This window comes from Colias eurytheme, chromosome 18, assembly GCF_061535395.1.
Source record: "Colias eurytheme isolate Ceu_HAF_F1 chromosome 18, ilColEury1 Martin Lab GWU primary, whole genome shotgun sequence".
NCBI classification, from domain to species: Eukaryota; Metazoa; Arthropoda; class Insecta; order Lepidoptera; family Pieridae; genus Colias; species Colias eurytheme.
In genome coordinates, this window is record NC_142997.1 from 5,873,992 (window position 1) to 5,987,545 (window position 113,554).

The window sequence follows — 113,554 nt, forward strand, 5'->3', positions numbered from 1 at the left end:
AACGATTCAAGAGGAGTGTACGTAGTTGAAGTAAGATTTTAATTAAAACGGCAGGAGTGTTATAAAACACCCGAGCTGTAAAAGAAGCTGAGGAGCACTGGCTAGTTCTTTGCATGTTAAGTTCTTTATTTAGTCTTAGCAACGGGCAACAGATTGTAATTTACTTTGCGAGCCTTTCAGAGGCTCGGTTCTCAATGGATTCCGCGTTAAAACCGCGTAATTACGGTTTCGGAACTGAAATTCGTTGGCAGAATCTTTATTGACTGTCTGTCGTAAAGGGAATGCGAATTTGAGCTTTTATGCTTCGATACGGGAGGAGATGATTTTCGAATCCCATATTTATTTGAGGAAAATACTTATTTGTCATCGTTGTTATTTCAGAAGTACTATTTCAGAAATGGTTTTTTAAATAAAGTTTTTGATCATCTAGACCTCTAGATGCTAAAACAATTTTTCGGAGATACCAAAATCGTATTTCAATACGTTGATAATTCTTAATACACACAGACATCACTAGGTAGGTTCTCCCGCCTCTAAATATAATATCAAAACCATCATTATTACTATATTAATTGCATCCATTGTTCACTAATTACAAACATCACAGCACCATCAGTTTCGCGTTAATACATCAATCAGACATTAATTTCACTACTGTAAAATTATTAAAATTCCCCGCATTTTATTGTTTCCCCGTTCGCTTTTAGCGTCCTTTGTCTGGTTGGGAATAAAAAACGCAATTTCAAGCACGTAAACTACAAAAGGCAGTTTTAAGCGCGCTTGCACTCGTACCAAATTATTGTGCTCTTAATGGCTTGTAGCGTCGTCAACCATTTTTGTAACACTATTGATCTAGAACATCTGTCTTGACTTTGTATGTAAAAAATACCTTGTTATGACAAATTATTTCTTATAGACAATTATTAAATCATTTATACGGGGACCCCATATTATGTATAGATGCGGTTGATAAAGTGGTATTATACAATTTAATATTGGGAGTACAATGATCCCGTAAATATGTAATGAATGTAAGTACACAATACACGTTTAATATGGGCACGTTATTCCGGCCAAATTAATCAAAGTTCAAATATTATCTTGGGCTAGAGAAGTGCTGCAATTAAGCTTATGGACCGAGATGAATTCTAATAATTTCATTTATTGTAAGAGAAATTTGTATTTACTGACAAATTATATTGGCTTCTGATAAATAGCGGCTAAATGTACATGAATTCACTGTATATTGTATGAAAAGTAATTTGTGGAAAAATATTGCTATTTGCTCGGTCTATTTGTATATCCTTGAGATAAATATCTCTGAGAATATAGTTTATTGACACCCATCGCTTTTGTTTGGTGGGGCTTTGTGAAAGAAAACTATGAAACGAAATACTAAAACAAGTCAAGTGTGTTTAACTGCTCAGTATTGAAATTAATTTCATTTATTTTCTCTTTAAAATGCTATTAAGAAGATTTAAATTGCAAAGGGGTAAAGAGCACAATTATCACTTGACGGTCGGCAAGTAATGTGACCTCATAAATATCTATAAGTACCTCTCGTAGAGATTAGAGGGGGTAATCATTGTAGAAATCGATTTGGTTTAATTTTTAGTCGAGATCTTCTCTAAAAATAATGACAAATATTGTTTTTGTATTCATGAAATTTCTCTAACTAACAAGTAGTAGGTAGATTTATTAGGTATATTCGCGAGTATTTCAAATAGCTTGGCATAAAAAATATTTTAGTCAAGTATGCAGCATCTCTGTAGCATATTGAGAAAAAAAACCATTTGAGCTTGCGAAGCAGTCGCACAATTCAATATTTTCGTTATACAAATACGAAAAAATTTCAAACTCTGCAACAGAATTTCGAAATAAAAATAACACAGCGATTCACATTGATGTTTGAACTACACAGCCACACAGCTCTCGAGAAGTGGGTCTGTGTTGCATGCGACAGTTTTACTTTAATACTATATATATTTTTCAATTTTTAAATCATACGTAAAATGTTTTGTTTGGACCTGTTTCGTGTTCCGATTTATAAGCCGATTTCAATTTGCACACGGAAACTCGCCATTGAACAAACAATTGATGTTTTAACAAGCTGGTTTTTATTCGGGAGGTAAAAAGGGTTGGACACCTGGTATTTTTGATTAATAATGAGGTCAGATATTGGCTACCGTTGCACGTCTAAATCACTCTTTTAGCAAATAATGTGTAATTAGAATGTATACAAATATATCATAATTGTAACATCTTAAAGATTTTTATTTCATATATTAATTGACTCATTGTTGCAATAACTTAATACTAAACAAAACGGTAACTTATTTTAGAACAACTTTGAGATGATACTACTTCAAGTTCACACGCGGTCAGGTATATAAGTAAAAGAAAAATATACAATATAAAGGTTAACAATTATGCCTAACATAGTTACTAGGAGCGGAATGATTTTTTCAATTTTATGTTGTTTGTACAATAATCAAGTCAGCATTTTGAATGGATCTAGGTCGGTGCTGAAATTGGAATTGTCCGATGAGTTTTAGAAAGGATTCATTATCTTTACTGGGCGCTTAAAAAACGCAGACTTTGCATGAATACATTCCGACCTCTCAAACACGTGTAGCCAGCATCAAAGAGCAATAGCACTGTATTGGGTTATAATACCTAATGTCTTTCATCATTTGATTAAAAGTATGCTAAGATCGATAGCAGTTTTTATATTTAGTTTTCATAGTTTAAGTAGAGAAGGACTCTATCACCTAATTGATTTTCGAAAGACAATGGATAACGGAAAAAGTATTTTTATTAAGATCATCAAATGTAATAAATATGTATTGTAAACATTATTTATTCTTGAATGCAACGCACTGTAAACTGTAGATAATATTTTTAACTGCACGCACACTGTAAAACAGCATATTGTGGCCGCTTTAGATAACGTATTACTTTATAAATGACAAACGGGACAAGAAACCTCAGAAAGCTTTCATAATACAAAGTACAAAAGAATACTTTTGCGTGTTCTTTGTGAAGCCTGCGAGTCCGATGACATGCGGTCGGACCCGCGCCTTGATTATGCGTTTTGTACTAGCTATGGACAATGTGCTTTGTTGCTGAATTTCTCTTATTACTTTGATGTATTTTGTATATGTGTGTTTGTGTACTTTTACGCTGCGACGGTTCCTGAAGATTCGTTCCATAATCAAATGAATGTTTTTCGAACTGTCGTTTTATAGAGACCTTTTGTATCATGTTATGAACACAACTAGAATGAAGAAATACGATGTATAACCCCCGAAACATAGGTAAGCTAAAGCCGGTCATGCTTTATAATGATTAATGAGTATAAAATGCGTGTGTGTATTTTAAGTATTTGTGGTACTAATAAAGAATTTGTAGTTAATAAATTCCTTGTTTTGTTAATATTTATATATAGGTATTGTTCATTAACACATATTCAGCGCAAATGTGTAAGGCTTATAGCAATAGTTGTAATTTCTTAATAGAGATCAAATTCAATGATCGATCATCCATGTAAAAAAATCTATTAACATCATACATGCAGTCTTCACGTATGTCTTGTGATAAATTTGAAATGACGATCACAGGGTGCAGGGTCGCGACTGCTAAACATAAATTTCATTATCTACCGCAAAATCAGCTGTTTGCGCACTTACAGATTTTTGTACTTATGCCAAAAAGTTGGTGTGTGCTTCGCAGATGAAAAGTTTAATCCACTACAACTGTGAGTTTATATAACTTGAAAATTAACAAAAAAGAAGACGTATGTAAGGTAACGGCACCAGTCGTGGACAAGCATCCAGTAATGGACAAAATAAATATTAAATTTAAATATTAAGACCAAAATTAACGTTATGTAATTTGGCAATACTTAAAATAAAAGTTTGGTTCATAAGCTATCAAAATACGACATTTCATCTTATTCGGCCAAAATGTTTGAAGATGGCAGAACGTTATGTTTAGTTGCTGCGACTCGTTTCGAAGAAATCCGTTTTTACTAAGAAAATCCTTAAGGAAGTGAGGACACAATTTTGGTTATAAGAATTTTTGTATAAATGTCAGCAAAATTTGATATTACTTTTATTTATAGTAGTTAAGTGTACGAAATATTACACGATTTAGTATCATGATAGGTTATGTTGTTTATATAAAATTCATCAGTGTCCATAACTGGATTTAATTCTATGGATATATCCATTTATGGACATTTGTCGAAAATAAACTTTTTTTAAAGGTATTAATAACTTGCGCTTTTCTGTATTGTCTTATCTTTCTGATTAATAATATACCTATCACGACCATTTCAAACAAAGGATTCCAATATTGTACAACAATTGTCCATGACTGGATTTGCTTTGGTTCCTATAATGGACATTGATATTTTTTGTTAAAATTACACTAATGGGTCCAACAACATAATATCTAATAGAGAGATCTAGAGAGTTCTCTGATGAACTGTTTGGATCGTTGTCTGCTGCTAAATTCCACCACCATATAGCACACACGCTTAAATTTCATCCACACCATCTTGACAACAGTTTAAAAAAAGCTTTTTGCCTCGTGCTACAATTTGGAATCCATATCGATGGACCGATCAGATTAAGGCTGCTGGCGGATTCAGATTGGCGATTCACTTCACGAGTGTAGTGGAATGCCAGGAAACAGAGAGATCCCGTGTGGAGTTTCTGGTCTCCCATCGGGCGCGTCCCCAGGTGGCGGATAGGGGCAGGCCCCCCAGATATGGGGGGTACCGGCTACTCAGCCGGCGCGGACCAAAACCAGCGAGGAGGGGCGGGAGGCCTCACTCACTGGCCGGAGGGCTGCTAAATAATACTCCTAGGTGATGGTATGTGCGCAGCATCACCTAGTACTGGGGTTGGGGCCGATGAGGCCGCTGGGCCGAAAGGGCCCAGCCCTAGGTAGCGGCTGGCGGGTTTAACCCGGCAGGCGTACTGCAAACTGGAGGAGAGAGAGGAGATGATGGAGGTAAGTTTTAAAAATAAACTACCCCAGGAGGGTACCACCAAAGGTGGAGAATCCCTCCCTGAGTCCAACTCAGGCTGCCCCACGTATTCTGGGGGGGGCAAAAACTTACGCAGAGACACTGTGGAGGTGGGTTCCCAGGCCTCCTCGGTGCCAAAAGCTACTGGATCGAATGACGACACTGGCAAACGGACAATGGACTACAACGATGTTATGCAAAGCGATACGGATGTTGGGGTAGGGACGCGCGCTCAAACGGAGCGTGTGAGAACTAGGGGGAGGAAAGCTGGACCCAGTGGACTGTCTACGGCAACGTCTGTAGACAGCCTCATGACGGTCCAGTCATACGAAGAGGACCGATTGTGGGCAAAGCGCAAGCGGTCTTCTGGAGCGAGCTGCTCGGGCTCCTCCACAGAGGGACAAACGCGCACGGCCAAGAAGGGTGCCAAGAGGGGCAAGGGACGATCATCAGGTATGGCGCGGCCTACGGCCGCAAGGAGAGCTCTGGCGGACTTGGTCGCCGCACGAAAAGCTCTTGTGCTCGTAGGCGGCAAGCCCGAGACTGAGCGAGAGACCCAGGTCTTGAGAAGCTCCCAGGCTGTGGAAGCAGAAGCTGGCGGCGGACGGACAGACGAAAATGAATCCACCGCAGCCCTCCGGCGCCGCATTGAGGAGAACCTTGCTGTAATAGAAGCAAAATCCTCAAGCCTGAAGGGGACGTCGAAACGGACCCTAAAGGATGCGTCGGAGGCGATCCAAGAGGCGGTCGCACTGCTGGTGCAGCGCACCGCCTCCGAAGAGACACGGCGGCTTCAGGCCGACAATACCAGGCTCCATGGGGAGATTGCGGCCCTCCGCAAGGAGATGGCGGACATGAAAGCTACGCTAGGGGCTGCACATCATACGCAGCAGCAGCAGACGGACTCTGACCTGACCGCGAACATCATGCGGCAGGTTGGAGAAATGGTAAACGCCCGGCTGGATGTGCTGGAGGAACGCCTACCTCCAGTAAGGCGCGTGAGGCCGCCACTAGCGGCGGATGATAGGACTAGGGGGATGGCGGTTAGCCAAGGGCTAACCGAGGACTTCCCTCAACTCCCGCCTCCAAAGGCTACTAAGAGGGCGCCTGCAAAGGCTGCGAATAAAAATCAGGGCGAAAAGCGGGCTGTTGCACAGCCTGTGGGTACCGGTCCGGCCCCAAAGGCCAATCAAGGAAAGGGAGGTAAGAAGGCGGAGCGGCGTCCCGAAAAGGTTGCCCCGTCTACGTCTACCGCTCCCCAGCAGCAACCGCCTAAACAAGGGTGGACTCTGGTGGAGAAGAAGAAAAGGAAGAAAAACAAGGCGGGGGATAAAGCACGTGAAAGGGCCCCTAAACTCCGCTCTCCCTCGTCCTCGGCTGTGGTCATAACCCTGCAGCCGGGTGCGGAGGAGCGCGGTGTAACGTACGCCTCCGTGATGGCTAGATCTCGGAAAGATATCGACCTCGCGGCGATCGGCGTTAGCGCCTTGCGCTTTAAGCGTGCCGCCACCGGGGCCAGAATTCTGGAAATACCGGGCACTACAAGTGCAAAGGAGGCGGACGCCCTTGCTGGTAGACTACGCGAGGTGTGGGGCGAAGATACCATCAAGGTATCCAGGCCGATAAAGTGCGCGGAGGTTCGGGTCACTGGTCTCGACGATTCGGTGGCTGCCGATGAAGTCGCAGCTGCAGTCTCCCGGGTGGGTGAGTGCCCCGCGGACCAGGTCAAGTGTAGTGGTCTGCGCGTGGGCTCGAGGGGCTCCACCACGGCGTGGGTGAGTTGCCCGGTAGCCGCCGCGAAAAAGGTGGCGCAGGCTGGGCGCATCCTTGTTGGATGGGTTTCCGCGGGGGTCTCGCTTGGCGCAGTGAAGCCGCAACGCTGCTTCCGGTGTCTGGAGGTGGGGCACGTAAGAGTCATGTGCTCATCGCCGACGGACCGGAGCAACGTCTGTTATCGGTGTGGCGAAGATGGGCACAAGGCTGCAGGGTGCTCTGCAACCGCTCATTGTGTCCTCTGCGCCGAAGCAAGACTGCCTGCGGGACACCGGCTCGGGGGCCCGGCCTGCAAAGCCCCTAAGCGGAAGAGAGGAGGCAAGAGTCGCGATGGCCCAGTAGTCGCATCGCGTTCCTGCCCTGCGCCACTAGAGGCGCCTGTGGAGGTAGAAGGAATGGAGACGTAGCGATGGCCCTCCGCTTTCTTCAAGCCAACATTAACCACTGCGCCAGAGCTCAAGATCTGCTGCTCCAGAGTCTGGCGGAGTGGATGATAGATGTGGCGGTGGTAGCTGAGCCATACTCGGTACCTCTCCGGGATAACTGGGTGGGGGACGTGGATGGCTTGGTGACGTTAGTGGCTCAGGGGGGTGTGACTATGGAACGAGTTGTCCAACGGCGGGGCTGCGTCTCGGCTTCAATCAGAGGATACACGGTGGTCGGAGTGTACTTCTCTCCCAACCGCGGACTGGACGAGTTCGAGCAGTTTCTGGCAGAGTTGGGGGAGCTGATTGAGCTCGCCCGTCCTCAGCCTATACTTCTGGCCGGAGATTTCAATGCCAAGTCAATGGCATGGGGATCTTCGGTGAGGAATGCGCGGGGAGCGGTATTACAAGACTGGGCGGTTGCGGCCGATCTCTCGGTGCTCAATCGTGGGTCAGAATTAACGTGTGTGAGGCAAAGGGGTGGATCCATCGTCGACGTCACGTTTGCAAGCCCCCCCCTTGCACGGCGAATCGAGGATTGGAGGGTTGTTACCGATGTGGAGACGCTGTCGGACCACCGTTACATCCGCTTCAGCATATCTGCGCCCTCGATTGCCTCCAGCCGGTCTTCCCGGACTGATAGGCGTCCACGCTGGGCACTTCGGAGTCTCGACAGGGACCTTCTGATTGAGGCTGCCATAGTGCAGTCGTGGTTGCCTGCGCCACAGGACAGTTCGGTCGAGGATGAAGCAGCATGGCTGGCAAACGCTATGGTGCAGGTTTGCGACGCGTCGATGCCCAGAGCCCGCTCTACTCCGCGCAGACGTCGGATGTACTGGTGGTCTGCCGAAATCGCCCAGCTGCGCACTTCTTGTGTGGCTGCGAGGCGGGCGTACACCAGACACCGGCGCCGGAGATGGCGCGATGAGGAGGAGGAAACGCGACTATATGCCGCTTACAGGGAGTGCGTGACGGCTCTGCAGGAGGCAATCGGCAGCGCCAAGGATCGGGCCTGGGACGAAATGCTTGAGAGCCTAAACCAAGAACCGTGGGGTCGGCCGTACAAGCGGGTAAGGCAGAAGCTCCGCCCGTGGGCCCCTCCCCTGTCTCAGTCCCTCGAGCCTCGTTTACTGGAACAGATAGTAGCAACCCTGTTCCCAGAGAGGGGAAGCCTTGCCAACGGCGGCCCAGATGCCTTGACAACGGCGGCGACGTCTGACGAACAGGAAGACTCTGCAGGTGTATCTGTTCCAGATGTCACCCGGGACGAAGTGGAAACAGCGGTGGGGCGACTCAAGCAGAAGAACACCGCCCCAGGCCCAGACGGAATCCCTGGTCGAGCCTGGGTGCTGGCGATGGAGGCTCTCGGACCCCGAGTAGAGCAGTTATTTTCAGCCTGCCTTCGGCAGGGCCAATTTCCCCGCAGGTGGAAGACGGGGAACTTGGTCCTTCTGAGGAAGGATGGACGCCCGCAGAACTCACCCACTGCTTACAGGCCTATCGTTCTGCTTGACGAGGTGAGCAAGCTTTTTGAGCGCGTTTTCGCAGCTCGCCTCGTCAACCATTTAGAGGGAATAGGTCCGGACCTCAGCAACAACCAATTTGGTTTTCGCCGGGGGAGGTCTACGCTCGATGCCATAACGCGTGTGAGGGCGACTGTGGAGAGCGCGACTGAGAGCGGCGAGGTTGTTCTGGCGGTGTCCTTGGACATCGCCAATGCCTTCAACACCCTGCCGTGGGAGAAGATTCTTGACGCGCTCCACTTTCACCGCGTTCCGGAATATATGATGCGCCTACTGCGATCATATCTTTCGGACAGGGCTGTGGCGTATCCTACCCGGGATGGGTGGAGCGAGAAGGAGGTCTCGTGCGGTGTTCCACAGGGTTCAGTCCTCGGACCTCTCCTGTGGAACATTGGATACGACTGGGTCCTGCGCGCCGCAAATCTCCCAGGTGTCGGCGTAACCTGCTACGCGGACGACACCCTGGTGACCGCGCGTGGTGCCTCGTATGACGAGGCGGCTCTCCTAGCTGCCGCGGGGGTGGCGGACGTGGTGGGTCGCATTCGGCGGCTGGGTCTCGAGGTGGCGCTGGAGAAGTCGGAGGCTATCTTCTTTCCCGGCCGTCGAAGGCTACACAGCGCTGGATCGGAGATCCGGGTTAGCGGGGTGCCCATCAAGGTTGGATCCACAATGCGGTACCTAGGCATTGTGCTGGACAGCAGATGGAGGTTCGTGGAGCACTTCCGTCGCCTCGCCCCCCGTCTTGTTGGGGTGGCCGGGGCACTGGGAAGCTTGCTCCCAAACCTTAGGGGTGCCAGGGGTGGGTGTCGCCGTTTGTATACAGGCGTAATCCGCTCCATGGCCCTCTATGGGGCCCCCATCTGGGCAGATTCCTTAAGCGCCCGTAATAGACCATTCCTGCGGAGACCGCAGCGGGTCATGGCGCTTAGGGTAGTGAGGGCGTACCGCACGGTCTCATTCGAGGCAGCGTGCGTGATGGCCGGAACGCCACCGTGGGAACTGGACGCCGAGATGCTCGCGGACGTGTATCGCCGCGTCTCGGCGTCCAAGTTACTTGGGCTCAACCCATCCTATGAGGAGGTTGAGCAGTGGAGGGATGAGGCCGTCGAACGGCGGTTCCGGGAGTGGGAACGCCGGCTCGAAGAGCCCAGCGCTGGAGAGCGGACGGTCGCAGCAATTCGACCGGTGCTGCGAGAGTGGTGCGACAGGCGGCATGGGGCCATAACCTTCCGCCTTACACAGGTACTGTCCGGGCACGGTTGTTTCGGGCGGTATCTGTGCAAAGTCGCGAGGAGGGAGCCCAGCATGGCTTGCCATTGGTGCGCCTGCCCGGAGGACACGGCAGATCATACTCTTGCCGTGTGCCCCGCGTGGGCCGAGCCTCGTGCTCGCTTGGTCGCGGTCGTCGGGTCGGATCTCTCTCTGCCTTCCATAGTTCGAGCAATGGTGGGCAGCGACAGATCCTGGCGCGCGGTGATCACGTTCTCTGAGGACGTGATCTCGCGGAAAGAGGAGGCTGAGCGGGTCCGCGAGAGGGATCCTCACGCGGACCCGATCCGGCGCCGACGCCCTATTGGGCGTCGTCGTCGTGTTGCGGCTGATTTACGCGGCCGCAACCAGCCTCCCTAACGAGGGGAGCCGGGCGATGGAGCGGGGATTTAGTCCATCGTCCGGAGAGATGTGGTGGCGTGAGACGTGTTCCGCTCACGCCGCCCCATGAGGTTAGAGCTGGTTGGCTCACAATTTGTTTTGGCCCGGCGACGGGCAGCCGCTGACGGGGTCACGGAAGAATTCTACCATACCCGTGGCCCCGTCGTTGATGCGGCTTGACGGAACACAGTGGGGTTTTGGTCGGTAGGAATCCGACATAACCCACGGCCCCTTCCCCGGAGGCCGTGGGTATCTATGCAAGATTTCCCCACTTAAAAAAAAAAAAAAAAAAAAAGGAAACAGAGAGATATGGCGGAACATCGTGACGCGGGTAACATCTACCCCCCTAGAGTGATATGACGAAGAAGAAGAAGTCCCAAAATGGATGGAATGGCAGTACTTTTTTTAGTTATATTTTTCATCCCTGACTTAAAAAAAACCATATTGGTGTTTCTTAACGGACATAACTCGTATTTAACGATGCATTTGTCCAATTTTTGCCTAGAAAATGGAAATTAAGACTGTTTTAAATATTATAAGTACGCAAAATAATTAATAAGTACTATTTTTTTATAAATACATCCCCGATTTATTGTATTCCAATCATCATTTTCGAGATTCTATTGATAACTATAAGTCTTCTCTAATTGTAAATAACTGGAGAAACGACATTAGGTACAGTCCATAAATGGGTGTTCATAACTGGATGTTGTCCAAAACTGGGTGTCCAGCATTAGATTTTTCACTGTCCAACACTGGTGCAAAAAAGTGTTTTTTTTATTTATGAATAACTTCATTATTTATGCATTTTAATCTTTTTTCTAACATTGGTTACGTTAAACTAACATTGAACTAAAGGTATAACTAAACAATATCCAATAAAGTTAAAAAACCTACGAGAAATTTGAAAAAAACTTCAATTTTTTCCTTAATCTGTACAAGACTGGTGCCGTTACGTTACCTATAATAAATACTACAATATGTGGATTTTTTTATTTTCAAGTTTGTTTTCGTAACCACCATTACTTATATAAATTTAGATGTCAAATTAAAATAAACATCTTGATAATAATTATATTAAATAATCAATTATTATGTTCCATGTAACATCTCATTTTATTTTATGTTTGTCGACGAAATAGGTTTTAGAGTAAAACACGAAAGTTGCGGGTTAGTTCCAAACTTGTCCGTGTAAAAACTTGATTTGTTAAACACACAAATAAAAGGTGAATTCGATCCTATTTGCCTGGAAATATAAATATCAAAGTTTTTCAATTACTTACTTGAGTACAAATATCAAACATAAATTAAAAGTATTGCTAAAACTTTTCTCCTCAATCATATTTATTAAAATTAATACAAAGACTGACTATGTAATATAATTACATTGTGTAATGATTACAATAGCAGTATTCAAGTGTAAAAATGTAATTCTCGAATCGTAAAGAAATATTTCACAGGATTCAGGTATTCAGCGTCGAGTTGAACTACAGCGAATAGTAGAAAGGAAAGGTATAAAAGCTTCACCCTTTCTAAAAATACGTAAATAGAAGAGCGGAGAGTTCGTTTCGTTCGGTTCAAATGGCGGGAACGCACACACGCGCCGCGCCTACACTGTCCACGTCTCACATACGCGAATAAACGATGTGAAATGGGAAAAAAGTTAAATATGTATGAGTGCGGGTAAATATATAAATCGGTATATAAAGCGGTTTATATATAAAATAGGTAGGAGAGCGCGGGAGGCTGGCTGTATTGGGCTCAGTCGCTCGCGATCTCTCATGCTTTTCTCTCGCTCGGGACGCAGCCTCCGTCCGCGCCGATACTTGCCGAAATGTGAAATCTATTAACTTGTAACTTATAAAACTTTGTGGACAGTGTTGATAAACTGTGCTGTGATATGACTCTCGGTTTCCGGTCTCTGCGTTGATGGAACTTGCGTAAAGTTGGTAAGTTGCAAACTTTATCGAAGTAATTAAGTGAGCGCGGTCGAGTTTGTAAACATAAGTAACTTAAACTTCGTGCTATAATATATTAAAATTGTGGACATTAATAATTAATAATAAAATATTTATTTTTCAATTTTCGATACACTTTTATGAGAAACTTTTAATATTTTATTGTATAATATATTAAACTTCGTCATAACTAAGAAACCAATTAAAACTTTTGGTCCCAAAAGTGGTATTATTTTTGTTATAGCATTGAATTTGAAAATTGAATTAAAGTGAAGCTTGTGAATTGAGTGCGTTTTATTTAAAAATCGAAATATCTCATATGCCGTTCCTCTTTGAGATAACAACACAAAATATAAATTATATAAGAACATTATATTGTAAACAATATTATCATATTTTTTTGTTATAAGTAAAGTTTAAAACTTTTGGATAAATTCGTGATAGCTTTTTTATTTCATTATTAATTTAATATCTTTCAACATGTGAGTATTTTTGTAGTGGTATTAATTTGTGTATTCAACCTTTAAATCCATACTAAGATTATAAATGCGAAAGTAACTCTGTCTGTCTGTTACTCAATCACGCCTAAACTACTGAACTAATCTGCATGAAATTTGGTATGGAGATATTTTGATACCCGAGAAAGGACATAGGCTACCTTTTATTGCGAAATAATATGTACCACGGGCGAAGCCGGGGCGGACCTCTAGTTCTTTATAACTTTTCATTACACGTAAAAATTAAAATATTTCGGTTAATATAAAAAAAAAAAATAAAACCACATAAGTTTTAAATATATATATATATACAAATACCTCTGTTGATCGTACATAAAAAACAGACGTAGCTTCTATTTCCGTTCTACGGCGGACAGCTGACGTAGCATGTAGCTCGTAGCGGCGTAGCCAGTAGACCGTAGCTTTCATTGGAATTTATCGATTAGTACCAAAATACCACTGCCTCTACATTTCAGACTAATGTAAGAAATTTGGATACACATTACAAAATTGAGATACATCATATTTTTAGATTTAGACCAAAGATTTGTTTCAATTACCTAAATTTATTTTTTAATCATATTTTTAATTCAGGATCGAGACATATTTTCTTGTTTATTTAAGTCTATTTTAATTTTCCGTCAAAACTTATAATTTCCAAATTAAAAGAGATAGTGAAAACAAACAACCAAATAACTGAAATTACTACTAGTTTCTTAAACATAATATAAAAATTGTTGTATATATATTTTATGTCATGCATATTTTGAAATATCTTCCAATCGAGAATTATTTAAGTAAGAAAGCACTTTATTGAAGTTTCCTTGCATGCACTTTTCTTGTAGTAATTAAAATTTAAATGGGATCGTGAAAAGCTTTTACCGCTTAAGTTTCGAACGTAATAGCTAATGACTTATTAAGTCATAAAAATGAATTTTATTTCGCAATGTATCGAACCCGTTCCGCTTTTCGCTGGGTTTAAATAAATAAATTAATATTAAAGCTATTAAAAAGTTACTTTATGCTTAAGCAATTAATGGTATTTTATTCTTTCTTTCTATTAGACGTAGGAATTATTAAATTTTTCAATAAAAAAGCTGCATATATAAAGGAGTTTTGTAAACTTCTATTTCTTACTGTGTTTATCAGAGTTTCTGAAGAATTTACTCTGATAAATTTATCTAATAAAAGGATAAAACACGATAATGAGACAGCATTCGATCGGTGGGGGCTCACATTTTAATAACTAACATTCGATTTTAATTCCGAAATAAATTGTCGGAACGAATAAACGAAAACTAGTAGCGCCATTTTCTAAGTTTTGTAAAAATTTCATAACACTGTAAAATGTTAGTAAAATGAATTTTTATTGTGTTTTTTTCTTTGTATGAATTCCCTCCATTGTTTGCATCAAATTCACACACTTCACAGTTGTATACAGCCAGCCATGTTACTTTTTGATATCTGTCTGTTATGCTACTCTAGATTCATTTTAATTTGGCCGAATGTATGTTATATTCCAGGAAATGTTACTGTTTTAATGATAACATTTTATTGTAAACATAATTTTACTTGATAATGTTTTAGATAACTACATAAAGTAATACTCAATTTTTTCTTTCAGGTTATGGACACGATCATTCTTATAGCTGTCATCTGTAAGTATTTAAATAGATTAATAAAAAAATATTATTAATCGCAAGGATGTAAGATTGAACTGATTTTGGTTTTCAGTTGTAACTTACAAGCCACATCACTATATTATATATTATAGATTTTATGAGGTACAAAAGCTTTTATACTGATTATTATTTATTACTTTTCACAATATTATTTGACAGTAAATGTTTCTGTTTGGGTTGTGGTTTTTATACACTTTCACGCGGCCTAGGCAATTCATAAAAAATTGAAGAAATTATATTGGGCTATACGAATATACGAATGCAATAACTAATCAAACTTTTAAAATATGCAGAATTTCATTGAGCGAGCGGAGAATGAAACCGAAAACACAAAAAAAAATTATTTAAATGAAAGGAACATAAATTGAGTTCACAGTTTATATTTCAAGCATTAACATTAATAATTATAACCTAGTTAGTAACATATTCTTATTTATTCTTTGGAACAGAGCAGAGTTCGTCTAAATATAGCCAAGAGTCACATACTAAAGCGAACAAGATACGGAAATGTAGTAAAAATTACACGCCACAAACTGAATCTCTGTTGTCCTTCTAGCTATTTAGCTCTAACACAAAGGTCTTTAGTTAGTTTATCGACGGGGAGAGCAAACACAAGCGTAGAGGCTTTGAACAATTCAATCAAACCTTAACGGGATTTTGAACGATGCCTTGGCAGTACTTGTTAGGGCTAGGTTCAAGATTAAATCAAGTTTTAACCTCCTGTCGTTATAATAACTTACCAAGACAAAAGAGACACAAAATGTTTGTTACTATGTGTCAATAGTTTAATATATTATGTATACATCTTATATATAAAAATGAATCGCAAAATGTGTTGGTAAGCGCATAACTCGAGAACGGCTGAACCGATTTCGATAATTCTTTTTTTATTATATTCCTTGAAGTACGAGGATGGTTCTTATGTAGAGAAAACGTAAACATGTACCACGGGCGAAGCCGGGGCGGACCGCTAGTCATAATATAAAAATGAAACGCAAATTGTGTTGGTAAGCGCATAACTCGAGAATGGCTGAACCGATTTCGTTAATTCTTTTTTATAATATTCCTTGAAGTACGAGGATGGTTCTTATGTAGAGAAAACGTAAACATGTACCACGGGCGAAGCCCAGGCGGACCGCTAGTAATAAATATATATAGGTACATAATATTATGTACGTAACGGAAGCTATGAAAAATAAATTCACGCATCTCGGGATTTAATTAAAACTCTCTCTTTATTTCACTTATTTTCACCAGTGTTAACTGGAAAAATATGAATATTTGTTTGCACATGGAAAGATTCATATTATGAAGAGCTTTAATCAAAATATCACTGTATATTAAAAAATACACTGTTTAGTTCCTTCGACAGTATCTTATCGTCGAGGTCATTTGATTAACATTTCATTATTAATTTCGCGGAAATTAATTTCTGCAAAAGTTAGAAGTTTTTTTTGAGAATATTGTCGCACAAATTTATAACAAGCATTAAATAATAAAATTTATGGCTGGGGCCATTAGTCATTAATACAGTATATAATAAATGGTTCTATTGCTTTTAATATTTCAGGCGTCGAAAGGACACAATGACGTAATCAATAACAGTGCGGTGTAAATTAATAGTTCTGTTTCTTATTCCTTGTTTTCGGATAATTTTTATAGTATGGTAAATATTTGTAAGTTAAAACTATACTGAAGAAAACTAAGTTTATTAACAAAAAAAAATATATTAAAATTAGAAATAGGGCAATATATTCATAAAAAAGTATAATATATAATATTAGTTCCTTTTAAATGAAAATTTTATTCATAATCGTTATAATAACAATTTTCCAAAGCTTAAATATAAACCGAGAGTGTTAAAAGCTTCTAAAACAACACAAATATTCATGCAATCACTTAGTGACTCTTTCGATACCCCTAATAAATTCCGTCCCTTAAGCGTTGAACGTATTTGAAAGGCCTTTTATTTATTCTACTGGTCGACATTTTAATACTAATTACACGAAAAGTAGGTTGATTTTTCGCTTTCATATAAGCAATTTGAAGATCGGTTTTATTTCATTTTTAAAAGCTTTGATTTCTTAATTTTTTTAAATACGTATTTGAAAATTATTGTGTGTTATTGCTACAGAAAAGTATACCATAAATATACCCGTATATGTAACCCATACATTACCCATAAAAGCTTTATATTATAAAACATTTTAACGTCGACAAAAGTTCATATTATATTATGAAAAATTAGGTTGACTCGGCGTACATTCTCGTGTCATTTTCCGCTAAAATGCACTCCTATTATTTGTTCATTTCTTTTGTCCCGTCAACTGTTTTGATGCGCGGCTGTGTACAAATATACGTACATGTTTTCAAGTCATTACATTCTCGTCTAAACTAATTTGTCAGTGTGTTCTGAACCGCGGCTGCGACTTTTGACGCGGATGTAATCTACTTAATTGAGTTCACAGCTAGTTAACATAATGGCGTTATTTGTAAGGTAAGTGGAGCAACGTTTTATGAGTGAATAAATAATACATTTGAATTTGTGCTCATTTTGTTTTGTTTAGACTCTAAAGTCTAAGCATAATTTTATATTTCATCGTAATCTATGATTTACTAAGATGATACAAAATGGCGATGGCGATGCGAATGGTAAAAAAATTTAGTAAGAAAGAACGAAAGAAAGCTCAATATCAAAAATTTGATAAAAATAATAAATTATTAAATAGGAAAAAACTGCAGTTTTATTTTTAATATTTTTAATGAATATGCAAACTAAACATTGAAGCCGTTATAAGTTATGTAATTTTAATTGATCAGTACATTGAAATGCAATTTCAATTATTTTTGAGTTTCGGGAAAGTAATAAATAATTAATTAAACGAAACGTTTCTGTATGCTTAGCTATTTATTAAATCATAATCGAAAAGAGTAAGTATCTCGAAATGAAATATACGGTCAATTCTGTTTCATAATAATCAATAAGAAAGATAATAACTTTAGCGTAGAAACAGACGTTTTTATTCCGTCCTCAATAATAATTGTATTGTTCCTTCACATATTTGTTTTCCAATAACGAAACTGAAATGAATTGCGAAATCATTTAATCATATTTGGGCGAGCGAACACAATCGACTGTCCCTTGAGCTTTTAATTATTATCATTATCAGTTCGATTGTAGTACATAATGATTGCTTTCAAACGATTTAACAGTGGACAATACGTACTGTACCTATTACTTTTAGGAGAAGTGACTCCACAAAATATGTTTTTTCTTATTATTTTGCTTATCTTTAAGTTACCTGCATTGCATATGCATTCTGTAGAAACTTCTATTGCCTTGTCAAAATATTTTTAAACATAGCTATAAAGTAGACATCTTTAAACAAAAAAATGGAGTGTAAAACACAGCGGGTCAGGGTCCATAATTTTTTACACCAATTAACAATAGATTTGAATCAAAGTCTATCACAGATTTCATTTCATTCCAATAAAATGTTACGATTCAACACTTACAGCTGAAAAAATATTACAAGCTAAATCAATATTGACCTCCATTTCTTCTCTAGTAGTTACTTGATTTCGTTATTATACATCTCTCGTAGTGAGAAATATCAACGAAAAATTAAGGTTTTTAAAATAACTGAAGCTTTTATTCGCGTTTGTAATTTGAGTTACATTACATATGTAAAACAATGCAGTATCCACCGCGGTATTCATGTGATATTATGATAATACGTTCCGCTTAGCAAATACAAATGAAATTTACTCCGAGGCGAAATGTTTATTGCGCTTAGGTAATTTAATGTGGAGGAGAAAAGATGTTGTAAAGAGAGATTTCAAAATGGTCCATCTTTGAAATTTACTGTTGATTACATTTTCAGACTAATGTGCTTTATTCTTCCGGTTGCATAGATACACAAAAATAGTCTGTTTGAATAATTGTTATACTTTTAATCTAAATAATGAAAGGAAATTTTTGTTACGTACTTACTTTTAACTCTGTATTGGTGTAACTGATGTTATGAATTTAAGGTTAATTGGCATTTTCTCATATTCACAGTAAAAAATTTGAAAAGTTTACAAAAAATATCTTCCCAAGTGGAGTCGGGGCAAACAGCTAGTTTGTAAAAATTGACACAACAGGGTCTGCGCCACGACACCTTATTGTCACCCTATACAAAGAGGGCATAATTATTATTCTCCCGAGCTTACGTCACACGACGTTCCAACCTGCGACGGTTTTCCTTTCCTAATGCAATATCGGGGGACGAAATAATTGCATGTCTTTCCTATCCCACGCGATATACTGATGACCGCGGGTTCAAAGCTCCCATTTCCAAGCGGTGAAGGTATGGAAACAAAAGATGCTCGTTTCCTCAGCAGTTCCGAGCCATAGGTCGGCAGGGAGGGGCACAATGGAGGTATTGTTTGTGCCCGGTGACAGGAAAAACTCCGACCTCCTTGTTTCTGTGAATTTTTTATTTCTCTCTTTCAATTCTTTCCGCACTTTTTTCTCACTGAAAACCTCTTTGACCGTGTTGGTTTGAAATCGAAGTTGTTTGTTGAGACGGAAACGATAGATGTAAGAAAAGCATCTGATTTTGAGGAACGATTTATTATTTCCTTCGCATTGCCTAGTTGTCTTTAGAGATGCAAGATTCTAATAAATTCCCTTCATTTATACATTCTAACACAGTTGACAGATATTCTAATGTCAAATTAAAGAAATAAAGCATAAAAGCTTCCACGGTTATAATGTAGAACCGAGAGATAGTAGGGGTTCGATCCCAAAACAAATAAGAAATCTTAGTACCTCTCTCAGCTAATTGCCCGGAAGGAAAAATCAATAAATGAACCAGATGTGAAATGCACTTGCCTGAAATCCGATAGAGGGTCACGGAATTTTATTCCTATTAAATTGAATAGCATTTATTAAATAGCAGTTCCATTTATGCGACAAAAATTAAACAAATAACAAATACAGTAAGTTTCTTTGCTACGGCTATTCTCAAATAAAAGAAACTAACTATACGAAGTTAAAACTGAACTATATTCATTTGCAGAAATGTAATGAACCGTTCAGTTTTATTTGGATTTTCAATGTTTATAAAATTCCGGTGCGACCTGTTGGGGGGTAGCTTAGCGGACGGCTGTGTATCCGTCGGATTTCCCCCTCCCCCCACCCTGACCTTTCCGGTCCGCTCTCAGGATTCCTTATTTACCCGTTTTTCCTTATCAGACGGCACCATTCGCAACACATTATCAAGCTCTCCTATATCGCGTATTTTATACAAAATAAACGTGATTACGCTCTCGTTCAATCAATGTATTATGTACCTACTTCCTTTTCATGAAAATATATACACTTTTATTCTTTATAAATAATGTATAAGGTACATAATAGCAGAAGCAAAAATGATTGCGAACAACATCAACGATTCAATTTACGAGGTTTATAACTACGCTTTTTGTTGTTTTTGCAAAATTGTATTCATTCGTTCTCTTGCTATCACAACCTGAAGGGTTTCACGGCATTTAGCGAAATACAAAATAATTTCTTGTGCACAGAATGCACTTCACACGAATGAATAAGAAAACACGAGCTGGTCGCTAATTGCGCTTTTTCAGGATTTACCTTCATAATGGCGTCGATGGAAATACGCCTAATTCTAATTAACGTCGAAAACCAAGTTCATTTATGATTCCCGAGCAAAAACAAAGCGCGAAAAGTTCGGGAACTATTATTTTCCATTGTGAAGTACTTATGAGTGAAACGCGCAGGATGAAAACTAGTTTTGCTGCTGCTAATTTCAGTGTTTTAAATCACTATAAACAAATTAAATTTTGCCTTTTATGAAATTAGATACTTACATATTTTGTGTGTTTCTATTTATTTGAAATTTGTTCATATTTGTTTCTATTTGTTTCAAAATATTTTACAATCGTCATCCCATCAATGCATCATCGCCTGCAGGTCATAAATAAAATAGCTAGTCGTTGATCTTAGTATCATCACTACATAGTATAAAACAAAGTCGCTTTCTCTGTCCCTATGTCCCTATGTCCCTTTGTACGCTTAAATCTTTGAAACTACGCAACGGATTTTGATGCGGTTTTTTTTAATAGATAGAGTGATTCAAGAGGAAGGTTTATATGTATAATAACACCCATTAAATAGTGGAGTAGTACTGTTATTTTTGAGGTTTCTAATGTGATGTCGTAAAAAATTACATTTTTTCCGCTTACATTGCAAACGCAGGCTGAACCCTACGAATTTATCAAAATAATGTACTAAGTATTATACACATTGAAAAGGTCTACAGAAAAGTCCGTGATGGAATATGTCTATCTCTTATGGATAACCCACAATAACTTTATTTGTCATTTACTTTTTACGACAAATAATGGCTAATTTTCGAAGCGATTTTAACCAATACAGCATTAATCCTTAACCAATTAAATACCTTGAATACATTGTTCATTTAATATAGATCTATATGGCCTTTTACACCGTATGATTTAAGTGAATATTTTCGAAGATATTACAGATTTAAAAATTGCGGGACGTAGCGTTTGCGGCGGTACCGGCCGGCCGCCCGGCTATCTATTTTATACCCGTGCGAAGACGGAGCGGGACATTATGTTTTTTATATACAACGTTCACAGTTTTTCTGTAGTGTATTTAGTATCAGCATTGCACCCGTGCGAAGCCGGGGCGGGTCGCTAGTCTTATATAAATATAAAACAATACCCTGCTTGGCCTCTAGATTAACTTTGCTATGAAGCTAATTAAATACATGTTTTTTAACCAACTTACAATTTTTACCTCTATATTATGAAAGTAGCAATAGCAATAATGTAGCAGACGTACGTACAAGACTATATCCGGAGCTGTGATCCGGAGGACGCTCTCCGCCCCTCGATTTCCAATGGATTCATGTGGAACACATTATGAAGGTATACACATGTAATGTAATTTGTTTTGTAAATACTTCTCGCGGGTCGTTGAGTTGCGAATTGATCGAGGGAATGAATTTTCGTTCTTGCTATCGGAATATTTTGATTCCGTCGATGTAATTTTCTACGAAATAACGTGCTTATGTAATTAAACACAGGGAACACATAACGCTACATTTCATGAAATATTGAAGAACATGTAAGGTTATGTGAACAGAAAATATTGAACAATAAAGTGCTTCGAAAAGATTTTATCAAGTAGTCTCTTTTTCATCTTTGTGACTAAGTAAGGCGTGAAGGCTTTGGCTGATAGAGCGAATAGCTCGTATTAGATCAGCCAATATCGTTGGCAATCGACCAGACTTAGTAAAAGTTCTTACCTTACTATGTACTATTGTGTTGTAAAAAAATAAAAAAAGAGATTACGTCATTTTATAGCCAATATTTTACTGTTATATTTGTATACGTTTGTTTTTGTCCATAATACATGATAGAAAATTTTAATCCCTTTGCGGAAAAACTACGTAAATAATAATTCTTGGAAAGCTTTAAATCAACTATAAAATTCGATTTTTGCTATATTTTTTTCACACAGCTCCAGTTACTATGCTTTTACTATAATCCGTTCGCTTTCTTTATTCTCTTAATAGATTTGCAAAAAAAACTAAATATCCAGTGCATTTACAATTGAATTATTGCAAACAAAGGAGAAAGAGAAATACCTACTTATAGTGTGCACTATGAAAGAAGCTTAACGTACCAATCTTTTATTAATTTAAGTTTGTATATAGCATGGATTTTCGTGGAATATAAGCAATCTTATTACCTACTGAAATAATGATTATGTGCAGGAATTACAATGGTCTACATTATTTCTTAATCAAATAAATAAAAAGATCGAAGTTTATTTATCTATAAACTACGGAATTTGCGATATCAGTTAGACTGGTAAAGGAATAAATAAATACAATAAACTATATCAATACATTTTTATTTACAATCGTAAAATATAAGCAACCTACGTACAGCGAACGGATACGGGCTGCGGAAATCGAATTCCAAGATTTGTACATTATTATATGGAAAATAGGAATCCCTGTTGGATATGACTATGACGAAACCTTTTTCGAATCGAGCTGCCAATATGAACACGTAATACATGAGGTTGTGGACGCGACGTTACGATATAGTTATATAATTTCAGTTTTATTTAATACATATATTATGCTGTATATTATCTACTAGCTGTGCCGCGCGGTTTCATCCGCGTGTAGGCTCTGCTCCTGTTGGTCTCAGCGTATATATAGCCTATTGCCTTCCTCGATAAATGGACTATCTAACACCGAAATAATTTTTCAAATCGGACCAGTAGTTCCCGAGATTAGCGCATTAAAACAAACAAAAAACTCTTCAGCTTTATAATATAAGTATAGGTGTGCAACCAATACATATCTGAAAGCTTTGTATCGGGGCAGTTTAATTATACAAGAGCTCTTTTTGTATGGTAATGTTGTCCACAAACAAACAATCTTAGCAAACAATTATGTTTGTTTTGAACATAAGTCGTGATGACTTCAATTTGTATTCCGTCTCTGTGTAAATTTAAAAGGTTGATTACCTTCATAAATTTGCAATGTCATTTTAAAATACGGCTTATTCGGTTTGCAATTTCTATCTATTATAATATCGGATAAACGTTGTTATATTTTATATAATAGTTTCCATATAAAGAATAGGAAGGAACAATAAATATACAGCATATAACAAACCTGCCATTTTAGTTAATATTTATGCTTCGCCAAATTATGAATGTTAATGAATGAATGAATATCCGGTGCTGGACTAATACGATTTTTCCCTTCATGAGTTCGAATGCTGCCAAGTTTCGAACTATAGAAATTTTGTACTAATTGTAGATATTGACAGTAAATGTTAAGTATTTTTGTTAAAAACTTCTTACTACTAACATTGTTTTAGATAAACATACATACCTATAGGTATCCATCACATACCTATTGGTACAAATAATTTGAATATTGGTATGTCTCTAGACTCTACCATAAATACGTAACTACGTAGTTGTAAAGTTTATAGGTTTTATAGGTAAGAACAATTAAAAAAAAAGGTTTATAACAACATATTATATGTGATATGATTATACGTGATGTGTGTGCCTTCAGGACAAAGTGTACAAAAACAAAAAAAAAAGTGAAATTTTGCCAACATTTAAAATATTGGAAACATCCACGTTCCCGCTTTTACTAATCTTACCTAAGGTGGTAAGTTAAATTAGAGAAAGGGTTAACTATTAAACTTAAACGTAACCGCTTGCACAATGAAATTTGAAACACATGATGAAACCGCATTCGTTAGTGGAACCCGTTGTGGCTTGTAAGTTGTAATGCACGTAGGAAGTGAAGGTTTTCATCACATGCCCACGTCAATAATTGGAGCGGTCTTGTTTTTTTTGTTGCAGCGGCGCTCGCTCCGGGGAGGCTTTGTTTCCCCCGCGGCCCGCCCCACCCCACGGCCAGCTACGTAAAACGGTTCGTATTTTTCATTGTTGCTTTAAAGCCTTATAGGTTTTGCTTTATTTATGCCCTATATGCCTCTTCGTGGAAGATAAATGCCCGGAAGGCGATGTTCTGTTTCTGTCACGGTTAATGGTTCCACGTTATCGGCGAGCGTGTTTATTAATTATAATTATCGTCACTTTAATGATTCAGTGTAGTGCTCATTAAATTCGAAATATATTCATTATGTTTTATTTTTTTTTTTCGGATTATTTCCTGAAGCTTTAAAATACGTAATATTTAGGTACTTTTTACTGTATTTTGAAATTATCGTTATGCTCAGGATATATTATTTGAAAGGGAGATCTCCCTTTTTTTCAGTCTATAACACTATATAGTCTCTATAGTAAAAACCCCTTACTAAAGCTTAACCATACGCTACATTGACGCTAGTATATTTAAAAATAGAATGGTACTTGACATGCGGATCGACGAGAAGTGATACTTGATTCTCTTTCAGTATGAACTATTCACTGCCTTTGATGTAACTATCTATTCTATCAAAAAAAGCTTTAGACTGTAGTTATACCTACGGCAATCTAAATAATTCTGAACGCATTCGCATGGTTGATATTCAAAGTAGATACGCTGATGCAGCACGCACGAAAACAATTTCACACGCTGAAAAATCCCAATGGTATTTTAAATTCGAGTTCGTTTTAAATGAAAATTCTGTTTTTGGTATGCAACGCGCTCAATTCCCGACCCATTTTCGCACAAACGCGAGGAGAACAAGTATGGCTTTTGAATCACCCCATAGTAAGTGCATTACAACGATCGTGCGAGATTAAACAAACAATGTTAACTAAGTTACATTACAAACTGCGAACAGCGAACTTCATTCGCTTTCACGGGTAATGATGTCGATGCTCAGTATTCAACATTTTTTGTCTATTTTTCCCATCAATGTCTGTACTGTTTTATACACACATGTGTAAAAGCACATGAAAAGCGTGAATAGATGATTCGGAAGTCTTGATGAAAAATATTTAAATGAGTAAATGCACAAAATACGGGAAAATTTTGATATGCCTAGTAAAATGCATTTAGAAATTACCTTTATTCGGTGTTTAAACGATACCATCATAGGAAATGAATACCACAATTTTCTGAAAATGATTTTCGTTATTTTATCCGTGAAGATAATACAATTGTCCTTGGATGTCCTCATAATTTAATTCTAAGAATAAAAACAAAAGATAAAACAACAATACAGCGAAATATGTCAACATAAAACAACGGAATGACATAAAGATAAGAATAGCCATATTTTTGTGGGCACAAACTAAGATCAAGTTAAACGATGCTATAAACTTGAGCCACAAAATCTAATATATCCTGTCTTGAAAATATCATCGTCTGGCTATATCGCTGATATTATATCTCACGACACATCTTCTATATTGAGGTGTCTTGTATTGATACCGATTTTGGGACGGAAAATATAGGTGTAGATTGTAGGTATGTAGGTATATTATTTTATTTATTTACTAAAACTTAACGCAATATGATACGCAAAATATTAACCGCACTTTTTGTATTAGGCACAACGTCGCCATCCTAAACAAACATTTAAATGTTATTACCGCTTAAAATTTCGCAGGGATTTATGAAAAATAATACGAAATGAAAAGCCACCGCAAACGATTTGTATAAAACAATTGAGATATTCAGGGTTCAGTAAGCAACTGACTAACAGGGTGTTTGTGTTTAGAATAGGGTGCTGATAGTGTCCACAGACAACGTAAACAATTTGCAGGGTCAGTTAACGCGTTAGTTTACGTCCTACATACGGATTGAATTGACTCAGCCTTTTCAAAGATTAATGGGATGCACTAACGATAAATCGCAGTCGCCGGTCGACAACAAAAGATTTAAAATCCTGTCGAAAAATGTATTGATCGAATAACGGATGAATGTTTGTTGAAAGCTTGCAAGCGTTCAAATCGTCTGGTATTCCGTTTAACGTAGCATTGTTTTTAGAATTTTTGCATCAGTTAGTTTCGTGTTCACGAACTAAATTTACGTTATTTTTCATAGAGCACTTCCAATCAATTATGATTACCATTAGGTTATACCGATAATCCTTTTCATTATAACATTCATAATAACAGAAGCCATAAATAATAATATTCCAATTTCATAGTCTTCACGATGATGGAAACACGATGTAATATGTAGGTAGGGTACGTTCATATAACAGAAACGGTCAGAATATTCCAATATGAATATTCCGGAAGATATTTATTGGAAATACATTATTCGCGTTCACCTACATCAATCATACGTAACATACATTAACGGCGAAGAATAAAAGTGCACAAAGGGAAGATAGAGAATGTTTTCACAGCTGCTAACGTGTAAATAAATGTGTATTCTTGAGGTTCATGATAAATTGTATTATATCCAGCGTATCCATCATAGAAGACACAAAGATAGAACACGACTCATACATTTTTAATACGTCGGTTATCCCAAAGCCGATTAGTGAACCCATCATCGTGTGTTCCAGTTAGAAACAAAGAAATAATGCGGAGCATTTCGCCTCTTATTCTGCTCTAATCCCTAACACATTTTCGGATCGTTCAGGAATTAATACGATCGTTAATGAATGTAGCTTACGTTATTCAGCAAAATATCTGAATCAACGTTAGTTCCATCTAATAAATCGACCTATCAACTATATATTCCGTTCGAATTTATAGACTCAGTTCGGAGTTCGGACGAATGCAAATGAATTTTAATGGAGAACTTTTTAAGCATTTTTGTAAAGATAAATTTGCATATTTAATTAGAATTGGGTCCTATATTATTTAATCACTTGACAAATGATTCTGCCGACGCTATTAGACGTTTCCCGGAAACTCCCATCTGCGCCATCGATCATACGCTGTCGATACATTTGACGTCTCGACTCTGCACTGAATCAGCAATTTCCAATAGGGAAATGTCTTACTATTTGCGCCGTATTTTGAACACAACATTTATCCATACTAATATTATAAATGCGAAAGTAACTCTGTCTGTCTGTCTGTCTGTTACTCAATCACGCCTAAACTACTGAACCAATTTTCATGAAATTTGGTATGGAGATATTTTGATACCCGAGAAAGGACATAGGCTACTTTTTATCCCGGGAAAATGACGCAATCCCGGAAATCCCACGGGAACGGGAACTATGCGGGTTTTTCTTTGACTGCGCGGGCGAAGCCGCGGGCGGTAACCTAGTATTTTATAAATTCAGTCAAAATCCAAGACTCAGACGTAGAAGCTGAAGTTGGTATAATATTTTTTTCACGACTGCGATGAATAAGAAATAGATTGATTCCAAGAACCCTTCAATTTTGGATAGATAATATCGTTATCTCGTCACGATTTGCCCGGTTTGGATTGAAATTTTATTCCCTTATGCTTTTCAAACTCAAACATTCATTTATTCAATTAGACTACTATTTAGTAGCACTTTCGAATCGTCATTACATAGTATTTTTAACATTTACCACCGATTCGGAAAGCAGTATCTATGGAGAAGAAATAATAATAAATTTGTATAGTGGTATAAGTAACTTAATAATAAATTTGTATAGTGGTATAAGGTTGATATAAGGTGGTTGTATAAGGTATTATTATTAACATTGTTAAGAAAATTATGAAATATGACACCAAAAATAACAAAAGACGGTTTCGAGGACATCCTCGGATACATATCCTCGGCGGGGGATTTTGTAAGTGCTCAGAACAATGTCCTTTTATGGACTTCACGTTACCTTCCATCAAGTAGAAGTGAAGAGTAGCCCTTTGAGAGGTTGCCGTGGCCCGTGCATTGTCTGACAAAGGTGTCGTGAGTGTGCTCAGCCACTTTGTAATTTATAGCAAACTTGTTAGATGAGAGAGGCGAAGGCGTTGTAATAAGGGACCTTGTGCCTATTGTGTATCTAACGTGACATATATAAGGGAACCCGGTGATTATAATAAGCGTTGATATTGCACAAAAGAACTTGTTCACATATACATTCAATATTTATTTCGTCTTTCGTTTCAAACACTGGTTTTATTGATTTATATTTGGTAATTTTTAATGTTGAGTACCATAGAGTTAGCTACGAAAATTGAAAAGTTAATGAATTCTGATGTACCACGAGTTTAGGCACATAGACTCAACATAATTTATTAATTTGCTAATAATGAGAGACATTTTTACTTACAATCTTCTTTCAAGGAAACAATTTAGATAAAATAGATCCTTATTCATTTGTTCATAATATTTCATATGCAATGTTTAATCTGAAAATATACTTAACAAGTTTGTTTTTACTATAGATGGCGATCGGATTCAAGCGGATTCATAAATGATTCACGAAATATTGGTGAGTGTGATTTATTTCAGTTAATTGTTTTTTTATTTATTTGGATCGAAACATTTCCATCAATGTTCTCTCCATGTGACAGATTTATACGTTTTTCACAGCGTTGTATATTATTTTGTGACAAGTGCTTCGGTTCGTTTGGTAAATTTAATTTTTTAATATTAACTTGAAAACATGTTTGTTTTTTTTATTATAAGACATAAATGTAACATAAAGGTTAGGTACCTAATATTGAAATAGAATATATACATGTACTTAATATACTATGAATATCTGATTCCATTTTTTGTGAAAATAAATTTTTCACATATTTTGAATTCATTTTTAACTCTATCATACCTACCTACCTACCTTACATCTAGATATTATAACCAATATGAATACACATTACGTAGATAAATAATGAGTACCAAAACTGTAATGACACGCGTTGAAAAGTGTGATAATCGAATCGCGTTCAACATCAAAAGTGATAATATGTCGAGACTGTACGCCGTTAAAGTGATTATCGAGAAAATGTTATGCCGAGGTTATGTACCTACTTCGTGAACGCTAAATTACACACCGAAATGAAAATTAAAGGGCGTTTTATTCGAATCCTATTCGTTTGAAAACGTATCTCATTATATGAGATGGGTTTAAATTGGAGCTTACTATTTGTCAAACACTCTGCTGGGAGCGTTTCGATCCCACCGATTCAATTTGCGCGAAATTTAATTGAAAATCGAATCGAGAAATGAAATAAAAGCAGCTCGTTGAGATAATCCGTCATCGTTTTGAATACTAGTTCACTTTTATTCTGGCTCGATGCGAGTGAATACAGCGGAGAAGTCGCGAGACTTGTAGCGTGCTGCGAAGCGATGCTGGAATATCCCCCTGAAAGGATCTTAATCTTCCATCAAAACGGAAAACCAGTTAGCGGAGATCTTTTGTTCGAGAGCCCGTTTCATATTTTTTTTCATTCGCTTAAAACTATTGGACTGTCTGGAAATCTAGATAATGAAAAGGTGAGGTTTTACGAATGATGAAAAATAAAAACGTAAATAATTTGTCTGCTCTTAAAGTAGATAAATAAAAACAAATAAAGATTAAAATTGCAAGAACTCTCTTACGCTCGACGGTAATATTAAAAGTATGAACCCTTTCTAGAAACCGCGTAAATTATTTGTTATATTTTAAAATAACTGTAGGTAATAAAATACCGACAACACGACTACAGCTCTTGGAAATCTTGATAGAGAAATAATAATGAATATAGGATAACATAATGAAGTTCCATTATTCGAATTTCATATTTTCCTCCTTATTAATTGAAATAACATATCAATTTTATGAAGCCATTAATACCGAAAATGTCAATAAAATCGTGTGTGATCTGATCAAGCGACGGCTGAATATTCATAAAGAATTAACGGATCTCGTTAAATATGCAGTGTAGGGGCATATAGCGAGGCAGTAGAAATGGCCGGCTGTCAGCAGTGACGAGGGTCGCAGGGTGCACTAGAGGCCTAATTGGAAATCAACGTGACACCCGATAGGGTTCCCATCAAACTTAGCAGTCTGATGTTGGATAACAAGAATACGTCCGCGTCGTTCATATGTATAGTGTGATAAATGACGTATTTATAAATTGCTTTTGTGGTACAATTTGGAGTTGTTAGAATTAATTCGTATCTAGAAGATAACTTAATTGTGACTACTGTTAATATCTATCATGTAAATGACGCTGTCTGTGTTGGGATTATATTATTATCATATTTCATTAAGTATTTCATACGTAACTATCGCTTGTTTTGTTTCTTATGAAATCAAATAGACTTTATTTGGGTATCAACTAACAATCTATATGAATATTGAATGAAAATAATTTTGTATTTAAGAAATAGTACAAGTGCCTACCGGTTAGTATGTATGTAGAAGTTAGTTTGAGAATTTAATGAAGCACAGCGAAGTCTTATTCCAGAATTCTTTATTACGTAGTTTATCTTCTTCTACCTGCAAGAAGAAATTTATTATGAAAGAAAATGCCGCTGTTTTAAAACAAATTAAAAATATTAGAATCGGTGAAAATTTAGCAACTGCGATGCGTACGTTTTTAAATACAAGACATTACATGTATCTGCTACAGTAAACTATTCACACATAGTATTTAAAACGACACGATTACATGAGAGCTTTATGTTTGAAAGATTCACACGTTTTGTATATTCACACAGGTTCTGAAAATAATGGCTTCCATGCCGTATGGCCTAAAAAGAGTTTCAAGCTATGTGTGTGCTATCAAAAGACTGCGACTGAACAAAACGAGGCATTCAGGTAACATATTCTTTACAAAAGTATTTGAAACATAGCAAACCATACAATGTTTCGCCCTTACTTAAAAATATTTTGTTTCAGAAGAATTGTTGCGGATTTGTATGAAGGCGAGAATTTGTGTAAGTATCGATTAATTACTTTAATTATTCTGCACCACGTTAAAGTTTGTAGGATTATTCAGAATAATGATTAAACCAGACACTGAATTTTTAACGCACATTATAACATACATTATTAAATTAAATTTCCAATCCCGAGAGCTTAATACATTAATAATGTAAAATATTTTGTGTTATAACTTTAAAGTTATTTGTTTTTCGCAAGCGAATGAAAATAACAATATATTATTGTCGTACTTATGGTTTCAATATATCTCGCACAGTTAACAAATCGTCAGCTTAATTCGTATCATTGTTGTAATGTGAGTTCATAAAACATCTTGTTTGTGTGCCATCGACCACAATGGCCGCCCGCCCGCAGAATTAGTGCTCTCCCGCCAATTTTAGCCCACTTTGTCTTCATTGCCAGCTGTCTCTGTGCTCTAGGGTCGCGGAACATTGGGACAATGATGGTTATTTAATTTAAAGATACTTTTTAAAGATGTATTTGAACGTTTATTGTTGTTAATTATAGTGAGATAATAATAAAAATATATTCACAATAATCAAAGAGAAGTATACTGCTGTAAAGTAAATGTGTTGCTTTTGAGATATACATAAAAAGTACAATACCCTCCAATTTAAGCAAAGGTGAACATGCACGGCTGGCAAAGGGTTCATTTCCATTTCATCTGTTTATAGTCCTAGGGTTCAAAGGAAAGATATAACAGCTGGGAACAAGAGCGTAATTCCCGCAGGTTTTGTCTTGCGACAAATGTGTTGCGAAGTAGAAAAACGTGTCTACAAAGCTCACGGCTGCATTTTTAAATCCTTCGTAATGGCCAGTTCGTTAGCAAGCTACGAGACGTGAACAGGAAGAAACACATCATATTTTCCTACAATATTAAAACTAAAAGTGAAATCCGAGTAATGCCAAGTATTCGAGTCACGTACAACTATTTACAGAGTATCTAACCGGTTAAGAACGCTTACACAACTTTTCTTTTCAATTGCAAGATGTTCGAATCCGTTTATTCTTTCACAAAACTTTATTTATAGGTCTTGTTTAACTTTGTATTCTTTGGAGAAGGTAGAAATGTTAAACAATATTTGTTCCATAAAATTTATCTCTTCTTATTCTTCTTATTTCTATTCATTGTAAAGAAATATGTTATATTATTCGTGTTCACGTCAATATCTATTTTTAAAGTAATGCATTATAAGTTTTAAGTTTTGTTACAAAAGTAACATAGTTAATACCATATCTGAAGTAAAGTCATGTTCATAAATATTGAAGATCATTAATTAAAAATGGCCAATAAGGATCAAATTGCAAAAATTAGAAGTATATAAAAGGGCCTACACTTTTGATGATCAATACAGTGCACATCCAAAGACAGTCGGAACTTGTAATCTGTATCTGAGAGCAAATAGTACAGGTTGTGTGCACATTGGACGCGTCGTGTTCCGCAACTTGCAAAGCTTTGAGGGGATGAGACATTGCGATTCATTCTCGCATTTAAAAGCAAGACTGTAATTTCACAGGCCTTTGTCTATCCGCGCGGGCCTCCCGCTCGCAGGGAAATATGCGCATTCAAAATGGATTTTTATCTTTTTTCAAGTGCCACGCTTTAGTTGCGTACTTGCATTGAACAAAACATTCCACGTTAAATACTTTATTCTTCGCAAATTGTCTACGTCGCATTAAAACGTTTATCAATTGAATTTCGCAACCGTTTTTCCCTCGTATTCACAATCATTTGACACTTATTGCAAGACAAGTATTTAGAATTTGCCCCCCATTTGAAACCCACGCGGTTTTTAACTTTTCTTTGATACCTATGTATGTTAAACGTTTTATTTTTCTTAAAATATTATTGCTTTTTTCATTTTTTTATAATAGAATTCATGAAAAATTAGTTGATTGAATACCTAGAGTCGTATTCGTTTGTATTTACCAGCCTGAGTCCGCTATAATGGTAACCGTTTTAATTGGTCATTCATTACCGTGGACTAATACAAGTCAAATAAATTATTTGCCAATATATCTTGCACAGATCAAAGATTTAGTAGTTACGTGAAATAAATAGTTTATACAACGTGTGGCCTTATTCGGATGGGAGTAGGTCAGTGCACTCGGAAAGTTCACAGTATTGATTTTATTGCGCACGCCCGAAAATATAAATGGGCTCTGCTACATGGAAGTGGCCCTGGCCATCGATTGCGAATAAGTGCTAAAAATACTCACACTTCCACTACCATTATGTAGGAGTGCACTCGAATCGCTTGCGGTGTACCCTCTTTAATTATACGTCATCTCTAGTGTACATTTTAATGTAACACTCGAATCGACACAGGAATTGTGTATTTGCTGTTATGATGTAGGTTAAAAATGCAAGATAAAGTTAAAATGCAAGTTATGCTTTGTGACACAATCCTATATGTATTTCATATTGCAAAGTATTTGTTTAAAATAGGGTATAAATATATTATGATAAATTTCCGAGAACAAAAGTTAGCAAGAAGCAAGACGTCTAATATTTTTAAACATCGAATGCACAACGTCTAGATATTCTCACTGTTTATGAGACCTAGTATATCTCCTCTTATTTGAAAGCGCTTTGAAGATTTATTGAATAGATGGCCTTTTTACAGATTTTAGTAAACGGAAGCGGCGGCAAAAAGCATTCAATCTAGAAGTTCCAGCCGAGTACGAACTTATTCAATCAAGCGAAGAGTAAGTAAACTTTTCCTACAAATAATGGAGATAAAATAGGTATCTTTTTACGAACAATACTGTAGGTATATTTTTTACCATAAAACATTGTTGACTATACATTAATATAAATGAGACTTAATGAGATCGTTGCAGAACTTGATATTTCATTCAATTCAATGAATGTCTCATTCTTGTCCTCACCTTTCACCTTTTTCCATAAAAACGAGCAAATAGGTCACAAAAGCAGATGCATTGTCGCGGAATCTTATTAAAATTGGAATATCTTATTGAATTTTGTGCCGTAACATTATTGTGTTAAGACACAGTATCGTGTTCAAGTGACATCTCGGTTACATAATTACTTCAGACGCTCTACATAGCGGGGCGACGACCCAGCGCGACTTTGACCCACTTCTGACTAATTTCTCGTCTCACCCTCTCCCCAGACATTACACCTACATAAACGGTATCGTTTAGAACTTACCTGTCACTTGTAGCCTCATTTTCCGGCGAAATTTGAAGTCAATTATAGCTGTTAATTTTACGAAAGGGTACCTTTACATTATTTTATGATAGGATTAATGAAGTTGGCTGTGAAATTATTCACGTGTAAAATTAAATGACGATACGCATTAAGGTTTTAGTCCCTTATGGAAATAATTAATTATTAATGGGTTACATTATTCTATTTTTAATAATACAGAGTAGTTGTAATAATTTGCTAGCTACATAGAGTACTCTATTATGAAAGTGAATGTTTATTAATTAATTGATGCTTGTAATTTCAGTACTTACATACGAAATTAAATTCACTTACCAATATTAACAATAGCCCGGTAAAATGTATGAACTAAAATTTCCTATTAATACAGTAGGTTGTTAAATGTTAGGTGGTAGTTGATGCAATAATTACAGATTTCAATACATACCCTTTACACATTGTAGTTAAAGACCCTTTTATAGATGGGAGACCCCACAAACTGAATGCCATTGTTCTTGTCTCAATGAAATGTTTCTTTTCATAATTGAATACAAATTACTGCTCTCGGCACACGCAAAATTAATTCCTGGTAACTCAACTGTATGTTAAATTGACAGCATGTATAACGAAACCTTTATACAAAATTCATTACGAAAATGTTTAACGTATAAACGTAACCGGCAGAATTTTAAATAAAGCGTGATTACGTGTGCCTGCGTACTTGCAAATATTTATATTTTCTCATCGGCCTCCACTAAAAGTTTATTCGCGTTGTAATGTTTTTCTTCCATTACCTATGATTTGAAATGTTCCTAGAAGGGTTGAATAAAATAACATTATTTGCGAAAAGGTATATAGGCCTGCCACAAAAATATTCGCAAAAGTTTATTTTTATACTTTACGCTTCGCTTGTGTAGGTGTTGAATAATTCAACAACAATTGTTGTTGATATAATTACATATTACGATTATGCTTTATTTTTGCTTTTAACATAATATAATATCAAAACCTAACTCATTATAATTATATTTTCATGTTTCATGGGTGCATGCCTTAAATACCTTAACATTTTATTACTTTAATTTTAAGAGTACACAGTATCCAGATAATCATTCACATATTTTTATTATTCAGGTGCATTTAGCATAAAATAATAGTTTGGAATGCGGAAAACAATACATGCAGGCTCCAGCATGTAATAACTTAACTTTATCCACTGCTTGTAAAATTAAATATTTTCTAAATCCAACTTTTTGCAGGAAACGCTTTGTTTTAAGCTGAGCATTGTGCTCGCACTGAGTAGTGCATGTAGGAGAACGGTTTTTATTAAAAATCGTCACTTTTCATAATGGTCTATAAAAGTTTGTCGGTAAACTAGCAGCGTAGCGCCCGGCGCCGTTGTTTCAAAGTTTGTCATATTCAAGTGTTTCGACAAGCAACTTTGCGCATTACAAACAGTTTGCGTCAACAATTTCTCATTTGTTCAGCACTTTGCAAATATAGCCTTTACAAATTTATTAGCCTTTAGTTCGCGTTCTTCACATTTAATGCATGGATATGGAGTTCAATGTGCTTTTAGTCAACGCTTTATTTACGAAGCGTTCACCTATGAATGTGAAAAGGATTACTTTCATGAACTTTTTCCGTGGTTTATGAATGGTAGGATGAAAGCTTCATTTAAGTATTATCTTAAGAATTAGTTTAAAGAAACTGAATAGGGTAGTTTGAGAAATAATTAGGAAGAAGCATTTAATTAATATATTCCACATTTAACATCCTGCATTTGATATGAAGAAATTTCTGGCTTAAAAATTTATTTATAAAATAGTATTTAGAATAATAATTATAAACATAAAATAATTACGACTTAACCGTTTGGCTAGAAAAGTTTGTTATAACTATGAATTATTTGCAGGTTTAATTGCATACAAGTGGAATCTGCTAATGGAACTTGTGATGAAATACAGGGTAAATGGAAGAAGCAATTTAACACCGGTGAGTAATTAAGTCCATAAGCAATACTTTATTCGTACAAGAAATACGCTATGTATAGGTAAAAGATATTACAAAAGGTACTTATACTTCAATATCATGTTATACGTTTTAATATTTCTCTTTTACATTTCTTTTTTCCATTGACATGGTGACACTTTATTTTTCTTTAGAATTGAATAGAAAAAAATGTGTACAAGCTCGAATATTACACTTGGATACAATCTTTATTTATTTATTTTTACCTTTTGAAGTCTGACTTTTATTACGATTTCGGCTTTAATAGTCAGTCGTCAGATTCAGATAGAAGGTTTGAAGTAGACTTGTTTTAGTAATAAAACTAACGTTATAAAAATATTTAATTGGATTGGGCTTCGTGGAAATAACTGAAGAAACACTGTGACTTTATTTAGATGAAATTGCTACACGAGGAAACAAATTAGTATGGTTCATGTTATTAAAATTTACAGCTTCACAGTATGAGATAGAGTTTTTTGAATTTTTTAAGACTTAATACGGGAGAAATGAAATCAACTGAAGGATTAACAACCATTTATTTAGTAATTAAAAAGTGAAACCTCAAGAATAGAAACAGATTTACAATAGAAAACTTGATTAATATCTATTATCTATATTCTATACATACATTTTCTATTAATTGTTCAGTAGTTCAAATTATTAATAACAATACTTATAGTAAAACCCTGGCGAAAAGCTTATTTCGTAACGAATAACGCATTTCTATGGTCAAGTATTATTATTTAATATTTTACCTATAAAATACAGTCTAAGTGACCGTTATTACTCTATGGTATGTAGTTAGTCTGTGAGACCACTAAGTATCGGGCGACGTTAACTGTACTGTATGATGGTTATAAAATGGCTAGGCTTTGCCACTAAAAGGTTCTAGTCCACAGTCTAGAAATATAGCTTGCGGCTCATAATAAGACAGGTCATAAATATAATGGTTAGCCCAGTCTCTGGAGTGCTGCGGTTAAGAATTACTCTGCTAGAAGCGAGCTCAGATGACATCTTTGTCATTCTTTCTATTTTTATCTCATTTCGACGCTCCGTTGAATTTATGCAATTTTAAAATTTATAGACATTGAAAATACTTCGTTTCGTTTATGAACGAATATTTGAACAAGACTTTGAAATATCTCGGAATTATTTTCTTAATATCAAAAGATGACTATAATAATTTTGGACAGAATGTGTTTAGTGCTTTATTTTTAAAGAAATTAATCGATTTGGCGAAAACATTAATCGATTTCTTGAACCTTTTTTTATAAGTATATAATAGGTTTTTATTATGTGTATACTCTAGCATTCTTATTCTCTAAATTTATTCAATTAATAAATACGTTTATAATAATACAATTTGCCGTGATATTATGACAATATTAGGTAGTTTATAAGTGTCTGTCTCGTAGGTTCAAGGATAAATGTAATAAGGATATATAATATATAAGGACATATTAGATAAATAAAGCTTATTTATAACATCGATCATTTCTGTTAACAAGTTAAGCTTTTAGTAAAAAAATTCGAGAATATACCTAATTATTCTCTCTCGTGTTATAAACTCCATCTAGCCATGCTCAATTTCATTTTAAATTTTTTATCATAAAAAAATAAATGCACTTTTAAATAAATAATTATGTTCGCAAAAAAGTATAGGTTCGAGCAAATTAAATGTTGATAATGTCATGTGATTTAAATTTTAATTGTATTTCAAATGTCGTATATAATAATTATTTAAACTGTAAGTTATTAATAAAATGTATATATTATTATAATGTTCAATGAATATTCAGTTAAATTGCATCAACATTTTAAAAGAGCCCCAGGGAATATTATAATTATTATATTCGCGTACAAATCGACAGGTTTATTATTTTATGCAAAATTTATCATTATCGTAACGAAATGCATTTTCCTTGCGGCATCAGATGGCTGTGTAATTTATAATTATTGTTGATTTAAATCATTTTGCTTTCCAGTATCAATATAATAATATGTTACATGTAAAATGTTATATAGAGCAAATAATTCATTTGCTCTATATAACATTTTACATGTAACTTATTATTATATAGATACGTATGTATTACGAAAATGTTCTCGATCTTTCATCTCTGGATACCAAAACTCGAGGTGCAATAAATAACTCGAACACTGCGATATCCATTATATTTAGTTATATTTGGTTTATATCACCGTTCACCTTCCATCTCGCATTGTTAGCAAGAAATAATATTTCCCCACGCGAATGCTTAAAATGGGTTTCTTCTAGCCACCAAGGAACAAATATATTGCGATTTGCTCCTTCATTTTCTCGCAAGGTATTTTATTGCTTTGGGGTCGCTCATAAATTTCCTACTCACTCAGAGAGAAAAATAAGGCTGTAGCTTAGGGCAAATTGTTGTGAAAAAATCCTATCAGTACGTTCTTATCACCTGGGTACAGAAATTGGAAATTTATGGGTGTGTTAATGTAAAATATGTGGTCTTAATTTAACTGGTATTTTGCGTGGAGATTGGAATTTATGCTTTTGTGTGTAAATAAAAGTTCATGTTTTTCTACAAATTATAAATTAGACACTAAATATTTTTATTTTTCAATAAATATCTACTAACTTCTATGTAAGTAGTTTATAAATTGTGAAAAACAAGCACCAGTAGTATACGCCAAAATGGGCCGGGACTAAATTAGTGTATTTAATTTACCCACAAAACTCTGGTTCTAATGAGTTTCGTGCCAGATAAAGTTCTCAAATGGGATGGGAACCGGGATTAAATTCCTACGACCAGAAAACGTACAGAATACAATAATATGTACCATTTTCCTCGTCGTTAAGACCACTCCTATATATAAAACCTTCTTAATTTCACTTCACAAAGAAAATGCCAAACCTAAATTAAAAAGGAAAGTAAACAAGTCCTTATACAAAACGTAAAAAATGTAGTCGTAACCAGTCTTTAGGAAATTCGAATTGAATTCTCGAATAAATGTGTAGGTAGGTATAGCACGTAGCACGTAGCTAGCGGTGACCTAAAAACATTGTCGGCCATCTGCCGAATTTTTTATGCACACTAAACCGTACATCGTAATGTCCCCGTCCATACGAATGGCTGGACTGAATATATTAGGGGAATTGGATTTCGATTTCCCAAAACATGATAGTTGAAAAGTTACAAGAAAATACGTGACTTTGACGAGATCAATTTTCGAGTCCATTCTGGGCTAGTACTCCAGCGGTTACTTTACCAAAAGGAAAGTTTTCAAATTGGAATAGTTCGCCGGATATTTCCCGCCTGACATCCATCTTGGTGGAGGTGGGCGTAGGTGGCGAGGGAGATGATTTTTTTTTTATTTTCATATGTCAAAAGCTCGTTTTGCCAAGCGTCTATTGTACTGACGAGGTTATCGCATGAAGTTTTTTCATAAGAGTGTATTTACCCTCTTCATTTATGAAATGAAATTCACATTTCACTTTTCGTAAGGTTTTTCATAGGAGTAATATTTACTTAATTATGTGGGTACTCTCTTTTGTTAAAACTTTATGTATATGTAATGGGAGTCAAAAACGGTAGGTATCTTCAAATATGAGGAATTATAATAATTATTACAAACATGAAATCCGTTAAAAAGTATTTTATTTCGAAACATGAAATCTTTACTGCAAATAGTCACACCATCACAACATAAATAAGATTCTCAGAGTATTTTCGTTGCAACCTTCACGCTGCATCTCACTCATGATATCAGCAATTTTGTTCTGTATCTACTTACTGAATAGTAACCCATTCGGTTGTAAATTTTTAGCTCGGTCGCACGATTTATAGCGTTATAAATTCTGAACGAATGCGGATAGTAAAACGGAAAAAGAATGAATTTTTCAACGAGTCACATTCCGTATGAGACGTCCTTTATAGAGGCTTTGTACTTTTATTGTTTGCGTACAACTCCGGAACACTAAAGAATAAAATGCTACATATGAAGCGTAGGTGTCCTTTATTTATAAACATCAAAAGATAACATTTTATTTAATGTTCTAAGAATACAGTCTAGAAAAATGTTCTCCGTCTGTAATCATTTTGTAAGAACTTATACTTGTTTTTCTTGCTGAAAATATTTATAGATTAATCTCTCAGACGTCTTATGATCTTTAGGAACCCAAAACAAAACATTATTATGTTTCATATGTTATGTGTACCTATAATTTACCAACTGCTTATTTCTAAGGTGACTTTCTGTAACAGCTGCTTGTTTTATGGGACACAAAAATATTGTTGCACTTATATATTCTCAGGTATATGGTGCTCATTAGCGGCGAGGACGGGTTGTGTCGGCGCTTACAAAAGAAAACGACAAAAACGCTCTTCAGGTTAGAAAGAAACCATATTTTCTCCGAAGTCTCCTATTATTTTCATAACGCGTTGTGTTTTGTAGATTCTCGGCCGGAATTGGTGTATACTTTTATTGAACAAGCTGTACAGCCCGGGGCGCAAGTTGCTCTCAAGTGTTCGGCGGTCGGGGAACCGCCACCTAGGTTTCGATGGACCCTCGATGGACAGCCAATTCCTTCGCATCATGGGTATGAAGCATTTTTTGTTAAGACAACATAATCTATACTTTTGTACGTGAAGTTGTATTTCACAAGTCTTGTTAACATGCTTAGATGTACCTAAGTAGCGTAAGCTTTTTGGAAATTAGAGAAAAATAATTTTATTTCATTCTATCGAAATTTACAAAAGATTGTCTTGGTTGATAACGTAACCAGGCGTATAAGGAGCAATCGGTTTATAAAAATATAATATATTTCTTTGTTCTTTTAACATTTTCCTTCATAAGTATTTTATTAAACCGTCGCTCGTTCACGGTTCAGTTTTCCAGATATAATATGAATATTCAATTTCCTCTTATGATTTTTTCAGTTATATTGTAATCGTAGAAACAATTGAAGTGTATGTGTATGAACAATAGTCAATGGGTTATTTGTTGAAATATTAAGGCATTTGGGCAAAGATTTTGTGGTAATATTATAGCTGAATAAATTAATGTTTCTTATGAAAGAGTTTCGTTTTGTTTTTTTGTTTCGTTGGAATCGTTGATTTGAATACACTACCTAATTTTTAGGTCCTAATACAACACAAGCTATTTATAATTGGATACAATAATATAACGATTAATGCAATCGATATCCAAATAAAAATGAGTCTGAATTACCTATAAGAGATTCACTGTTTGATTGATTTAAAAATTTTATCTTAATATTTATGCAAAGCAATATATTATGGTAGGAAAATTTGCTGGTATAAAAACATATCAAGCAGCCTCGCGAAGAATTTTCTGCGGCTCGGCAGAGGAAAGCGTGTTTTTCGGCCGAGCCACGTCCACACTAGCCAAGGTGCTTCACGAAGTACTTAATTAAAAAAGCTTTTTCTTATTTGACGTTTTGTTTTTTTTTTGCACAGTGCGATAATATCAGAAGGTCGCGACAACGGCCCATCTGGTATGGGCGGGAACAATTATATCCTGTCTACACTCTCGCTGAGCACCGCGCGGGTGGAGCACGGTGGCCGGTACGAATGCCGCGCGAGCAACGCGCACGGCTCGGTTGCGCATGCCGCTCGGTTGAACGTCTATGGTAATCATATTTGGTAGTTAATTAAATTAAACAACATTATAAATAATTAATATTAAATTGTTTTAGGATAATGTGATGTTTGTTGGGTAGGAGGTTTTTACTTTTTATTTTTGTTTTGTTAAAATGAAAATGGTTTATTTATTGAAACAAAAAAGTTTTACTGAAGGTACGAAGGCATTTGTATCAAAGGTTTTTCTTAATACATAAAATGATTATGTTACACAATTTCCCAAATTTTTATTACTTCTAACTTCACAAAACAGCATTAAAATTTTGTAAAACGTTCATTTGAATAAAAATTTAGGTTTATTTGTGTTATAGATTTATGTTCGACACAGATTACCTACAGTTAGAAACAGTTAGAAAGTCAAAATGAGGAGTTTTCATGAAAATATATTTCCGCTAGGTCCACCATACATCAGAGCTTTGAATCCCGTGAAAGCTGTTGCGGGTTCGGAAGTGACAATATGGTGCCCTTATTACGGTTTTCCCATTGAGTGAGTAAATTTTCGTGCTAAATCTTGCGTAAAAAAACTGTTATCCTTTTCCCTCTCATTACATTTAGGCACACCTGTCTCTTTCACGCTTGTTTACTTACACAACCATGGAAAATAAGTAACAGAAGATTTATTAAATGTTTACTTTGCAGCTCAGTAAAATGGGAAGGTGGAGTGGGTACTGATCCCAGATATCAACAAGTAGATGGCAGGCTAACTATTATAAATGTGGATAAAAACAGGGATAAAGGGGGCTGGATTTGTTCCGTAATGACACCTGGAGGGGAGCTCGCGAGGAGAGAGGTAAGAAGCAAAGCTTGAATATCCACGAGAAATATAATATTGTTCTTTCTTTGAGATAATATTGTACTTTGTATGGAGTTCATATAGCGAGCATCGATTGAATCGGGCATGGATTGAATCCAATATTATTTTTAGAAGAGTTCATGGGCAGCTAGTACAACGTTCTAATTTAGACTTACTTCAGATATATAATGTTGAAAATAGAATGTTATCGAAGTAGATACGAATACGTTGCAAATTGCACATTTGCATTATAAGTTTAACTGTGATGAAAAACGAACTACACAACAACGTACACGTACAACGTACTTAGGTACCTATTACTTTATTTGAATAATTCATGTGAAGTTTTTCATTAATAAATATTTAACAATATCTACTGGAACCAAATGTTATAGGTTAATTCTACATATTGTGTTTAGTTTTATGTATTTTATTATAACAGGTTCCTTATGAGCTACACACTCATCTTCATCATAAGATTATTTATTAATATGTAAGTCTAACTTTTGTGATTACTTAAAACTAATCATAAAAGTAAATTAAATGTACCTCTTTTTGAGGTTGCAAAAATTCTAGCCCATTTTTAACAATCCAAGATACTGAAATACAAATATTCCAGGTGCAAGTGAACGTAGTGTCGCCGCCCGTCTTGTCGCCCATCGTGTTTCCGCCCGGCTTGCGCTCCGGCGACCGCGCTCAGTTGACCTGCACTGTGACGTCAGGGGACATGCCTGTTTACTTCTCTTGGCTCAAAGATCAAATGCCGATCTCTAGCGTGCTACAGGTAAGGTTTATAGACATCTCAATAGACGGTGATTGCGCGATTGCACGTTGTATAGTATTTTATTTAAAACAAGCATAAATTACAATTTAGTGAATAAAGATTTAATACCACAGTATAATTAATCAGTATGTTTTATTCATATTAAACACGGTGACCTTAATCCTACAAAACAAACGAGGTAAAGCCTCTATAAATAACAACAAGATAATAAAGTTTTTAAGCGCAGTTTCCATTCTATTCTGATAAATTATATCCCTGCTTTTATTATAATCGTATTTTTTTACAATACTATGTAGAACTTTACGTTAAAACAAAAAATCACGTTTTCATCTCGGATTAACATCATCCAGTTGAACCCGTCCACAATATTTAATTAAACTCAAAACTCATGTACTCTTGTTATTTTTTTCGTCTGGCTAAGATTACGTAACTGCAGGTCGACGAGCGCGGCGCGGAGTTCTACAGTATGTTGCTATTCAAAAGCCTTACAGCAGCACACAGCGGCGTATACACGTGTGTAGTGACGAACACCGCCGGCAAAGCTAATGCGTCTGCTGAACTAGCCATCAAAGGTGAGCCTTTCATTTCCACACGTTTAATCTTTGTACTATTTGTTTTGTATCTCCGTTGGAATGCTTGAATGCCGCTTTTGAAAGCACCGTGGGTTTTCATTTGTCGTATATTAATAGATATGAGATACCAAGCCTTGTTGGATAGTCATTACAATGTTTTTGAAGATTGACTGATTCCAATATAAAAGTTGGTTCCGAGTTCAGACAGATAATAATCTTCTTTGTAAAACATTTTACGCTATTATCAATAAGAACATGAAATCTTTAACAATCTTCAAAAGGCATACCAAACCAAGGCTTAAGACAGCTTTCATGCCATAAACTAGCTATGCAGTTTAGAAGCGATAAACCAAGTCTATAATTTGTTCTACACCATCCGGTAACAAATTTTAACTTTTCCGTCACACTTGCAACTTCCTTAACTCAAACTTATCGTACTCGCGGTAAATACACCACTTGGAAAATTGCCTTGTTTTTATAACAGATAAAATTTATACAACATGATATTTAATATATTCTATAACAAGTCAATAACTGCGTTAAAAATAACCGACTTCAAACTTGCACTTGCAACATTTACAAATACAGACAAAAATGCTCATAAAATAAAAACTACTGGGCCTATCCGAATAAAATTTTTATGGGACCAATTCGACACCATCCCGCATCGAACAAAAAAAGAATCACGTAAATCGGTTCAGAAACCACGGAGTAATCGGTGTACATACATAAAAAAAAAAAAAAAATATACCGGCCGAATTGATAACCTCCTCCTTTTTTTTTGAAGTCGGTTAAAAATGGAGATTATGAATTTGGAGTATACTTTTTACGTAAAATAATTAAGTATATAGGTAACATATAATGTAATGTTATACATTGTTCTTTTATTAAAATGTGAGATTGGCAGAAACGATTGTGATTTGTTTATATAATGATGTTATTAGAAAAAACGATACCAAGAATTAAGGACATTTTTTTTTACTAATATTGCATGTTTTATATGTATGTGATAAACAATGTGTTCTAATAGCTATTTGATGTATGCTTTATTGTGTTTTCGAATACAAACACGCCAATCCAAATCCTGTGATCCATTATAGTATAATCATAATAATACAAAATCGTATATTAATTTGTGAATACACGCTGAGGTATATGGAAAGTGGTGAACCATTATAATTAAATTCCATTCATAATCCAATACCAATAACCAAATTATATTCCGCACATTATCTGTTTCGAGCTAAATGTAACAGAGTAGGTGGAGTATGAAATAACATTTATACGTAATAAATTGGCATCAAAATAACTATTGAAATTATCGTCAATCATGTAAATAAAATTCTATGATTCCATGTAAAAATAAGGTTAAATATTATCTTTTGTTGTTCCTATTCATGCTTGTCTTGTCATTAGAATTCTTCTGCATAATAAATTCAATGAAAAACCTCATATTGATTTGTATATAGTTTTGATAACTCTCAAAAACAAGTGCTGTTTATGTTTTTTTATCGGAAACCATGATCGAAATCGCAAATTGCATATCATAGTGTAAGAGCGTGCAATATTTTTCCCGTCAGTTCCACCGTACTGGCAAATTGAGCCGTCAGACGCCGCCGTGCTACTAAATGGATCGCTCACGGTGAGCTGCGATGCGCGCGGACATCCATCACCCGCTATTTATTGGACAAAATTCTCTGGTAAGCTCCCTTACTATATTTTAAAAGTCCGCTCTAAGCTCCACTGCTCGGAGATGATGGATTTTCTGCTTAATAAAATCTCCTGTTTCTTATTTTTCTTTCAGTTGTGAAAGCTAAATAAATTTTAAGGTATTAATTAAATAAATAAGTTAATTTAATTAAATGTCAATTTATAGAACGCTCAATGTTTTTTATAACTGGCAACTTATACTTTTTTTTTAATATTTAATTACTATGTGTTATCTGTGGTCGTATAATTTGACAATATTTTATACCGCCAATTTCTTTTCTCGTTATTTTGTGTTTTAGAATAAATTCATATTGAATATTATATTAATGTAATTATCAATTTATAATAAATAAGATAATCTGAGTGTCGTGATTTCGTTATTGGAATATATGGTGGTATTGTAAGTACCTACCTATTTCGAGCAGCATTTTATCTTTGTGAATGTGTGTCTATAATATTATCATAACCGCTAATGCGTTTAAAAAATAAACATTTCTGTACTCCAGACTTAATAAACTTTGCGACAAAACACTTACCGTTATGATTCACTTATTATACATCATAAACTTCTGGCACGTTCACGGCGAAGTAATCTCCACGGGCTTCAACTATAAAAGCACGAAGGTTTAAAATAGATTAACACTATTTTTCGTTTATAAGGTAGTACAGAAACAGCGTTGGGAGCTGTATCGGATCCAGTGGTGCTTAGTAACGGCTCACTGAGGCTGGAGTCGGCTCGCGCGGAACATTCTGGAAAATATCGCTGCAGAGCTGACAATGGCGTCGCTCCGGCTTTATCTAAGGCCCTTACGATTCATGTTAATGGTAAGTGAATGCGGTGATTTTAGTCGAATGAATAATAAACGAATTGACTCATATGACAAATGTAAACTTTTACAGAAATTATTAGACTGCTCATTAATTTGTCAATGGAAACAATACGTAACATTTAGCAAGGACTTATTTATCTTTTTTTCTATAATAAAATTACAAAGAAATGGGCAAAGGGGGCAAAGTATTTTGGTAGGTACAACACAAAAGTTTCCTTACTTCTTTTTCACAGTGAATCCTTAGAAATCGTCTTATATATTATAAATAGAATGAAGATTATTTAAAAAATATACCTGTTACTTAACAACAGATCGTTTATAAAACTTTTTGTAATAATTTTCCTTATTGATAATTGAAATCAATATTTTTATTTTATGGAACTAAGTTTCATGAATTCTTCGATATGCCGTTACGAGTATTTTTTTGATTAATCACTATAGTTTATTTAGCTAAATAACTAGTTTTTTTTAACAATTTGTGCTTGTGCCGTGGGTTTTACCCGCGGCCGCGGGCCGCGAACGAACGCGCAAGCAAAATCAAGTGCATAGAATGCTCATGACACATTGTGAATGATATATTACTGTAAATTTTCATCCAAATCTGTTCAATAGTTTTTTCTTGAAACAGTAACATGTACTATGTATGTTACATAGTACATCCGTCCATCCGTACAAACTTTTGCATTTATAATATTAAATCTAAGGATTATCAATTCTTAATAAACCTCTATGATGAGTAATACATACCTAAGTAAACACGATCTCAAAGTGCAATTGAATTGCACACAGAACCAGCGAGATTCGAAACTCAATCAGCGAACGTGACCGCCAAGCTGGGCGACACGGTGCGTTTGGTCTGCGTCGCCCGCGGCGACAGCCCGCTGGCGATCGCGTGGAGCCATTCCGGACGACCACTTCCTAATTCTGATTATAGGTATATCTGTGGGGGTGGGGGTGGGACATAGCGTGTGAAGTTACGTGTGTATTGTTTTACAGTGATGTGGTTTGTACAGTTTCAGAGATTTTAAAAAGATGATAATTTTTACTAAGTGTGCTTAATATCGATTTCAAAATTAAATACACTTAATAATTTTGAAATTTGTCGTTACGCATTTAAGTGAAAATACTAACTACTTCATTTTGTGCATTATAAAGTTAAATTTAGAAAACATAAAGTTTGAGTTTTCTGATATAACTTAAAATGTGTAGCCGGAAAAACAATTTGTAGTCTTTTATGGGGTGCAGCCAAAAATTTTAATCAAACTTCTCTAAATATTGATATTTTTATAGTATCTTATTAACGTATTCCTAATTATTATATCTATTGACTTTTAATACGAATACATTAACGTATTCCTAATATCTCGTTAGGATGAGTATATCAGAAACTCGTAGCGCGGAGGGTCTACGCAGCGAGCTCGTAGTGGAGCGGGCGGATAGACGCGACTCGGGCGTGTACCGCTGCCAGGCGTCCAACCCGTATGGCAGATCCGATCATTTCGTACATCTGGGGGTACAAGGTATGAATAATATAATAAATAATAATTAGTAATTATGTGATAGTTAAAGTGAATAGAAAAATAAGTAGGAAGTAATTAAACATATGATAGGAAAATAGTTAAAATATTAAAAAGTTGTTGTATGACTGTTAATTGAATAAGTAGTTGTTTGAGATCGGATTGTTTAGAAAGCACCATTATTTAACTGAAAATGTATTTTTTGATACAACTGAAAATTGTATAGTTTAACACAGAACTGAAAACATTCATTTTATTCATTCATTTCGACGACGCGGTTGGCGCAGTGGTAAAGTAACTGCCTACTGAGCTGACGGTCCCGGGTTCGATCCCCGGTCAGGGCAAATATTTGTGTGATGAACTCAATTATTTGTTCTTGGGTCTGGGTGTTATTATCTATATATGTATTTATTAAATATTATATTTATCGTCGCCTAGTACCCACAACACAAGCCTTAATTGAGCTTACTGTGGGTCTAGGTCGATTTGTGTAATAATGTCCTATAATATTTATTTATTATTTATTTATTTTGTTATGAATTCTTAAATAATGCCTGTAATATAATCAAACTAAATTCCACCTACAGAGCTTTTTATAGAAATAAATGAAGATAAACAATCATACCATTTGACATTTGTATGGTAATTGTTTCACTCTCGCTATCACGCGACCGAAACACGCTACACCCAGGTTTACTACAATTAACAAACCAAGATCATTTTAGCCTAAAAATAACACCGAAGCCTTATTGATTATTAAAAATAATGTCGTGCAATAAGTTTAAGGATTTTTTTCAGTATAACTTGACTCTAATTTCGTAATGTAAATCCGGTTATAAAAGAAAAAATATTTAAATCATCGTTACATATAATCTGATTTAATAAACGAGATACTCGTTTGTAGAACCACCAGAACCGCCCACAAACTTTCGCGTGCTGGACACAACGTCCCGATCTATTCGCCTTCAATGGAGACGGCCATACGATGGGAATTCCCCTGTTATCGGCTATGTGCTTCAATACAGAAGGCACGATTCAACCAGTCCCGATGTATGGAGAGACGCAGAAACACACAACGTCTCTGTGTCTACACATTCTATAGATTCTTATACTGAGTAAGTATTTATCTATAGTCAAGTAATGATATGAAATATTAATACGTTTAATTTGTAATTAAAAAGGTTTTTCCGATAATTAATAATCGTAAAAGTATATAACAAAGTTATAAGAACAGTTAATAACATTTTGTCCAATAAAGCTATTGTTAAGTGATAATAATATTAATATGTGTTAGAAAATATATTTTTTAATTAATATTAAATTGTATTTTTTATATTCTTGAAAATATATTTAGTAGAGAGTTCAATTAGTAGGTACGAATGGAGGAGCTGTAACTAATATCAATTCACATAGAAACAGGAAATAAGTTTATTGAAAACATCATATTATTATGTATTTCGACACTTATGATATTCTAAGATCACATCTATATACAATACAGTAATATCATATACATTGCGCTTCGTTTGGCTCGACTTGGCAGAAATTCTTTATAAAAATATAATATAAATGGGAATGACAAGAGAAAATAATATTTTCTGAGACAAAATGTAAGAATAACAATGACATCGTGACATCTTTGGTCGAGTAGATTTCGATTTCAATTTCACTTTCTATTATTTTTACCTCAGAAAATGTCAGAATCAAACAACATTTTATGAGATTGAAATGCTCCTGGAAGTTGGTAAAACATTTGTTTTGTTTTTGTTGTAATAATCGTGTACATTTCACTATATAACTTTAATTAAATAAATAATTTACATGAGTACCTTATTTTTAATTTTATTAAATTATTTTCTTTAGATAAATAAGATTTCATTTCATTCTCATTAAACAAAATGTTTTCGCAACAGAAATCAAGTATAAATCGTCTTGACAGAAACTAATTAGATTCCAGAGGTCATCTGAGTTATTCTACGAAATACATAATATGTATTTTGTTATACTATTACGCATTACTTTTATTAATTATTAATTTCTGTACCTGATGTTTTTCTTGACGATATTGTGTCTTAAAACATGTATATCTAAGAATTTTGTCACTTAAATTTGTAAATTGTAGTTCTCAAACTTTTTAAAAATACAAATTAAAGCATTTTATATGTATATATACTTGTATAATACGACGTTTTTAGATATTAAATAAATTTGCAGCACACTATTCAAGTTGCGTAAATGTTAATATCTGAATAAATTCGATACGAACTATGTCATAAAAGTATTCACGGTCATAATTTATTTACAGCGCCATTTCATAAATAAATGTATATAAAACTGACCGATGAGGTAAAAAGACATAAAAATTCATGTTTCGTAGCGCGGAATCGGCTACGATTTCGGGCTTGGAGCCGGCTACGGCGTATCTGGTTCGTGCGAGGACTATGACCGCGCAGTTCGCGTCCGCGCACACTCGCGCTATACTCGCTCTGACGCTACATGAGCCGCCTTCTAGACCACCTATTAGTTTACGGGCGTCTGCTCCACGACCGTCTACTATTGAACTTGCCTGGCAGGTAAGGATTAAGAGCTTTTTAACTCTCTTAATTTAATTCAAATAAATATGGAGTTAATGAACAAATGCATGTCGCAATCGAAAAATGATAATCAAGTGTTTTTAGGGTCCCGTACTGAAAGGATAAGACGGGACTCTTTTGTTGAGTTCTTGTTTTGTTTTTTTTTCTATACTTATGTATATCTCATGTTAGGCGCCACCAAAATCTTCCTGGAATGGGGAACTACTAGGCTACACAGTATGGTGGTGGGCTTCAGCTGATGGTTCCTTAGCTAGTGGAGTAAATGTGGGGATGGAGTTTTCTACCGTAAGGGGACAAGTCACAAAGTACGTTATTGAAGGCTTGGAGCATTACACTAGGTGAGATTGTATGTATTATTCTTAAAATATTCAAATTTTAAGTATTTTTAGTACCTGTGTAAGTTTTTTTGTACAGTGAAAAAGTCATATTTTGTGTCAAGTTTTATTTTGCATTAAATTACAAGATGAGATTATTTTGCAGGTATTCAGTTAGCGTCAGAGCATTCAATAGTGCAGGCGCTGGTCCAGCAACCGCACCTGTGAATACATTAACCAAAGAAAGTGGTAAGACATTACCAATTAATATTTATTACTACTAAGATGCAAAAAAAATCTTAAATATTTTTTGAATAGTTTTGATATTTTTTTTTTTCTCATGTTTATTTCCATACACATACCACTATTATTTTATTCCCCGTTTAGTACCATCAGAAGGTCCCCGAGCGGTTCGCTGCAGAGCCGTATCACCACAAAGTATCAAAGTGGAATGGTCTCCACCGCCTGCGCATGCGCATCACGGCGCTCTACTGGGATACAAGCTACTGTACCGCCCTGAGCATAGTGAGTAAATGTTGTTTTGATATTTATTTGATTTATGTAAAGTGTATTTATCATAATGTTGGTGTAAAATAAAGTTTCGTGATCTAATGGTGATAATAAAATGTAAATGTCTATTTTAATTTTATTTTTTAATTTGTGATGTGTTGGCAATATGTGGTTGATCTGCTGTCGTTCATGTGCTATCAAATAGTAACAATAATATTAAAACGTAAAAACAATTATTATTCAAAAATCGCTCTCAATGGGACCACACGATAAACTCATAAAAATAAATATAGCAATAAATTAAACATTATTAGACACCAACAACGAAAAATGCGTGTACACTGTACATTGTATAACAAAAAAAACTAAGTTTTACTGATATAATAAACGTGAAAGTTTGTGAGGGTGGATAGATGATATTCCATTACGTAAAAATAGTTGATCGTATTTGTATGAAATATGTATGGATGGATCTCTAACAGTTAAAATAGCTGATTGGTTTTGAATAAAATTTGATACATAGGATAAATATACTAATGTGCTAATTCACGAACATAACTTCCAAAGTATGAAGCCTGCATACAATCATACATAGTAGCCGGTACCCGGCACGTAGCTCAAGTTTGGCAGGCTGGCTAGAATAGGAGGTGTAAAAAATAAAAATAAACATGAATAGAATAATGGATGGATGCTATGTCGATGGATCTATGAACTTGGTAAAGAGAATAATCACATACATTTAACGCACCTACTAATACGTTCGGCTCTACGCACCTACTACGAGTACGTAGTGGGTGCGTACTGCGTAGAGACGTGCGTAGCTGAAGGACGGTAATTACTCTACCACGTGTACACGTATAAAATCGCCATCATCTTTTACGTATTTGCACATCGGTGTGTTAAATCAAAGGTCGGCTGTCGGTCGACAGTACCAACTAACTGGACCGGTGCGATAAAGAAAAAGTATTGTTTATGTGAAGCGTGCCCGTGTAGTAGGTGCGTAGCTCAAGGACGGCAGTTTCTTGTCGGCAGGAGTAGACTGGGTGGAATGTGATTTATACAAAGCGTGGAATTTTGGAAGAATTGATGGATGTTATAGTATATTCGAGAAGCCGTGCCTAGTGCATACGTAGTAGGTGCGTAGCTCAAGGACGGCAGACGGCAGTTGCTTGTCGGCAGGAGTAGACTGGGTGGAATGTGATTTACACAAAGCGTTTAATTTTGGAAGAAGGGATGGATGTTATAGTATATTCATGAAGCCGTGCCTAGTGCATATGTAGTAGGTGCGTAGCTCAAGGACGGCAGTTGCTTGTCGGCAGCGGCAGACTGGCTGGAGTGGGAGGTGCGGGGCGGGGGCTCGGGCGGGGGGGCGCTCGCCGCGGCCGAGGTGAAGCGCGTGGCGGGCGTGGAGACGCTGCTGCTGGCGCTGCGCCCGCACTGCAACTACACGGTGCAGGCACTCGCGTACACCGCCGCGGGGGACGGCGTGCCCGCGCTGCCCATACACTGCACCACGCAGCAGGATGGTAAGTGAAATGACTTTGACGCATACATCGCGTAACTACTTTGGAAAGGCGGCGCAACCGTGGCACAACCGTGGCGTACCGTCTCAACGCCTTTCCAAAGTTCTTTCATGCAAAATGTAGAAGAAGGACGTAGTGCAAAACAGATTGAAGAGGTGCGCTTATGGCACGCCCGCGCCCGCGCCGCTTGTGTTTGACCCGCGTCTAACGCTACAAGATAATTTGTAACATTTGATAATTGCAGCATGTAACAAGATACGCCAATACATTTTGCGCATTTGCACCGAGAATGTATGAACCTTTTCTTTCTTCTTACGCAATGCACAACAAAGTAAGATGATAACATCGTACATAATAGTTTTTTATCTATCCGTACAAAACACCCAACATCATATTATCATTATGTACCTACATATGTCTTAATAGCGAGGCTCAGTTGACTCGCAACCTGAACCTGACCGAGTACCGATGTTGGAGAAGTAAATTCTCTGCATAATACATAACTACGATGTATTCACATTATAGTATGAGGGAAAATAATACATTAAATTGAATGCAAAAGCCATTTGGCATCGGATAATCTCTCGCCATTATAATCTAACAGTTTTTTACAATCTTACGACAACATATGGATATGAAGAGCCTGAACAGAATGTACATTTATTTAAGCATGGTCAGAGAATTTTTTCATGACATTTGCCATTATCAATTCACATAGATGCCTATAAGATAGTTTCATAATTTTAATGAATCAAAACAGGTATCGGAATTGGTTACAAAACTATGGTATTCAATAATGCTGCATAATAATATTATGTTTACATAAATAATGCTCATATTATGAATTGAACCGGCGCTTTTGTTATTTATTTACCGTTCCGTTTGTTTAAAAGGAAAATTATGCTGAAAACATTTATATTAATCAACAATATTATTGCTAATTAAGTTATTCCGGAAATTTTGTTTTATTTACTCCTCTCAATTTCCATTCTATTCCGGAATGAATGGGTATTGTTAATGCATTGCACCCTTTATAATAACAATATGAAAGCTATGAATAATATAATGTATTCATTAAATTTCATCCAATTTACTTCACGAGCGTGATTGAGTAACGACATCATTCATCGTTCATCAAGAATTCCGCTTTAAAATGTAAATTAACTTGAATCCTATCGCTATCGGTTACCATACCATGTTTACAGAACGTAAATTAAGCATGTGACCGCTCACTCAATTAAGTGGCCATATTGTGGGTTACCTTAATCTAGAATATGTGGGATTTTCAATTATCAACAATCCATTATTCACAATCAATTCTTTCGTCAATTTCTTCGTTTTTGTTTATCTGTTTTTTATTAAAATGTATAGTTAATCAAGTAAACAAACAAATCTAAGACTTAAGGTCTCAAAATAAAAGCTGCTCTTTTTTGAAATATTGAAATTATTAACAACTCACTTGCGCCCAGTTACCTTTTCCATCGATTCATTCAAATTAAACAATCATTACATTTATTAAGTTGCGAATCAAAAAGATAGTAATTCACAGAGAGCAAAAGAAAATATAAGCATACTCCGCACATTTTAAGATAAGATGGTTCTTTTTTAACCAAAGAAACAGTTCCAGGACCACCAGCTGCTGTAAAGGTGGCAGCTACTTCTATAACATCGCTTGCCGTTAGTTGGCTACCACCAAGTCGACCGAATGGGCCCATACTGTACTATACAGTATTCTATCGAGAATTGGGAAGGTGAGTCCCGATAAATAACTTAAGTTTTATTTAAATTACATTTATATTCATAAGTGAAACATTTTTCATATAGGTACCTAATATTAAATGACTTTATAATATACATTTTGTTTAGCCTCGGTGTCTCCCCTGAGTAGGTATATACATAATATGTTCTGTGCTCGGTGTAGTCGTTAGTAAAAAAAATAGCAACAAGTTCGTTATTAAGCTACTGCTGTAAAAATTTCGTAACGAAAAGACCCTAACACCCCCCCCCCCAACCGGCACAGCGATGCGATCATTATGCAATAGCTTTACCGCGGCAGTCCTAGAGTGCTTATTCATATATTTTATAATACATTGTATAATACCGTCTGAATAAGTAAAATACAACTATAATTTAAATATGTTTTTACAGCTGTATAGAGAAATATTATTATGGCTGTACATTTATTCTAGAGTACTTTTACGTAGTATTTGAGTCTGTAGTGAGATCGTTCACATGCTTTTAGCTTCAAGAGGACTCAATAGTCTATTTGAAAGGCTCGATTCTTTCGGTCTTGTAACAAATGCTCAGGCATATCGAAACCAAATGTTTATGGAGTGTAAGTGGTTTAGAGAACCTTTTTTGCTTGGAAAAGTCTTTTATCTTTTATTTCGAATATTTATTCGATTTCAACACAGAGCTCATACAGAAAATTTGAACACATTGAAGATTGGCAATTTTATGCTCATACCTATTACGATACGTATTAAAACAACAAAATGTCGAATATGACTGCCCATTTATTATATTAAACATTGATTAAATATACAACAAAATTAGGTTATACTAGGAACGTATTAAATTATGTTTAGGCACAGGTATAGGTCGGATCACACATAAATATACGTATGTCTACGGATTTCCAACTCTAGTCCTACCGCTCTATTTTACCGACAATTTTAGAATATCCATAAATTAGATTCTTTTTCATCTTTTCACATACAAAGTGGTTTTAGAGATCGACCGCCACAGACAACCACAGTGCAAGCAGAAGACACAGAAGTTATAGTGGGTTTGGGGGGTTACACAGAACTGCGTTCTCTATCTGAAGGAGCGACATATGAAGCGTGGGTTGCCGCGCATTCCGCTGCGGGGGAGGGGGAGCCTTCTGCACCACAACCAGCTACCACTACGTCTAGAGGTATTTAGTGTGCTTTTCTTTCTTTGTGTTTACTGTGACATTACTTACATTTAAAAATATTTAATTTGAGTAAGTACCTAGAACGGAAATATTTTTAATTAATAATTCTGATTAAATAATAATAACGCCACTGAACAATGTGTTTCTGTTCTTCTTATTGCTTATTTTGTATTTGATTTAAGTACGTTAAAATTTTAGTTTTTACAAGTTTTTATCATGGTAGGTAACTAAAATGAGTTATCTATGAAGTTATGAGATAAATGTAAGCTAAATTAATTATATTTTAAATGGTGTTTACCAATTGTTAATTGCTCTCTATTAATTAATAAAATACATTAACAATATCTTCAATTACAAAATTTTTATCTGTATGTCTATGTCGTGGCCATATCGTTGATTTGCTCATTTCATGAAATGATCGATCATTTCGTGAAATGGTCGCATTTCATGAAATGGTTGAATGTCTATTGGCCACATCATGATGTGGTTTGAGCAGATCAATGATAAGAAATCGTTTCTAGATATGGCCAACTATATCTATATCAAATCACAAACCACCACTCTAGCGGCAGTCCGCGTGCTATCATTCGGTGTATGGACACGGGTACAATGCGGGCCCGCTGGCTGCGCGCCGACCGTCCGCTCACACACGACCCGAGATCTATTAATTAATAAAATACATTAACAATATGTTCAATTGCAAAATTTTTATCTGTATGACTATATCAAATCACAAACCACCACTCTAGCGGCAGTCCGCGTGTTATCCTTCGGTGTATGGACACGGGTACAATGCGGGCGCGCGGTCCGGCTCGCGTGCGCGTGGCGCGGGGAGCCGGCGCCGCGGGCCCGCTGGCTGCGCGCCGACCGACCGCTCACACACGACCCGAGAGCGCATCTCACGCCGATGGGACATCTTGTTATACATGGTACGTGTACTAGCTAGACTCAACAACTTAATGCGCAATTTATAAATTATTAAAAATTCACTTTTTTGTACAATGCACACAAAAATAACAATTTATAAAAAGACTTTGTAACTAATGGGTACAAGTCACAATTTTTACAAAAAAATGTTGATTCAATTTTGTCTAAAACTTGAACACATTACTAAAAAGTTACTGACGATAATCGTAATGCAGGTTCTAATTCCTGGTTGATCAAAAATCTCTATTGGTATAAAACGATCAAAATAATAAGTATAAAATACAAAATAATATTTTCATCGTACTGCCCGAAAATTCTCTAACATTCCTGACAAATATTTAAGAAACGCTATAAAGAAACATACCAAACACCAAAATAAACTTCCTCAATACTTCATACAAATCAATAAATGTTATTAATAGACGTGGACGCATCAACGAGCGGCAACTACACGTGCTCAGCTCGGAATACTTATGGCTCGGAGGAGGTCACATATCGTGTGGAATGTGTCGTTCCACCAGCAGCTCCCACTCTGACCCTGGAACATGCAGATCATCGAGAGGCTAAAGTGTCCTGGAGAACTTCGCATCATGTCACTGCTCCACCGCATGGTAAGTGGACCAAATCTTTCGCTGGAGCAGCAACTGTAACACTACTAGTGATAGTAACTAAAATTCTATCGATTTTCCATCTTTAAAAGACGAAGATTAATTTAATGTAAAAAAAAGACGGGTTGCACTCCGGGAGTGCCGGCAGAAGTGAAAACTTGATTATTAATGTTCAGCATGTTTTATATTTTGGAATGGTATCCGTCTTACGCATGGAATATAAGGGCTAAAAAAATCCGTCTTAAGCTTTTTCGATCAGGTCACGTGTCCTGACGCGAGTTTAAGATTTTATACCCATTACAGAAAAAGTGCTCAACGCCGCTAAAGAAGTTTTCACTTCAAAAATATCTCAGAAATTTCAAAGATATATATTCTTTAATCGGGTCAATACTTCCATAGATTAAACTAGTAAATTTACCCCTCTTTATCATTAGCGATATCCAAAGTCTATTTTTCACCCCGTTTGAAAAACTCTAGCAGCATTATAAATTCTACCTATGAAGAAGTATGTATTACGTAAAGGTTTCACAATCTGGTGGGTGCGTGTCCGAGAAGACGACAGTGACGCTGAACAAACTTCCCGTATAGACACAGAAGAGCACAGAATAGAAACTGGCGGGGAAGCAACCAATGTAGTACTAAGAGCTCTCGCGTGTGGTGCCAAGTATTCTGTACGGGCTGTTGCACATTCTCGAGCGGGAACTTCGCCGCCTTCTGTTCCGCTTTTGGTCAGGACGAAGCCGCCAGGTAATTGGAGTATTTACAGAAATCTAAACCGAACTTTAAGTGGTATGATCTTTTAGTTATGTAATTTCTAGCAATAATAAATTTTAATAAAGACGTATTTTTTAATTTGTAGAAAAATGAATATTACCCATGTGTTGAGGAGCGACGAGCGGCCAGACAACGAGGCGTCCGGCTCGCGTTGAACGCGCGGAACCGGAACTAAACCCGGTAGTCGACGGCGCGCGCGTAGGCGACGGCGGGGGTGCTTCCGCCCCGCAATATCGTTTCCCACGGCTGTTTAGCCACCTATGTTATTATACCATTGTAAATTGTTTAAATAAAGTGAGATTTTGTTGTAAATTTGAGATCAAGTTTGGAGGAATAAAAGCTATCAAGGAAGAAACTGAGTTTTCATCAACCTACATACAGTCCACAATATTCAGTGGTCCATCGAGCACCGGATCAAAAGTACGAGCGAGCTGAAACCCTACTGGAAGAAGAAGCCATCGATATCTACGGGTTAATATCGAAGCATGGTCGTCACACGCAGCCAGGGCGAAGCCGCGGACATGGAAGACCGGGCTATGGAACAAGTGCGGCAGGAGAGGGCTCGACGCTTAATACTCGACCCTCCGGCCTCACCGTCGGAGTTGAGGACTACCACAGCCACCGAGTCGGCTGACGTAGCGCAACCACGGCGGCGATCACCTACAAGGTCCGTCAGATCGGCACGGTCCACGGGGAGCACGGCCACACGAATTAAAATGGCGGAATTAGAGGCGGCGGAAAAACTCGCGGCCATTCACCGCAAGGAGCTCGAGCTTGAAAAAGAGCTCGTAAAGAAGCGTCTTCAAGTCGAGGTGTCGGCAATAGAGGAAGAAAATCTACAAGAAGACACCACCACCGCACAAGATGAACATCAGAAGGTGGACGACTGGCTACAGGCGAACCCCATAAACACACGGGGGGAGCCGAACAAAGACGAAAGACAGCTACGGTTCGGCGTGCAACGAGGGCGATCTCCCACGCCGACTAAGTCCCGAACGGGCATCGAACAGTTAGCAGCGTCGTTAGAGAAAATGGCACGACCGCGGCTGCGCCACGTAGAGCTCCCAATATACGCGGGCGCTATTGAAGAGTGGCTGCCGTTTCGCGCTGCATTCAAAGACACGACAGAAATGTACAACGTCTCAGACGCGGAAAATATTCAACGATTACGCTCGTGTCTGAGAGGCGAAGCAAGAGACGCCGTGGCGGCATTACTACACACCGCGACGTCGCCTGCACTGATAATCCGAACACTCGAACAATGCTTCGGACGGCCGGAGATACTCATCGATAGAGCATTGGACGAATTAAAGAAAATGCCGAGGCCGGGGACATCGGCGAAAGAATTGAATAGCTTCGCCGTTAAGCTACAGAATATAGTCTGCACAATACAAACGATCGACCGCAAAGGATATCTATTTAATCCAATGCTAGCGAGAGAGGTGTTGGACAAGCTAAGTCCACATATTCGATCGCGTTGGTGCGACTATGCGTTCACACAAGAGGGAACGATAGATCCAGAAATCATCGTGCTATCTCGCTTCCTCATGCGAGAGGCAGATCAGGCGCTGCGATACACGTACGCGCCTATGAGCAACGCTACGACAACAACGTCGAAACCTGCGTCACGAAGGAAAACTGCAGTCTTCAATATTGTATCAACAAATGAAGAAAAGAAAGAAAAAACATGTCCGTGTTGTGGGCGTGACCACGAACTCACTGCGTGCCCGCAATACACAAAACTCAGCGTAAACGAGCGATGGGCGCTAGTAAAACAAAAGGGAATTTGTTTTAAATGTGCTACAAGGAAGCACAGACGCAATTTCTGTAAGGCGAAGTTGTGCGGCGTAAACGAATGCCAGCGCTCACATCATTCGTCATTGCATAACGAAGCACCGAGGGAGGAGCCGTCGACACCTGCGGAAGAAACCGTTATGTCGGTTGCGGACCGCGCGACTACACATCGACGCAGCGTGTTACTGAAGATGTGTCCCGTCACCGTGGTTGGTCCACGGGGGGAGATCAAAACTCATGCGCTATTGGATGAGGGATCGACTATATCTCTCATAGACGAGGATATCGCTCGTCAAATCGGCGCAGAGGGCCCCACATTGCCTCTTTGCATACACGGGGCGAACATGGAACAAAATGAGAAAAGCAGCAAATTAGTTTCCATTCAACTAAAAGGAAACAACGAAGACATCACACACACGGTGAAAGCGCGAACGATGAAAAATCTAAAACTTCATCAACAAGCCATACCGAACTCGCTTCTCCGGTATGAACATTTGCGCGATATACCCACCGATGAAGTGTGTTACGAACGAGCGCACGCGGGCCTGCTAATTGGTACAGATCACTGGGAATGCATCGTATCGCGTGAGCTGCGCACGGGCGGTCCCGACGAACCGGCCGCGTCAAGAACACAACTCGGCTGGGTGGTGCACGGAACCGCACCTCAGAGAGCACTTATAAACAAAAATAATGTGCTACACGTGCACGACAGCGAGCATCAACAACAACTCGACGAGCGACTGCACGACATGGTCGCCGAACATTTCAAAATAGAAGCCTTATGCATCGCTAACAAACCACGCATTAGCGACGCCGACGCAAGAGCCACAGAGATAGTTCAACAAACTATAAAACAAATAGAAAATGGTTATGAAGTCGGACTACCGTGGAAAAGAGACAACACTATCATGCCTCTCAGCTACAACAACGCGCTTCGTCGCCTAACAAACATCGAAAGGAAAATGGACGCGTCACCGGAGTTTGCCGACGAGTACACGCGACAAATAAATAATTTATTTGCAAAAGGATACGCGGTACCGTGCGACGGATCGGAAGCAAAAAGCAACGTGTGTTGGTACTTGCCGCATTTTGCCGTTACCAACCCGAACAAGCCCGGCAAACACAGACTCGTGTTCGATGCGGCGGCGAAAAGCTACGGAGTTTGTCTCAACGACGAGTTGTTAGAGGGACCCGACATGTTGCTATCTCTACCGGGCATACTCTTCCGGTTTAGAGAAGGAAGCGTGGCAGTAACAGCGGACGTGCAAGAAATGTTCTTACGAATCAAGATTCGCCCTGAAGATCAGCCTGCACAACAATTTCTGTGGAGAGGTGATAAGCGTGATTCACCACCGCAACAGTACAAGATGACATCGATGATCTTCGGCGCAGCGAGCTCGCCATTCATGGCACACTACGTGCGTAATCATAACGCACAAACCCACGCCAAAAAGTATCCGTTGGCGTGGGAGGCTATCACAAACGGCCATTATATGGACGACATGGTCGTTAGCTACGACAACGTAGAAGAGGCGTGCAGAGCCGTAGAAGAAACAAGAAAAGTGCACGCTGTGGCAGGCTTCACATTGCGTGGGTGGAGCGCGAGTAACGAGTGCGTATTGCGAAATATACCGCAAGAGCTGCTCGCCACCGCGCCGACTCAGCTAGGCGGCTCACAACCAACGCCCAAAATACTCGGCCTCATATGGGACGCCGTACGAGACGAATTGGGATTCAATACATCTATGAATCGCGTGCCGGCGGAGGTGCGAGAGCGAGAGCGACCGCCGACAAAGAGGGAAGCACTCAGCGCTGTCATGTCTATCTACGACCCGCTGGGACTTCTAAGCCACTTCACTATACGGGCGAAGATTATACTACAAAGCTTGTGGCGCCTTCAGATATCGTGGGACGAAGCGATACCGGCAGAGGAGGGCGAGTTATTTGCGGATTGGCTTGCACAATTGAAACAAGTCAGCAAGCTACGCCTACGACGGTGCTACGACGCTACGAAGGCGCGGGGCGTCGAGCTACATGTTTTCTGTGACGCGAGCGAACAGGCCTACGCTGCAGTCGCGTATTGGCGTACGCTCAAAGACGACGGCAGCTACAACATCAAATTGATTGCGGCTAAAGCAAAGGTAGCTCCCCGACGCACACAAACCATACCGCGTCTAGAGCTACAAGCGGCGGTTATCGGCGCGAGACTCGCCGATACGATAAAGCGGGAACATCGCTGCGAGATCAAACGTACGGTCTATTGGACGGACTCCTCAACCGTCGTCCAATGGGTGAGGAACGACGCGAAACGCTACACTCCGTTCGTCGCACACAGGCTCGGTGAGATAGCCGAGCTAACCAACAAGACCGAGTGGCGATGGCTGCCTACGCAGCATAACGTCGCGGACGACGCTACGAGACTTTCCAACGTCGACGTAGACCTACGTAGATGGTTTTACGGACCGGATTTCCTAAACGAAGACGAAGAACGGTGGCCCACCGAACGTGAGGAGTACGAAGAGGACGACGTGGACGTACTACACATCGACGAGCGGCCTACCTTGTACAACTGGCTGCCAGACCCCGCACGTTTCTCAAAATACGAAACGTTAGTGCGTACTATAGCGCGTGTGTTAACCTTCATAGACGTGCGTATTAAACGCACCGCTACAAAGATGGAGTATCGCCACATTCAAAGCGCAGAGCGAATGCTCATTCAGCGCGCACAGCACGATAGCTTTGGCGACGATATAAAGAGACTACAGGAAGCGCGCTCAGTCACCAAATCGAGCAAATTATTCAAGTTAGACCCAGTATTAGAAGAAGGAATCGTGCGAGTGAGAGGGCGCATCGACGCGGCTACGGCGCCGGTCGAAACGAAGCGACCGATTATTCTAGACGGCCGACATCGAGTCACACGACTGCTAGTTCTAAAAGAACACTGCGCAGCGGGACACGCAAATAGGGAGCGTGTGACCAACGACCTAAGGCAATTGTATTGGATCATACACTTGCGACCAACAGTACGTGCCGTCGCGAGAAGCTGCGCGTTGTGTCAAGTGCGACGTACGAAACCACAAGTCCCAGCCAAAGGGGACTTGCCTCGCGCACGATTAGATGCATTTCACAGACCTTTCACTAACTGTGGAGTGGATTATTTTGGACCAATGCAAGTGAAAATTGGAAGACGGCGTGAAAAGCGGTGGGGCGCGTTATTTACATGTCTCACGTCACGCGCCGTACACATCGAAATCGTCGCATCGCTGTCTACCGACTCCGCAATCATGGCGCTAAGACGTATGGCGGCGCGTAGAGGCTGGCCGCGTCTCATTTACTCTGACAATGGGACTAACTTCAAAGGCGCCAGTGAAGAATTAAAGAAAGCACACGGCGAGTGGGCAGCGGCACTGAGCGAAGAAGCGTTGCGACACCGCACCGAGTGGCGTTTCATACCGCCGGGCGCGCCGAATCAAGGCGGCGCGTGGGAGCGGCTAGTACGCTCCATCAAGACGGCGCTCGGCGCTACGCTTCACGAGAGGGCCCCCAGCGAGGAGTTACTACACACGCTACTTACGGAGGCCGAGTTTTCCGTCAACGCACGACCGTTGACGCATGTGAGCGTCGACCCGCACGACCCGGAGGCGCTTACGCCTAACCATTTCCTGTTGGGCTCATCGGCGGGCCTACCTACGACGACACAATGCGACGTGCAAGACCGGCAGATGTGGCGAGCGAGTCAAGCGCTCGCGGATCATTTCTGGCAGCGCTGGGTGAAAGAGTATTTACCCACGCTGGTACCACGCGGCGAGCCACGAAACACAGCAAGGCGCGTACTAGAAGGCGACGTGGTTGTAATCATAGACCACACGTTGCCCCGCAACACATGGCCGATGGGTGTCGTAGTGCGCACTCATGCCGGCCCCGATGGCGCTGTGCGGGTGGCAGAGGTACGAACAAGGAGCGGCGTGTTTAGAAGACCTGTAAGCAAGCTCGTCGTCGTGGCCAAGGAGGCTACGCATGCTACGCCGGGGGGAGAGCTGTTGAGGAGCGACGAGCGGCCAGACAACGAGGCGTCCGGCTCGCGTTGAACGCGCGGAACCGGAACTAAACCCGGTAGTCGACGGCGCGCGCGTAGGCGACGGCGGGGGTGCTTCCGCCCCGCAATATCGTTTCCCACGGCTGTTTAGCCACCTATGTTATTATACCATTGTAAATTGTTTAAATAAAGTGAGATTTTGTTGTAAATTTGAGATCAAGTTTGGAGGAATAAAAGCTATCAAGGAAGAAACTGAGTTTTCATCAACCTACATACAGTCCACAATACCATGTGATTCCAAATTATCTGGTAATTTGGAAATTTTAGGTCGGTCTGTCATTGTTTGCTTCTTGAGAAGATCATTCAAGCAAGAATTACGCACACAATTAAACTGTATTTTATATGTAATAAAGTGTTCATCACATTCATACACCCAACAGTGTTAGTATGGGAGGGCGGAGGAAAGCACGACAATATAGATGAAACAGCCGAAGCAGCTGTATGGAGTAACAGCAGTTCTCTAGCACTTGACGCACGACGTGCTGTGCGTTGTGGCGCTCGGCTTGTGCGTTTGCAATGGAGACGTGCTTCACCAGCTGTTCCTTTACCCGCTTGGAGAGACGCGGATCTTACTGCACTGCATCATCATCGCGAGGTGGGTTGAAATAGTTAGGGCGTATTCAGAAAGAAAGCTTGAAATTTATAAGCGCTTATCGGCGCTTGTCAACGCTGGTTCGTTCTACACAAAAGAATCAGGTTGAAGCAGACCAAAACAATTATAAGCGCTTATAAGTTTCAAGTTTTTTTTCTGAATACGCCCTTAGACGAGAGTGTTGTGTGACAGTTCGTTAGGGCTCAACGCACGACGTGCTGTGCTTTGCATGTCATCTAATTGGTGAAATCTGCATATTGCCTGTCATCTTTGCATGTCCGTTTTAAAAGACGCAGACAGACAGGACTACGTTTTACAACAATATTTAGAACTGTCCACATTCTGATGATGATTACTTTAGCACCTTAAGAATAAACCGCAACATCTGGTAATATAGAATGTTAGCTACAAATGGAGTGTTGAATGTGTGAAAAGCTGGCTGTGAATTACAAATTGAATAAAAGTATAAATTACATTGTTTAGGTGATAGTCGGTGATCTACCCGCCGGCACGTGGTTCGCTCTCCGTTTGTGGACAGCGACTGATTCCACGCGACACCAAGCAGTTATATACGCAGCCACTAGTACTCATTCAGGAGGTAATATAATATTATCTGAACATACTTATTCTGTACATTTTTATTTATGTCTAAAAAAAGACTTTAAAATGAATGTAGTGGTAAATATGTTCTGCAAAAAATGTAGGGTAAATTTCACTTCAATAACTTGTACGTCATTGTGTATATTATATAAGTTTTTCAAATATTCCGTATCGCGACACAATATGTCGTTTTCGTCGCTCAACTTGGAGCAAATGTATACTTCAGTCTGATGAAAGCTGTTTCTGAGAAACCTTTGTAAGAGAATGGGCAAATAAATCGCGTTATTATTTTTAGGAATTCAGGCAGGTAAGAAACTTTTATTAGATTGGAAGATGCTTTAAAATGTTTGAAGTTGCGAGTTTCAGTCTCATAAAATAAGTTAGTAAAATTGCATTGTATCTCACAATAGAATATTCTAGGTTTGTAACATTTGTTCCTGACTTTAAGCGTTTACTTTTATGAATAACTTGAAGATGTAGTTACTTATTTTGTGAAGAAAAAAACAGATGAAAGAATCTCTTACGCAAAGAGATAAATACAAACTCATAAGAAAAATACACAAACGAATAAGAATAATATTTCAGCAGACAGACTAAGAAAATATACATACTTACGTATATTCCTCGTCATCGTGGTTATTCACTAAATGTGGCTCAAGGACAACCTGCACGGGTTCTTATGGACAGAATATTCCACAGCCACGCTAGTGTTGCTAAGCCGCTTTTATTAATAAAGTCTATTTAGGCTTTACCACAGATTAGTAAATAGTTACTATGGCTTTACGTTTCGTTTTTAGTTCCAATAAGCTTCACGTACACTGAAATAACCCGAAAATAGACATGTATAACTTCATCATAAAAAAAGATAAAGATTTATTCAAGAAAACAATACACGACATCAGCTATTAAAGGCAGTCACGAACAAAATAGGGAAAACGTGGGAAACACAGACTTTAAATAATATTGTGGCTCAGCATATATTGTGGGTCGTCATCACTAACATAATATGATTTGAACTACAGAACAACTAGAAAGTTTCTTGCCGGCTCTTCTCTGTAAAAATTTCTTTCAGAACTGGTGATAAATATTTATCTATTAATTATTATGATGATGATGATTCAAAAGAGTTTCTAAAAGTAGTCTAGTTGACAAAATAAATATCTATTATAGTTTTATTAAAATATTCATGTATTTTCATTCCAAATATCATTCAAAGTAACAGCATGATAGACAGAGTTTCGCATTATTTTGTAATTTCACTAGGTTCTACATCTACGTATACGTTCCGTAGCAGGACCTCCCCACTATCTTTATTTTAACTAACTTTTATTAGTGTTCACCTATGTGTTTGTTACATACAAACACATAGGTGAAACTCCTTTAGACTCGATTTTGACTTATAACGGAGAGATGTAAATTAAACTTCGTACAATACAATAATGCAATAATTTCATGCTATGCTACTTTGTTGCTATAGGTACTAGGTTACATCTATTGTTATACAAACGTTCATAATATTAGAGGTAGTAAGAACCATACGTACGTCGCAGAACGTCTCCGCCGTCCCGCATCCTTCGGTGCGGAGGCCACTGCGCCGGGTGGCGGTGCGGCGTCGCCAGACAGCTCGGAGCGGGTGCTCGGCGCGGTGTCGCTCGCGTTTGCGGCGCTCGCCGCGCTCGCTGTCACCGCGCTGCTGCTCGTGCTGATGGCTAAACGGAGGTAATACCACAGATAATGTAATACTATAGTATGTTCCTAGGGCAGGCGGAAATTCGTACAATGACCTAACAGGGGTAACCAACATTTGTGTAACCTGAGAACATTATTAAAGGGTGAAAGTGAAAGTGAAAATCTTTATTTCAGTAACCTACATTACATAACACTTTGACTTTGACTTGATTATATCTAACTTACTTTGCAGTAAGCTGTTGGTACTTGGTATGACACAATTTACAACAAAAAAAAAATGTTAGACCACTTCTGCTCTTAGTTTCTTATATTATGTGTTTAGTGTGTATATATTTTTTATAATTATCGAGTCACTTATGTTAAAAAGCTCTTAGAGAGCAAGGTAAAGTAGGTAATTGCATTTTTCTTAATCTAAACATCAGAAATGTCAATTTTAAAAGAATTCTTGGACTGATGTCACTTACATTAGAGAGCTTATGGCTCTAACTGTCATCGCTAAAATATTTAATACAAAGCTCGTCTCGCTGAGACTTTTGAAAATAACGGTACAAATGATAAAATACATTTTGAAATATGCTTGAAAAATAATATTATTATATTTAACAGTTGAGAAAGGTTTCGAAATGTTAGTTATTTTTTTATTTTATTGTATCTCCTAGTCTTATTCTGAATTTCCTAAAAAGTAATTTAAATATAAGGATAAATGTATCATTCGTTTCATTGTTTTAATATTATAAACCTTATAAGCGGTGGTCGCCTGAAGATGTAATATGTCATACATTGTTCATTGGATTAATGGATAATGTACTTTTTGCTTTGAAGGTTAGCGTGTTTCATTAGAAACAGGACGCCAGCTCAGCACCTTCAAAACAACAATGTAGAATGACAAATGGCTCTAAGTTTCACCGTTTACCTAGTTGGGCGAAGGTGCCGTAATTTCTTTAGTTTATGTTCGTTTTCTTACGAGGGTGTAAGTAACAATCCACCGTTTATTTTTCCGGTACTTACTTCACTTAGTTCCAACGGTGTAAGCATGTTTTGCACAATTTTTATTGTCCAGTTGTTTTTGACAATTACACTGGAGTGGAGTGTTTGAGAAAATTATATGACAGAAAGAGAAAAGTTTTAACATTTTACAAGCCAAATATCTAAGAATAGAAGAAACCTTACAAGATTTGATTTGGTTGCAATTGTGACCTATAATAAGGTTAGCGTGCCACCGTAAGATTGTGTTTGATTCGATTCGAGCAAGGCGATGAAAGTTTTTCTGATATCAGAGAAATAGAATACGATACATTATTGCTGAGCAGTATTGAATATTCTTAGTTGCGATATAATTTCAAACATAAAAAAATAATATAATGTTTATCGTATATGTAGTAAAGAGATAAAAACAAGACATTATCACAGTATTACCATATAATATTGTAATACTGTGACATTATCATCAAAATAGGCAAGCCTACTTTTATAAAAATACGTCAAGACAAAGATGAAGTATTAGGGTACCAATGTCGGCTGTCACAGTGAAACATGTTCTAATACTGGACAGTAAATCATACGGATGTTGGCCGGTAAGAAACTTGGAGATACGAGTATATGGAACATTCGTATGCTTCGTCAGTTATATCATTCGAGCTTGTCCTACTTTTTAGATACTAGCTTTTTCTATGCGACGGATCTCATTTATTTTTCTAGTGCCTCATTCTTTGAAGTTTTAATGAATCCTACTTCTAAGATGCAGGTGTGTTGTTTTGTAAAGGGAGTTGTGTAAATAGATTAATAATTGCATTTACATTACACTTTATATTACATGACACAAATGTACCTGTTTTCAGAATTTGACGTTTGTGCTGGTGACTATTATGACCTATGAATAAAATTTATTCGTAGATTATGACAAATAATTTTCCTAAGCTACAATTTAGGTATAACCACAGAATACATAATAGTATGGTATAACTATAATGTAGGTACATACCATCCAAGTGATATTTATTATTCAGCAAGTATTTAGTATTTAAGCAAAATATGTAGGTATTCTTTAGCATATGAATACCTACTAGATTTTCAGAAGTCTTATTAATGATCGACTAATTATTAATTATTTGCAAGTGAGGTTGAAGTAAGTCCAGCTATTTCAAAGTGTAACCGGAACGAAGAGACGGACTGAATGTTAATTATATAAATTGATTTTCAATCTCAAAAAATTATAGCAGTTAATAATATTTCAGTATGTTAATAGAGAAGAGGTCTCTTCTTATAATAGAGACCTTAGTTTTCCGATCGTCAACCTGAATATTGAAAAAAATCAAACATCCTTTAAAAGTTTTTTTTCATTTTTAGGTTAAGCAAATTCCCTTTACCCCAGCAAGGGTCTTTCTTTTCATCCCTTATTCTCTTAAACCGGCTAACGGATTTATCTGTAACGTTACGAATTTTTATGAGCGGCTGTTTTTATTTAGCATCAATAAAAGTATTTTATTAGATCTGGATTTAGTTACGATAGGAAAATATTTTTGAATACAACATTTTATTCGCCTTGATGTAAAAATAACTGTAAACGTCACTGTATACACTAATGGATCGTTTGCTGTTGTTAAAGTAGGTACATTCAAATATTTATACATATTATTTATTTATAATATAGACAGTAGACACTTGTAATAATGTTAATGTGTGTAATTTTTTCAAGTGAGTGTGAATCGAAATGGTTGAGACACATGAGTTCACATTAAAATATTCCTTTAAAACCCTCATATTTATCCACGAAAGCACAAAACACATAAACCTACATATTTGTATTTCTATTATATACATATGTAGGTACATATTTATTATTTATATAATTTAGCACGCTCTGGTCGTGCGGGGCGGCAGTGGACGAAGAAACGCGTCGCTGCAGCCACTCCGCCGCCAGCACGGACAAATCCGTGTGTCCCGAACAGCAGAACATACGGAACTGCCAACATGACTATAAGCATGATAAACTGTCGCCGGCTTCAGGTTAGTGATAATATTATTTATATACCTATAAGTTACGTTTATATAATGAACTAGCGGTCCACCCCGGCTTCGCCCGTGGTACATATTTACGTTTTCTCTACATAAAAACCATCCTCGTGCTTCAAGGAATGTAATAAAAAAAGAATTATCGAAATCGGTTCAGCCGTTCTCGAGTTATGCGTTTACCAACACATTTTGCGATTCATTTTTATGTATAAGATGATCGATAGATATAATGGCGTTCATATTACTTTGTTGTTATTATAATTAGCTAGTTAAATTAACATGGATGATAATTAACCTTGACTTAAATTGATAAGCTTTTGGTAAACACAGAAAAAATCGAAAAATCTTTTCAGCAGGTTTTGAACACCGTGTAGGTAAACACAAGTAGGCAAATTAAATTATAATTATTACCTGTAATTATTAATTTCTATAATAATTGAATACCTATATTATATACTATTAATTAACATTACAATAGAATTTACAGTGAATAACGCACACTGTTTAGTTTCAATGTCACGTTGCCATTTACGTCGGTTATTTTATGGCAGTAATAATAACAAAGCGTATGTTGACAATGATAGCGTGATAATTATATACAATGTTTTGATTAAAATAACTGTTTGGTTGTATGTTGTTGTTAGAATGTGTATTTAAATTTCAGAATACATGTAATTATTGTACCTATTAGTTATTACCAATAATTTCCTACCTACACAAAAATAAACTAAATTGACTTCTTTAAAACGAATGGCGCTTCTAAACTTTGATACATCAACATAAAAATCCAGTCCTATAGAATGTTTTTATCCAACCCAAGACGTATACGAGATAAGTCCATACGCAACATTCGCGGTGGGCGGTGAGACGGCCGCCACGCTGGACCACACGCTGCAGTTCCGCACGTTCGGGCACCGCGACAACGACGCGCCGCCGCACCGCCCCTGCAGGAAGCACCCGCAGCGGCACCGCGACCGAGCTGACGGTGAGACACCACATAATATGATAGTTTACAGCTCTTAAGACACCACTTATTTATTATAGTTTATAGCTAAAATGTGTTGAAGATTGCAGCGCTTACGGCGAATTCTACACGCTATAAAATTGGCAGCGAGACACTGTAAACTAAAATAGTTTACGGAGCTGACGGCGAAGTTCAGCACATTAATACAGTATACATTTTATATCTAGTTTACACACTGCGGTACACGTAACACGACACACTTTTATAGTTTACGTAGCTGACGGCGGCACACAAACACTATTATAATTTACGCAACTGACGGCGGAACACATTACACAACACACTATTATAGATCACGCAGCTGATGGTGGAACACAACAAACTATTATATAGCATACGCAGTTTTCGGTAGGACACAAACACTTATAATTTTATATCAATAACACTTATAATATAATATCTTTCTTTCTTTCTTATAATTTACGCAGCCGACGGCGGAACATAGCACACTATTATAGCTTACGTAGCTGTCGGCTGCACACGACACACTATTATACATATCTTACGCAGCTGACGTCGGCACACAAACACTATTATAATTTACGCAGCTGACGGTGAAGCACAACACACTATTATACATATTACATATCTTACGCAGCTGACGTCGGCACACAAACACTATTATAATTTACGCAGCTGACGGTGAAGCACAACACACTATTAAACATAGCTTACGCAGCTGTCGGCTGCACACAACACACTATTATACATAGCTTACGCAGCTGACAGCTGCACACAACACACTATTATACATTGATTACGCAGCTGTCAGCTGCACTTAACACACTATTATACATAGCTTACGCAGCTGACGGCTGCACACAACACACTATTATACATAGCTTACGCAGCTGACAGCTGCACACAACACACTATTATACATTGCTTACGCAGCTGTCGGCTGCACACAACACACTATTAAACATAGCTTACGCAGCTGTCAGCTGCACACAACACACTATTATACATAGCTTACGCAGCTGACAGCTGCACACAACACACTATTATACATTGCTTACGCAGCTGTCGGCTACACACAACACACTATTATACATTGCTTACGAAGCTGACAGCTGCACACAACACACTATTATACATGGCTTACGCAGCTGACAGCTGCACACAACACACTATTATACATGGCTTACGCAGCTGTCGGCTGCACACAACACACTATTATACATTGCTTACGCAGCTGACAGCTGCACACAACACACTATTATACATGGCTTACGCAGCTGTCGGCTGCACACAACACACTATTATACATTGCTTACGCAGCTGACAGCTGCACACAACACACTATTATACATGGCTTACGCAGCTGTCGGCTGCACACAACACACTATTATACATTGCTTACGCAGCTGACAGCTGCACACAACACACTATTATACATGGCTTACGCAGCTGTCGGCTGCACACAACACACTATTATACATTGCTTACGCAGCTGACAGCTGCACACAACACACTATTATACATGGCTTACGCAGCTGTCGGCTGCACACAACACACTATTATACATTGCTTACGCAGCTGACAGCTGCACACAACACACTATTATACATTGCTTACGCAGCTGTCGGCTGCACACAAAACACTATTTTAGATTACAGTGCTGACAGCGACACATTACACAATAATAATAGGTAGGTATATATTAGGTATATATTAGTAGGTATATATCTACTAATGCGCATAAAGGTACTGCATTCTACTAAATATTAAATATTAATACTTCACTGTTTTTAGTATGCCGGATTATGCGTACCTATTTAAATCTGAATACAGCTCTTGAGCTTTCACACGTTTGCTCTTTATTACAATTGTGTTAAGTGATAATATTGTAGTTTTATGGTACCAATGTCAGTTTAAACATATGAATGTCAAAACCTTCTGGCTTTTCAGTATCGTTTAAATTGTTTTTTAAAATCTTCCTTGATTTTCGTTGTCGATACTATACGGCCTACGGCCACTTGTACAACAAACATAGGTATGGCCATATGATAAAGACATGACGTGACAGGATAAAAACATAAATGAATTCAAATAAACACAAAATATTTACCACAAAACGTATTAAACATGCAGATCACGATGTTCTCTCAACTAAACAACTCATCAATAAATTCCGCCATGTCGAGTGTAGCCAATTACGGAAGTTATCCAAGCGGGTACACTAACAATTGCACTTTACATTCCTTCAGTTTCATTAAACAAGAGTCAAAGATCTAGAACGAAAACAAAAACATTATCCAGGCGAAGTCACAGTACCTAAGGTAAAATTACCGTGGTAAAGTTGACCCGATCGTTTAACGATAGTTGGGCATTTCTGTATGACAAATTAATAATTGTTTTAATAATAATTACGAAACATAAACATTGGAATTTGGAGCATTTATGTAAATCAATGACTCACTATCGCATAGAGCTATGATGTATTATGTAAATTATTTTGATAAATTTCTGTCTGTAGCTCATACTTTTACGCCGATTTTAATTTATCGATAAAAATATTATACAATTTTTTTTTATTATAACAAGTAATTTAAAACCGCCTCTACAAACACAATATTACTTAGGTATAACAAAAAAAATTACATAAATTACTATAGCAGCGGGCAATAACTTCTATGGCATTACTAATCAATACTGAAATTTGATTATATCATATTAATTATCTTATGAATATTAAATTGTGAACGACAATGAAATTATTTTTAAAGTGAAACCTTACGCCACCCATTCGTTAGATTATGTTCGGTTCTATTGAGTTTCACGTTAAGCAGATCTTGTTCCAACCAACTAGGTCCGCATTACTTCAAAGACTCTACCTAAAATCTCAGTTTAAAATTAATCTAATTTAAAAAGAATAAACGCAGATTTAATTAACTTCGCATTTATGTACACAAGTCGTTTTTATCGTTTTCTTTGTATATTTTTCCTTAAGCTAACGTTTCATGAGATAATAATAAAAGCGTTTTGTAATCTTGCTTCCTCGTAAAACAATTAACGAACATTGGAAGGATAAAAATATATTCTATTAATTTCCCCGGCTTGTTACGATCATTTTCAATTATTTTGTATATTTAGCTTTTCGAGCTTATCCAAAGCTAATAATTGCTTTAAATGTAGTTATGTCATTTATAATAATGTCTAAAAGATCTGATATATTCCCCTATTAAATAGCAATCAAAATTAAAAAATATAATTAACTACATACACGATACAACGTCGTCCAACTATTAAATTGTTCATTAAATATATAAACAAAACCTCTATATCTATCTATATAAAAAAAACTAGCCAAAAATTGATACAAAAAATATAAATTTTAAATCGACAAATATCAATGTAGATTTGTTTACACAGATCACTGCATTATTTATGTCATGCACCTAATACAGTTAATCAATATTGTAATCCGATCACTCTACCGAAGTGTAGATTTACTATCTACTGTATGGTTTCATTTTAATATGACATGCCAAATGGCAGGTGATTATATAATATTCTTACCGTTTTTGTAACAGAAGAAAAAAATATGTACCGCTCATTACTACAAAATATTTTAGTACTAAAACAGTATCATGGTATGATGGTACCAACGATATTAATGCTTTGGAAGATCATGATTCAATACGCGGAATAAGTACTGTTATGTACCTTTATAAAATGATCGCTTTTTTATTTCAACAAGCACTCCTTTTCATAGTTTTTAATTGTTCTAGTGTCCACTTGTTAAACATACCTACATGGCATTTCAAACTGAATAATTAATATCAGTAACTATACAGGGAAAAAAATCCCCTGTTTTAAAATATTTTCACGTATGCAATTTAAACAAAACAAATGACAGTATATTGCTAAATGTTGATTAATGAGGAATCCAAACCAATTTCCCTGCTATTAATAAGAATCTGATACCAAAATATAATGGCGACGCTGTAAAACTGTCATCATACTTCATAACATGGCAGTGGTAAACAATACAAATTATTTGTAGTCGGCCATAAAATTTATTGTATAGTTCATTACATAGTGGCAGGATTTATTTATAAAAAATGTTTACATTTTTAACCTATCCTCAAATGCAAACTGACCTTAGGTTTTTTTCGGCTTAGGTAGGATCACTATTGTTAATGTTGATTGTATTTAGTTGTCTTCAAATTCTTAGCTTATAATAGTTAAATACTTAAAATACGATAAAGGAAAATATTTCTATAGGTACGTGTTCTCTAATCATTTTCCTATCAAATAAATAATAAAATAGTTGTTACTTTTAAGTTTTATTGTTTATATTTTGTTCTTAGACCTATAAGTTTGAATTTTTATCAGTAAACTAATAATTTATTGTTATCTTTCAAGCCAGTCAATGAAAAAACACACTCTTTTCGTATTGAACGAAGTATGATTCTAGCCTAAGAAACAACCTTCAGAGTTCAGCCTCAACGTAGTAGCCGCTTTATGTAATAGCGGTTAATTATTTACGCTAACCAGACATGAACGTGAACACGACATACATTAACTATTAAGTGTTATTTTTTATTATTAGGTACTGAAACTGTTTATTCATTTAGCCTCATATGTCATTTTTAATGCCTTTTTCAGACTTAGGTACTATCTAATACCCTATTTCACGCAAGGTTAAGGTAGAGTTCTAAGTAGTGAATGAATTTTTAAACCTTTGCTTAAGTTGAGTGAGGATTTTTCTTTCCTTTAAAAATTTCTCGAGATCATCTGTTTTTGATGTCGATTTCAAAAGAAATTTCAGACAGTGAAATATTTTTTTAAAAGACAGTGAAATTATTTTAAAGTACGAGATTTAAAATGTTAACCACTCGTTACATTTTAGAAAAATTAATTTTTGTTATATTTTAAATAAATAACTTGCTTTCAGTTGAGAAACACCACTCAGAATGTGAGTTGCAGCACCTCACTCGCTATGAGAAGGTCCGCCCGAGACACTGCGCGGGAACCTCATATTGCGTACCTCTTTCGCATCATGGTAAATATAAACCTGTATTTTTTTATTATGAATATGAATACATGACTTTTTCTTCTGTTTATCTTTTTTGGGTTAAATTTTAAGATTTTGCTCTCCATGTTTAACTTGTCCACTTTGACTTTATCATTTGTATCTATACTTTGTCTATAATTATCTCCTTAGTTCAATAAAGCGATAGATAGCCATTCTATAATTAACAGTATTTCATAAATATTTTAACAAGTAACTAATAAATAGCATTAACACGATTTTTTTTTTTTGTATTTTTTGTATACTTTGATACTTTACTCCTTCAATGGTTCATCAACCCTAGTTCCAAAAGTCGCAAACGTCATTTAAAAATCACAAATATTCCATAAGTACCTCCACTAGGTGGCGGTAGCGGCGGCGGCGGCGGCAGCGGCGGCGGCTTCTCGGAAGTGTACGCGGGCGACTCCAGCGCGGAGTCCGGCCCCGGCTCGCTGTCGCCGCGCACGCATCTCGAGCACAGCTAGCGGGGACCGATATACACTGAGATGAACTAATCTCCAGGTGGCAAGGGAAAAAAGAGTACGATTTTTTTGAGGGACGGTATCACAATACCTTTCCGACCCGGTGACCGCGCCTGACTAGTAGAGTTCGTTCATTTTTCAGGCATACATGCAGATATTTTGAGTCAACTTCGTTGATTAAGGTACTTGAGTTTAAGTAAGGTAAGAACTTTATTGATTAAGGTGATCATCATCATCATTCCAGCCTTTCAGGACGTCCACTGCAGGACATAGGCCTCCCCCAAAGATTTCCAAAACGGCCGATCACCAGCGGCCTCCAGCGGCTCCCCGCCACTTTGATCAGGTCGTCTGTCCATCGCGTTGTAGGCCGTCCCACACTGCGACGTCCTGTACGTGGTCGCCACTTATTGTAGTGGTCGATTAAGGTACTTGGGGCAAATTAGTTGAGTCACCAAAAACAGTGAGTCCGGCCCTGTCTCGCTGTTGTCGCGCACACACCACGAGCAAAGCTAGCGGAGAAGTACGTATGTAGAGATTTTCTAGATTTAACTGATTTTGCAGACACTGATGCGGATATAATTTTATTGATTGAAATTTTATTTGTTATTGTAATAATATCTAATTACTAATTAGTAATTTCCTTTCAATTGAGTTCGATATCCGCGATCGCAATGTGAATAAAAGGAGTAGATTCAATAAGGCGCTTATAGCCACGCTTTCAATTCATTCTTCCTAACACCCTGAAAACTTTATTAATAAAATCCCGGGAAATATCTTTATTCATTTTTATAATCCCGAGAAAGATTATGTACAAACCATATCCAAGCTAATGATCTAAATTCTAAACCAAAGAATAGCTTCAAAGTCTGTCTATGTAAATATTTAAAAAAATTTATCAATACTACGATCACTCAGCGTAATTTTCTTATCATTTGGGTCGCTTGTCCAAATTTCTTACGAGCCTAATATTATGCGAGCAACGAATTTAATAACCAAAGTTAGGTGAATGTAACTCAGTATCCCAATTAGGCATTCCGTTCCCGTCTGAGTTGCCAAAGTGAAGTGACTGAGGTTTTAAAGAACACTGTTGAGTGTTGAATCACAAGATCCAAAGTACTTAATATTAATTGGAGTCAGGTGTGCACCGAATTAACTAAGAGTTCTCGATTCTAGAAGTTTCGAGTGCTTAAGTATATAACACCTTGTTAAAAATTAATGTACTAGGAACTAGTGTTTAGGCTGTCTGTAACATTTGGCGAACATTCTATTATCTATAGAATGAATATTTACTTTATTACATTGTTATTTTATTTGTTTACAATTAATAAAGAGCTGTATGATTTTATTTAAATATTTTTATTAAAACGATGAAATTTTAGTATCAACACAAATACTAAAGAAAATAAAATGAAACTAAAGTAATAAACAAGAATTATTTTCTTCTCGATCATCGAACTATCGAGTACCTTTCCAGCTTGATCGAAGCTTTCAATTTTTCCATAAAAAAAAAGAATTGCTATCGTGATTTTTTTCAGACTTAACAAATAAGTGCAGTGTAAAACTACACTACTCAGAACTAAAGTACCTACAAACCGTAAAATTGAATAAAGTTAGGTAATGAAATCTGAATTCTTAATATTCAATAGAATGAGATTAAAAGCCAGCTTGATAGGCTACAAATTTTATTTTACGATTTGCGACTGCATTGAGTTCATTTAACGGCTATAGAATCGGCTGCACAGGAATCAGGGCGAATAAAATTGAACTGGGAATTAAAGGACAAATTTATTAAATGTCGAAAAAATAAATAACTTTACATTTTAACAGTTATCCTAGATGCACATTTAATACATTTAGTTCTTAACAACAAACAGGATGGTTGGACAAACGCATATTAAAAGAGTAAAACGTGGGTAATTTTTAACTGAGTAGGTTGAAAATTACATACAGTGTGGGTAAAGTTTATTCGGCCGCGCAGGCAAATGTGATAATAGGGCATTTATGTGAAAACGCTAATTACTTCAAAAAGGTGTAGACTGTACGCAATTATTTTTAACATATTAGCTACGAATTTCGCAAATGTTTAATTTAAAAAGAAATAAACAATTATTTTAGCTTATATGCCTCTGTTCAATTAATTTAAAAATTAATATAATTAATTAAGTAGGTATATAAAGTTAAATTTACTCACAGTATGATTTGGGTATCAGACTCTAACGATATCATAGAAGGATCGAATTCTATCTAATAGGATTTTAAAAAACAACAAATTCTCCATAAATATTAGACGCCTAAATATTAATATTACTCTTTAATTATACGAAAATGTTTATTCATTTACATGTTTTATTATTGAATTATGTTTTAAACATCTGTTATAATATCGTTGGTGACATGAAGCAGTCATTAAACACTAATTGAATCTGAAACAGTACTTGGTGTATTTATACCCTGTGTGTGCGTGTATCTTTTAATACATTATTGTTTAATAAATTCTCTACGGCCACGGCGTACCTTAATTATGGTAATAAAATGAGTTAATTACGTCATAATTTTAATATTAAAGTGAAACTATGTAACATAGAATACACTTACCTAGTAGGTTATTATTGAGAGCGCACGAAAGCAAACAATTAGCACAAATTGTTTGTAATGACATGATAACGAGATGTACCATCTAAATTCTAATCCATGTTATTATTTCATGTTATGCTACTGTTTAAAAGACTTTCAGGCATTCTTAGGAATTCCATAAGCATATTAAAAGTAATATTGTCCATATCGGATTAATATAACGAAAATAGAATCGAAGTTCTTACGTCACAACTAAAGACACAAACTACGCTTCAGTTAACTGCCATATTACACTATGAAATAGATTAAGTGATTTCCTTATACATATACAATATTTTTATCTGTGTGTATCGATTAGAGGAGAGAAATAAGTATGGGTAATTAAATATGAGAATCTCAGCCTGAGCCTAATTATTTTTTATACTCCGCTGGAAAATTGTTTTATTTTGTAACGTCATATGCTTCAAGGTCTATTCGATTTATTTTTACGAAAGCATTCGGTTTATAAAAAGCATATTAACAATTTATTCCCTCAGTCCCGGAATCACAGACACAATAGAAAATCTATTGTGTCGCGGCCCGATCGGGCCGCTCGGTGGTCAATGGGTTATTTGAAGAGATGAAATATTAATTTTCCCTTGAAACTTAAAATTTCATCGTCGAAATACGACAGATTTTAATATATTTCATAGCAATGAAATACCTACTTCACTCGAGAGTCGAGATGTTATTGAACAATAAGAAGCTTAGCCTACTGATCTAGATTTGCCCATACTTGTTTTAGTAAAATAATCAACTGTTTAAAATGATCTCATGTTGTCAGTAGATTAGTTAGCTATTAAATTAGTTAGTTAACTATATGTGGTTATTAATAATTTGTAAATAATAGTTGGACTGACGAATCATTCTGTACTTTTATGGAGCTTACATTTGTAAATAAATTTATTGATCTAGTCAATTTTTATTGAATGTTTTCGACAATATGATTGTATTGTGTAAATATTAAATCTATGTGATCTGTTTATTGTAATATTAAATAAATTTACGAATTATTGTTGTTTTATTTTAATACCCAAAGTCCTAATTCATCTACTCTCCTTTGACATTTCTTTATGATTGATTATGATTCTTATACAGATCTTTATTGTTCCGATAAAATAAGAGTCATTTTATTTTTAAAGATTAAGTGCAGGTCCACACTGCGAGCCTAGCGCGGTTGCGACGGCGGGCGCGAAATATCAAACGTATGAAACGCGCCTTTGCGTCCACATTGAAATGACTATGGCGGAAGCCTAGTGCGACGGTAATGAGCGAGCCAGCGCGCGTAGTTTTCAAACTCTCCTATCCGCGCGTTCTGGCCACACTACGGGCCTAGTCAGCAAGCGACCCAATGCGCGGACGGCGGGGGTATCAAACCAGTTCGGTCTTGTCGCTCGACTTCTTATATTATATCCTTTATTATTTTTCGTAAAATAGCGGTAAATACTTAATTGTTGAAGTGAAACTTCTTTATTTATAAGTTCGATTCAATCTAAAACACTTATATACACCACAGTAATTTTGTAGGGTATAATCTCAATTCTTCATATAAGATTCACCCGTTATTCCTCTGTTTTATTTATTTCGTGTACAAATTCTATAATGATCTCATCTCAAAATCGGACTGTCTAGTAAAAATAGCAAATCGTCCAAAGTTTGCAACACCCGAAAAACGTCGAACCGCTACTTGAGCTCGCGTGTCGGTGTGGCCACCGCGAGCGCCCGCTCGTCGCGCCCGCCTAGGCCGCCGCCACCGCGCATTCAGTGTGGACGCACACTAAGGGCTTGGTCTAGTAGTGCAAACAAATGCATCCTGTCATCCTATATGTAAATAATACAAATGTACTAAGGGAAAGTTGCTCCACTTAATTTTTAAAAATTAAATCATTCGTATGCATAATTTAATATTCGTAATAAGTACCAAAAATGACAATTTGAAACAATTTTCGTGAAAATTACACCGGGTGATTTTTTTTTATCAGTCACAAAATTTGCGAATACTTTCTATTGATATCTTCAACTTCATGTTTATATAACTGATCAACTTTTACAAAGAAATTTGGACGAAATATAAAAAAAAATAAGCTTTCCATACAAAATGCAGAACTCTATACATTTTTTTCGACCTAAGTTTCTTAGTGAAAGTTGTTCAGTTTAACTAATAAAACGGATAAACAAATTTTGTATTATATAATAAAAAAAATGTAATGTTTGTGTTAAATGAAAACAAAAGATATTTATTTCTGACTAGCTTCCGCCCGCGACTCCGTCCGCGCGGATGTCAGTCTTCGCGTCTTCTACAGATTTATTATATTATGTGTAATATATAGATTTATATTGATAAACCTAATAAATGTTTTGCTAGCATTCTGATGCTTTATCGGTTGCACTGGATTTATCTCTTTTTTTTTCAATCGCTTGAATGATATAGGATGGGTCCTTGATGGGCATCGAATGCTGAAGTCTCGAATCAATCAATTCTGACAGTAGGCAATTTATGTAAAATCTTGATAATGGTCCATCATTCTATTTTGCCTAAACGTTACATACTTTTTTATATATTCTATTTTTAACGAATTATTCACTCCAGTCCAAACAGCAAATAAGCAGACTTCTGCTTCTGCAACGTTTAGTTGTCCCTGAATTTAGAAAAAATAGTCATGATTCTTATCTATGACAAAAGTGTTATTTTTTGCATTGTATTTCAAATATTAAATTTTTTTTTTAACCGCATCTTCCGCATTCATGTCTTTTGCCGGAACATTTAACTTCTACTAGTCCCATTTTCCCTTTTTGATATGGGAGTGTATAAAGTAATTTTTTTAGATATTTCTCGTTATACTTTTAAAAAGTTATTATTGTCATTTGGCTCATTAGGTAAAGTAATTTCGATATCAGTTTTAAGTTTTTTGATACCTGCAATAATAACGTCATAATCGCCTGCACATACTTATCGATTACACCCTGTATACAATCCACCATCCACATTCATAATGTTTTCCTGTCCTCCTCTCCTTTACGCTGTTCACCGATACATTTGAAATGAGTAAATCTGCTACCACTGAAGGATGTTTCATTGTGATCAGCAAATTTTCACCACTGTTGTCGATTATTTGTTTTTCATTTTTAATCAGCAATTGGGAATCATCAGTTTTGTTTTTTCCAGATTGGTGATGTACCCTTACAATACGTCGAAAAGGGAAAGCACCAACGAATTATCGTTTTCGTCCTCTTTTTTTATTCTTCGCGTCTCTGTTGCTTCTGTTTGTTTAGTTCTCAACACCCACTGAATTTTCTATGTTATTGTGATCTTCCATTACATCTGAGTTTTGATGATGTGATGATAATCCATTCGTTTTAATATTGGTACTTAGAGTTGGTAGACTAAACTAGAAATGGCGGACTAAATTTGTCAGCGCGTCTGTAAGATCAGAATATAAAACCAACATCCTGTATTTAAGTTACAAAATTAATAATCAAACAACATGCCGCTACGTTGAAAATGACTAGAAGAAAAAATTAAAACACCTCGGATCAATTTTGGAGTAAACAAATCATTTTCCCCGTATGGGGATTTCCCCGGATGAACTTGGGAAGTTCAAGTTCTCAATACAAGTTTATATTATATTTCGTATTTCTCAAACTAAAAATAAACATTTTTGGAACTTCAAAAAAATTATATTAACTATAAGAAAATTTATGAGCTTACTTTAGTTTTAAAGAAATATACATCCCTTTACTGACACCCCGAAAAATAAAGAAATTGTTGCCAATCACCTTTGCAATCTATTTGGTTTCATTAACTTTATGTTCGAAGATAATTTTTTTTCTAGTAGTTACACGCGTATTTTTTTCGTTTATTTTCCATATCGAAATCAAATGTTTAAAAATACGAATATTTGCACAAAACTAAGATAAAAATAATCAATTAACAAAAATATTAAATTTAATGAAGTAGAGCAACTTTCACTTCGGTATGAAGGAAAATCGAGCGTAGAGCACACGTCAGATAACGCTCCGGCCCAAGGAGCGCGACTAAAGAAATTCGCTAGGATTTTTCCTAATTATTTTAAATATTTTTTTAATATTTAAAGAATTATCAAAATTCAAAAAAAAAATTTTTAAAGGATTAATACTCATTGGTCTTCAACCAACTCGAATAAATTAATGGAAAAAATAACTTTTAGCAGTATTTATCAATAGATTTTGTACGGCAAAAAATGGGAAATTTAATGAATTTATAACGTTCTAATTAAGAAAATCATAAGTTTTTCGGCAATTGTATTCAGCAGTTTTTAATAACGACTATATAAGGATAATAATGCGCTGATCAGATTGTGTAAATTGTAATCGGTTGCAACGTAGTGAGTGCACAAACTTAGCTCGAAATGTCTTTGGGGGAAAGAAACTTATCTTGAAGGCCTGATTAAGGTAACATAAAGTAACTTTATAAATGTGAAAAAATTCACGCGCATTGCGTATATAACACTAATTGATAAACAAGAAAAAAAAATTCAGTTTATCATTTCATTAGCCGGGAAAAAATTGTCAAATAACTTGTTGAAAACGCAATTTTGCTAGACTGCAGCCTTAATAGCAACAAAATTACGAAAAACACAGAGAAGATATCCAACCTGTTAAAAAGTTCCTTACCTACGTTCGACGGAAAACGTCTATGCTAAATTCCCAACCAATATGAAACCTTTATCAAAAATTCCTCTAGACAAAAATGTAACATCCCCAAGAGTAAAGAGGAGAATTCAATATCAAATATTCGAGGCGCGCGTAGCTCTGCGAGAATGCTGTTCAGTCGACGGCGACAATTTGCCAACTCCGTGGCCTACAATGTTATTGGTTTAGTCGATCCTTCGATACAGACCAATTGTACATAGTTCCAATGATACAATGTATTATTAAATTCCAGATACATCATACACCACAATATTACACTTTTTGTAAAGATTACTTATTCTAACGCTCAAGTCTCAACGAATATATGTTCGAATGCTTTTAGATTAAATGTAATTTGTCTAGAAATTGCCATGGGAATTCTCGATGTGTAATAAATATGCTTCATACAACTCTCTAAAGATAAAGAAAATAAACAATGGAACAGATAATATGTACTAGTTTTATAAATATAGCCATAATTTGTATAATATTATAATATCTTTGTATTATGATACTTACTCAGTTACAAACAATCATTATGGCCAACGTCGTTCGTCAAGGCGAATCGTTTTTAAGTAGTAACACAGATACTATAGTGTACTATACTATTAGTAGATACCTACCTACAGTTCTAAAATACTACAAGTTTGTGAAGTTAAGTTTGTGAAACTTTTACCTTACCTATAATTAAATTTAAACAACATATTTTATCATGACCCTGCCACAAAATAGAACCGTGTTTAGCCGTCACGTATCGATTCTCTCATCTCTGTTCAAATATAGCATTCTAGTCAATCCGCCGGTTGAAGGAAACAATGTTCTTTGAGCGTCCACTAGAACGCCCAGCACTCAGCCACTTTGCCTACAAAGCTTCGACACTAGTATAAAGTGATCGCTTTGAGTTTAAGCTTGACTTACGACTCGAAACATATCGATGTGTTAGCTACTATATGCAGAGCCGTAGCCAGGTAACCAAGGGCCCTGGCAAATAACAATTAACGAAAAAGAACACCATATTTAGCGAAGTTGCAACCAGTTACATTTGTTTTGAAAATGGGGGAAATTGAGGAAATTTTTTTTCTATCACAGATTATTATTATAATACTATATTCTGTGGAAATTTTCTCCTAGGGCAAAGGGCTGGGCCCCACTTACTCCTGGGGCCCTGGTCTAAGCCACTGAGTACATAGTTACTTACGATACATTCGTATGAGTTCCTGAAGTGTTCATAGTTCGCACAATTTCCGTAGAGCTACGCGTTGTTCATTCCAATTGCAACGCGATAAACAATGTAATACACTGCACAGTGCACTGGTACAAGTGTTGAATATTAATAAGTAACTGTTTAGTTTAAGAATTCTATAATTCCCATACTTACTCATTTTAAATGTTGCTGTAGTAAAACAAAAACAATTTTTATAGGAGTTATACAAAACTTTTGAAGTGAAACTTCTTTATCGGGGTTAGAAAAAAATTTAGTGTAACATTTTTTCGTTACGCGTAACGTTTTTCCGTTACGCGCCATCTTTTTCTTATCCCTACCACGCGTGATTTGACGTATTTCTGTAAAGTTGCATATATAGTAAATTATTTTTTTGAAAAATAAGGTCTTATAGAAGTTTCACTTCTTACGTGTGCACACTAGTACACGCACACATTTTTTCATTACTTTATGATTGTAAAAGTAATTTATTTTATGCTTTTACATAGGAAACCCATTATATAGTTTTTTTTTTTTTTGTGTGGTGTCTCTCATTGTTAGCCAGAAGGGCTTCTACATTTTAACGCGGACGCGGGGGTGAACTGAAGGTTCACCCTGGTAGCGACATGCACAAGGGCGTCCCCCCTTGACGGGGACCACGAACCTCGGCTTGAGCTGTCGCTTGAGTGGAGGAGGCCAGAAGGGCCCTAATCGGACGGGACCATTATATAGTACATCTACTCAGTTGGTAAGTAGATACCTATGCCATTTTTCCAGCTAGCTAAATTTAAAAATTCATTTATGAGTCAAGGTATACGCTTTTACAACAGAATTCCTCATAATATTAAAGAGTTTAGTAGTTCTAAATTTAAAACTTATATATATAAAAAATGTACTAGTTCAGAGAGCCTATTACCTACAGTATTAAGGAATATATGGACGATAAAAACCCATTGAGGGTTGTCGCGTAAAAACCACAGGACAGTTCTTTGGCATATCACTATAAATTATGATGTTACATAATATGTAATTTGTAAAATTATTAAATATTGTAAAACTGACATGATTAAAAAGAGCAACTATGGAGTTTCTTGCCGATTCTTCTCCGTAGATACTGCTTTCCGAATCGGTGGTAAATGTTAAAAATATGTACCTATGACGTTTCAAAAGTGCTTCTAGAAGAAGTCTAATTGAATAAATAAATGTTTGAGTTTGAGTTTTCAGTTTGATACTTAGAAGTATTACTTAGGTACAGTAACTATGTATCTATAGTAGAGGTTTCAAATAATAATGTTTATTTTTTTACTCAAATTAGATTAAGAGCATTTACAATACAAACATGATTTAAATCTAATACATTATAGAACGTTATGATACATTTATGGCTATATTTATAAACGAATAAATAAATAAAAGTTTTGGAGATAATACACATAGCGCCATCTAGTACTTGGTATGGTAAATACTACTACTTCAGAAAATGGAGAGATAAAAGCTTTCCAAATCATACTCTATTGAATAGTTTTTATATTATATTATATACATGTTGATTATGTATAAAACAATAAAAAATATAGTGCGTAATGTACTCGTAGTAACCCTATTACATATGACAGTCACAAACTACATCATTACCTGCCCTTTTTTTCGATTTATTAATACTTGAAAAATAATATACTAACAATGTTATTGATATAAATTCCAATAAGACATAATACGTAACCACTAACCACTCTCACCACAAGAACTTGAATAATAATATCTAATTTTATTTATATCTAATAGCAACAGCATGTGATTAGGTCAGACTACAATTACTTAGCAGTAGCTTTACTAATTAATACAAAAACAAAACAAACGTAAATATAACCAAGGAACTACTCGTGCATACGTGATGTCCCACATTAAACAGGAAATCCTCATTTTAAATATGTACTTCCCTTCCTTTACAAAAAGGACTGCATTCACACAAAAAACTAATCTCCGATATCCAACGTTCCGTGTGTATTCTTCGGAAAAATATCGGATAATCTGTACACCCAGTGGTCAGTAGGGGGTGAGGCGGGCGTCAAACCTTAGTTGCTACTCCATTGAAACCTCCCCGGGTGGCGAGCGGTGGCCATGCACGTTTATTCACAGGAAAAAGGGGGAAAACGAATCGCAAATCAACCATTCAAAGCGAATCGAAAATTAATTATAGCTACGGGTAAAAGTTTAATATTGTTCTGCGTTCGTTTCCTTTCTGTGTTGCCTTTGTTTATTTATTTTGGAAATAGAACTAACACAGAAGCATTGAGATATAGTTACGCATCCACCCCAACCCTCAGTATTAGGTTGAGCAATAGCCTTCCGCTGGCCTCAGCAAGACCACCGGAGAGTTCTTGCAATTTAGCATAAGCGTTGCAGTTATTGAAAAACATTTATTTCGCAATAAGGTATCGATTGTATCATTGCATGTAATTCTGGCATTAACATTTGTGACTCCAAATCGTCCACTTGTTATAGTTAATAATTAAATAAGTTTAATTTTAATTTTATTTTATTTTTTTAAAAAAGTCAAATCGCTCCCGCAAAGTTTAACTGGCGCAGCCGGTAGGATAGCCATATAAGGTCTGCATGTCTAGAGGTCTTCAAAATTAGCCCTAGAACATTGCTATAAAGGCCGTGCTATCCTAAAAGAACCGAATTATAAATTTGTTAAACGACCACGACGAGGACATGGGATCGACGATCGGTTGGTGAGTAAAACTTTTTGCCATCCTTTCTGATATATTCCTATATCCTTTTCACGAGAGTGTAATTTTGACTTTTAACTATTTTTAACTGTTATTTTGGGATTGAACGTCTCGCATTATAACGGATCTGGTTTTAATATGAAATTCTATTAAATCAGTAAGTAGTTATAACTTATACATAAGAAATATCGTATTAAATTCTAAGAATTGTCTTGCATAAAACTCTGCACAGACTAATTAACTATAGAGTGTAACTTAATTAAAAGTTTTAAATTAGAAAATTAAATTATTTTTGCATATATAAATATTAATATTAATTGATTAAATTGATCTCAAAATCGATCGTAATTCAATTAATAATTTTTATATTTTATATGTGATTTTATACCTAACTACAAGTTTTAATTTTTATAGTAAATTAATAACATATAATTTTTTTATTGTGCTATATTTTAAGAATTTTTATTATATCGTGTTTCTAATTGATTTTTGTGTGTGTGATTTTTATAATTCGAAATTATTGTAATTGGTTAAAGACTTCAGAACTTTAATTACTCTGTACTTATTTAACATGGAAAGCGTAAACGTAATAACAATTCCGAGTGATATGTTAAAGCTTATTCCTCTTTTTGGTGGAGACAAAAGAATTTTGAATTTATTCTTTCGAAAATGCGAATATATAATTAATAAATTTAGAGGGCATGAAGAGCAGAATATTTACGTTTTACATGCAATAACTAGTAGATTAATAGGCGATGCCGCCGCGTTATTATCGGAGCGCGAAGATATTAATACTTGGCCCGCGCTAAAAGAATTACTAGAACAACATTTTGGGGATCCGCGCAGTGAGGATTGCATAAAAATCTCGCTCGAGTCCTGCAAAATAAAATCCGGGGAAAGTTATCTTGAATTTTGTAATAGGATACAGAATATTAGATCGTTACTAATATCGAAGGTTAATTTATCGGTAGATACGGAAATTAAACGCGCGAAAATTGCGATTTATAATCATACAGCCCTGAACGTTTTCTTGTATAATTTGCCCGAAAACATGGTGCGAATTGTTAGACTAAAATCGCCTAATACATTAGAACAGGCTCTAGAAGTTGTGTTAGAAGAAGTTAATTTTCACGAACAATATCAGTCGCGCAATCGTACCCATAATAATACAACGGTGCCCCAATTTTTACAAAATCCTCAACAAAGATTTAATTTTGGGACACCAAATGTACCTCAAAAATTTGGTTTTAAATTCACACCCCAACAACCGTTTGATAAAAATCCACAATTTGGTTATAAGCCACCGTTTAATAAAAACCCACAGTTCGGGTATAGGCCTTCATTCCATCAAAATCCACAATTTGGTTATAGACCAACATTAAATCAAAATCCACAATTTGGTTATAGACCAACATTAAATCAAAATCCACAATTTGGTTATAGGCCTACATTTAATCAAAACCCACAACTTGGTTATAGGCCCCCTCAAACTTTTGGTATGAAGCCACAGCATTTCGGTCAAGGACCTCCTCAAAATAACCGCTTTGAGTCTACTGACGTTTCCATGAGGATGGCACCCCCTCGACCGCAAATAACTCAGCAAGGTTTTAGACTGAATGAAACCAACATACATAATGACAATTTACTATATGACAATTATTACTATGACTATAATCCTTACGACTATACGAATTACGAATACGATGAGAATGATATTTATATACCCACTGACGATACTGAAGACATTAATGTGCCTCCGTCAGATGAAGAAAATTTTCAAACGGAAGCCTCTACAAAGGAGAAATCATAGAATTAAATTGCGATCCAAATCTGAAATTGCCACACATTTATATTCCTGAAATTAATTCCAAATTTATGATTGATACTGGGAGCACGCGATCATTCATCAGCCCCCGAATTGCCTATCAATATTTTCCGAATTTTATAAAATATGAACCCTTTAAAGTTATAAGCACCCATGCATCCAGTCAACATGACGAAGTTATAGAAATTCCGCTTTTTCCAACGTTAAATACCCCTGACGACCACAAATTTCATTTGTATGACGTAGACGAACGCTATGACGGACTTATTGGTAATGACCTACTAAAAAAAATAGACGCAATAATTGACCTGAAACATTTGCTACTGAGAACCAGGAACACAGACATCCCCATCATTAATAATAACTTAGATTATATTATCCACTTGCCACCCCGATGTGAACAGAAGGTAAAAATTCCTACCGATCTTCACTCAGGTGTTGCAGTAATCGACTTTAAAGAATTTAAACCTGGAGTAAGAATGCCCTCAGCACTAGTTAACTGTAATAATGGCTATGCGACAACAATAATCCAGAATAGCGTAGAATCACCCATGACTCTGAAAATTAACGAACCTCTTCAAACATCAGACCCTTCCGATTGTAACTTTGTACATAACGACAAACACAACGACAACGAAGATGACGAATTACTCAAAAATAATTTATCAAAGCTGAGACTTGACCACACTAGCGAAATAGAGCGTAATAAGATATTCGCCCTATGTCACGAATATAGGGACATATTTTATTGCGAACAAATCCCATTAAGTTTTACAAACGAAGTTAAACATAAAATTAATACCAAAAACGAAGACCCGATTTTTGTTAGACCGTATAGACAGGCTCCTGCGCAAGCAGATGAAATTAATAGACAAGTCGAAAAATTACTTCAAGACAATGTAATACGAGAATCACATTCCCCGTGGAATGCTCCAGTTCATTTAGTTCCGAAGAAGCGCGATGCTTCCGGATTAGTTAAATGGCGTATGGTAGTTGATTATCGAAGGCTTAATGACGTGACTGTTGACGACCGTTATCCACTTCCTAATATTACTGACTTACTGGACAAACTTGGTAAGAGCCTCTACTTCACTACACTTGATTTAGCAAGTGGTTATCATCAGATTGAGGTAGACGAGCGAGACATTAAGAAAACAGCCTTCAGCACTCAGTATGGACACTATGAATTCCTTAGAATGCCATTTGGCCTAAAAACAGCTCCTGCTACATTCCAGAGAGCAATGGACAATATATTAAGAGGGCTACAGGGAATACATTGCATGGTCTACTTGGATGACGTAATTGTATTCTCCTCTAGCTTAGATGAACATATATTAAAATTAAGAACCATTTTTGACCGACTCAGACAGACAAACTTAAAGGTACAACTAGACAAATCTGAATTTTTACGAAAAGAAGTAATTTACCTCGGACATACTATTACTAAAGACGGACTGAAACCTAATGACGATAAAATTACTGCGGTACTTAATTACCCGATACCCAAAACAACTACTGAGATCAAATCCTTCCTTGGTCTTATAGGATACTATAGATGGTTTATTAAAGATTTTGCACATGTAACGAAGCCCTTAACATCTTGCCTGAAAAAACGGAATAAAATCATTTTAGATAAAAATTACATAGACGCATTCAATAGATGTAAGGAACTCTTAACGAATGCACCACTTTTGCAATACCCAGACTTTGAAAAACCTTTTATCTTAACGACTGATGCGTCTAATGTTGCGTTAGGGGCAGTATTATCACAGGGCCCCATTGGAGGCGATAAACCCGTTGCATATGCAAGCCGCACCTTAAGTGACACCGAATCACGCTATAGCACCATAGAACGCGAGTGTCTAGCCATTGTTTGGGCTATTAAACATTTTAGGCCTTATCTTTATGGTAAGAAATTTATGATATATACAGATCACAAACCTTTATCATGGCTTAACTCTCAAAAGGATACAAGTAGTAAACTGACTCGTTGGCGACTTCGACTCCAAGACTATGATTATGAAATAGTTTATAAGAAAGGGAAGCAAAATCTAAACGCGGATGCTTTGTCTAGAATTAGGGTTAACGCTACGCATTCCGATAACGAAAACGAATCTATGGTTGTTAATATAGACGATAGAGATAATAGGCCAAGAACGCGTAACGACTCTAGTACAATTACTATATCAGAACGCGATTCTAGTGAAACGATATCTATTCCCGACTCTGAAACTCTATCGGCGCTAAGTTCTCCTAGAACATGTGACTACCCAGTCAGGTCACCATCTGTAACGTCAAAATCGGATACAGTTCATTCAGCTAATATAGTAGAATCGTCCGGTATACCTATATTACATGAAGCAATAGATACGAAACCAAATCAAATTTTAGTATATACGTGGTTTAAGAACGAAATGCAAGTTCACGACCTTTCACGTGAAAAGCAAAAAGTAAAGGATAGGAGAGTTGGTGAAGATCAAATCCCTTCAGGAAAAATTATATTTGCGAAAGACGTTAATAAGCGAAAAAGCAAGGATAAGCCGCGATTCCATAAAGCTAAGGTTATAGGTCAAGTTTCAAGGAACGTTATACCGATAGAGATTGGTAAAAGGAAGACTATGGTCCCTATTAAAAATGTAAAACGCCTTCCGCGTTGTGGTGTTGGCTGATAGTGATGAGGTCCGCGCTGGCCCTTCAACTACAACTTCTTCAACATAACCCGGGAATTTATCCTGTGAAAGAAGGGCAAGCATATCTCCAAACAGACTATTGGACTATAATTAAGGTTTTAAATTTAGATAAGATAAATGATGACTTAAATTTTATTATTAGCAAATACAGTGAATTCGATAGTTTAATTAATAAGAATATTTCATACTTACACGATTTTCAAGTGGCAAAATATCACGCTGAATATATTCGTGACATAACGGTTCAGAAATACGAACAGCTAGTTCCACACAAACGCGTCAAGAGAGGTATCCTCAACCCTCTGGGTTCCTTAATTAAAATTATAACGGGAAATTTAGACTATAGTGACGCAATTAGATACGATAAACTTACAGCTAAACTTGAAAACGATCAGACTATCATTAGAAATAAAATTACCTTAATATCTAAAATGCTCGATAGTTTTATCAATTTTCTACTGAAGTCTTAAATCAAAATTCTAATATATTAGATAAGCGTTTAAAAATTGTAGAATCTATGATTAAGGAATTAGCATCTAAGGATAATCATTGGGTTTATACTACTTATGTTGTAAGCCTTTTAAATTTATTTGTTAGTAATTTTCGTTCTATTTTTATAAAATTAGGAGAAATAGAGACTGCTCTAGCATTTAGTAAAGTATCCATATTACATCAAAGTATTATTAATTCTACTGAGCTGTTGCAACATTTAATTCTTATATCTCAAACTGAAAATTTAGTGTTTAAAGCGAGTGAGGCAAATTTAGTAAAACTAGAAGAAACTATTAATGTTAAATCGTATATTAAACAAAACCAGATTACGTTCATAATGGAGGTTCCAATTACAGATAATTATACTTATAACTATTACAAATTATACTCTTTACCTATGTACCGTGCATCCGATAGTAAAACCCTTTCCATATTTCCTAAATATCCTTACCTGTTGGCAAAGGGAATGAAATACTTACCGATCGTAAAACCGTGCCGATCGCTCGCTGCTGGAGAACAATTCCTATGCGATGAACAAAATCAAACGCCATATCCTGAAACTACTTGCATAGAACAACTGCTTAAATTTGAAGGAAACCCAATGCACTGCGAACAACAGCTAATCAATATAGAGAATGTGAGAATTCAAAGAATCACACCTATAAGTTGGATACTTTTCTCAAAATACAGAAATACTCTGACTCAAATTTGCAATGGTGATGTCAGCAAATATCCTGTCGTGGGCACATACATAATGACCATCGACGAACCATGTAGCATCGAGATCCAGAATATAACGATTCGCCCTCACCAAGTAATCACTGAGAATGATCCTGTAGAACCAACAAAAATTATAGTTTTGCCGCAATTACCTGTGAATAGAACTCCAATATTATCCAGTACACGTGTACTCAATATGCGAGGCATCAACTTGGACGAAGTTAAATATATGTCAACGATATTAAAGCAATCAGTGTTCAGTGATAGTGAAATGATTAACAGTGAAAGAAATTTTCGATTCAGTGCAACTTTAGGCTATACGTCTCTATTTTTAATCTTTGTACTTGTAATTCTATTTTTACTTTACTTACTTCGTTATAAGATATTAAATGTAACATGTCTGCGAAATCATCGGATAGTTATTAAAAATGAACAAACCGATAATTTCGCACTTAAGGAGGGAGGAGTTACGCATCCACCCCAACCCTCAGTATTAGGTTGAGCAATAGCCTTCCGCTGGCCTCAGCAAGACCACCGGAGAGTTCTTGCAATTTAGCATAAGCGTTGCAGTTATTGAAAAACATTTATTTCGCAATAAGGTATCGATTGTATCATTGCATGTAATTCTGGCATTAACATTTGTGACTCCAAATCGTCCACTTGTTATAGTTAATAATTAAATAAGTTTAATTTTAATTTTATTTTATTTTTTTAAAAAAGTCAAATCGCTCCCGCAAAGTTTAACTATATATGTAATTATTATTATTTATTCAATGTTTTTAAATAAAATTGTGAATATCATTCAAAAATCTCATTATTTATTCCATCATAATTATGTTGAAAATAAGAAAATTGAATTAAATGTTTTTCGGAATTTCAAAGGTATAACATAGTTTTTTTGCAAATTGACCATTATATTTAACATTCCACTAACATTCGTACGAGCGCTTGAAGTTTTATTTATTCAAAGTAGTTTTGAGTAGGTATTTTATCCAAAAAATATTTGTTACTAAATTTTGCCTCTAGCCTTTTAGTGGGCACTTAAATATAGTCTGACAAGCGGATATAAAATAAAATAGGTCAATTTAGACAACAAGCTTAATTGTAATACATAGTTGTCTTTTTACATTAGAGTATTATGATAAGAGAGAGAAAGTTATGAAATAAACTTTTTGGTTTTATATATTATGATAAAAACAAAAAGTTTATTCGTAACTAAGTACTTAGTTATTTAATAAATTTTCAAATATTATGATCCAATCAATATTCTGGACAAAAAGAGTCTGTATTGTGGAAGTTTATGTGGAATCAAAGCAATTTATTATTATTTTAAACATTGTGATAACGATAAGAGCAAGAACGTTACTCAATTATGTGTGAATAAATGTATGTATTGTGTTATTAAAATAATCCAATAACATTTTAATAAGTTTATAAAATCAAGCCCATTTAAGGCATATAAGTTGTTACCAAAAAAATCAGAGTAAATAAAATAATCAAAGTACATTCTTGTGCGATTCATTTGATATAATATGAAGTGCATTTAATTTTGTAATCCAATAAGGTAAAATTCGTTTTATAAATGTAGGTAAAATAAAAGGCAATTTAAGCCGTAAAATAAATATATTTCGTAATTATATCTAAAACAAGGCATAACAATTTTTTCCTACGTTTCCAATGCGCTCACAACAAATGTGTTGTAGAAGCTCGCGTGGGGATAAGCATCGTGTGCATTTCTAGGTTAAATGTAGCAGCGTTGCATATTTATATTGTAATTCCTACGCAACATGACTACCTGCAGTAACCTTCCCCTTGAAGGAACAATCGGAATGCCTCGGATATTTTGTTAGGCTGTTCCTCCAAAACCATTCCACAATCTGAAATACAAAGCCAAGACGTCTTGGATGGCTCCAAACGACCGTTGAATGTCACTGTGTCTTCCACGTGAGGAGAGAGAGCCCCGGTTACGTTCAAGACGGGGACCTTGACAGAGTTGCTGTCGCGCGAGATTCCCAGGTCCGTACGGCGCAGGTATGAATCAATAAACATAGATAAATTAACTGGGTTCACATGCGAGAAACACTCTTTATAGACGTGCACTAAATCGTGGTTACGATTGTCAGTGCTTCGACCGAAATGATGCCACATGAGATAATCTAAGGCTCCTTGAGTCATCCCACTGGAACGAAGCTGTCTAGTATTAATTTTTTGATAGAGCCATTCGGTCCACCCAGCCTGGGTGGAAGTGCAGTTGATCAAAATTAGCGCATCTACTTTTTCTGGGTTAGCAAGCGCATAACGCGATAGTACATTAGCTCCTGCACCTACTCCGAATCCAATGAACGACCTTATTCCAAAGTGGCCAAGAACAAAATCAATCTGGGAAGACAATTCATCCATACTAGGATAAACGAAATCTTCGGGTAGGGTTGGGGCACCCTCTTCTTGGCCGGGAGCATTAACGTGATAGATGCAAAATTTGTCCAAAATAGCTCTCATATCAACAAAATTGAAAAACGCTTGAAAATTCGCTGCATAATTAAGTCCGAGGTCGTGGTAGGTGATTATGGCGCGTTTTTTACGGTCCCCCCGGACTGCCACCAGGATGTCGCCACGCGAGGTTCTGACCCTCTCCTCCACGCATGCGCCGTCGCTTTGCAAGCGTCGATCAGATGGGTAATGAAGCGCAACACTTTTTAAATCATCATCTAAATTGTCTGAAGACATCATGTTGAGGAGCGCGATGTTCTCGTGTACTGTGGTCGGCATTATCCTGGCTAGATACTTCCTTATAGAGAGCAAACTACCGACTTCCTTTGTATACAATTGGATGGTTGTGTAACAATGACGTTACGATCCTACCTTTATTTTAGTCGCAAGTATAATTAGCATCAATTAACGTAATTCATCAGGTGCAGCTGCCGAGGAGAATCTTCCAGGTTTCATGTCATAATAACGAAACTTATATTAATACTGCACGTACATTAACTCCAATGCAGTGACTGAAACCACTTTCACTTGCCGTTCACTTTTACTTATTTGTTTAATACGTATATTCCATGTTTTAAATTCGATGGACGATGTTTTATTATAAGAATAGCGCAAGAAAATAGTCAATAAAGTGTTGACCGGGCGAACGTAAGTCCCAACCAGCAGTCGATTCGGCACTACTCGGTCCCATTCGTCATCAATCGGCCTGGCCTCCACGGCCCACTTGAATAACAAGGTCGACTCGCAGCAACTTCAGTGCGGTAGGGAAGCCCGCGCATGTGTAATCAAGATAGTCGATTCACGATTGTTATTCAACGAACTAACGTACCGGTCATGGGTACCGGTCTATAATTAGGTACTATGAAATTTATGTCTGTCGACCTGATTTTTTATAATTGTATTATATTCATAACTACAATATTTTATTTAAATATCTAATACATCTATTTTTTTGGCTTGCTACAACGTTTAAAGTTCACAACAATGCTTAAGTAACTATATTTATATTATTTTTTATGTGTGCTAAAAGGATAGAAGAATTTAATTATTTTTTTCCCTGTCGCAATTTATCTGTAAATGTAAATAACTTATAATTTATATTTAACTTGTAAATAACTTATAAGTCATAAAGTGACGATATTTCAGCCGCGGCGGGCGTCCGCAATAACTATGGGACGTTATCAATTATTAACTTGTTTTCTCACATTATTGTTATAAGCAACGGTATCAAAAGCTTAGTGTCAACCCCGCTACCTGGCATGGGTTTCCCTTTCGACATTTGAGGCGAAAAAAAGTTACTTAGCAGTTACTAACTTCGGATTACCCATCATTCGACCCGTCTATTCACCTATTCGAAATATTAATGTGAGTCTATTAATAGACTATACTGGTAGGTGTCCAGTGAAAAGTACCTAAAACTACAAACTTATTCGCCAACTAGGTGTATGTTTTATAAAACTTATACCGTGGGATGACAGATGACGGTTCAAAACTTCGATATAGGTATACAAGGCTCGGGTGGCTCGGGGTCGGGACACGTTAAGGCTGCAGTCTAGCAAAATTGCGTTTTCAACAAGTTATTTGACAATTTTTTCCCGGCTAATGAAATGATAAACTGAATTTTTTTTTCTTGTTTATCAATTAGTGTTATATACGCAATGCGCGTGAATTTTTTCACATTTATAAAGTTACTTTATGTTACCTTAATCAGGCCTTCAAGATAAGTTTCTTTCCCCCAAAGACATTTCGAGCTAAGTTTGTGCACTCACTACGTTGCAACCGATTACAATTTACACAATCTGATCAGCGCATTATTATCCTTATATAGTCGTTATTAAAAACTGCTGAATACAATTGCCGAAAAACTTATGATTTTCTTAATTAGAACGTTATAAATTCATTAAATTTCCCATTTTTTGCCGTACAAAATCTATTGATAAATACTGCTAAAAGTTATTTTTTCCATTAATTTATTCGAGTTGGTTGAAGACCAATGAGTATTAATCCTTTAAAAATTTTTTTTTTGAATTTTGATAATTCTTTAAATATTAAAAAAATATTTAAAATAATTAGGAAAAATCCTAGCGAATTTCTTTAGTCGCGCTCCTTGGGCCGGAGCGTTATCTGACGTGTGCTCTACGCTCGATTTTCCTTCATACCGAAGTGAAAGTTGCTCTACTTCATTAAATTTAATATTTTTGTTAATTGATTATTTTTATCTTAGTTTTGTGCAAATATTCGTATTTTTAAACATTTGATTTCGATATGGAAAATAAACGAAAAAAATACGCGTGTAACTACTAGAAAAAAAATTATCTTCGAACATAAAGTTAATGAAACCAAATAGATTGCAAAGGTGATTGGCAACAATTTCTTTATTTTTCGGGGTGTCAGTAAAGGGATGTATATTTCTTTAAAACTAAAGTAAGCTCATAAATTTTCTTATAGTTAATATAATTTTTTTGAAGTTCCAAAAATGTTTATTTTTAGTTTGAGAAATACGAAATATAATATAAACTTGTATTGAGAACTTGAACTTCCCAAGTTCATCCGGGGAAATCCCCATACGGGGAAAATGATTTGTTTACTCCAAAATTGATCCGAGGTGTTTTAATTTTTTCTTCTAGTCATTTTCAACGTAGCGGCATGTTGTTTGATTATTAATTTTGTAACTTAAATACAGGATGTTGGTTTTATATTCTGATCTTACAGACGCGCTGACAAATTTAGTCCGCCATTTCTAGTTTAGTCTACCAACTCTAAGTACCAATATTAAAACGAATGGATTATCATCACATCATCAAAACTCAGATGTAATGGAAGATCACAATAACATAGAAAATTCAGTGGGTGTTGAGAACTAAACAAACAGAAGCAACAGAGACGCGAAGAATAAAAAAAGAGGACGAAAACGATAATTCGTTGGTGCTTTCCCTTTTCGACGTATTGTTAGGGTACATCACCAATCTGGAAAAAACAAAACTGATGATTCCCAATTGCTGATTAAAAATGAAAAACAAATAATCGACAACAGTGGTGAAAATTTGCTGATCACAATGAAACATCCTTCAGTGGTAGCAGATTTACTCATTTCAAATGTATCGGTGAACAGCGTAAAGGAGAGGAGGACAGGAAAACATTATGAATGTGGATGGTGGATTGTATACAGGGTGTAATCGATAAGTATGTGCAGGCGATTATGACGTTATTATTGCAGGTATCAAAAAACTTAAAACTGATATCGAAATTACTTTACCTAATGAGCCAAATGACAATAATAACTTTTTAAAAGTATAACGAGAAATATCTAAAAAAATTACTTTATACACTCCCATATCAAAAAGGGAAAATGGGACTAGTAGAAGTTAAATGTTCCGGCAAAAGACATGAATGCGGAAGATGCGGTTAAAAAAAAAATTTAATATTTGAAATACAATGCAAAAAATAACACTTTTGTCATAGATAAGAATCATGACTATTTTTTCTAAATTCAGGGACAACTAAACGTTGCAGAAGCAGAAGTCTGCTTATTTGCTGTTTGGACTGGAGTGAATAATTCGTTAAAAATAGAATATATAAAAAAGTATGTAACGTTTAGGCAAAATAGAATGATGGACCATTATCAAGATTTTACATAAATTGCCTACTGTCAGAATTGATTGATTCGAGACTTCAGCATTCGATGCCCATCAAGGACCCATCCTATATCATTCAAGCGATTGAAAAAAAAAGAGATAAATCCAGTGCAACCGATAAAGCATCAGAATGCTAGCAAAACATTTATTAGGTTTATCAATATAAATCTATATATTACACATAATATAATAAATCTGTAGAAGACGCGAAGACTGACATCCGCGCGGACGGAGTCGCGGGCGGAAGCTAGTCAGAAATAAATATCTTTTGTTTTCATTTAACACAAACATTACATTTTTTTTATTATATAATACAAAATTTGTTTATCCGTTTTATTAGTTAAACTGAACAACTTTCACTAAGAAACTTAGGTCGAAAAAAATGTATAGAGTTCTGCATTTTGTATGGAAAGCTTATTTTTTTTTATATTTCGTCCAAATTTCTTTGTAAAAGTTGATCAGTTATATAAACATGAAGTTGAAGATATCAATAGAAAGTATTCGCAAATTTTGTGACTGATAAAAAAAAATCACCCGGTGTAATTTTCACGAAAATTGTTTCAAATTGTCATTTTTGGTACTTATTACGAATATTAAATTATGCATACGAATGATTTAATTTTTAAAAATTAAGTGGAGCAACTTTCCCTTAGTACATTTGTATTATTTACATATAGGATGACAGGATGCATTTGTTTGCACTACTAGACCAAGCCCTTAAACAAAGAAAATTTGCAACTATAAGAGTTGTTTTGCAGGTTTTTATCTCTATACAGTATACATATAAAAAATGGATCCGTATTTCCCTTGGTCGTGAACAGCTGGACTGATTCGATAATTCATTTTTTGTTCTGTTTATTATTGCCAGGATGAAGGATCTTATGAATGTAAAACTTAAAAGAATTGCGCTATAAAATAATTCAGTAAAACTTAGCCTTTTTTTTACTACACGCGTTTAACCCTACAGTAGTCGCGTATCTAAAAGTGACGTGTGAGGTCGCGTGGTCTATAAGGGTAGGTATACCATTTTTAAAACAAGGAAAAGTACACAAATAAATGAAAAGGTCTGTTTATTTTTTAGAAATCTTCATTACCTACTATAAATTCTCTATTTAAAATAATCAACAAAACATACAACCATATCTTTTGTGATTAGAAAAAACAACTAAAACCAAAAATACCTCTTTTTCAGTCGTAATATCACATAATTCACATTATATGAGATCAAAAAAAATATATACATAAAAAACCTAGTCTAATCAGTAGTTTACAAACAAAATAATCACATAATTTCAAAATGGTCAGAACGTATAAACTTTTTGCACGTACTGCACACCTTTCGTGTGTTTCAATAATAATTAAGGACTCTAAGTTCTAACGCAGTCATGGTACTGTCATTTTGGCGCAACCACACATGCCGCCGGGTTTTAGACCGCCTTGCCGCTGAATACCTACAGGCCGCCGGTTTTATACAATGATTCATTTTCTTGATACTTTCCTATTAATAAAAGTACTGCATCCCAGTTAAATTCTGTCATTTCGTTATTTACTTATATTAAATTATGTTATATGTATATGCTAAAAGCCGTGCGTGCCACAGGTAAAAGAGGCAAATGGCATTTTCATAGCATTTGCATGGCATTCGCATGGCATTCGCATGGCATTTGCATGGCATTTGGCCAGAGGATCGCTTTGTCGTAGTCCAGAGAAGGTTTAAATGGTGAGAAACAAATAGATAATAAGTAGGTACATAACAGAAAATAACATTATGTGGGTGATATGAATTTCACTGGAAAATGTGTGCTTTAAATAGGTAGGTACTTACCTAAAGTGTAAAGATAATGAAAGAAGAATATAATAAAGCAACATAAATGATCTTTCATTTATGTTGCAATTGTAGATTAACATAAATATATAGTGTAGAAACATACCTAGAGCAAAACAAAGGTAAATAATAATTTAGTTATAAAGGTATCTAGTTAGAATAAAAAAAAGAAAATTCATTTGAGATCTGGAGAAATTTTGGTGCTAAAAATAAAAAAAATATGTTTGAAGTACCGACTATGAACTTATAAAAAGTAATAGATATCATTATTTTTGTTCCTTATAGCGTCAGAAAATTTAAAAAGACACATAAAAGTCTTGTAATTACCATATCAAAACCTTATAATTTACACGCATAGCAATGCAGCTAGCTAGTGTAAATACAATTTTAATTACGTGTCGTATTATTGCTCATGTTATTGCAAGAAACACCAGCGCGGCACAAACTCTATTATATCAATTTAATGTGTGGCGGCAGCCCTTCGGGAGAACATCAATTAGTAACAAATGAGAGGAAAATTAAACGCTCGATTCGCATTGGAGTTCATATTATGAACGTTTTATTTTGTTGAACATGTTTTTAATTTGGAATTCTTTATTAAACTTACGTAAACATGCATCTATTTACTTCGTTTCTTCCATAAAAATATTTATTTTTGGTCACATGTCTTTTTATTATACTGATATAATCTATAATTAATGTAAATCAGGATTAATAGAAAGCAAGTCTCTTACGCGTTACAAATCATGGCTGTTTTAAGTAATATCTATTGGTGCTGCTTTAATCATAACTGCAACCTCTATTGATTACGGATAATTTTTTACCCTTTTTAATTCGACTAGACAGCTATTAAAAAGCTCATTAGTGATGTTACCCAAAAATTGGTTGGTGAGTTTCGAAAAGCATTGCATAAATGAAAATGTGCTCTATGCGTAGTACAATAACGTTCAAAGGAAATAATATTTGTTAGTGTCACCCCGGCTCTGTTATTTTTCACTCCATAATTGGTATCCTATCAGATTTTGAACAAGCTAAGCGTAAATTTTAATTTCAGTGCGGCGTATCGTATAATATAACCACAAATTTTGCCCAAAACTGAAAGCTCTAGAGAGCTTTTATTGACTGGATAATACGTATAGAATAGATAGGAAATATAAAGCATGATAATAGTAATTGTTGATTTAAGTTAAGCATTTTAATTATTTTTTTCAATACAATTCTAATAGATTTAATAGATTTTGCAAGTAGGTAATAAGCCGTAATTAAGTATTAAATCTCGGTTTTTTACCTAATCTTTAGTCCTTATTTTTAACGTACATAACATTCAATTTACCAAGAATAACTTTTACCTATAATTTATATAATTCGTGCTCTTGATTGACATTTATGTAGCTGGTACATGCTAATCTTTTAATTATATGTATGTATGCTAATTTACAATTTCCTTAAAGGAAATTGTAGGAGGAGTGACCTGGAGAAGAAAGCACTTCAAAGGCAATCATGGAAGAGTTTGGAGGAGGCTTTTGTCGAAAGGCAAGCAAGATACCCAGAAGAAACCTAGTTAAACTATAAATTATTGTTACTTGTAAATTTCTTGCAATAAAGGCTTTCATTCATTCATTCATTCATTCATGTAGGCTAATTTGAAATATAGGTAGGCCATTCACAGGCTCTTAGACAATATCTTTCCAATTCCAGTTTCTTATGGGAGTTAATTACTTATCAAACGTGACTGGAATAACATCGGACGGGCTAAAGACTCTCCTGACTATAAGATATCCTAGAACAATATTAGTATGTAATGAAGTAGCTGACGCTATTTTCGTATTAATGATTTTTTTATACACGCTTGTATGTAGGTAAGTACCCGTTATCGGTTACATAGCCACTAACATTTAATGTTATTTTTACACTCACAAGGTAAAACCATTTATTCGTAGGACCCTTCGTGTGAATAATATTATTATCCTGACAAAGAAAGCCCCAAGGAAAACCCCATAAAATCAATACTATTGTATCACGCAATGTAGGTGGACTAAACCACTCTTTTTGTATAAATTATTTTTGTTCACTTAGGGTTTTTAATTAGTAAGTTCCTAACATAAGAATTATAGACGAAAGAAGGAACATCATAGGTGGTAACGTTACATAATACTATGTAGGGACATAATCTGTATATATTTTAATATATATGATGTAATGTGACCATTTCACACCATCACAAATTTAACAAAAATAGCACTTTGAATGAATCATTTTATTTGTTAACTCATAGCTTCATAATATTACAGCGGTCAAAACAATTGAAACTCTTACAGGTAATTTTTTATTACCCCATAAACTTCCCTTATCGGAATCTACTTAGAACTTTGAAGAGATGGCAATTAGGAAGTTCTTAGAAAACGGCGATGACGCGATAAAATAAATACGTACTTAGTCTTCGTTAATCTTGAATATTAAATAAGAATTCGCTATGTTATCCTAAACAAGAGATAATAAGTTCTCTTTTAAAATATTTCTAAAGCTAAGAGAATTTTTATTTGCCGAAAATAATGACAACGAAAATTGGCTTAATTTTTAAATAATGTACAAATTAAATACCTAGCACTCAAGACACATCCTATAAAATGTCATGTAAGTACAAGTAGGTATAGGTATCATTCTTTATTTTGGAGCAAACTTAAAGGTTTTCTATTGGTACGTTTGCTTGCTTTGATATGTAAAGATCCAAGACTCAAGAGATGTCTTTATTTTTTACGGATTCAGTCTCATACCTCATTCAACATTCACATATTAATCCACTCGAAGCCCGATTGTGTATACATTGTTAATACAGTAGAACCTCGATAAGTTAAAGTCCAAGGGAAACACAAAATATTTTAAGTTATAGAGGTTTTAAGTTATCAAGGGTCTATCCATTTTTCACTGCTTCTATAGCTTTTAATTTATCAGCGTAGGTGAGGGTTGTTAGTTTTCTTTTTGGACTCATTTTAAGCCAGTTTTATCACACAGTAAGTAAAGCGATGTTTCCAGGACAACGATCAAAAACGATGATGCAAGTAAGTAGTTGTCATAAAGCTAACCACCGCAAAGCTTTGAAGAATATCGATAAAGCAAATAATATGTAATGTATTGTTTCAATACATAGTAAACACGTGCAAGCAATAAATACCGAAACCTTTTGTTTTGACACTCTTTCAAAATGACTCATTGACAAACAATTTTATGTTATAGAGGTTGTGGTAGCATTTCTTGAAGTTACTGAGGGCCAATACAGAGATTATTTATTTAAGTTATAGAGGTTGCATATTTTAAGTTAAAGAGGTTTTGGGCTCTGATGGGAAGGGAACACATTATTTTTTGAAGTTACAGAGGTTTTTATGTTACCGAGGTTTAAGTTATCGAGGTTCAACTGTACCTCACTTGTATGTAGATCTAAGATGTAGATACAACTGCCAGTCTAGTTTCTATACATTTGATTGACTACGTTGTAAAGGATAGAATAGATACTTTTGTGGTACCTATCACTAGTTGTTTTCTGAAGATAAATTTCCAATTTATTTTTTACGTATTCTATTATTCATATTCTTTAATACCAAATTTATGAAATATCGAGCGTAAAGTCATAAAATCATTGTTGTGTGCTAAGATAGTAAAAAATGAAAGAGCCTTGCCGGTTGCCGGATAGACTATCTCTATTCGACGTTTATACTTCATGGAATATCTAGTACTCTCCCTAATTGATTTAATGTTGTAAATTATAATCAAAGAGCTTAAGAGAAAGCATACAAAAAATTAGGCAACGGGAACGCGCAATTCCACTGACATTAAACTTTATCAATAGGTAGAGCATAACAAATTGTTTTAAAATTTATTACACATTTCTTACAGATTAGCCGCTAGCCGGCATCCTTTTGGTCATGCCGTTTTAAAAAATAAAGCCTATTTTACTGGGTAATGTAAGATTCTATTGAAAAAAAATCGCTCCAGTAGTTTATAAGTAGTGTCCGACCGAACTTTCGGTTTCGGTTTCGGTTTCGGCCGAGTTTCGGCCAAAAATCAAGTTTCGGCCGCAGTTTCGGTTTCGGCCAAAATCGGCCGAAACTTTTGCCGAAACCGAAACTTATTTCGCAAGTTCAGTGAACGTAGTTCACACACGTTCACGCTCGCCTAACTTCGTTTTCCTCGGCAACGCTTTGACGGACGCTGTCAAAGCGTTGGTTGACCCACGCTGGTGGAAACAATTTTTGATTAACTATGTTGAGATTGGAACTGGGTGTAATAGTAATTAATAATTATTATTTTTATATAAGAGGTACCTAAAAGAGATTATTCTTCTAAGTACAAATACCAATCCAAAGTATTAAAGACTCTATTAATAAAGAAAAATATCTCAAAATACCAATACTTAGTATTTAAAGTAACAGTTACAATTACTGATTTGATTTAGATGACTGATTTTACTGAGAACTTAATTTGAAAAAATAATAAAAATTATAACGCGTTTCATTAAAAAAACGAATCTTCAATGGCGGCCAAAGCTGACACTGACATATGGTAGGGTATTTTATTAATTATTTCAAATTGTTTATTGACAAACTTTTTTGTTATGGTATTTGTGTATTTATATGAATTATCATATTTACGTATACAGAATGCAACAAAATCCCCATAATACTTGTAATGAGCCCATAAAACTGAGCAACTTTTCCCAAAGAAAATATTTTGTCAAATTCCAAAAAAAACATTATTTAAGTACTATCGCAAATACATAATTGTCATTGTTAATTTATGATAAAAACTATTATAGGGAAAATCAAATACATTTTAGTGATTTTACTTTTCCCAATTTTTTTTGCATGCCGTACGGCCGTGTGTAAGCAAGAGGGAATGATAAGCGCCGCCATTTAAGATTCGTTTCTTTAATGACATGCTTTATCACTACATAGTATAAAACAAAGTCGCTTTCCCTGTCCCTATGTCCCTATGTCCCTATGTCCCTTTGTACGCTTAAATCTTTGAAACTACGCTACGGATTTTGATGCGGTTTTTTTAATAGATAGAGTGATTCAAGAGGAAGGTTTATATGTATAATAACATCCATTAAATAGTGTAGAAGTACTGTTATTTTTGAGGTTTCTAATGTGATGTCGTAAAAAATTACATTTTTTTCGCTTACATTGCAAACGCAGGCTGAATCCTCCGAGTTTTATCAAAATAATGTACTAAGTATTATACACATTGAAAAGGTCTACAGAAAAGTCCGCGATGGTATATGTCTATCTCTTATGGATAACCCACAATAACTTTTTTTTGTCATTTACTTTTTACGACAAATAATGGCTAATTTTTGAAACGATTTTAACCAATACAGCATTAATCCTTAACCAATTAAATACCTTGAATACATTGTTCAGTTAATATAGATCTATATGGCACTTTACACCGTATGATTTAAGTGAATATTTTCGAAGATATTACAGATTTAAAAATTGCGGGACGTAGCGTTTGCGGCAGTACCGGCCGGGCGGCCGGCCATCTATTTTTTACACGCTTTTTATTAGTGTCACCTGTATGTTTGTTTGTAACCGACTTCTTTGGGCGCGATTTTGACCCACTTTAAACGGCCAGATTTCGTGTAGATTTATTGAGGACCGATGACAATACACTAATTTGATAAAGCGTGTTTTTTAGTTTTTTTAAACTCTAAATACTTATCTAATCATTTATTCTGTAGTGTATTTAGTATCAGCATTGCACCCGTGCGAAGCCGGGGCGGGTCGCTAGTAATTATTATAAAATTGTTATCTACACTAATATTATAAAGAGGAAAACTTTGTTTGTTTGATTGTAATGAATAGGCTCATAAACTACTGGACCGATTTTGATTAAATTTGGCACAGATAATCTTTAGACCCTGAGAAAGAACATAGGCTACCTTTTATTGCGAAATATGTACCACGGGCGAAGCCGGGGCGGACCGTTAGTTATTAATATTTTAAAAATATTATTTTTTTATCTTATATTAAATAAATGATTACAACAAATTTAATATACTGTGTTTTCATTTTATGCCCTAATTAAGGCAAAATAATAGGTAAAATCCCCCAAAGCTCAGTATTTTTAGAAATTTCATACTTGACCACGTGAGTTTCGGTTTCGGTTTCGGTTTCGGCCGAAACTGAAGCCACGGCCGAACATTCGGTTTCGGTTTCGGTTTCGGCCTGGAAACCAGTTTCGGTCGGACACTATTTATAAGTTCAATAAATTACTATCAAATCTTTCCTCTTTATGTAGGTAATAGTGTATAATGAAGATAGGGTTTGTCTTTAAAAACGATATATTTTTCATCCATAATAAATAATACTTTGTTTAGCTAAGCGGATGTCGAATGGAAAACGGATTAAACAGAAAAAGGAAGCTTTAGAAAATAGCTAGGTAAAGAAAATAGTAGGATTTAAAATGTAAAGAGAAAATCCCCGTATTTTTCTTAGATTAAAAACTGTTATCGGATGAAGAAAGATGTAACGTTTTGTGACTTTCATTTATGAACAAATCCCATTTATGCCAACTACAGTTAAATATTATTAACAAGTTTACGCAATGCTTAAGTAACTAGCTTATAAAGATTAGAAACATACAAACAAAGCGATTGCCCTTATGTCAGCTAAAATGGCACTAAAACAATGCGAACATGTTTACGTAAAAAAAATTAAAGAATAGATGGACACGGAGTAGGTAAATACTATTTGTGCTTGCGAAACACCTTTTTATTAAATGTTCACTCTCGTTACCTTATACAGAATATTCTGTGTGAAATATACAAGATCTTTACGTACGCTATACGATAATAGTGAGTTTAATAAAAAGCGAAGGTCTCTCAATTGACGTCTGGGGTCTGTGCGGATATTAGAGCCCACGTACGGCGCTGCAAATTGCTGCCTCTATGACGGGTAATTGTGTTCCCTGTAGTTACATACCTAGTCAGATTTATAAATTAATACATAAACATAGGTAAAAGTTTTTTTCTAGTTGTGGATTTTAGTAGATAATATTGATGCCTTATCCTAAGGTCCCCGTCCTATAATGGGAATAAAATACATTTTATATAGCTACTCAATATTTTTATATACCTGAAAATATTCCACCACATAACCAAAAATAATGTGTATCCATTTATGTATTTGGTAAAAAAATACCTATGTATAGAAAATTTATATAAAAAAATTAAATTTATATTTTATACCTATGTAGAGAAAATTTAAATTGGCAAATGATGTTATTTCACGAAGCAGCATCCATTTTCGTGGCGTAATGTTCAACTACGGCCAGAGATATATAGATAAATGTGTTTGTCCACAGAATGCCGGCCAATCGGAACTGGGGTCACTATTTACGAGGTCCATGTTTGACTCCGTGCCAGGGTTCCACGGGCGGAACGGTTTCGTGAACTTTTCGGAATACAGCTATTTTGGCGTCGATTAACCTATAATTCTTATATATAAAAATGAATCGCAAAATGTGTTGGTAAGCGCAAAACTCGAGAACGGCTGAACCGATTTCGATAATAATATTCCTTGAAGTACGAGGATGGTTCTTATGGAGAGAAAACGTAAACATGTACCACGGGTGAAGCCGGGGCGGACCGCTAGTACCGAATAAATTTAAATTTACGGCAATTATAGAATATTAAATAAATATTTTGAATATAACTACGTATTTTGTTTTATTTTACCTTTCTGACAGAATATGCTTAGCTGAACTACAGATGATATAATAGTGACTGAACTAAGCATTATGTAACGATGGTAAGTAGATAGTAATCAGAGAGAGTTCATATTTGCACCATTTGCAAAAACAAAGTTGTGTGTTGACTACCTAACAACACACTTTACCTATAATCCTTACAGATTTAGAAACAAAAGGGTCACACTACCCTACCTGGCCACCCAGGTAAAAAAAAACATAACACCAACATTTCCGAGCAAGTAACTACGATCCGAAAATACAATTTTCTCATCCTTCAACATTTTACCTTTGATATTTTAGCCAGTGATTTCAAGGTAAAAGGTGTATGGAAATTTCATTAATCGGTAGACTAGATAAACCGTATTTGAATAGGCTATACAGGTAATTCCTGAACTTTCCACTATTATATATATTCGACCAGCTTGCCCCTTTGTTTATTGGGAAAATATAAAAGTAACATATACATAAATCAATGTATTTTCCATACAATACATTTATTTAGAAACAATAATAATGTGGATAGATATCACATAGTAAAGTACCATTACGCTATTTAATTAATTGCTGAATAAGCAACGAGGTCAAGCTCATTAGCGATGTTTATAATGCATAGGTAATAAGGGTGCTTTCAATACAACTTTCAGCTGCACGAATCTATGAATATTGCTTTTGTATTTTAAAACTAGAGACAGAGTTTGATGACTAATTAAAGCATTGTCAAGTAAAGATTTAAAAATTTATGTTTCAGGGTGTTTTCAAAGAGACAACGACTATTATTAACGTTAGATTACATTAGTCAATTTAATGACCAAAACGAATAAGCTGATAAAGTGGTTTAAATACTTATGTGGCGATGAATATAATAAAACAAATACTTATATACCATAATTTGTATTCATTTTGTTGCCAGCAAAGTATATATAAGACGTATATTTTTACTATTGAAAGTTTGTCTCTAAGTAGTTATTTCATAATTTTCATTTGAACACTTAATTTTCGATCAAACACTCCATTTTCCGCGTACCCACTGTAGTTAAAAGATTAATGTTATGTCATAAAGACGTACTTTACCTTATGACTTGATAATTAAAAGGTGTCTGTATAATAGGAGCGAGGTAATTGGTTTCAGCAAGGTATAGTCGAGTGTCCTCGTTGATATAAAAGCTTCATACACGGCTTGTTAGCTCACCTTTCAATAGATACTAGTATATTACCCGCTCCTAGGGGTGGTTCAAGGCAAAAACTTAATTAATAAAAAATGTATAATTAAATGGACCCATGATAATAAATAATTAACGTTTTGTAAACATTTTTTTAAACATCTAATAATAACAAAGGACACTAATAAATGCGCACTATAGATAAACTTACGAAATAATAACCATAATTCTATATTCTATTGTTTCTTAAATTTTTAAGTATACAATTAGCGAGCACTCAAAGATTTCAATAAAGTTAATAACGTGTATTTGTACCACGTTGATGCTGGAAATGAAATTAGATTAGCAAATTATGTTAACTAAATCTATATTATACAATAAGCCAAACACAGTGTGTTTACAAAAGTTTGTTATTTTTATGTTTGCGTAGATATAAAAAACTAGTCGCTTGCAAATTGTACCAAAACTATCAACGTCCGCGTCGCGAACTTACCTAACGAACCAACATCCGATCAAAGAAAATAACTTTAAGACTCTTATACCAGCCGCTGTCGGGGTTTTGTTATTTTTCTTATTTCCCGCAAGATGTATTTATTAGTTTATTACAGTACCTTCGAAAATATTGATAGAAATCAATTATTTTTTAACAAACTTATTAGAAGTAGGTAGGTATATCGACATTCTTTTTTTTTCTCTAACTTGAAAGTTAGGAGCGATGCCTGAAAGACGTGCTGACTTTAATCAGTTTAAATGCTCAAATTATTGTAAATGCAAATCTGTTAATTACCTGAACCACATTAATTATATGGACGTTTGTATCTTGTACAATACAATGTACCTAGAGTTAAAAATAATAGAGCAAATAAAAACAATCATCTAGCAGAAACCGCAAGAGACATTTCAATAATGACGTTCTTTAACATATAGGCATTGTAAAAAGCCTTAAAAATTTAAAGCTCGATTATTAGTAATTATGAGCCATATATTGTAATAAGAATTTATTAGTCCAATACGATAAGTCTTTCTTTTATTATTAGAATCTCTTTTACTAAAAACAAAGCTTATTTGTTAAATTGTAGCGATGGATTAACAACAATAGAGTCATAAACCCTAGAGATAACGTTCGCTGAAAGCCTTAAGTACCTACAGGAGTGGGGATTTAATCTCCTTTTGGGGATGAGATAGAAAAGGTATTTAAAAAATAGTTTACAAAACTTTTCTCATTTACATTTAAATCGTGTTTAAATAAACAAGAAAAAATATAGTTCATAGCTTTAGATTTTAAACGTTATCGTTCAAAGATGGGCAAAAGTGTAAGTTGTGTTTGTATCTAATAGTTTGTGCAAATTGTGAAATTATTGTATAAGTGTATTAAATATTTATATTTAACATCTTCAGGATTTTTTCAAAGATCAAGAAAGGAGACGAGGCAGACCCGCTGGAAAGAACAGAGTACCACTATCCGTTGTAAGTTTTACTATTTACTATCATACATATTATTATGACCTAGACTTTGTCGACTGAGTAGTAAATTATTCGTAACAGGGATTCGTTGAATTAATCATAATACATTTTATATATACATTTTATAGATAACTTTTCAATACCAAAAGCGTTTTACAAGTTTACAAAGTTAAATCGATCCAATAAATTTTTCATATGCCTTTAAGATTTATGGTAATGTATGCTAATTTTCAGGAAGAAAGGCGGGCGCGAAACGCCCAATACGAAAGAGAGAGGCGAGTGGAAACCTCAGAAGCGATGGCGCAGCTAGCACAGGCTTTGGGCTGTGAAGATACGGTAAAAAAAGTTTTACTAATATCACAAATTTTTGAATACGATAGCTACTATCCTAATATTATGTTATCTGTGCTTTTACTTAACTTTTAATAGAAATACTTAGTTACCTATTTATAGAAAACAGCATTGGGTTCGATTCCAACTGCAAATTAAATTAAAATACGGATTCTATCATTGGAACTTTAATAAATATATTGAAATAAGGAGACGTTATTTAATAGTTAATCGGATGGTAACTACACAGGTAGACCTATAAGAAAAACAAAACACACCTACCCAAAATGATTTACACCAATTACACGGGAACATATAATTAGAATATACCCCCGTTAATAATTTAATTAATCTCATTTACGGGGAATTATTCAGTTCACACGGTGATCTCGGGACCAAACAAGTGTGTAAATTCATTCAGCGTTAACTAAATTAATTGAGCTGAAAATTTTGCCAATAAATCTATTACTTAATATGCTTAAGTATTTTGGGATTGGGAAGAATTCTGCTTTAAATTTAGATTTAGGATATTTGTTTTGAATTTTATTATAGAACTAGCGGTTCGCCCCGGCTTCGCCCGTTGTACCTACATGTTTAAACTATCCTATCTCTCAAGTTGGATCGAACTGCACATGGTGTGCGAATTTTATTATAATCGGTTAAGTGGTTTAGGAGTCCATTGTGACACGAGATTTATTGTGTTTGTATACATAAAGATTTGGCAGTGTATCTAATAATAATAAATTGTTATAGATATCCAATGCTGATATTTTAGCAACAGCGGTGCAAGAGCTGCAGAGGGCAGCCAGTAGAGACCCCTCTGATGACATTATGGAATTAAGACGTTGTAATGCTAAATTAATGCAACAGAGTAAGTATTGTGATTAATTATACCTAATTGTCTTAGACTTAAAAATGCTCTATTTTGTCACTTTGATAATTATTCGAAACTTATTTCAGTCGAAGATATAGAAAAACGTCTTACAACTTGGGAAGACCGCGCCGAAGTGAGATCAAAGAAAAGCGGTGGCATCAAGAAAAAGGATAAAATTAAGAATAAGAAAATAGTTAATGCAATAACTATTTCTGAAGAAATTAAACAAGAAGCGATCACAGCAGAGCATCCCATTGCTAATGAGCCATCACCGACTGAAGCATCCGGTTAGTATTATTTAAACATTCTTACAATCTATTGGCGAGTTTTTCCCTTTTTTATTATTCAAACCAACGTCAATTGTAGTCTCTTATTTGTACTAAACATAACTTGCACTTTTTTGGGAGTTAAACCAAACTTAACTTGATTTTTAAAAAGTTAAGTACGTAAATTAACCTTAATTCAAATAATTTGTGTATACAAATAAAGTTAAATTTAGGACTATCAAAATATATAAATAACGATATCTCATTTTCATTTAATTTTCAGCCTGTAACGATACTCAAATTATAAAATCTGAGCCCATGCAATTGACTGAAGCCGAACCATTTCAATTGGATAGCATTGCAGCTGAGTGTCCCGTAAGTTATCCGCCGCTATAATTATTAATTATTTCGATGATAAAT

The 113,554-nt window shown here is 35.9% G+C and overlaps 4 protein-coding genes across 4 annotated transcripts; 3 read left to right on the plus strand and 1 right to left on the minus strand.

The window, feature by feature from the left end:
• Positions 1-5,010: 5,010 nt before the first annotated feature.
• On the plus strand, positions 5,011-7,215 carry LOC149900667 (uncharacterized). Its single transcript, XM_090112712.1, has one exon. It carries the CDS (start codon positions 5,011-5,013, stop codon positions 7,213-7,215), a length of 2,205 nt encoding a protein of 734 aa, XP_089968838.1.
• A 7,273-nt stretch (positions 7,216-14,488) lies between these two features.
• LOC149900668 (cell adhesion molecule Dscam2-like) lies at positions 14,489-76,581 on the plus strand. Its single transcript, XM_090112434.1, has 36 exons — positions 14,489-14,519; positions 23,980-24,049; positions 28,397-28,443; positions 30,660-30,759; positions 30,841-30,878; positions 33,513-33,594; positions 35,973-36,052; positions 40,365-40,439; positions 40,505-40,649; positions 41,530-41,702; positions 42,109-42,199; positions 42,352-42,502; positions 43,125-43,289; positions 43,726-43,861; positions 45,442-45,561; positions 46,232-46,396; positions 47,191-47,335; positions 47,773-47,921; positions 48,823-49,033; positions 50,296-50,491; positions 50,684-50,850; positions 50,993-51,075; positions 51,214-51,351; positions 52,656-52,862; positions 54,481-54,610; positions 55,592-55,776; positions 56,526-56,705; positions 57,126-57,314; positions 57,834-58,058; positions 64,356-64,570; positions 65,051-65,165; positions 66,718-66,886; positions 69,711-69,862; positions 70,689-70,853; positions 75,796-75,903; positions 76,276-76,581. The coding sequence occupies exons 1-36, from the start codon at positions 14,489-14,491 to the stop codon at positions 76,395-76,397; spliced, it is 4,920 nt and encodes a 1,639-aa protein (XP_089968560.1). The 3' UTR covers positions 76,398-76,581.
• Positions 76,582-88,121: 11,540 nt separating this feature from the next.
• LOC149900669 (uncharacterized) lies at positions 88,122-89,424 on the plus strand. The gene is made up of 2 exons (XM_090112713.1): positions 88,122-88,943; positions 89,058-89,424. The coding sequence occupies exons 1-2, from the start codon at positions 88,186-88,188 to the stop codon at positions 89,422-89,424; spliced, it is 1,125 nt and encodes a 374-aa protein (XP_089968839.1). The 5' UTR covers positions 88,122-88,185.
• A 5,521-nt stretch (positions 89,425-94,945) lies between these two features.
• Positions 94,946-96,526, minus strand: LOC149900670 (protein NDRG3-like). The gene has a single exon (XM_090112497.1). The coding sequence runs from the start codon at positions 96,108-96,110 to the stop codon at positions 95,133-95,135; it is 978 nt and encodes a 325-aa protein (XP_089968623.1). The 5' UTR covers positions 96,111-96,526; the 3' UTR covers positions 94,946-95,132.
• Between the last annotated feature and the right edge of the window lie 17,028 nt (positions 96,527-113,554).

Coding starts and splice junctions, on each gene's coding strand:
- LOC149900667 (XM_090112712.1), top strand. CDS start 5,011: ATGATGGAGGTAAGTTTTAAAAATAAACTACCCCAGGAGGGTACCACC.
- LOC149900668 (XM_090112434.1), top strand. CDS start 14,489: ATGGACACGATCATTCTTATAGCTGTCATCT. Junction 64,571..65,050: donor CACTGCATCATCATCGCGAG/GTGGGTTGAAAT, acceptor TACATTGTTTAG/GTGATAGTCGGTGATCTACC. Junction 66,887..69,710: donor GTGCTGATGGCTAAACGGAG/GTAATACCACAG, acceptor TATATAATTTAG/CACGCTCTGGTCGTGCGGGG.
- LOC149900669 (XM_090112713.1), top strand. CDS start 88,186: ATGGAAAGCGTAAACGTAATAACAATTCCGAGTGATATGTTAAAGCTT. Junction 88,944..89,057: donor AATAAAAACCCACAGTTCGG/GTATAGGCCTTC, acceptor ATTTGGTTATAG/GCCTACATTTAATCAAAACC.
- LOC149900670 (XM_090112497.1), bottom strand. CDS start 96,110: ATGCCGACCACAGTACACGAGAACATCGCGCTCCTCAACATGATGTCT.